The sequence below is a fragment of the Lepidochelys olivacea genome, assembly GCF_965140295.1.
Source record: "Lepidochelys olivacea isolate rLepOli2 genome assembly, chromosome: 2".
NCBI lineage: Eukaryota > Metazoa > Chordata > Testudines > Cheloniidae > Lepidochelys > Lepidochelys olivacea.
Window position 1 is genome coordinate 113,543,601 of NC_140412.1, and position 130,171 is coordinate 113,673,771.

Below are 130,171 nucleotides of genomic sequence, written 5' to 3' on the forward strand. Positions count from 1 at the left end.
CAAAGTCTAACTTTAATTCCTAAATGATGCGGTGATCTTCTAATTATCCAGTGTTTTTAAATATTTTTAAATGGCTTATGTGGCACTTTTAATACAATAAGAGATTGTTATGTGTCTTGATTGACTGCATGGAGGAATTATGTAAGATATTCTAAATATATGTATGTTTAACTGAGAAGCATGTGAGAACAAACCAAACAGGGTTGGCAACATTTACATAATAACAGGAATGACTAATATGTGTCTATAGCACTTTTATCAAGGATCTGAAAGTGCTTTACAACATTAATCCTCACCTTAAGCTTGTGGGGTAAGTAATTAGTTTAACAATTATTTTAAAGCTGTGTAAAATAAGGGCTTGTCTACATGGTGTGGAAAGTGCACTACAGGGTGTGACTTCTAAAGCACGCTGATATGCTGCACGGTAACTGACCTCTACAGTCTCTGGTGGTGAGCACTAGAAGTTCCCTAGTATGCTTTAATGTAGTATTGTTCAGTCCGATGTTAAAGTGCACGAGGGAATTTTTAGTGTGCACCAGCATAGTCTGACTCTACACCACACCAGTGATACTCAGACCTCAGTGAATCAGGAACCAAATTACTGATCAACATTACAAAAAAGAGCCACAGTAGTGTGAATTCATTGTTTCATTTACTATAGTACCATATATTCATAGTTAAACAGTATGACAGGAAAATATTTAGTTATATATAATGTGACTGACCAAGTATTATTATTTTATCAACTACAATTGGGTAAAAGCATAGTTAAAGCATCCTGATTGGTTAATAACTTAGACTGGTTAATCTTTGCAGCACACGTTATTAAAACACTGTGTGATTTAAAGAGCCACAGGAGACACATTAAAGAACCACTAGCAGGTCTCAAGCCTCAGTCTGAGTATCACTGGTCTACCCATACCAAACAGTGTGCAACAATGAGCCCTAAAACACTGGACTATTAAGAGACTGATGCTGCAAGGTGCTGAGCCTTTCAGCACTTCTCAGGAGATGCTCTCCACCTTGATTCTTGAAAGTCATAGGCAAAACAGGAATAGAACCCAGTCTCCTGCTCTAACCACTAGGAAAAACTCTCTCCCTGAAAAAGAGGCCATTACTTGCATGACTTAATTTTTGAGTTATAAGGAATCAGTTCTGCCTGGACTCTAACAAAGCACCCTCAGTCCCAAAAGCAGTAGTTCTACCACTTGCGATAAAGGCGAATCTCCATGAGCCGTCATAGGACTGATATAATGGGCTAAATTTATCCTTGATGAGAATGCATTTGCTTCAGTGGGTTTCTTCCAGCAATGAACTTAACAAATAAATTATTTAGAATAGTGAATTTAACAAATAAACAACTTGGGCCAAACAGTACAAGTAATTTCAGACATGATGATTTCCTTGGAGTTGTACTCATATAGGATCTAGATCCATCCTTGTAACTTTGTTTTGAGTACTATCTTTCATGCAAACTATTATCCCAAAAAGCCTGACAGAGTTAGATAATACAGCTGCAGAGTTAAATGACCTGGCATAGTATTACATAGCACCGCTGGAAAACCTGAAGGGATCACAGCTGTGTAGAGATGAATTATTTGAAAACAAATTACAAAAATTGCTCTGGACTATGAATACGTTAACATGCTGATTATTGGTATATAGCTGCCTAACCTGGCCAATCTAACCAGAATTGTTTCCCCATCTTCTTCTTTTTTGCATGGCACATAACCAAGAACAATTTTTTATTTTTATTTCTTCAAATCTCTAGCTGCCCATCCAGTGCTCTGGGTGCCTATGCCATAAATTAAAAATCACAACATATACAGAGGACTCCCCATAAATCCATCCACCTCAGCCTATACCCTCTTCAACAGCTTTAAAGAGGAGGGGGGAAATGGGCTTTTCAATGTGCCTGGAAGGTTAATAAATCTGGGCTCTGGTGGGCCAAGGGAGGGCAGCAAGTTCCTAAATTAAGCAATAAAAATACCAATATACTACAACAACAACAACAACCCAGCAGAACAAAACCCTGCACTGGAACATGGCTAGTCCTCTTTAAAGAGGCAAATAGATGAAACAAAAGAATGTCATCAGTTCTTCTGCTCCTGGGATTGAGTGTCCATTTAGCTCACTCCTCCTGTGTATTTACAAAAGGTAAAAATGAAATTTGTGCCTACGCTTTTTGAATCGCTGAGGTAGGTAAAGAACAGCAGCACTTCCTGTTGTGAAATGTAACTGATTCTCAGTATTTTGGAAGCCTGGCTTAGCAGGCTGACAACACTGTCCGCTCTTTTATGGAACAAGATTTATTTATTTGGAATGAATTTTGGATCTCTCCTGGCTGCAGTATTTAACATATGTTGCATGTCTGCATTATTTTTTAGAGTTGCTATATTTTCTGCCTACTCCAAAATTTCTCGCCGAAGCATCTGGTCCTGGCCACTTTTAGAAACAGAATACTTGGTTAGATGGACCTCTGGTCTGATCCAGTCTAGCAATTGCTATGCTCCTATATAAAAATGGATTACCACCTAGTTTGACTCTTTTAAACATGTTTTATATGGGATACTTCATAACTCTCAAAAACAAGTTAATTTTATTTTACATATTTTAAAGTGTCTAAAAAAACTCACAATGCCATACGATCTTCTTCCTAAAGCATTTTGACTACAACAGGGTTAAAAAAAGAACTACTTAAGTTCATGGAGGATAGGTCTATCAATGGCAATGAGCCAGGACGGGCAGGGATGTGTCCCTAGCCTCTGTTTGTCAGAAGCTGGGAATGGGCACCGGGGGATGGATCACTTGATGATTACTGGTTCTGTTCATTCCCTCTGGGGCACCTGGCATTGGCTCCTGTTATTCTGACCCAGTATGGCCTTTCTTATGTTCTTAACTTCTTAGCCACAGTGCAAGAAATGCAATGTGATCAATTAAAAACATACTTATTAGCTATATAGCACATTTCATTTATGCACCACTTTACAAACATATAGTACGAGTCATGACATGGTCTAGTGCTTAGGCCCAAAACTAGATTTCAGAATTCAGGGCTTCTATGCTACTGATTTACTATGGCCCTGATTCAGCATGGAGCGTTTGGTGCAACTAAATGGGACTACTCACATGCTTAAAGGTAGGCAGCTGCTTAAATACCTTGCTGAGTTGGGTCCCACATGCTGTCATCTCAGCCGACATTTTCAAGTGTCCACTAATTCTGAGTACTTCATTTTTGGTGGCCAGCTGGGGACAAGCACTTAAAAACTGAGGGCCCCAAAATGAAGAGACACTTTTGAAAATTTTGCACTTACTTTCTCTCTCCCTCAGTTTGTCCATCTGTAAAATGGGGGTAATAATACTTACCCACCATTGTAAAATATTGTGAGATCTATACATAAAACATCATTCTCTGTGTTAAATGGTGTTATTATTCAACCCCTTTTTGTGGACCTGCAGTCCTTTAATGCAGGGCTCCTAGCTGCACAGCATACAAATGCCTGTACAAGGATTATGTCAATGATTGGGGATTTCAGAGTCACCACTGCTTCCCTATAGCGCTACATACTTAAGATGCGTATCTGCTAAAGAATGGCTTCAGACTAATGGAATTGGTATGCTTCAAATGTACATGGACCAGGCTTTAGTGGGGCAGGATCAAGCCCTATCTGAGTCCTCTACTAGCTTATATGGCCTACATTGCTGTAGAGTTCCCTTTTGAACACTGGGCCATTTAATACAATAAATGTTAACACAGCTCTTCCCTTTAAATAAAAGTAGGGGAACTTTGTGAGCTGTCTCAGTGGAAATGCAGTTAAAGAGACCTTGAAATAAAATGTATGCCTCCTGGAAAGAACGAATTCTCAATAGTCTGAGAAACTGCAAAATGTGTTGGAATCTCATATCTATATGTATAAACTTGAGCAGCTCAGCTCATGTACCGTTTCTAGGGCACCATATATGTGTCACTTAATACGGTTTGAGTGGGAGAACCAGACTTGGTCTGAATCACCAAGTTTCCTTATCTCTGAATCACTGTTATCTTCGAGTAAAACAATTGCAGCTCTCAGAGGTACAGAAGCCCAGTCATGATGATCACAAATTGTAAAATCCAGAAGGAACCAACTGGTTTAAAGAAATTTCACAACTGTTTGATGCTTGAGGACCCAGATTTATGTAAAAGGAAATAAGTTAATTCATATTTTAAATTCTGGGATTTGAAAACTATTCTGGTAGCTAGCAAGCTCTGCTTCCTGATATCACAGAAGTTATGTATTGTTCAGCTTTGCTCACTGTTGTTCCAACAGGTGTATTAAAAAGTTGTAGAACTACAGTTATAGAATATAATGGTAGTACAATTGTTGTTAAAATAGACTTTAAATGAACAGATTTTTTTAAGTGCAGAAAGAGACCAAAGAAATTGCTTCAGACTATTAAGGGCCTGACCCAAATCTTTCATTTGACTTCAGTGGGCTTTGGATAGAAATCTAACAGAATATATGTGTAGGAACCTTACATCTTAAAGGTCAACAGAAAGCTTTTACCTGCCAAGAGGTGACTGAGTTCAAAAGACTGCCAGGTTCCTGCATTTCTCTTGCAGCAGCTGATTATTCAGGTGCCCATAACAGTTCCTATCTGCAAACACTGTATGTTTTAGAGAGCCTTTTATACAGAATGCTGAATAAATCTAATACTTCCAAGAGACCTCTTTGAATATAGGTACTGGAAGGTAGGAAGGATTTCTGATTGTACATAGGGTGACCAAACAGCAAATGTGAAAAATCGGGACAGGGGATGGAGAATAAGAGGAGTCTATAGAAGAAAAAGACCCCAAAATCAGGACTGTCCCTATAAAACCAGGACATCTGGTCACTCTAATTGTACGTTCCCTTATGGAAAGTTCCCCTTTCTTTTAGGCTAGTAACCCGCCTTTGCAGTGAGGTCACAGGCTATATCACTCCAATGCCTTCCTACAATTCCCTCCCTGTGCCCAGAAGGACTGACAAGTTCTCCCACAATTCATTGGGAAAGAATCATAGAGTGGGTTGACTTACTGCAGCACAAAGAACCACGGATACGGTCTCAAGAGGCCCAGCAACACACATGGGGGAGCCAGCACAGGAGCACCAATGAGGACACCGTAACTCAGATATGGCTTTGTGGTATGGCTGGACTAGGCTAACTGCAGTGGAGACATATCGTAAGGGTGAGCTTGTTGACAAAGACATGTTAACAAAATAAGAAGTAATGAAATAAAACAACTAGCAAACAAGAAACTTCTCTATAAAAAGCAGGGAATGAGCAGGAAGTACTAACTTTACCGCTCAGTCACTTTCATCCTATCCTTCACCCTTCATCTACAACTACATGTTATCTGTTTAGATTGTAAGCTCTTCACAACAGGGACCTTATCTGCATCTTTGTAAAGTTCCTAGTCCATGTTGGGGGGGGTTTGAAGTAATATAAAATATATAATTAATAAATCATAATTCATGCTCCATTTCCAGTCTATTCCTGTGATTTAGCTACATTCTTGGGTTTATTATTATACACAGACAAGGACAGTAAGACAAAGAAAAATTTCCAAATTACTCATCCCAGGAACATAATCTATAAATAGTTTTGAGCATCTGACTGAGGACCCAATACAACCTTGATATTCTACGGTAAGGTAATGCTGCTGTGGTTATTTGACAAATGGACCTGGATCATGTTTCAATTGTTTTAAGCTCAAATGTATCAGTCTCAGTTTAGTCTGATGGTGCTTAGTTCAAAGATGCAGAGTACATAGCAAGCAAGACTGTTTAACTTGTAGTGATCCTCCAGGCTTCTGTTCTTTTTTTCAGTAAAGAAGTCTTTGCCCCCTCGATGAGGGCAGAAAAAACAGAATCTCCATGCAGCAGCTGATAAAGGGAATGCTTGCTTCTTAATCTTAATTTAATTTTCATATAGTGGTGAGTTGCAAAAATGTCCCTGGCACAACTCCAGGAATCTAAGGTAGAAAAAAATGTTTTCAATTGCATTGCAATGCAATACATAAATGCAAAAGGAAATTAGTGAAGAAACAAGAATAATAAAATGGTTTCTTTAGATGGGTTGCATTGTATAGGGGTTAGCAGAGTGGAGAATAAATTGAAAACCAAGATGACATTGACTGAAATCCCCCTACATGGGGTCAACGAACTTCCTGACCCTGATTTTTCTCTCTCAGGTATGACACCATTGAAACTACATTGACCTCAATGGAGTTACTCTGGATTTACACCAGTGTAAGTGAGCAGCACAGAATTGGGTGAGACATTTTTTGCTCATCCATTCTGCCTGTGGAAGTAGAGGGGGTTTGTCCTGCAAAATCAGTGGATCTCCAGAGATCTGTACAGATCTTGATGAATCAACAGAGGTCAAGCCAATTTGTGCATCTGCAGTGGTTCTTGGCTGGCCCTCCCAGACTACCTCTGGCCCTTTGGCAACACTATCCCTGAGTTGTATATCTCTCAACCTGCCAAGGCCTGATGTGGAACACAATGTGTGATAAACACTCAGAATGAGGGGTCAAAAATATTAATTCAGAAAACTTAAAGTGCTGAACAATTCTTTCCTTTTGTACATATAACTTTCTGTAACCTCAGTTTTCATGATTCCTTATTTCTGATGTAAATAATTTTGAATGATAGAAGTGAGGGGACATCGACATTTCTCTGGGACGCAGGTAACTTTGGAACTAAACTAAGTGATGTCTCTCAAAATGAGGAACATTTAAGAAACATGCTGCCAGGGAATCCACTGCCAGCTGCTATGGCCAGAACCTCTTGTCAGGGGGGAGCTGCATCATGATGGGGTTCACCAATAACTTACCTGGGAGGGCCATGTGGAGCTGATGCGGGTCTAATGCCACACCCAGTGATTTCCCTCCCCTCCAGCACCACTGCCCTCCTACACAAGGAAGATCCCAGTCTTCACAGAGTGTCTCCTGGGATAGGGGAATGCTGGTGCAGGGATGGCACTTCCATCTTTCATAGCTGGATAGCTCTGCTGGACCCTCCTCCCCTGTTTCTACAGAGACTAAGAGGGCAGTAGTACCTGTAGAAAGGAGGAGATGAAAAAGCCAGCTTGGGGGGAATACAAAATGAAAGTTAGTGAAGAAATTTAACTAGTGTATTTTATCTCTCTTACAAACAGTATATTTTACTACTATTGTATTTATATCATTCCCTGCATTTATAGGGCTCCCAGTACCCTGGTGTCTAGGCCCTCTTTACAAGCTTTAAAGTGGGAGCAGTTAGCATTAGCAAAGCAATCTTCTTTTTATGATGATACGCCAGAGAAAACTTGAATGAGAGACATTTAGATGTGTCATTGAAAGATGTGCAGCCAAATCCTTCTTTATTAAAGAGAGAAGCTTAAAAAGCCCCTGCCTTCTAACAGATGCAAAAGAAGAGAGTCTCCCTCCAGACTTGGCAAGTCTGTATATTGGGTCTCAAGCCGAACAATAAGAACAAAAATAGATGGGGGAAGAGTTAAAGTGGAGGGAAGGCTGAGTAAGCTCCTAACAAGCCCTGAGCCCCAAGGGAGAGGGTTGCAGCAGCTGGAGAGTGGGTGGTGAAAGAGGGAGGGAGGGGAGAGGAACTGAGGAAGCCTAGCCTTTCAGGATCTAGGTAGCCCATCCTTCTGCCTGCTTCTATATCCCCCTGCCCCAACTAGTGCCACCAGCCCTCTGCTGCCCCCTGCCAAGGGCATGCCAGCCAATTGGTGCTATTTTTCGATCGCACTGGGAAAGAAACCAGAGTGGTGGCCAATGACATGTGAGCTCTAAAGAGGGCGTTGCAGGAAAGCAGTAGGTGACAGCAAAACTCCTCCTTTTCTCGCAGTGCTCAGGAGTGCTCTGTGGTGAACATGGCAGATGCAGAGTAAGGTTCAGGCTGCTGCCGCCGCCTCGCTCTACAACTTGTTGGCTGCCCCGCAATTTCCCCTGTCGGGGGCTGAAGAGGTAGCCGGCCGGGGAAGAGCCCCCGGGTTCGGGGCTGCGTGTGCGTGTGTGGTGGGGAAGAGAGGCGCGCTGGGCTGTGTGATGATCCGAGTATGGAGGGCGAGCAGGGGGGAGCAGCGGGGGCCGCTGCGTTGCTGCTGAGCCGCTCCGGGAGCCGCGGGGCGCAGCAGGGACCAGCTGCCAGGCGGCGTGCCAGCCACTGCTGCTGGGCTCGGGGGCGGCGTGTCCCCCTTCCCAGGGCTGCGGCGGCGGCGGCGGCGCTGGGCTGGGTCTGATCGCTCCTTGCAGGGCCGCTGGCTGCCGCGGCGCTTCGCAGCTCCGCGCCCTTCCTCGGCGCGCGGCGGGCAGGGGCGGAGGGCGCCGAGCCGGCCAGGGGCAGGGAGCTGCAGCCATGCTGCCCGGGGTGGGGGTGTTCGGCACCAGCCTCACCGCCCGGGTCATCATCCCGCTGCTGAAGGACGAGGGCTTCTCGGTCAAAGCGATTTGGGGCCGGACCCAGGAGGAGGCGGAGGAGCTGGCCAAGGAGATGAGCGTCCCCTTCTACACCAGCCGGATAGACGAGGTCTTGCTGCACCAGGACGTGGACCTGGTCTGCATCAACCTGCCGCCCCCGCTCACCAGGCAGATCGCGGTGAAAACCCTGGGTGAGTGAGTCCCACCCAGACGCCCTTTCCTCCCTGCGCGCACTGGGAAGCGTCTCCTTCCCCCTCCGCCTAGGGCTGCTCGGGAAGCATCTCCGGGGGTCGGGGGAGCATGTGCGGGATCCCCATGGCTGGGGATGGGAGGAGCATCTGTGGCCACCCATTGAACGTGTGGAGGTCTCCCCGCGGAGCTTTTCCCTGTGCGTAAATAAACCAGTCAGTCACTCCAAGGAGAGGGGGGGTGTGTGTGAGAGAGAGCTGGGTTGTGTGAGTGTCCTGTAGGAAGCCCTGCTGGGGAGGTGCAGTTATTGAAGCACTGTTTGTGGTATTTTAGGGTTACTGAAACTGCCTGAGGTGATTTAGTTGCTAAAAAGTGGGATTATGAAAGCTGTCACGGTCTTTAAGATTTGGATACATGGATTTTGAGATATCATCAGTCGTTTGTATCAGACACCTCGTTAAGGCAACATACTGGAAGTTTTTAGGTTTCAGAGTAACAGCCGTGTTAGTCTGTATTGGCAAAAAGAAAAGGAGGACTTGTGGCACCTTAGAGACTAACCAATTTATTTGAGCATAAGCTTTGGTGAGCTACAGCTCAGTGTTTCCCATCTCTCTTTTTTCCCAGTGTTGAAAGAGTTCACTTTTAAATGCTTGATGTCGGGACTAGTTACTCTGCAACATTTTGGGTAGAGCCCTACCAAATTCACAGTCCTTTTGGGTCAATTTCAGGGCCATAGGAGTTTAAAATTTTTTAGTTTCATGATTTCAGCTATTTCAATCTGAAATTTCACAATGTTGTAATTATAGGGGTCCCGACCCAAAAAGGAGTTGCAGGGGGGTTGCAAGGTTATTGTAGGTACCGCTATCCTTACTTCTGCGCTGATGCTGGCAGTGGTGCTGACTTCAGAGCTGAGCCCCCAGCAAACAGCCACTGCTCTCCAGCCTCCCAGCTCTGAAGGCAGCACAGAAGTAAGGGTGGCAATACTGCGGCCCCTCTAAAATAACCTTGTGACCTCCTGCAACGCCCTTTTGGGGCAGGACCTCCAATTTGAGAAATGCTGGTCTTCCCCCGTGAAACATCACACACAAAGAAAGGACTGAAAAATAGGCATACTGTACACTTATAAAAATAATCTTTGGATTTAATTATACTTTAACACATGTAAAAACTGTGACCTAAATTCTGCTTTAATTTACACTAGTGGAAAACTGATTTACCCCATTTACTTCGTGTCGGGTAACCAGATAGTAAGTGTGAAAAATTGGGACAGGGAGTGGGGGGTAATAGGCACCTATATAAAACAAAGCCCCAAATATCAGGATTTTCCCCATAAAATCAGGACAGCTGATCACCCTAACTTCATGGCCTCCAATGTAAAGTATTTGTTTTTCTATCAAGGTTGACTTTAGTGGAGTTACTCTCAGATTTACACCAGTGTCACTGGAATCAGACTTTGGCCCTCTAAATTTAAATGAGGAAATGTAAATTAGGGGAAATGTGTTGAGTCATCTTTGTAACTGACAAAGGTATGTTGAGGTGGCTATTTAGTTTCTTTCTGCAGTTCTGTGGGCTGATGGCCATGGCTATGTATTGCATCATAGTAGCAAAAATTGCAGTATTACATTGCTACTAGAAAGCATAGTAATACTAAGATATCATTAGTGATGTTAGTGTCGATGGGCATTTTCAGTCTTTAAAGGAAGAATTGAGAACCAGCTCTAAAAAACTTTAGTTCTCTATTCACAGGCCAGGTATAGTGCAAGCATCTGCAGTGCAAGCTTTGCCACAGTGTTTTAATATCTCTGATCAGAAATAGTTCTTGTCTTTGGGTAAAAGAACCCAATCATTTTTTATAGCAAATCTTTGACTTTTTTCTAGACTGCATATTATTTATGCTTTGCCTGTCAAAGTATGTGTTAATGGTTTTATAATGTAGATCTAAATGACCCAGAGAATTTAAATTACCATGGAGTTAAAAAGACAATGTCAAGGTTTTAGACCTCAAATTTGATCTAATATAAAATTGCTAGAATTTGACTGGGAAAGTCCTGCAAATTCTGAATATCCCCCTGCCCTCCCGCAGTCCTCCTTAACGTACTACTCCTTTACTAAGACCTTTCTCTTACCGCCTGTGCTTGGGTGTACCATGTCTCTATGTTCAACCCCACAGAACAAAATGGGATTCCACACAGGCACTGGGGGGTGGAGGAGTGGGGGTGAAGAGAGAGGGGGGTCTGTTGCAGGATCAGAATCTATGAAATCAAAAAGAAAAACAGTAGTTTTGAGTGAACATCATGTTTTGTTCATCTTACGATATGTGTATGTATGTAGCAGCAGTTAACTGGAAAACATTATTTCCAGACCTGTGGTGAAATTATTAATGATGTTGGTTTGCCAAAATAAATTCAGGCTACATTTTCAAAAAGGAAATGATGTTTTCACATTACTGATGGATAGTACCTCTCCCACTCCCATCTGTCTATGGTCAACTTGCCCTTCACTATTTGTAGGTATTATTTTTGTATTGCAATTGCAGTGAAATAGGTAAGAAAGAAAAATGAGAAAGGGTGCCTACATAAGAGATCCGAGCATGATATAAGGTTCTGGTGTAACTGACAAACCCTGGTGGTCGGGATACAACCTGGGACCTCTGAAGCTAAAAGCATGAGCTAAGGCTGTAGCAGACTCATTAAGTGCTACATGGTCTCAGTGCCACTAGAGAGGACAGAACACCACACCCAGGAAGTGTGTGGGTTACACTGGCATGCAATCTAAAATGTAAATATTAAAAACATTATTTACAGAAATATTTTTATCTATTAGCACTTCCTTCCCTCACTCTTTTCAAAGTGATCTCTTCGAGAGCAGTTTGATTTTAAACTCAGGCATTAGTTCTGCAAAAATGAACATCTTTGTGGATTCAAATACTGTAAAATGGCTTAGAAAGTGATGACTTTCTTTGAGTCATTGGAATCTCAATTTTTGGAAGGTGGAGTGTACTATTTCTGAAATAAGAAGGTCCATAAATCTTTCCTAAGCCGGTGAAATGTGTTCAAACTTCCACCTCTGCTCAGGGTACCAATGTAGCCTGATGGAAATTGTCAGCCACTGTGACAAAGAAAGTAAATGGGTCTTATCTCTTCTTTACTTTTCCATTTGTTTGTTTCTCTCTTCATGCTTCACTTCCGGCTGCAAGAAACATTTGTATTGCAAGGTAGTCACTGATAGGACTTAGTGATACCTAAGAGTTTAACTTGGTGAATTAGTCTGTAACAAGGACTGAAAACAAACACTGCTGTCCTGGATTATGGCAGTAAAGCCGGAGGGACATAGGAGTTTCTCCAGTATTATTCTATACAGAAATCCATTCTACTATCCTGTTGCTGCTGGAGCTCTGTACTATGCCTTTAGGGGAGAACACCTTTCTTTTACTCATAGCAATAGTTTGTCATGAAACATGGACCTTTCACCTGCAATAGTAAGTTGTTTTGTTTTCAGTATGAAATGCTTTGTTATTAAAAATTAAAAGCTTGGGGAACCAGATGGCAGAAAGCGTTGGTTACACAGTATTTCACTGTCACCTCTAGGGACCTTTTACACTGGGAATTTACCGCACTTTCCCCACTGCTGCTCTTTTTCTGATACAGGTCCTTGAAGATAGCTCTGGTGTAGATGGGTGTGGGTGTCCTTACAGCTGTGCTGCTTAACCCCGGTTTAGACAACACAGTGATAAAAATTCTTGTGCCCTATCTTTACCATGCTTCACCATTTTGACCTGCAGGTGGAATTGCTCCTTGAGCTAGACTAATGGCAGGCAAAAGGCTAGTGCAGCCCAGGCCTGAGATGGTTCAGAGCCAGCCTGCTTTGGAAAGAGACAAAAAGTTGTTTTAAATCCAGGGCTGTTCAGTGACCCTTGTGAAATGAGTTGGTGGTCTGAGTCCAGTTTCTATGTGGAAAAAAATAATCAAACTCCATGGGTCTTGGTTCCTATATGTAAAATGGGGATAGTAAAACCGCTTCTGTCTGCCTTGTCTGTTTAAATCATAGGGTCTTGTGGGCAGGGACTGTCCCTTGCTCTTTGCTTGTACACACCTTGCACAATGGAAACCCAGTGTTAGTTGGGGCCTCTGGACATTAGGATAATACAAATACCAAATAAAGAAAAGAAAAGGAGTACTTGTGGCACCTTAGAGACTAACCAATTTATTTGAGCATGAGCTTTCGTGAGCTACAGCTCACTTCATCGGATGCATTCACAATTGGTTTCCCTCTTGAAGAAAGATAGATCAAGGCTTGAATGGCCATGAAGGCCCATTCTCGTATTTAATATGAACTCTGTTCTTTCTCACTGGTCTTGGCAGGCTTGGGGCACTTGCGCCAACTTGTTTTCATGTTCTTTTTCCATGAGCTGGAAGTAATTTTCTCTTCCTCTACCTGCCTACAACTGCAATATGAATGCACCCTGGGTATAACACTGGTGCTAATGTAGGTTTAGGAGAGGTGGGGCAGAGCAAGTCTAGACAGAAAGACAATGTGCTTTCAGAACTCGTTAGCATTCAGCACTAGAAGAGTTACCGGTACTGGCAACATGATTTTATCCCTCTGGAAAAAGTTCTAACTTTCCGCACAGTTAAAAATTGTCAATACATGAATTCTGACAATGTATTAAATATGATATTCCTCAGTCCTTCCCTGAAACTGTTGTATAGTATTACTGTGTGCTGCTAAACAGCTGCTGCATGACAGCCACTAATGTACCTGAGGTGGTTCCTGGGAAATCCTTGTGAAAATGTCACCTGTAAATTTAAAGGAGAGTTGGGATCATTTATCTGTCTCTGCTGGAATTCCCCCACTGTGTGTGTGCTGCTAAACCATTCCTGCCAGGGCTCATGTAAATGCTTCTAAGGAGCAAATGTTTTGCCTTTGGTCTAGTGTCAGATATTTTTGAAATATGTCACTGAGGGTTACCCTCAGCTCCTCTGATAAGGACTTTGCCTCCTCTCTCATTTCACATTATGCAGATTAAACACTCTGCTATGCTCTAAATATTTACAGTATATTTTTCAGGAATATAGTCTAAACATTATTAAACATTTATACTGCAGTAGCACCTAGAGGCCAGCCAGGTCAGGACCTCATTCTGGTACCAAAATATTGGCAGCACGTCTACCCCAGAAGTAGAGGTAACGTCAGTGGTAGTGAAGTGATTCATGAATCTAATCTATAATTAATTTGCACCTTCCTTTATACCCATTTAACCCTGTTAAGCAATTGAATAGTTGTAACTGTGGTAGAACTTGATCCATTGTCTGTAAAAAGGTTTGGAGTCCTTTGGGATGAGAAGCTCTATTAAGGCAAACAGCATAATTATTTATTAATAGCAATGTAATATCTGTCCTGCTATAGTCAGTATAAATGTGGCCCAGCAGCAAGGACACTGAGTAGAATATCTTGTGCTTGGTAAATAGATGACTTTGCAGAATATTAAACTTGAGTTATGTCAATCATATGACAAATGAAAAAGTTAGATAAAAAGCAATCCACCTTTAAACAGCACAGTCAGGGGTAGTTGTGAGGGGTACCCATTTTGCACAAGCCACCTACTAGGAAATCAAAACAAACAATACATTGGCCATCAGCTGTACATACTCAATACCAGTTGAACAAACAATGTGTATTACAGGAAAAGGTAACCAACTCTTTTAGTGATATGTGGTCCAATCATGAAGCCCTTCCAACTCCATCATTATTCCAGCAAACCTCCTACTGGAATATGGCAGGATTGTGCCTGTGATCTTGTCAAGGTGCTGATTTACTCAGGGAAAATACTACTGTATATGATCCAGATACAATATAAATCAGTAGCTACAGTCATAAGTTCATAACAACAATGGTAGTCCTGGCTTGTGCTTGAACACCAACAACAATAACCCACTCTCCTTTGTGTCCTCTCCATCCTGTCCCTCCAATTATGGATACTTCTCTGGATTTCCCACATTGTCCTGTTTTCTCTGAATTTGTCTTTGACATTGTCTACATTACAAAATTTTAGGGGGGAAGTTCCCATTGGTGCTGCTAGCAGTTCAGTTGCTCTAGGAGGAGCAGCACTAGTGGGAATTCTAGAGTAGACAAGGTTTTGACCTCCTCCACTGTCTGACTCACTTGTTGGTAAAAACATGGGAAGTTGTTGGAGACTTCTCTACACTAGAGAATTACACCAGTTATAATGGAAGCAGTTGTATTAAACCAATTTAAGTACAGTTAACTGAGTCCACTCTGGCCATGCTGAATTACTTGGAGTTGATGCAGTTTTGTCCAAACTAGTACTGCTACAAACCATTTAATTTGCCGTGCCCTCTTGGTACCTATCCCACAATTCCTGGTTTAGCTCCCAGAATTCCAGAGAACATAAGAACATCTTACGTTCTGATAATATATATTATTAATATGATATATATTTATATGCTAGCCAGCATATATTAGTCAAGAAATGTAACAGAGGATCAGGCCCAAAGTGTTTTACAAGTGTTTTACTAGGACGTGAGATAAATTCTTAGAACAATAAATTTCTCTCATGTAGATAACATATAGCATCGTCCCCTCCCCCCCATCATCACTACCACTGGGGTAGCTGAGCAAAGTTACTACCACCTGTGCTATTTTTTCCAAAATTTTCAATATAGTCAAGGTCGTTGGGTATGACTTCACTGCAAAGTGAAGGTATGGTTGTAGCACAGCTTGGCTTACCCATGCTATCTTTAGTCTGGCTAGAACAGGTAACTGTAGTAGTGAAGACATGGTGATATGGGATTCAGCATAGGCTAGCTACTGGAGTACATACCCAGGTGCCTAGTGGGCTTGTAATAGGGTGACTGGCCGAAGTACAAGTTTATGCCACCAGGCCTTCATTACTATTGTTACTGTACTAGCTAGATTAAAGGTAGGGCAGGTGTGCATACTCAGCCTATAAGCACACCTGTGCTTGCAGTGAAGGCCTTCTCTGTACACTAGCACTTTTTGCATCATTGGTCTAGCATTAGTCCAGTTCCACAGTGGCAGTTAGCAACCGTGGCAGTACTAATGTAGACAGGGATAGACATTTTCCCCCATCGTCATTACCACTGGCAGAACTTCATTGGTTGTAGATCAGTGGCATGAAAAGTCTTAATGCAGATGCATCTGGGAGCCTTGTCTACACTAGGGAATCTTTTCAACACATTCCCACTGTCACAGTTCAGGGCAGCTCACCTGTATTTCCCCCTCGCAGTCCAAGCAAGCAACCCACTCTAGGCTCCCAGCTCCCCTGCCATCACTTCTCTTGAGTGGAGACCTGTCTCTCTCTCTCACTCCTGATTAATCAGTCCAGTGTCTGAGCTTTGCTTTCTCTTCAGTGTCTATGAACAGTTTAATTGCCCACCGTTATAAATGACCATACAGCCCTTTCTAAGCAAGCACATTTATTCTTAAAGTGAAAGCATTAGACAGAAAACATATAACAATAAAAGAACCTACACACATGCTAATAAGCTTACCAGAAATCACCTCCCCAACTCCAACAGGGGCTCTGTTAGAAGTCAGTACTTCAAATCACACCAAGGAGTTTTTCCTATGGTTACAAGTTCATAACAGCCTCAGTTCAGAACAAGCACACCCATGCATAGGTTAGTCTTTCCTTGAAACAGCCTGGGCCTTTGATCTTCAGAGTCTAGGAACAGATAATCAGAAGACAATGGTCCCTTCCTTAAGCTGTAATGTCTAAAGCCTGGGTTTTCCTGTAACCAGGGAGGGGTGGAATTTGCACTCACCTCCCCCTAGGTATTTCCCAGGAAATCCACTTCGCACATAGTATCCCAAAAGACCTTTCTTCTCTGTCACATTGTTCAACAGAGTCCTTTGATCATCCAGGCCCACAATAATACATAAACTTTGCATTGAATACAATGGACTCCAAAGATCCTTCAACCTAATTCAACAAGATTTTTCCAGGATATTGCCACATCTGTCACACCCACCATTGCTAACACTGGGTTAGCAGCACTGGAAGCCATAGGGCTCGTCTACACTGGCAATGCTAAAGTGCTGCCATGGAAGTGCTTTAACGTGGCTTGTGTGGTCGCGGCGCAGCTCTGGGAGAGAGGTCTCTCAGTGCTGTAAAAAACCACCTCCACAAGGGGCGTAGCTCCCAGCGCTGGTGCACTGTCTACACTGGCTGAAACTTGCTGTGCTCGGAGGGGTGGGGGGGGTGTTTTTTCACACCCCGGAGCGAGAAAGTTGCAGCGCTGTAAATTGCCAGTGTAGACAAGCCCATAGTTTAGCTGGCTCTCTGACTTGTTCTGAGTGGGTTTATTTGACATGGTGCTGAAAATGGCTACTAGAGCCAGATAGCACCATTGGGAGCCCCAGTGCAGATGGATAATAGAGACTCAACTGAACTGATGCTAACTCTGGTATCTTACAAACCATTTTTACCTTAGTGTGGACAAGGCTTTAGGAATCACGGGAAACAGTGATTAGCTAAATTGGGGCAAATCATGACTTGCCCTTGTCTACACGTAGGGCCCCTGATGATGATCTGCACCAGTTCCTGAATCAGGTAATATTGTGCATAGACAAGGCCTTCCACTGTAAGCTCTTTAGGCAGGGATCTCCTTTATCTGCACGTCTTCTACGAGTTTGAGCACATGGTCAGCACTAAGCAAAATAAATAGCAACAATACATATAATGCACTTTTAGTTTGTAAATCCTTTTTCATACAAGCTGTATCTCAAAGTGTTATATTAGTCAGTACTATTAAAATTATAACAGAGGTTGTTCTTAGTTCTGTTATTCAACAAATCCCAAGGCTCTGTTTACACACAAACTACATTGGCATAGTTAAAGCAGCACAATCCTAATCATGGGGGGAGGGATAGTTCAGTGGTTTGAGCATTGGCTTGCTAAACCCAGGGTTGTGAGTTCAATCCTTGAGGGGGCCATTTAGGGATGTGGGCCAAAAATTGGGGATTGGTCCTGCTTTGAGCAGGGGGTTGGACTAGGTGACCTCCTGAGGTCCCTTCCAACCCTGATATTCTATGTGGGCACAGTTATACTTGTCTAAACGTACTTACAATAGCTTACTCTTATATGGGAAGGGGAATAAGCTCTATTGATAAAAAGGCACCTTATTCTGATATAATTGAGTCCTCTCTAGGAGTTGTACTGATTTAACTGTTTTGATTAAAAATACAAATCACCTCCTCCTGGAATAACATAGTTATACTGGTACAAAAACTATGTATAGACCAGGCCTTAGTTTACCGAGATATTTATCTTACTTGCATGGCCTTCTGCCTTCATTTTGAATTTGTGGCCAGTCCTCAAGCCCATTGTAATGTTAAATTCTCTGACTCTACTTCAAAAGTTTACCTCAAAGGATTTTTTCTTCATGTTTTGGTGCTCTTGGGCGCAGTGGTACAGATAAAGGACAATACATTGTATTTATGTAAGAACTCTGTAGATAAAGTACTTGTGCTATGCATCTGATTTTAAGTTTTGGAAGAATTCTAAGCAGCAGCGTAATTAAGGAGGAATGTATAGATAAAATAAACCAATGACAATCCTTTTGAAAAGTAAACTTTCAAGCTTTACAAGCTCCCTGCTATTGTCACTTCTAGCTTTCTTCCTTTTGAAAGCACTTTGACTCTTTAGAGTGGGAGATATTATACAACATAGGGGATTGCTTTGATTTGGTGGACATCCACTGTTGTAGCTGGCCCAGTGCAGACCAGATAAATGTCTAAAACCTGTAATTTGCATGGTGCTGTTTACCACTGCTTGAAACTCAGGAAAATTGCACTGGGGCAAATGGAAGTTTATTTCAGTTTATCTTAGCGATTTCCCCCCTGTAACTAGTGGGAACCGGGTACCACTGCCTGAAAATCAGGACAAATCCTTGGTGTAGATAAGGCTGGTATTTTCCATTAAATGCTTTAGATTCCAGCTCATCAGTATAGCCAAGACTAGGGATTGGCAAGCTTTGGCATGCGGCCAGCCAGGGTATGCTCCCTGGCGGGCCGGACCGGTTTGTTTATCTGCAACGTCTGCAGGTTCAGCCGATTGCAGCTCCCACTGGCCGCGGTTCACCACTGCAGGCCAATGGGGGCTGCGGGAAGGGCGGCCAGCACATCCCTCGGCCCGCACCACTTCCTGCAGCCCCCATTGTCCTGGAGCGGCGAACCTGCGGGTGCGGCAGGTAAACAAACCGGCCCAGCCCGCCAGGGGGCTTACCCTGGCAGGCCGCGTGCCAAAGGTTGCTGATCCCTGGCCAAGACCATTCAGTGTCATCAGTTTGCCACTATATTAACCAGGATTTGAAAACAAGTGATCTGGGTTTCTTCAAGCTGAGGATGAAATCACCACAGCAGAAGCATGTTTCCTACTTTATTATTCATGTTTCAGTAGCTCCTAGGAGTCATCAGTCAAAGATAATAGTCCCACTCTAGCAGACACTGTGCACACTTGTAACAAAAAGACAGTTTTTACTCCAAAGGGCTTCCAGTCTAAGTTCTACAATATGTTTTACTGGTGTAACCAGATTGGTGCAACTCCCTTGTGTTGACACTCTTAAAGTAGTTTAAGGCCTGATCTGCACAGATTTGTGCCGGTATAATTGCATTGATTAGGGGTGTGGTGTTTTTTTATAGTTATAGCGGTACAACCTGGGGTGCAGTTATCTTGGTATAATGCCTTATACTGGTATAGCTTATTCCCCTTCCCATATGGGAATACACTATACCAGTATAAACATGTTTATGAAGTGGGGGAAATGGGGTTGTATTGCTTAAAGTATACTAGTATAGTTACAGAGCCGTGCAAATTGTATGTGTAGACAAGGCCTAACAGTGCATTATATTGATTTAGATAAATCAGGCAAGTTGATATTAAGTGAACTGAGATGTATATTGATTGAGATTCTTAATGTATTAAATTAGAAAATTAAACTCAGCTCCAGGGTGGTTAATTTGGCATTTCACTAGCCCTGACCTCGCTTAGCAAAGCTAAATAAAATAATCTTTAAAAACACAGATCTGTTACTTTACTGTGATTTATAGAGCCATTTAAATAAGTGAGGTTATTCTGTTTCTTTCATCTTTTACTCCAGATGGGATCTTCCTTCTAACCAAAGTATCATCCAGGTACAGCTGACTTTCTTTCTACCTATACATACACAGTCTGTTAACTAGTTGTAGTGAGTCTTCAACCCATATGTCCCCCATTACCATAGCATCTGAGTACCCCACAGTCTTTAGTGCATGTGTCCTCACAACACCCCTGTGTGGTAGGAAATTGCTATTATCCCCTTTTCACAGATGGGAAACAGAGGCAGAGAGGCTAATTTACTTGCTCAAGGCAGAGCAGGGGATTGAACAGCTCCCAAGTCCTAGGCTAGCACCCTAACCATTGGACGTCTAAGTTCAAAGTTTAAAACAAGATTTATGACCAAATTAATTCCTGATGTAATTCCATTGACTGCAGCGACTCCCTTTTTTGTGAAAATTATATTTGAATAGGATGATATTAAAAAAAATCTGTTTACATTATGGAAATAATGCACTGACTTTATATTGTCTAAACCTTGTATTTCCCTAATCCCTCCCCTCCATTGTCAGATGTCAAACAACATCTCCCCCACCCCCACAACTTAGCGTCTAATGAACATTTTGGAGAAAGGATGTCCATGTTATACATTCAACAGCCTGTATGTTGCAACCTGTCCCTGTTGGCTCTCTGGTGAGTGGACCCAATCACAAAATCCCATATACTTCTAAGCCATCTGGGTAGTAGCTGGTCCCTGTTCCTATCTCTGGGTCTCTCAGACACATTCCCATGTCTGACCCCATTCTTGGGCAGTAGGGTTGCCAACTTTCCACTAGCACAAAACTGAACACCCTTGCTCCACTCCTGTCCCACCCTTCCTCCAAGGCCCTGCCCCTGCCCCAATTCTTCTCAGAAGCCGCTCCCCCCACTCACTCCATCTCCCTTCCCCCCCCCCCGGTCGCTCGATCTCCCCACCCTTACTCACTCACTCATTTTCACTGGGCTGGCTCAGGGGGTTGGGATGCGAGAGCAGGTGAGGGCTCCATCCGGGGATGCGGGCTCTGGGGTGGGGCCAAGGATGAGGGATTGGGGTGTAAGAGGGGGCTCTGGGCTGGGGGGTGGAGCCAAGGGGTTCAGAGTATGGGAGAGGTGTTCCAGGCTGAGGCAGGGGGTTGAGGTGTGGGAGGGGGTGCGGGCTCTGGGCTGGGGCCAGGCATGAGGATTTGGGGTGCAGGAGGGGGCTCTGGGCTGGGACTGAGGGGTTCAGAGTGCAGGAAGGGGCTCTGGGCTGGAGCAGGGGGTTGGGGTGCGGGCACGTGTCCAGGGCTCTGGGAGCACCTAGGACTAGATGTTGGGAAAGCAGACAATGAGAGAAAAAAAAAAAAAAAGCCAAGAAACTGGCACCCTGCACCTGCTAATTATGAGCTTAGTAGAACTGACTTAAGGGGCCTTGTTTCTGGTTGGGCCCCATTGGTGCTTTTTATAGCTGTACTTCTAGGTGATTGAATTTGCCTCTGGTTTATCATGTGTGCCAGATTTGGGGCATGATTCTGCAATTGGATCTACTTTGGTGGAAGGAACCACATCAAACTCATGCTTACCTACACGGATCCAGTTGGAGAATTGGGGCCTAAGATTATAAAGTCTTTGGAGAAGGGACTGTGACTTCCTTTATGTTTGTACAGCACCGAGCACACACAGATGGCACTCAGCAAATGATGGTGAGGAGGGTTATTACTGAACATATGTAGCACATAGGTGTGAGTAGGGTGCTAACCAGAGAAAAATCAAAACATGCTCCCTGCGCGGAGGAGTTTACAAGGCAGGTAAATTAATGTAACTAATGAATGCTACTAATAAGAGCAAACCGTATTTGACACTGGGAATAAAAATTCTCCTCTAATCAGTTACTGTGCCACTTTTTAACTATTGGATAAAACTTGATGCCTTGAATCCCACATTAGCAGCATACACGCTTTGAGTCCAGCAGACAGAAAAAAGGTAATTGTTTTGTTTTGTATTTTTTATGTTTTCCATGGCTTATAACAGTAGTAAGGACCTCTGAGTCTGGCACTTCCTTGCAGTGAATGGTTGGCAGCCTTCAGTGCCTCCAGCTGATCATTAGTTGCCAGGAAGTGCCAAAAAGAGAGGTCTTTACTGTATTAATGAGAGTCCCCGGAGCCTTAGCCCTCACATGCATAAAAAAAGCTTTATTCAGACCAACTTTCAAAACTGCACACTTACAGTGGAGTCAAACAAGAGCATCCAATGGAAATAGTTATCAAATGACTTTGCTTAAAACTATAAAGTGAATTAAAAAACAAGGACACACTCATTATATATATCCCAAAACTAAGGTGAAAAACATCTATTCTAAAAGTGCATGGAAATTCCCTGCTTCCTTCACTTCTTCAGTCAATAAAGAACATAATTCTACAGTTTTATATGGTGAGAAAGAAAATAACGTAAGGAACAGCTGGAAAGTGCTCAGCTGATATCAATAATCATGGCTGAGTTAATGCATTGTTAATAATATAAAAACAGAAGGCCAGATTCTGATCTCTGCTACCTTGTGTAAATCGAAAGTAGCTCTAGTGAATCAACAGAGATACTTCTGATTTACACTGGTGTCAAGGTTCCTCCCCTACTCTGAACTCTAGGGCACAGATGTGGGGACCTGCATGAAAAACCTCCTAAGCTTATCTTTACCAGCTTAGGTCAAAACTTCCCCAAGGTACAAAATATTCCACCCGTCGTCCTTGGATTGGCCGCTGCTACCACCAAACTAATACTGGTTACTGGGAAAGAGCTGTTTGGACGCATCTTTCCCCCCAAAATACTTCCCAAAACCTTGCACCCCACTTCCTGGGCAAGGTTTGGTAAAAAGCCTCACCAATTTGCCTAGGTGACTACAGACCCAGACCCTTGGATCTGAGAACAATGAAAAAGCATTCAGTTTCTTACAAGAAGACTTTTAATAAAAATAGAAGTAAATAGAAATAAAGAAATCCCCCCTGTAAAATCAGGATGGTAGATATCTTACAGGGTAATTAGATTCAAAAACAGAGAACCCCTCTAGGCAAAACCTTAAGTTACAAAAAAGATACACAGACAGAATTAGTTATTCTATTCAGCACAATTCTTTTCTCAGCCATTTAAAGAAATCATAATCTAACACATGCCTAGCTAGATTACTTACTAAAAGTTCTAAGACTCCCTTCCTGGTCTATCCCCGGCAGGAAACAGTATATAGACAGTACACAGACCCTTTGTTTCGCTCCCTCCTCCCAGCTTTTGAAAGTATCTTGTCTCCTCATTGGTCATGTGCCAGTGAGGTTACCTTTAGCTTCTTAACCCTTCACAGGTGAGAGGAGCTTTCCCCTGGCCAGGAGGGATTTCAAAGGGGTTTACCCTTTCCTTTATATTTATGACAACTGGTATGACTGAGATCAGACTATGGCATAAAGAATACGACTAGTAGCACAATGCAGACAGCAGGGCAATATCATCTAAGTGGGGAATTTTTTTGACAATTTAGAAAATTATTTGCGTCTGAGGCTGACTCTGCAAATCCTTGCTCACTTCAGCTTTCATATCTATTGCATCAAAAGTACTGTTCAGCAAGTGAACAGGATAAAACCTGTAAGTCTTTTGTGAGTAATTACTTTGTGTGAAGTTGCTCTGTTATTTAGTATCGTGAAAGGTATTTTGCAATGAGATGCTTCAAAATGCCACAATAGGGTGTTCATTCCGTGGATATGAGAATTAAGCAATAAGAACGGCCATACTGGGTCAGACCAATGGTCCATCTAGTCCAATATATTGTCTGCTGACAGTGGCCAATGCCAGATGCTTCAGAGAGAGTGAACAAAACAGGCAATTTTGAGTGACGCATCCCTGTCATCCAGTTCCAGCTTCTATCGATCAGCTGTTTAGGGACACTCGGAGCATGGGCTTGCGTCCCTGACCATCTTGGCTAATAGCCATTGATGGACCTATCCTCCATGAACTTATCTAATTCTTTTTTGAACCCAAGATGGTCAGGGATGCAACCCCATGGAGAAATCAACAGAGGTACATCAATTTATACGAGTTGATGAACTGATCCAGAGTTTGTAAAGAACTCTGATCTTCTCGGATGCAAGATGCCACATAAATGAAGAATGTGATTAAGATAAAACTGTCTCTATACCAGACCTTTTTCTAACTCCAAGATGAGGCTACAGGAGAAGAGTAACTTACATTATAAGCATCCCACGCTTATGAACAAAAGATTTGTGACCTTATTTCTAAGGCAAAATGAGCAATAAAAATAAGTAGCAATACTTCTACAGCATCTTGTGACTGAGGATCTGAAAGCATTTCACAACAATGAATTTTGCCTCTCAAGCCCCTCAGAAGTACCGATTGAGTAACAGAAATATGGAGATGTTAATAGACTCACCCAAGGTCGCACAGGAAAGTGGTGACAAAGACAGGAATATAATCTGGGTCTCCTGATTTCCACACCTGTGTCTTAGCCACAAGACCCTCCTTTCTCCCAAATGAACAAAGCATCAATAGGATTAGCTACTTTAGGCCATGAACACAAGGTCATTCTAATGTCTGAAGGACAGATCTGTGTGTTACTCCTCCAGCCTGGTGGTTTTCCAGCTGCAATACAAGCTTAAAAAAGCCACAGTCTCTTGAATGTTGAAAGCAAGTCAGGTACTCACTCAGTGGCACACATTTCTGTTGGTTATGGGACAGCCTTCAAACTGATTGCAGTGCAAATCTTCTCGAGGGGAAGGATCATGATTGTGGTGTCAGGCTAAAAATGAAGGAAAAGTTGAGGGAGAGCCTTATAGGGCTCCACAAGCATATAGCACCCAGTGTGGGAAGGAAGAGTAATATTTAGAGCAAAGTGAAGATGTGACCATGAGCTGTGGCTGTGCTGTAGGATTATATTTGCCATTGAATTTTATTTTGATTATTGTTGCATATAGTCATTCTGGTGTTTGGCTCTTATTTAGTGGCTGCTGCAGAGATAGTATTAAATCAGCTTGATACTAGCAACAATGGCTCTACAGCTAGCAGATGTACGTTTATTTTTAATGAGGTTTCTATGATGTTCAGTATATGATTTGGTCCTTTCTGTGCTCGGAAAGCTTTTTCCTCTTCATTTGGAAAGGAGTCAGTACATTTCTGGGTAGATCTGAGCAGCTGATATGTTGGAAAACAAACAACTTAATGGCAAATAAGCATATAATGTTAGTTGTGCGAATACAACCTTGAGCAAAAAGCTCTGCCAACAAAAGCAAGTTCAGATCTGCTGCTGCAGTTAGAGATGCTCAAATATTAAAAAGATGCTACGAATCATCTCAGGGCATTCTTTTAAGTGTTACAGACCTTATGATCTCATGTGTGGTGTTCACTTTTTTGGGGTCGGGGGGGAGAGACGCTAGTGTTGGGCATAAGAAAAAAAAAAAAAAACAACCTACAACACAACAACCACCACCTCCAACATGCAACAAAGAAGGACCAGAGTAGTCACAAAGCACTGGGAAGAAGCAGGTATAGCATTGCCAGCTTCTGAATTTGAGATAATTTACAACTGAGTCACACCATACCATGACTGTACTTATTAATGACCTAGCACAAAATAAAACTGTGGAGAAAAACCCTATTATAAACAGCCACACTCAGCTTCCCTTTGTGGATATTCTATGCATTTTGCCACTTTGATAAACAGCTAGAGGGTCACCTAGATTAAAGACAGTCAGCTCACAGTAGATTTAAAGGAAGACTGCAGTGTAATATTAATGATACTCTAGTAGTTACTGAATCAGATTACAAAGGATATATCATTAAAGATTCTTTTGATGCATCTTACATGTGATCTTCTGCCACCTTCATTATAGTCTTGCATCTACTCCACCCTACTGAAAGAGGGCCAGCTTTTGATGAGGAGTTACACACAGTTATGCTGAAGACCATTGTGTACAGGGGATTCAGTCTCACCCTAATTAACCAGATAGGAAGTGCTGTTTTGCTAGATCGCTGAGATTTAGGAAATATTCTATTTGAATGCATGAAAGCAAGAATTCTTAATGTCATACAGAGAATCCAGTTGCATAAAGATACTGAAATTGTTTAAAAAATGAGTGTACCTTATAAGAACTTTGAAAGCACACTGCTTTCACATGCATTCAAGAGTGTTCCTAATCTACACAGCCAGTTTAGATTTCCTGCTCGGAAGTAGCAGACATTGACAACAAACTTATGGAGCTAGTAAGATATTTCTATATTTTAAATCCATTTTGATTAAATAGGCAGAATTCTTTAATCTAAGTGACAGAAAAAAAATCAAGATGGTTATGTTCAGAGCTGGAAATTCTGAGCCCAGGAACTAGAGCATATGGAGTGTAATCAGCGTGAAGAAATGTGCATATTCATATTAAAAATAACCATACAGGACAAAATTTCAATAGCCTTACTCACATTGAATAGTGCCTCAAGCCACAAATAATTTCACTGAAATCAATAGTACTATTTATGGAGTAAGGGGCTACTAAATTAGGGTAAGGCTATCAGATTCTGCAAGTCCCTTCACTCTGAATGGCCAAAAATAGCTGTAAGCAAACACAAATATAAGGATCCACATACAGTATGTGTATTGCAAAATGTATGTAGATTGATTATGCAAATCAGGCACCTAGAAGCAGAGTGCTGGAAGCTATATAATAAAGAAGACTGCAGAGTTATGCATCAGTAATTGTTTAATTTCTACGTAAAAGAATTTTTAAAGAAAAACTTCTAAAAAATAAAGATTGTCCATTAAAGACATTCTTTTAGTGTGGGTGATAAATTTAAGTCCTGTACATGAGACCGGGACTCTAGATTGGAACAGCAGGTACCAGGAGTACAGTAGTGCACTTGTATCCTCAGTTATCCTTCCTCTAGTGGTAACTAGAATGGATCCTTTTTTTCCCCCCCCCTCTTAAGGCAGCAGCTAGTAGCCTCCTTTGAGATTAATAGTGCTGTGCCAGGAGTTGATCAGGAGAGGGTAAGGAGCAGGAAGGAACAGATTGCTATGCAGTTCATACTGTTCTTCTGGATCTTGAGCACACTGTCAAGGTAGCCTAAAGAGTAGAATTTTCAGGGACATTTCCAGGGTCAGGTTCCTATTCTCCCTATCTTCAGGAACAGAAGAAAACCATTACCTCCTGGCCCTGAGCCAGCTAAATAAGCCATTTTATACTCAGACAACACTGGATATTTTAAAAACACATACTTTACATTTGTTTTTCTCCTTCCATCCCAGCAAAATTGCCTGGCCCTTTCACCATTCCATCTTCTTAATGTTCTACATCCCAGCAGTCTTACCAGGATCTGGCTGAGGTTTGAAGATGATTTGAGGCTACTTAACTTGACAAATTATTCTACTCTGATCAAATTTGTTATACTAATGTCTAATAGCCCATGGACTAGTACCCGGTTATGCTAAGCAACGTACAAACAGAACAAGATGGTTCTAGAAAACTTATCTGTGGTGGTGTCATCCTGCCTAGAAGGGTGCAAGGTCCAGTTTTGCACTTTGCTAACAGATCTCACCTCACCAGCACACCCTCCTGAAGCCATTCACAACAGTGAAGGTAAGTTTTGTCTCAGTTTTTCCTACAGTCCCCCAGGATGCCCACTCATGAATCAAACACCCATTCCATTCTCCAGTTCCTCTACCCCTGTTCCAGGCCCCACTCACCAGGCCATCTACCTGTGAGTAAACACTCCCTCTTCCTTAACTCCTATGCCACTCTTCCAAGGGCTCCACATGTCTGGCAATTCTCTATGCTTCTTGGAGGTCTGCTCCTACAACTCTCAACTCAGGGCTTCTGCAAGACTGCTCCCTGCAGCATTCGACTCCCAAAGCCCCCCTTTGAGCTGCAAATCCTAGCCAGGCTGAGCTGCTTCTATTAGGAATGTCCCTCCAGAATCAACCCCCATTTTCCAGGGCTTAGCCTCCCTTGACTGAGCTGTTTCTCCCCCTTTACTTAGAGGGCCTCAGTACTTGTCTTCTGCTGAGCAGAATTCCCTAGCTTAAAGTATGTCTATCCTCAGTCTTCTTATGGCACCAGTCATTCCTATTTATTACTGTCTCAAGTAGTACTCCCTAGCTCTTTCTTACCTGATCCCTGGGTCTTTATAGAGGCCAGGTGCCATCTATTAGGCCCCATTGGGAGGCAACTAACTAGTCACAGGTGCACTGGACCCTTTCTCTCTTAAAGAAGCCAGTCACCCTAGGATGTATGCCCTAGTACAACTACAGAATCAAATGGTAGTTAAAGAGCAGGTGACTGAGCCCTAACAATATTTGGAGGTATGGCTTACTTTTATGTAGCTTCTTCCCTTTTCTCTCCCTCATTCTCCTGGATTCATCTGTTACAGTGAGGTATGTCAGGACCTGAATTTAGCAGTTGGGACATTAAAGATGCAGGTAATTTTGCTCTCTTGATTTGTTAACAACAGATAGGTGCCCAGTAATTGAGGTAGTTTCTTGAAAGAGCATGACCATGGTAAGAGAGAAGTCAGGTAAGTCTTGAGGTTCAGATAGGAAAATTGAGTACATCAAACTTTGCTTTAGAGATTTAACAAAAAATATCCTGCCTCAGTCCTTAAGCATGTCATTAAAGATGACGAGAGACTGGATTCATGTGCACAGTAGTTTATGGTATTCATGAAAAGACTGTGAATTGCATGGGGAGTAACATGCCTCACATATTTGAGATGCTGTTAGAGAAAACTGGAGAAAAATACATTCCAATTGCTCTGAATGGTTGATCTTAGAGCTACTATCTTTTGTTTCTGCTTTTAAAAAACAAAGTATTTTGCATTCCCTTTGTGCTCGCTTTGCACATGTGCAAATGACTTCACAAGGTGCAAAGCAGAGCCATAGTTTATAGTCAAGCATTTAGAGCCAGTGGAGTTATGCCAATTTACCTCCTCTGAGAATCCAGACTATTGTGTCACAGGCATACAAAACAGAAATGAGACCAGTGTGGAACAATCGATGATTTAGTTGTGGCTTTCCTAGAAGAGTTTAATATGCTCCCCTCTGTGCTAAAGTATCCCAGAGGGGGATGACTGAATGCCCAAACTCTGCAGCTCCAAGGGTACTCTGGACTCTGACAAGGTTCTCCTCTCCCCCAGAACATGGGATTGATTGGCAGAGATGTGGAGGGATGAAAAGTGGGGGCAGCAGAGGGCCAGGAATCTAAAGGGATCTGGTTCCCCAATCCTGTGGATCCTGCTCAGCTCTGTGGAGTGACCTCTCTTCTATGCTCCTTCATAGATATCGTAAGTTACAGCACAATGGCAGGAAAAGTAAGTTATGTTGCCAATAGCTGCTGGCCTTCCATTATGCCCTATAACAATGAGGAAGGAGTCAAAGAGCATGCAGTGGGAGTGGATGCTGTCTGGTCACCCTAAGGAAAATGGATTCTGCCTCAGACAGCAAGTGTGAAAAATCGGGACGGGGTGGGGAGTAATAGGAGCCTATATAAGAAAAAGACCCAAAAGTTGGGACTGTCCCTATAAAATTGGGACATCTGGTCACCCTAATTTTCCTCAACAGTAGCTGATTTCCATACAAATTACTGAAGTGTCCAAAAACACCTAAAGAGATTGGCCTTCATTAGCATAAAACAGAAAGTTGATCCATTCACTTATATTTTTTTGGCACTTTTCAAGCTTACAAATGGCCATATGGCTTGCTTTCTTTCTTTTAAGCAAACTTTTTTTTAAAAGTAGGGCTTACTCTCAGGCTGAGGCTTTCTTCCCAAGTTTCATCTCTCGGGCACCTTTTTATGTTTGAGTTATAAACCCTGAAACTAGGATAATGGAGTGGAATTTGTAATGGAAATGTATGGCAGAACATAGCTGTGCAATTGGTGTCAATAGAGTACTGTACAGTATCTTTGCACAGCAGCAACCTTTAGACAAAACACAGAGTTTAATTCATTTCTTTGTGTGTAAGTGTCTGTTTTTTCTTATTTTCTTGGGTTGTTGGCCATTCTAATCCCAGGAGAGGGGCATGGAAGTGGTGTGAGTAGGGATAAAATGGGATTGAATACCAACGGTATTTCTAAATGTATTGGGAAGAATTTCGGGGGCAAAAGTTCAGATAGTGAGCCAAATGCACTCATAGGATAACTCCAGTGAAGGAATGCAGATGAATTTGGCTCATAACTTGCATTTGGAGGATAGGTGATTAAAGAGTAAAGGGGATTAAGAGTGATCCAGTGGCTAGGGGACAGAATTAGAAGTCATAAAATCTGGGTTGTGGACCTGACTCTCTCATATGTGACCCTAAGCAAGACCCTTTGTTTATGTTCCCCCGTCTGTAGAACCGAGATGATCATACTGTACCCATATTTGTAAAGTATTGTTATAAAGCCTTAACATTCTTGGATGTTTCTTATTTTTGAAAACACAAATTTATGTGAAGCTAGAAAACATCAGATGCTTTTTGATTTGGAAAGGCGGATGGATTTGGGTGAAAAGATAAGCAGGGAGGGACTTTTCTCAGAGACACACCTCAGCCATCAGAACGGAAAAATAAATTAACAAAGAAAGTTGAAATGGAAACACTGACTGACAAATCTGGCTGACAGGAAACCAACTGAATACAGCTCAGTAGGGAAGGGAGGGAGAGAGAGCATGGGTGAAAGAGCATTTTAAGCAACGTGATATATTACTGTGACCAGACTGATTACAAATGAAGGGGGAAAGAGAGACCAGTTGGAGAGCTGCTGTTGCTGCTTCTCTGAGTCCATGGCTAGACTGTACCTGTAGTCACAATTCCTCCTGTTCTCCTGCCTTTCTCCAGGAGGGGATTAATTTGCTACAGCCCCATGTCAGGTGTAGGATATTTCCTGCCTTCTGCTGGCTCAGGGGACGCAGTGGGGAGCAGGGTGGAAACTCAGTTCCCCCTCCTCTGCTAAAAGCAGAGGGAGAACTCCCATCTTCTTTAGCTGGTATGGAGAGCGCTCCCCCTCTTGTTTCGATCTATTGTAATAATTGTGGCTCAGCTCTGGTAGCTGGTATGTTCTGGAGGAGGATTGGAGTCAAGGCTCCATTCAGCTTCCTGCCTCTTCTCATCCCCTCCACACCTGGATAAGCAATAATTAGCGTGGAATATTAGGAGATATTTGTACATTCCTTTCATTCAGAAACAATCACCAAATGGCTCTGGGGAGTGAGGGTTGGTGGGAGTCTGAGTGTGGCACAGGCTGCTGGGGTTAGCTGTTTGTTCCTTCACTGCTCAGTAATAATAAAGATCTCAGATGCAATCAGAGAAGGGATTTAGTTTTACTCTCTTTGGAAATTCCTTGGATTATTATGGAAATCAAAACATCTGATGGAGGCATCCATCGAGAGTGCCACTGATTGACCCCATTTCTGTGCCTGGCGAACAGCCCGCCAGTGGATTTGTCTCCTTTCCTGTCCTCACTCCATGCCATAGTTGGTGGAGAATACCGTGGTAGGATGTGCTACAGAGCACAGTTTCTTTTTCTAACACTGATTTCTCTGCTTTCATAAGGGACTGAGTAAAAAATATAAGCTGCTGCAGGATGGAAATATGTTTGTGAGGGTAATAAGAAAATCTTTTATTAAATAAAAAATAGGCCAATATCACAGGTTCTAAAACCAACCTGCTGACCTCCCCAATCCATTGTGCAGCAAAGCAGGAGGCAGCTAATCTAGTGGCTGCAGGAGCAGGCAGTCTGGTATGGGTTGGTAAGTGCTGGGGGAAACCTCAGTCACTAAGGGAATCTGCCCCAAGGGCTGATCTCAATTCCAAATGCAAAATTCCTCTTTTGAGCATGGAAATGGGTGCCCTTTGATCTTGCTATTAGGGCACCTAAGGCTGGCCGGGGATCTACCACTAGGTCAAGGGAGTTCTCAGTCCTCCCCAAAGTGCTTCTGTGAAGACCCTTTCCTTTCAATATGGAGGCCAGGGTGAAGGCACAGGGATAAAATTGCCAAGGTAAAATATAAGGGGAAGCTTGATTCCCAAGGGAAATAACCACTTGCAAAAAGTTCTTTTCCAGAAAGCAGAAGAGGCAGCATTTGTCCTCCTTGGAGGCAGGGAGACTGGGATGGGTTGGAGAATCCTTAGAACCTCTGTGGTATCTCAGATTGGGCAACCAAACATAGGGGTGCACAGGATTAGTGAACACCTCTGAAAGTGAAAATGCTGTCCACTGGCTCTTGTGAGGCTTATAGTGGAAAGGGTTAAGCAGATGAATTAAAAGATTTTCCTTATTCTGTTTTCCTTGACCTTGCTCAAACCTCCTGTCGAAAGGGATCGAAGCCTCCCTCCAGGGAGATGAGCCTCACAGTCTGAGACTCATACAGAAGAATTTTTTGAGGGGGACAAATAGAGTAACCTATCTGGTGTCACTGACTCCACACTGAATTACTGGCTACAGGGCATAACAATCAGTGTTGTTGCTCAAAAAGAAAATGCTTTTGGTTCCAAAACTGCAGCAGTCCATTGAGTAACAGTGTAGTGGTTAAACAGGAGGGCTGAGGCTATCCTGGAAGAAAGGGCGGGGGATGGGAGCGGGAGAAAGGCTTCACCAGCAGAAAACGTGGTAACAAACATTTAAAGTTAAGCAGGTTTAGTCAATTTAAATGAGGCAGTAAATATCTGTTGCAGTAGCACTAAACTATGACAGGTTTCAGAGTAGCAGCTGGGTTAGTCTGTATTCGCAAAAAGAAAAGGAGTACTTGTGGCACCTTAGAGACTAACCCATTTATTTGAGCATAAGCTTTCATGAGCTACAGCTCACTTCATTGGATGCATTCAGTCACTGTACGCATCCGATGAAGTGAGCTGTAGCTCACGAAAGTTTATGCTCAAATAAATGGGTTAGTCTCTAAGGTGCCACAAGTACTCCTTTTCTTTTTACTAAACTATGAGGCGTTTAGTAAGTTGGTGTAACTGAAGGTGTTTTTGCCAAGCACATGTTCTGCACAGTTGCTGTTAGGTTGGAAGTGCTGTTTCAATTACGTCTCTCTGCGTTTATTTATAAATGCATGTGCTATCTTTCTCCCTCCTGAATTGGTTGCTGGGGTGCAAAGGAGACAGGTTAATGAGGTGTCATCTAGTCAGAATGCAAGATGTGTTTAGAGGTTGATTAAGGTTAAAAGGGGCCCAGAATCACCATAAATTTGAGGTCCTCAAGTAGCAATGGTGCTATGAAAGCTGTCAGTTGTTATGTGGGATGGCCATAGGTATCTTTACTACCACATCTAGAAATGGGTTAGATGACATGCTGGTAAAAATGCTGTTAGTAGCACCAGCGCAGCATGAACGATTGCTAAGAAAAAGGTAAGGAATTACCTACTGCAGATATAGCCCATGTATATGTTATCCCCTCTGGCTAGGTGCTCTGCATGACAGCACAAAGGGGGCTGATGACTGGACAGCAGCAGTATGCTGTGATTTGAATGAGCCTCTCTATAAGCACTCATTCACTGTTACCTTGCGAGTAGAAGTGGATGAAGGATAGATCTTGTCCACTAAGAGACCTTCTTTGTTTTTTGGGGAGCCTAGCAACCTTTGTGCCTTGAACATTCTCTTCACGACTGGCGCTAGCTTGGTGAAAGAATACAGCCATTATGATCTGACTGATCCCCAGCACGACCTGTAAAATAAACAAGTAAATAAACAAAATAAAGCCATGCTAGAAAAAGGACTGTTCATCTATAGGTGAAATATCTAGAGAAACAGCACATTCAAAAATGGGTTAGTCACTAAAATGGTCAAGACATAGTTAAGGCTAATTGGTTGCCATTGCTCCAGTTCAGAGTTCCCATGTACAGGTTTATGACCCACAGGTAGTCCTAATTGTGACTAGCTTAACTCGACCAAATGAACAGCTAACCCTTTCCTACCATGGCTGTTTCTATAGTTAGCATGACTTCATATAACTGGACTGTGCTTATCTTGGCTTCTTTTTATTTATTTATTTTCCCTAATGTGAAATATTTTGGATTAGATAAGATTTACAAGGAGGAGCAGATATAAAATTTCAAGGTCTGCTACTCCTGCTGCGTTGGCTTACTGACATATCCCCTGAGGTCAAACATGCTGGGCGTACTGCCAACATGAGATCATAGATTTTTTTTTTTTTTTGTGAGGGTGGAGGTAATATTTCATCACCTCACCGCCCATGATTCTGTCTTAGTGCTTCCCTCTGATGCTGTTTCTTTACTATTTCATTTTTGTCATCCTGAATGTTCAGAGGACTGCAGCTTTAGAACCTAATGCTGTATATTTATCGGCTGGCTCATATGATGGTGGACGATACTACATAGTACTTGAGCTCTCCCTGGTTCACTCCTGAATTGCAGGTGCTTCCCCGTAGACGAGTTAACTACCCTGGAGCCTGATTCTGCTGTCACTTACAGCAATGTAAGTCAGGAGTGACTCTGTTGAAGTCAGTGGAGTTACACCAGTTGAAACTGGTGTGAGTGGTGAATCATGCCTCCTCTCTTCTCTAAATCTTCTTGACTGTCCTAAACACAGAGTGAGAGAAGAGTTAAAGATTAGCAGTTACCCAGGCAATTTTGGGATACAGGATGCTGTCTTTCAAAGAGACAAGCCTAATATTCGGAAAATCATTTATATTCAGAAACCATAAGCTGGATGTGAACTGGTCGCCTGCACGCACGCGCACGCACCCTCCGCTCCCCGGGAGTGTAATGTGGCTGTTTCTCTAGATATAGAGGAATTGTTCTTTTTCTAGCATGGCTTTAATTTTATTTTCTTGTTTACTTGTTGTGTGTGACTGAAGGAAATGAAGAGTAAAGAGGGGAGCTGATATAATCAAACTGATTTATCTGTGATTGTACTGTGGATCAGGAGTTGATACAGAAGCTCATTCAATTTCACTAATGATTAGTTAGTATTTTTATAACAACATAATCCACAGGTACTGAAGCTTTGCTGTGAGTAAAAGCAAAGTGAATGGGAGAGAATGCCAGGAGATCTGGACACCCCTCCCTCCACACCATCCTTGCACCCTCTTGTTTCTTGCCATATGGAGGACTAAAGAATATTAATATTAATTAGAAGCTGTCAGTTTTGACCACCTGCTGTGTGTTTCTGAATCATAATATTGTCGAAAGCATACCTCACCTGGCAGGAGTTTACAGAATCCAATTAACAGGTTTAAGGGGTTAGAGTATAAGATGTTACAGCTTAGCTGGCTGCAACCCAGCCTGGTTACTAGAGTGCACCAGCAAGCAACCATTGCAACTCGTCCTGACAGTGATGTCATTAATATGGAAAAGTGTCTGTGGTAAGCTCAGCACAGTGTGTTTCTTCTTGAGGCATCTTAGTACAAGGAAACTGAGCAGATATAGCAACATGAATCTATTGAAGGGTTTGTGACGTTGCACTCCATATGTTTATGGAAATATGCTTATGAGTGTAAATATAATGTAACTGGAATATGATTTATGCAAAAGGTCTCTTGTAAGGTATCCTACAAGCGTATGATCTACTGAGTGTGTTCATCCCATTTGTTTGCATGTATTATTTCTATGTCTGGAGTTAGGAGAATAAGATGTAAACTTGTAAAAAGAACAGGAGTGCTTGTGGCGCCTTAGAGACTAACACGTTTATTTGAGCATAAGCTTTCGTGGGCTCCAGCCCACTTCATCATAAATGTGTTAGTCTCTAATGTGCCACAAGTACTCCTGTTCTTTTTGTGGATACAGACTAACATGGCTGCTACTCTGAAACATGTAAACTTGTATTACTAATATAAACATGTTAAGTGGAAGCCATTAAGGGTGCTTCAGAATCCATGAACTGTGAATGGGTTTGTTTACCTTCAAGCCTTTCTGGGTACCTGTCTTCCAGCTACTAGGCTATGACGAAGGAGGTCTTACAGTGACATGTGATCACATCTCCTGAACTGGAATCCATCTTAAACCTGGTGCTTTTCCATTTAGAAGGAGGGATGGGGATCCAGAGAGACACAAGATTCCTGCCTTGTGCCAAAGCTATAAATAAAAGGGGGTGGAACAGAACAAAGGGGGCTGCCATTCATGAGAAATCTCCGAGTTACCACCTGAGCTGGAACAAGGACTGTACCAGGGGAAAGTATTGGGCCCAGACTAAGAAGGAGTCTAGTCTGTGAAAGAAGTTTATTGGAACATCTCTGAGGGTGAGATTTACCTGTATTCAGTGTCTTAAATGTATTAGGCTTAGACTTGCATGTTTTGTTTTATTTCGCTTAGTAACTTACTTTGTTCTGTCTGTTATTACTTGGAACCACTTAAATCCTACTTTTTACACTTAATAAAATCACTTTTGTTTATTAATTAACCCAGAGTAAGTGATTAATACCTGGGGGAGCAAATGTGTGTATATCTCTCTATCAGTGTTATAGAGGACGGACAATTTATGAGTTTACCCTGTATAAGCTTTATACAGAGTAAAATGGATTCATTTGGGGTTTAGGCTCCCAGAAAGACTGAATACTAGGTGCTGGGAAAGTTCCTGTTAACTGAGAAGCCTAAATTAATCTTAGTTTCTGTGCACTGCAGGGGGCGTGGCCCAACCTATTGGTCTATGCTGTAGCTGACTGGTGTGTCTAGCTCAGCAAGACAGGAATGGAGGGAAGCCGCCTCTGGTTTGTTCTCAGTGGTATCCCAGTGCATCTAGTCACAGTCTTGAAGGAGTTTCTGTGGTTTATGCCGGGTTTTTTAGGTGACTGACAGAAGAAGAACTGTGTTCTCTTCCCACACCCTTAGCACTCTGTCTTTCAACCCACAAACTCCTTTGCTGGGCTGACTGTATCAGCTGCCACCTCTCTGGGTGACTTTAATCCCTGGACAATGCTTAGATGATAAAGCAATAAATGATCTCTCTCTGCTTCTTGCTATCTCTATTCATTTCCTTACCATCTAAGCATTATATGTAACAGGCTAAGAAGATACAAGCAGGTGTACATGTTAACATCTTACAGCATAATATAGCAAAATGTACTCTTACACAGTAGATCAGATTAATCTTGCCATTAGAACATATTCTACCCCTGCATGTTAGTATTATTTATTTAAATGTGGATATTTTGTGGGCACAGATGTGCTGTGGTATCCCCAGTCCCAGGACGGCTGTGTTCTTGAAGTAGTCATAGATCATTGCAAAGAAATCAGAGCATTTAGAGGGTTGATATAATCATAGTGGACTGGAAGTACCTTTGTGTTTCCATTATGATGACAGTACTGCCCTGGTCATATCACATCATAGGCGTAAAAACGATTGACTTAGCAGGGCTATAGCTATTCATATGTGGACATATTGCTCAGAAAAACTAATAAGCATTTTTATTGCTTCAGACATTCATAGAAATTTGATATGGAAAAAGCCTATTAGATCATTTAGTCCATCTCCTCGCCACTGCAGGATTGTTCCCTGCAATGCATTTTTCATGCAGTCTAGTTTTAAATATCCTAAACAATGGGGCTTTCACCTTTTTTCTTGGGAAATAATAACTCAGACTGATGGATCTCTTAGCTGGGAAACTTATCCTGATATTCAGTCTACATTTTCCCTGTCTTAATTTCATCCCACTACTCCTTGTTACCTTTGTAACACCCTAAAAATTTCATAAGAGCAACCATCCTCCGTCTAGTTCAGTCTCCTGTCTTCCGACAGTGGCTGGTGAGAGATACTTCAGAGGGTATGAACAGAACAGGGCAATTTATTGAGTGATCCATCCCCTGCCTTTCAGTCCCAGCTTCTGGCAGTCAGAGGCTTAGGGACATCCAGAGCATGGGGGTTGTGTCCCTAACCATCTTGGCTAATAGCCATTGATGGACCTATCCTCTGTGAATTTATCTAATTCTTTTTTGAACCCAGTTATACTTTTGGCCTTCACAACATCCCCTGGCAATGAGTTCCACTGGTTGACTGTGCATGGTGTGAAGAAGTACTTCCTTTTGTTTGTTTTAAACCTGCTGCCTATTAAATTCATTGGGTGACCCCTTGTTCTTTTGTTTTGTGAGGAGATGGGGCGGGGCGGAAAGAAGGGGATGGAATAGGGCAGGGGGAGGGGAATGTGGGAGTGAGGGGAGGGGGATGGAGAAGAAAAGGGGATAGGGGAATCACAGTGGGAAGCGGGAGCCCAGCATGTGGCGTCCCCTCGGCAGCAGCTGGGGCTCCCCACGCACTAAGCTCCTCCACACTTGGATCCTGCTGGGCTGAGCCTGCCTACCCACACCTGTCATAGAGGGGCAGGGCCCCGGGGTGTTTCTGGGGGAGGCCAAGCCCTTGTGCTGTGTCAGGGTCAGGTGCAGCCTCACTGCTGAGTCACTGTACTGGGGAAGCTGGGGGCTTCAGGGCAATCTCCCACCTCAATGCAGCCAGTGGCCTGTGATTCCCACTGCCATATTGGAGCCACATTTATTTATTGACAAATAACATTTGCAGAATTTTAAAATATTGTGTGCATAATTTTTTGGCGCAGAATCCCCTCAGGAGTAATATTTGAGTTCCTTCAGAAGTCTTGGATGAATACCATCTGATCCTTGTGACTTATTACTGTTTAATTTATCAATTTGTTCCAAAACCTTCTGTATTGACCCCTGAATCTGGGACAGTTCCTCAGATTTGTCACCTAAAAAGAATGGCTCCGGTGTGGGAATCTGCCTCACACTGTCTGCAGTGAAGACCAATGCAAAGAATTCATTTAGCGTCTCAGCAATAGCCTTACCTTCCTAGAGTGCTCCTTTAGCACCTCATCATCCAGTGGCACCGCTGATTGTTTGGCAGGCTTCTGATGTACTTTAAAATATTGTGCTGTTAGTTTTTGTGTCTTTTGTTAGTTGCTCTTCAAATTCTTTTTTTCTCCTGACAAATTACACTTAAACTCTGACAAATCAAATGTTAATCTCCTTTCTATTTTCCTCTGTAGGATTTGATTTCCAGTTTTTTAAAATATGTCTTTTTGTCTCTAACTGACTCTCTGACTGTCTTGTTTAGCCATGGTGACATATTTTTTTGTCCCTTTACTTTTCCCCCCCCCCCTTAAATTTGGCATTAACATATAGTTTGTGGTTCTTTTGAAGAAGTTTCCATGCAGCTTGCAGGCATTTCACTTTTGTGACTGCTCTTAACTTCTTTGATCTTGTTCTTTACTTCATTTCCATCCTGGATGTTTACACCCTTCAGATATGTATAGGTAGTTCTTGTTAAGGCTACATTTTAGTCATGGGTATATGTTTTTAGTAAAAGTCATGGACAGGTCACAGGCAGTAAACAAAAATTCATGACCCATGACTTGTCCATGACTTGTACTATAGATCCCTGATTAAATCTTGGGTGCTCTGGGGCAGGCAGCGTTGCATGGCCTGGGACCCCTGCTGGTGCTGGGGGGTGGGGGCTGGTGGTGGCACGCAGCTCAGGACCCCCGCTGGTGCTGAGTGGGCGGGCTGGCAGGGCTGGCAGTCTCCCTACCTGGCTCTGCGCAGCTACCCGGAAGTGGCGACGTGTCCCTCGGCTGCTAGGTGGAGGCACAGCCATGGCGGCTCCTCATGCTACCCCCACCCCAAGCGCCTGCTCCACAGCTGCCATTGGCTGGGAACCGCTGTGGGGGAGGCACCTGTGGGCAGAGGCAGCGCATAGAGCCGCCTGACCGCCCCTATGCCTAGGAGCCGAGGCACATGTCGCTGCTTCTGGGGAGCTCCCCAAGGTAGCGCCACCTGGAGCCCTCACGCCCTACCCCTGCCCCAACCCCCTGCCTCAAGCCTGAGCCCCCTCCCACACTCAAACTCCTGCTAGGGGGAGGGTGGACACGGTAGCCCGAGACTGCCCCAGCAGCGGCTGGTGTGGCTGGCCCAGGGGCTGCCCAAGCTGCTCAGGAGGCCCCCGGGCCAGCCACACTGGCCGCTGCAGAAGTCCCAGAAGGTCACAGAATCCGTGACTTCCATGACCTCTGTGACAGACTCGCAGCCTTAGTTATTGTTCCTCTTTGTCTGCTTTTAGAGATTTCTGCACCAACACATCACACCCACACAGGGGTGAAAGTAACACAGAGGACTTACCCGTACGGGGGCCCGGCTCTGGGCCCCTGGAAGGGGGCAGGGCCTTGGGCGGAAGCGGGGGTCAGCCTCCACCAGCCAGCCCATCTGCGCTGTCTGGTCTGCACCGCCCGGGGCTCTGGTGGTGATTTAAAAGGGCCTGGGGCTCCAGCCACTTCCGCAGTAGTAGCGGTGGCGGCCAGGAGCCCAGGGCCCTTTTAAATCGCCAGGCCCCACAGCTGACTTTTACCACACCCCTTTGGCGGCAGCCCTGCTGGTAGGGTCCCTACCTGCAGGGCCGCCAACGGGGGGCCACGGAGGGGAGAGAGGCAGCAACGTAAAAGTACTGCCGCCCCAGTGCTTTAACATCAGCTGTGTATGGGCTGGTACTGGTGGCCACTTCTTACTGGTATGCCATACCAGCCTACTTTCACCCGTGCACCCACATTTCAGTGTCATTGCTGGAGTCCCATCAGACACCTTACTTCTCAGAGCCTGTCCAGACAGCATTCAGATGACAGTAACACTCTGACTGGGACAGAGCATCATTATTAAGTTACACCTTCCTCCAATTGAAGTCACATCAGATTCTCATCTAAGTGGCGTAGCAATAAGTAGAAAACGGTCTATATGTCTTCAGAGTTGTGCTTCCTAGAGATTGTGGTCACAATCCATCTGCTCTTCCCTGTGCATTTCCAGCGTAATGGTCAGGGGCTTAGTCCTGCCATGGGATTTGTACAGTTAAATTCCTGCATATGTTGTGGTGCAAAGAAAGGGAATTATTGCTGAGGTGCCAATTGGATCATGGGGAAAAGACTGCTTAAGAAAATCAGAATATGTTACTTCAAAAAGTACAGTCTTTGGAATGGTTAGGTTTTGTCTTGCATTGTACTGCATATAGCAAGTTGGCAGGATATGAGTGGAGTCTATTATGTCCATTGATCTTAGCCATGTTTGGTAGACAGACAATAACCATGATTTTAAACTCTTTAATGAATGGCACATTCTGTTGCTTGCTAGTCTGGCAGTAAGTCTTGTCACTCAAGAGGGTGATATTTCTATCAGCATCTGATCAGATGCAGCCAGTTAAAAATTAGCATACACTTTAAAGAAAGGTTTGTTCTATCTTCAGCACTGGAGCTGAAATGCTGCAGTGTGAAGACAGAAGAATCTCATGGGGGGCTTGGGAGGGGGGATGTTGGGCTTTTTGTAAAACTCATTCAAATATTAGGCACATACATAGTGCTGTAGGCTCTGTTTAGAGAGAGTCTGTGTATTCAGTCATATCGGGGGCCATTAGGGACAGGCATGATGTTTGCATATATCTTATTCGTGAACACTTACGGAAATGTGTCTGGGCTATACTGAAATATAAGTTCATGGTGAAACATTGTCATTGCATAATTAAAAACTGAGAATACATATGTGTGGTTGTACACTGAAAGATATAACACATCATCATAAAATATGTACTCCACAGTGCTAGCACTATATGTCATAATTTGGACTGTTTATGGTGCTACTGTCAACTGAACTTCTTATCTTATGAGTTTCCGAGCATCACAAAATCTAGTGGCCTGTGTGAAATGAGTTGGTGGTCTCAATTCCTTTCCTACGAGGGAGGTATCCACATCATATAAAGCGTGGTGTCCACAATTGGACACCGTACGTCAGCTGAGACCTCACCAGTGCTGAGTAGAACAGGACAGTTACCTCCCGTGTCTAACATACAACATTCCTGTTGTTAAATCCCAGAATATTAATCTTTTTTGCAAATACATTATGTTGCAGACTCTTATTCAATTTGTGATCTGCTATAACCCCCAGATCCTTTTCAGGAGTTCTACTGCCAGTTATTCCCCATTTTGGTATATATCTATTCTTAACTTCTTAAGTGTAGTACTTTGCACTTGTCCTTATTGTATTTCATCTTGTTGATTTCAGACTGGTTCTCCAATTTGTCAAAGTTGTTTTGAATTCCAGTCCTGTCCTTCAAAGTGCTTGAAATCCTTCCTAGCTTGGTGTCATCCACAGATTTTATAAGCATATCATCTACTCCATTATCCAAGTCATTAATGAAAATATTGAATAGTACCGGACTCAGCACAGACCTCACTTGATTATGTTCCCTCAGTTTGGCAGCCAACCATTGATAACTACTCTTTAAGTATGGTGTTTCAACTGGTTGCGCATTTCCCTAGTTTGCTTATGAGAATGTCATGTGGGATTGCGTCAATAGACTTACTAAAATCTACTGCTTTTCCCCCATCCACTAGGGCAATAACTTTGACTAGGCCAATAACCCTGTCAAAGAAGGAAATTAGGTTCATTTGGCATGATTTGGTGTTGACAAATCCATGTTGGCTATTACTATAAACCTACTATCCTCTAGGTACTTACAAATTGATTGTTTAATAATTTGTTCCAGTATCTTTCCAGGTATTGAAGTTAAATGGAATTCTCCAGGTCCTCTTTGTTCCCCCTTTTAAAGACAGGCACTATTTTTGCCCTTCTCTAGCCCTCTGGGAGCTCATCTGTTCTCCAGGAGTTCTCAAAGATAATTATGAATATTTCCAAGGTAGCTTCTGCTAGTTCCTTAAATACCCTATGGTGAATTTCACCAGGCCCTGTCAACTTGAATACATCTAATTTAGCTAAATATTATTCAGTCTGTTCTTTCCCTATTTTGGCTTGCTGTCCTTTTGTCTTATAGCACCTCTTCTTATTGTCTTTCGTGTCTCTTGATAGATATAACTCATTTTGTATGTTAGTCTTTCTGATTTTGTCCCTACGTGCTTGTGCTATTTTGTTCTCATCCCTAGCAATTTGTCCATGTTGCCACTTTTTGGAGGATTCCTTTTTAGATTTTCAGGTGACTAGAGAGCTCCTGATGGAGTCATTTCCACTTCTTACTATTCTTCCTGTCTTTCCTTTGCATTGGGATAGTTTGTTGCTGCTGCTTTAAGACTGTCTCCTTGAGAAACTTCCAGCTTTCTTTTTTATGTAGGGCTTGAAGGACCTCAAGAACGCATCAAGTTCAGTCCCTATGCTGATGCAGGATCAGGTAAACTGAATCATGCAGTCTATCATATCATGACCCCTTTCATCCAAATTGCCTTCAACCTTCAGATGTGCAACCAATACCTCCCTGTTAGTCAGAATCCAGTCTAAAATGGCTGTCCCCCTGTCATAAATACAAAGGGAAGGGTAAACGCCTTTAAAATCCCTCCTGGCCAGAGGAAAAGCCCTTTAACCTGTAAAGGGTTAAGAAGCTAGGATAACCTCACTGGCACCTGACCAAAATGATCAATGAGGAAACAAGATACTTTCAAAAGCTGTGAGGAGGGAGAAACAAAGCCTCTCTCTCTATGATGCTTTTGCCGGGGACAGAACAGGAATGGAGTCTTAGAACTTAGTAAGTAATCTAGCTAGATATGCGTTAGATTCTGATTCCTTTAAATGGCTGAGAAAATAAGCTGTGCTGAATGGAATATAGATTCCTGTTTTTGTGTCTTAAGGTTTTGCCTAGAGGAATTCTCTCTTTTGAATCTGATTACCCTGTAAGGTATTTACCATCCTGATTTTACAGAGGTGATTCTTTTTACTTTTTCTTCTATTAAAATTCCTCTTTTAAGAATCTGATTGCTTTTTCATTGTTCTTAAGATCCAATGGTTTGGGTCTGTGTTCACCTGTGCAAATTGGTGAGGATTTTTGTCAAGCCTTCTCCAGGAAAGGGGATGTAAGGGTTGGGAGGATTTTGGGGGGAAAGACATTTCCAAACGGGCTCTTTCCCAATTATATACCTTTTAGACGTTTGGTGGTGGCAACGATAAAGTCCGATGGCAAAAGGTAAAATAGTTTGTACCTTGGGGAAGTTTTAACCTAAGCTGGTAAAAGTAAGCTTAGGAGGTTTTCATGCAGGTCCCCACATCTGTACTCTAGAGTTCAGAGTGGGGAAGGAACCTTGACACCCCCTGGTTATTTTCTCCACCTTCTGAAACAAAAAGTTGTCCCCAATACATTCCAAGAAGTTATCGGACATTTTGTGTTTAGCCGTATTCCTTTTCCAACAAATGTCTGGGTAGTTAAAGTCCTCAGTTACTAACTGCTCTTGTGGAGACTGAAACTCGCTCACTCCTCCAGACTGGTTGGTCCCTCCAGATTAGGACATGTTGACATTAAACCTGGGTTAATTGGCCATCAGAGACCTTCCTTACTTAGGGAAATGCTCCTGTGCCACCCCCTCCTTAGCTACTGGCTTAGAGGGTGTGGCTGGGATGCCCCTATGCCCATCTGGTCCATGGAGGATCAGCTTATATTGTGTGTTATACTTATCCCGTTGATAAATAGAGGACTTAAGTCTCCAGGGCTGTCAATCTTGCACTTTTGTCAGCCTTAAATTCACTGAATAATAAAGTGCAATTGCCATATTATGAGATCCATATGTGCTGTGTGAAGGAAGTAGGGTACAGTTAAACACATCTGGTTTATACAGAAACTCATCTATAATTCACAGCCTTCATAAATATGTCATTCTAACCACACTCACACACCCCCTACCCATGTTCTACCTCCCCTGGGTTATTCAGGTCTGACAGCTTCTGAGATCAGACCTTGAGTCATGTGGCAGATGGTTGAATTTAACTGAATAAATTTGGTTTTCATTTTAGAAGAATACTCCTTGTAATCACAACTGTTTCAGAGAGCATCATCTTGAAGTTTTCCAATTTCCCCTTAGCACAACTTTAAGTCTATATCGGTCTATTTTTGTCAAGGTCCAGACAAAATAATAATAAAAAGAAAAAATAATGATGATGATAATAATTAAATAAAAAGATTTTGGGGTCTGTTCAAAAGCATCTGGCAGTCTAGACTTGGCCTGCAGTTCACCTATTGATAAGGCTGCGAGTCTGTCACAGAGGTCACAGATTCCATGACTTTCCAGGACCTCTGTGACTTCTGCAGTGGCTGGTACGGCTGGCCCGGGGGCCACTGTGACCCCCTGCCCCCAGCAACAGCGCCACCCCCACAGCAGCAGTGGGGGTTCCAGGCTGCACACCACTGCTTGTGTGTCCGTCCCCGCCCCAGAGCACCCAAGATTTATTCAGGAGTATATAATAAAAGTCATGGACAGGTCACGGGCTGTAAATTTTTGTTTACTGTGCGTGTCCTGTCCATGACTTTTATTAAAAATACCTGTGACTAAAACGTAGCCTTACCTATTGACTACCCCTAGTCTATAGCCTACTTATTATGCAGAATCCATTAACAACATTTTTAGTAGAGCAGAACTGTGTCTAGCTCCCAACTCCAGCTTCAAGCTTTGATCCTCTACAACTGGAACCAGTGCCCTTCTCTCCCCACTAGAGCATTTTCATTCTATGGTATTTCTTTTGCTTTTATGGGGTGAAGTTGTTGGAGCCTTGATATTAGCTTCAGGCTTTAGTTTGTGGCTTAATTAGTACACACAAGATAGCTTGCCTTAGACTGTACCATACATACGTGCTTCTAAGCATATGAGGATATGTTTCTAAGCTGTTTCATTATGTGAGGCATGGAGATTTGCAGTGCAGTGTACAATACAAAGCTCTCAGAAAGTAGTATAAATATGTTACGTCTCCTTACCATGAACAAACCTATGGCCTAGATCCTCTGGACCAGCTGCGCTGCTCTTGGTGCAGCTCCAGAGGGGCTGGGCAAAGAATCATAGACTATCAGGGTTGGAAGGGACCTCAGGAGGTCATCTAGTCCAACCCCCTGCTCAAAGCAGGACCAAGCCTCAACTAAAGCATCCCAGCCAGGGCTTTGTCAAGCCTGACCTTAAAAACTTCTAAGGAAGGAGATTCCACCACCTCCCTAGGTAACTCATTCCAGTGTTTCACCACCCTCCTAGTGAAAAAGTTTTTTTTTCTAATATCCAACCTAAACCTCCCCCACTGCAACTTGAGACCATTACTCCTCAGTGGTAGCAGATGACAGAACGAGAACAGTCTAGATCCATCCTCTTTGGAACCCCCTTTCAGGTAGTTGAAAGCAGCTATCAAATCCCCCCTCATTCTTCTCTTCGCAGACTAAACAATCCCAGTTCCCTCAGCCTCTCCTCATAAGTCGTGTATTCCAGTTCCCTAATCATTTTTGTTGCCCTCCGCTGGACATTTTCCAATTTTTCCACATCCTTCTTGTAGTGTAGGGCCCAAAACTGGACACAGTACTCCAGATGAGGCCTCACCAATGTCGAACAGAGGGGAATGATCACGTCCCTCAATCTGCTGGCAATGCCCCTATTTATACATCCCAAAATGCCATTGGCCTTCTTGGCAACAATGGCACACTGTTGACGCATATCTAGCTTCTCGTCCACTGTAACCCCTAGGTCCTTTTCTGCAGAACTCCTGCCTAGCCATTTGGTTCCTAGTCTGTAGCGGAGCATGGGATTCTTCCGTCCTAAGTGCAGGACTCTGCACTTGTCCTTGTTGAACCGCATCAGATTTCTTTTGGCCCAATCCTCTAATTTGTCTAGGTCCCGCTGTATCCTATTCCTACCCTCCAGTGAATCTACCTCTCCTCCCAGTTTAGTGTCATCGGAAAACTTGCTGAGGGTGCAATCCACACCATCCTCCAGATCATTGATGAAGATATTGAACAAAATCGGCCCCAGGACCGACCCTTGGGCCACTCCACTTGATACTGGCTGCCAACTAGACATGGAGCGATTGATTGCTACCCGTTGAGCCCGACAATCTAGCCAGCTTTCTATCCACCTTATAGTACATTCATCCAGCCCATACTTCTTTAACTTGCTGGCAAGAATACTGTGGAAGACCATGTCAAAAGCTTTGCTAAAGTCGAGGAACAACACGTCCACTGCTTTCCCCTCATCCACAGAGCCAGTTATCTCATCATAGAAGGCAATTAGATTAGTCAGGCATGACTTGCCCTTGGTGAATCCATGCTGACTGTTCCTGATCACTTTCCTCTCCTCTAAGTGCTTCAGAATTGATTCCTTGAGGACCTGCTCCTTGATTTTTCCAGGGACTGAGGTGAGGCTGACTGGCCTGTAGTTCCCCGGATCTTCCTTCTTCCCTTTTTTAAAGATGGGCATTACATTAGCCTTTTACCAGTCGTCCGGGACCTCCCCCAATCGCCATGATTTTTCAAAGATAATGGCCAATGGCTTTGCAATCACATCCGCCAACTCCTTTAGCACTCTCGGATGCAGCGCATCCAGTCCCATGGACTTGTGCTCTTCCAGCTTTTCTAAATAGTCCTGAACCACTTCTTTCTCCACAGAGGGCTGGCCACCTCCTCCCCATGCTGTGCTGCCCGGTGCAGCAGTCTGGGAGCTGACCTTGTTTATGAAGACAGAGGCAAAAAAAGCATTGAGTTAAGATGGCATTTAGCTACCTTGGCTTTATGGCATCTCAATCCTGGACATGGTGGGGGCTACTCTATTTTATACTGGCTGCTAACAGCCCCAAAGGACCATTCTGGCAGCCGTGGATCAGCTGGGCATTGGGGCATCCTAGCCGTGACCTCTAGGCCAGGAGTTAGGGAAGGGGGTGGCATAGGCAGATTTCCCTGTAAAAGAGAGAGCTCTATTGGCTAATTAAGCCAGGTATAAATCAGCTTTGTGCCATTGGGACAGCACTCCAGAGTCTGGCCCTGATATTTTTAGAGGAGGTTTCTATGGTATGGTTATCTTTCACTTTATGTGATCAACTGTTGCATAATGTTGCTGCATTTCAATGTTAGGCAGAGTGATTCCTGTATACACTGAGCTTAATTTTGCTCTCGTAGTGTTGTTAAGTGAGCATAAAGTCACTGAAGTCAATGGAGTTATAGTGGTTAAAAATGATGAAATTGAGGTCAGTATCTAGCCCATTATTCATAGGTCTGTAAAGATTTGGAGGATCTTGTCTGAATGAAAGGTGGTTTAATTTGTAAGTTGCTATTTATTATTAATGATCTTTTGTTGTTATTTCCAGGTATGTATGTAAGAAAAGTCCCAGTTAATTGTGTATTCAGTATGATGATGATAAAATGGAGTTGCGAAAAGATTGTCTAATCCAAAGCAGCGAGAATATGTTTCAGGTTCCTCTCCGTGCATGATCCACAGAATAGATGACTCTCTACAACTCTCACAAAGAGATCTTTGGCTCTTTAACTCAAGCTGTCACAGCTCATGCTTATTAGCTCTGGAGGTGCCTGGTTCAATTTCCAGTGTGTCAGCCATGAGGTTGGCCACCACAGTAGCTCTCTAGTCATTGTATCAGCAAATGGTCTAAATTTAGTAGATTACTTAAATTGGTCTCTCTTCTCTTGCTAAGGGGAGGAAGCTGGCATCCATCCAGTATTTGAGAAATGCAAACAAACCAAACCAAACCAACTCGACGTCAGAAGAACAGATTCCTAATACATTTGTTGAAATCCAAAGACTTTCCAAAAAAGATTCACATCAGTTTGTGGAAATTCAGCTTCCCAATTCTTTGCTCTCCAGCTTTCTATCCATCCATGTTGGATGTTTTTCTGAAAACTTCTGTACTCCCACATCATCCGCAAATCCTGTTTTCCCCTTTACACATTAATTTGAATTTAGCAGGGCTGATGCTGGAACATGTAACTGGAGCAAAACTTCTTTACACCAGTTAAATCCCTGCTTTTGCCCTGTTTTACACATCTCAACTCCACTTTAAACAACAACAACAAAAAACGGGGCATCTTCCTACTTAACATTTCTTAATGGCTACCTGATTTGTCTTGATACCACGAATCAGGTAGGTTAACAATGCTAGTCTTCCCAGTTTAGGTTTTATCACCTGGGATGTTCACAGTTTCAGCAGAGACAGGGCCTGTTATGGAACTCATGTAATATTATGCCCAGAGTCTGTAATGAACCCCCTTCTCCCTAATTCATTGCACTGTAACTTTAAATACCTCAGCAGCAATGGTAGTCCGATTCAGTCACTTCGACTATACGGGGGGGGGGGAGTAATCCCCAAATATACTGTGAATGCTACCCAAATAATAAACAGTCACACCAGGCTGAGGTTGAGACAAGGTGAAAACTTTTAAGAGCTGTTGGACAGTAAATTACAGAAACGCAGTGACCCACAGGATACTAGTGCAGCTGGAGATGGATCCACAGCCCTTTGAAGTTAATGGGAATATTTCAATTGATTTCAGTAGGCTTTGAATTAGACCCGTTATTAGCTATGTATGAGATTTTTCAAAAGCACTCAGCACTGGTCTTAAATTAGCTTCCATTGACATTGACTTCAGTGGGAGCAGAAGTAGATCAATGCTGAGCTTTCTTGACAATCCCTGGGATTTAACACCCTCTGTTTGTTTAACTATAATGGAGTGAGGTTGGGGGAAAATATTTACAGGATGTAGAGCAGGTATTTCCCCCCCCCGGAGATGCAATTTTCTCTCTCTCTCTCTCTCTACATATTGGCCTGATTACCTTAATCAATGTTACAACTCACTCCCTCTCTATGTGTCCAAAAAGATGGAGATGCTTGAAACCAATGGCAGATCTTGAGAAAGGTAAAGCAAGTCCATCTACAGGTCACTGCCCAAAGCTTTTTCAGTTGGTGCTGGCAGTCTCCTGGGGAAACATAATTGTAGTCTATCAGAATATGCCTTAACTTGATGCCAGGGGATGAGGTCTAGACCAGAACCCAGCTGGCAAAGACGTAAATTGCTACTAGCCCTATAGTACTACTACTAAGGAATGAGATAATGTCTCTTTGCAGGTAGCTCCACACAAGGCAACAAGAATGGGAGCTCTCGTGTAGACAAGGGGTTTATTACTTGCCAGCCATTTTTACCACTTCAGCTCTGACCCTTGTGCACATACTAACCAGACCAAAAGAGAGCACAGACCAAAGAAAGTCAAACCCCTCTGAGAAGGTATATGGAAATTCCATTATTTTCTAAGCTCTTGTAATTTTTATCATTTAATTGGAGTGGGGATGGAGGTGGTGGTGGGAAAAGCTTTCAGTAAAAAAAAAAAAATTGTTAGAGAACAAGTCTTCCTGGAAATACAGAAGGACAAAAGCTGGCTGCTTTTTCTGGCTAGCGCTATCCGGGACAACCAAGCCTTTCCCCTCATGTCTTCAAAACCATTGATTTAAGGAAAGAGAGTCATTGTAAGTTGAGGACAATGGATATTTACTTTTGGAAACAATGGGCTTGATGGACTGCAAAACATGACCTAATTTTCAGCAATTCATTTGCCTCCGAGCAAAACTGTCTTGGTCTGGGATGGAGAAAAGTGCATTATTTGCCTGAGTTGACCATTTCTTCTGATGTAAATCTCTGCTCTGCACATAGGGCGTGTGTCAGTTGGGAAAATGTATCATGTTACCAAACCTGTTTAACATTTTAATTAACTAACAAACCTGTTAAACATGACATATCCTATTGTAGACACGGCAAAACGTGTTTTAAAACTTGGTATTTGGTCATGGTTAATTATATACTCCCTACTATAGTTTATCTTGACGAGCTAGCATGTATTAAAACTACAACTGCCTTGTCTACACAAGGATTTTAACTTGTGTTTAATGAAATGTTAAACTAGTTAACATGCTTTCTAACATGATACATTTTCTTCAGTGTAGACAAGGTCTCAGTGTGAATTCAACCCTCTCTGCAAGGAGCCTGGGGATTGAAAGGAGAGGGGTACAAGTGGAGCACTGACATCAATCCTATCTCATTTCCCTCAGTTACTATTCCATCTTACTGTGCTCCACAGCCAGGTATCTGTGGTATCTGGAGCCAGGAAGGGGGGTGGTGGTGGGGATCATGTGGGATCCAATGGGTTTGAACAGCCGGCATTTCCCTTCCGTGCTCTGGGATTTAAGACAATTGACTCCATGTAGTCCTAGCCCTCTTGCATCCATCTGTAGCTTTGTAAGACCTAGACAGACACTTTTTTCCTCACCCCCCCAGAGAAGAACTAGAAACTACTGATAATTCTAAGAAAGCTAGTGTTTGGAATGTCAGAAGTAGTCCTGGCAGAAATGGATTAATGGACACAGTTTGGGTGAGGTGTCCAAAGGTGCATGCCAAATGCAGTGGATGATGTGGTCCTGTTTACCAGGGCTTTCCTGAAATTTAAAAACAAGTTTAGTGTGAATCTGGTGATGAAATACACATAATAAATAACACATGCACAGTGTTAAACAAGCCACATATACAAATCCGAAATGAACAAAACAGCAACAATTCTAACTTTGCCATGTAGCCAAGAGCCTTATCAACATATTTTTGCACACTGTGTACGCTACACAGGTACGTGAAAAACATATAGAAGTAGATCCAAAACAGAATAATTGCAATACACCTTCACCTGTGTTTTGTGAGTTTGGATAAATGGGACTTGGAGCTGAACCACCTTAGCTTTGGACTTTGGATTTGCAAAGCTGAGATCCAATCAACTATGCTTTGCAAAACACCAAACCTGAGCCCTGTTGGTCCTCATATCTATTGTACACATTCACACTTGTCCTCTCTGCTGCAGACAAGCTCCACACCTATTTCCTCTAGGTACAGCCAGCCATATTATAGTGCCTTCCCAGACAGGGTCGTTACAGTATACAAACTCCAGTAACCACCTTGTATTTCCACTTACATTGCCTCACACTTTCAAAGCAGTAATTCTTGGTTCCTGTTTATGTTGAAGTCTCGGATGCCAGTAGGGAGCTCGATGGGTGGACTAGGCTAGTGTCTATGGTTGTAGCTTGTGTGACTTGGTGTCCCTGGGGCAGCCCTCACTGAAAATGCCAAGGTCAGGGCAGGCTGGAAAAGGGAGAGCAGATATTCCCAAAACTGGTGGTTAACACTGAAGTTAAACTTACCAACCAGTCACAAACTGTGCTTCTGATCCTCCTACATTGGTTATTAAGAAGCTGAAGAAAGAAATCACACAGGCCCCTTTATTGCATTCCAGTTCTCTGGCTCCCAATCAGCATACAGGCCCAGTAGAGTGAGAAGTTATTTAAAAACTTTGCTCACTAGACAAAATGTTCTTCTGTCCCCAAAAGGTCAGCCACATTGCCAGGTCAATATCAGTTTGAATCTTACCCAAAATACCACACTGCCAGTCAATCCTTTAGCATCTAAAACTAAAGGTTTATTATAAAAGAAAGAGAACAAGAGAGTTGTTAAATGGTCAAGCAATCAGATACATACATAAGACTACAAAGTCCACGTATCAGGTTCTTATCAGTGTTGGTGAGTTTGCTGGCTTGAAAGTCCCTCTGGAATACATACATCCATGGCTCAGATGAGTCATTCAGTCCTTTGTTCAGTGCTTCAGTTTGTGGAGAAGTTGCTCCAGAGGTAAGAAGCAGGAACGAAGACAAAATGGAAAAGATTCAGTTGCCCTTTATATTCCTTTTGCCATGTGGCTTGTACTTCCTGTGTCCCAAACACAAGTGTCACAGCACATGCAATGGAGAAATCTTGGAGGCCCCTGTCCATAGGCATACCCCTATAAGTCCCACTGACTCATAAGGTGTAGCCACTGGCTTCTTTCAATGGGTTCTTTGTACATCTGATGACCCTTGATGGGCCATCGAACAGGCTAGGCAGTGCTGATGCCAATCTCTCTGGGGGTGTCACCCAGAAACACAGCACAAGTTTGGAAATTCAGATATACCATACATATCTATAACTCATATTATAAAGGGGATACAAACATGAACAAGATCATCATACTTGGCAAATCATAACATTTTCACAGATCCCTTACATGGCATATCTGGTCAGATTCCTTGCAATTTTATAATAATATTGGTATCAACAATATTATAGAGTGTGTTCCACATATTCCATACAGCGTCACAGCTTGTCATCAGCTTCTGCACAAAACTCCCATTGATTACAATGAAAGTTCTGTGCATGAAATAGAGGTATGATGATAACTATCATGGATCTGATTCTCATTTACACTACATTGTTCTGGTACAGTAAAGGTGTCTTAAAACTGGGGGCATGTGTAATTTACAGTCACCTTAAGGGCTCTTTATTCTGCCAGAGGGATATAAAGGGGCCTTAGTGTACATGAGAATCAAGCCTTTAGGGCTTCTCTACACAGTAAAGTTAATTCAGATTAAGGTAGGGTGTGAATTTAAAGTGGAGTAGCTATTCCTGATTAACTCCCTGTGTAGACACTCTCATTCTGGAATCGGTGCTTTATTCCAAATTCGCTTCAGCCACTTTGGATAAAGGGAGTTACGCAGTCCAGAATAGTTTCTTACAAAATAACTCCCCCATGTAGATAAGTGTTTATTATCTCTGAAGGGCAAGTCCATTTATATCGTACAATATGTTTTTACGTCTGAGAGATCCTTTAAGCATTTAATGTTTAACTAGAGCTGCAGGTTAAACTCTATATAGGTGTGGGATTTGTACGTGTGAAAATGAAATGGTTTGGGGGAAATTTTTGGGTTCATTTTTACATCAGCTCAGCTTTTATTGCCATTTCCTCTCCCCCGCCCCACCCCCCCAGCTCAAATGAAACACGTGGTTAAGCTAGGGCTACCACAATATATGAATTCTGAGCTGTGACCTCTTCCACCTGGTAATGAATTACAGCAAATAAGTGCTTCTCATTTCATGAGTAAACACAGGGTTTAGATGATTAATGTAAATGTAGGTAGGGTATACCATATATAGACACCTGCAAGAGGTCTTGTGGTAAAGGTTTAATAAGGTGTTTGTACGATGGCGTTGTTGCTGAGCGGGGAGTTAGAATTACACATCATAGGGGACAAGAATGAAGCTAATGTTTAAGGTTCTTTTCTGTTGCCACCCTGTGTTTTATTAGGGTCATGAAAGCAGGTATGTTTACAGTTTCTTTTCACATGTATGCTTGTAAGAGGATTGACACTGAAACAAAAAAAGTAATTTTTGAAAGAAGAAGAAACAGTTGATTTGGCTGTAAAAACCTATTTCCTGGAAGCAGTAATTTTGCGGAGGGAAAAAAAAAAAAGTACTTGTGGCACCCTAGAGACTAACCCATTTATTTTGAGCATAAGCTTTCGTGAGCTACAGCTCACTTCTGGAGTGAGCTGTAGCTCACGAAAGCTTATGCTCAAATAAATGGGTTAGTCTCTAGGGTGCCACAAGTCCTCCTTTTCTTTTTGCTAATACAGACTAACACGGCTGCTACTCTGAAACCAGTAATTTTGTGATTTCTCTACAGAAAACAAAGACAGACATACACATTCCCTTCCCTAACCCCTTCCCTTTTTAATGTATTTTTGGATGTATTGCATTGGAAAAATGGCCTGGAATTAAAGGAAGGATTTAAACAAAAGTGCTTTATTATTGGCATATGAACCTTGATGGGTCAGACAGGCATACTGTAGCCCTGTCAGCCTCAAGCAAGCTTTCTATGCTGTAGTTTTGTTTTACATTCTGGCCACTGATCCGGAAACGGTATTATTGAGAGTTTATGGGCAGGCTGTGGTTTTGAGCAGACACTGCAGTAAAATTCCCTTCTGACCCTTTCTGTCATTCAGGCTTCCACCAAACCCACTGAGTCACCTAGGGGTTTGGATTAAAAACATTTCACACAGTTAAACCTGATTAATCTGAGCCTGGTTTACAGCTTTATGCCTGGAAAAGCAAAGGATTTCCTTGGTGGCTAGGCCTTTGGCATACATACCATTGTCTTGTCTTGTTCTTAGGGCCTGCCTGCGCTATAAATTCAACCAAAATGGAACCTTGTTGTCCACTGGCAAAACAGGTTTAAGCCAAGTTGGAGAACCAAGTTATGGTCCGTCTACATTACAAAAGGCACCAGGGCCAGGGAAAACTGTGCTGTAACTGGTTACATTTATAGCATTCACAGGCCTTAAGAATAATCTAACTTAAATATGGAAAATTCCTTGTAGGCTTTCCAGATTGTTCTCCTGCCTGGGAAGGATTGTTCCATATAATATTAATTTATGTGGCATTGTAATTATCCTATAATTAGGCCTAGTCTACACTTAAAAGTTTTACTGACAGAAACTATTTTGGTTAGGGGTGTCATTTTAAAAAATCCCAAATAGTTACACTGGCAAAAGTCCTACCGTGGACACAGCTATACTGGTATAAGTCACTTTTATACCAGTATAGCTTAGGGTATGTCTACACTGGCAGAGTTACAGCACCGGCAGTTACAGTGCCGTTCAGAGTGCTGAAGAGAAACCGCTCTTATGTGTTCGCACTGTCAGCTGCCTGTGCAATAGCGTGTTCACACTTGCAGCGGTATTCGGAGCAGTGCACTCTGGGCAGCTATCCCACAGAGCATCTCTTCCTCTTCTGCTTAGAGTTGTGGGAAGGCAGAGTGGGGTCACGGGACATCCTGGGTCCTGTCCCAGTGCCCATGATGCATTGCTTCGCATCCCAGCAATCCCTATGCTTCCGTCCACATTTGGCACCATCTTTCAATGGTTTGTGTACTGCGCGCCCTGCCTCTTTGGGCTGCAGGAATGGATCTCACACTGTTGACCAATATGCTGCTTGCTCTGACCAATACATCACGAGTGGCAGTGGAGTTATACACTACAAAGTCAAGAGGAGTGCGACATTGCTCTCGTGTCATAGTTAGTACGCGTGGCGAGATTGCTTGTGACATTCATGGAGGTGCTGACCATAGTGGAATGTCACTTTTCGGCTTGGGAAACAAGCACTGAGTGCATCGTGATGCACATCTGGGATTATGACCAGTGGCTGCAGAATGAGGATTTTGGATGAGGAAAGCCACATTCATGGGACTGTGTGATGAGCTTGCCCCAGCTCTGCAGTGCAAGGACACAAGAATGAGAGCTGCCCTGTTGCTGGAGAAGCGCGTGGTGATTGCACTATGGAAGCTGGCTACTCCAGACTGCTACCAATCGGTCGCTAACCAGTTTGGAGTGGGAAAGTCGACTGTTGGACATGTGTTGATGGAAGTGTGCAGGGCCCTTAATCGCATCCTGCTCTGAAAGACCGTGACTTTGGGCAACGTGCGTGACATTGTGGATGGCTTTGCACAAATGGGCTTCCCTAACTGCGGAGGGGCGATCGATGGCACGCATATTCTAATTCAGCACCAGACCACCTAGCCACCGAGTACATTAATTGGAAGGGGTATTTCTCTATGGTTCTCTAGGCACTTGTGGATCACCGTGGGCGTTTCACAGACATTAACGCAGGCTGGTCCGGAAAGGTGCATGATGCACGCAGAATGTTTTCCCCAGGCATTGAAATTGGGGGGTGTTGGAATATTCGGGGGGGTGAGGACCAACAAGGGTTGAGACCGTGAGGGCGAAGGTGGGCTGTGTGGCACCAAAGTAAAAACTGAAAAATGTTTCATGACCATTTTATTAGATTTAACTCATGTTTTTTAAAATCATCACAAAAATTAAAGTTGGCTACTCACGCCTACTATGAAGCACTACATCTACATCCTTCTTGGTTTCTTGTTATAATTTTGCACTCTTTTGTGTCTTTTTATGTGTCCGTTACTTCCAGTCCTTCATGATATACTCGTGATCAGGCAGAAGACGACTTCTTTCAGAACACAAAATTCTATTCAATGAGGCAAAAGAACGCTCAACTGTAGCTGTTGTGACTGGGAATAGCAAGAGATGAATTCCAACTTCTTTCATCCCAGGAAACGTAGCACAAAGATTGGGTCGAACCACTAGTGATGATAAAGAACTTGAAGTTTAAATCTTCATTTGTTTGTCGTATGATATTCCACTCTGTGTTCAAAATTTTCTATTCTGTCCTGAGCACATGGCAGCCCCATTGCTGGTAGTGCCTCACTCCACTCAACTGTAAGTGTTTTATAAGACAGGCGTCTGTAAAAGCTATGTAGAGGTTGAGTAGAGTCCAGAAATCACGATTGTAGATTTGTAAGAACTAAGTCTGTATACTCTTTCAGCTGGCTTAACAAACACTTCTTGTCCTCTTCACTTCAGGAGTCCATATAAGTACCTTAATTAGTCAACTTCTGGACTGAAGTCTTTGCTTCTTCCAGGACATTTTCAATGGATATCTCTGATTGATCCAAGGGTAGCTTCTATTGCTGGACAAAGATCTACCCCTGCTGTAGCAGATGCCCCTCACTTAGAGCTGATTGCGGAAATTTTTTTTCTCATGTTGATTTTTGTCAAAATTAGTCTAGAAAGTTTTTGGGGGGGTTTTGTCAAACTGAAAACCCCAAAGTGAATTTTTTTTTTTTTTGGCTTGCCAAAAATCAAACAGTTTTGGCCAGTCTGGGGGGGTGGGAGGAGAGAGAGAGGTTAGTTTTACTGGAAAAATTTTCCCTAAGTAGCTGAAATTTTTCAGTTGCCCAAAACTGAAACTTTTTTGGGGGGGAGGGGTGATAAAAAAATTGAAAAAGTTCATTGAAAATAGATATTTCCTGAGCAATTTTCTACTTTGATGAAAAAGCCATCTCTTATTAAAAAAAGAAGAAGGTTTCAATCAAAAATTTTGCACTGGTCTACCCTCAGTAAAATAATAGCCGCTGATTTATTTTATTTTATTTTTTTTAATCAGGCCAAATCCTGTGGGCCTTCTCTTGTCACTAAGACAGTTGAGGTTGAGGCCCTCTGTGTGTGAGGATCTCCAGGCACAGCCTAGAGACACGTGCAGTAGCATTACTTCCCTTGGACACCATGGAGGCCAATCCAAGGGGTTGGGTTCTAAGTGGAATGTGAAGGCAGGGAGTGGGTGAAGCATTAGAGGAAGGGGAAGGGTGGGGTTGCAGTAGGTGCATGGTGTCCCCTTCTGTACCCAGCACAGCTCATATCAGATACGCAATACGGCCAGAGGCTGAGATGGGGAATCCCCAATTATGGGGTTTTCAGGGTGAGCAGCAGAAGCCTTGGCAGTGTGGCTCGACTGGAACTGAGCTACCTATGAGGCTGGCACTGGAGGTTCCAAGCTGGTATGGATGTGTAGGGCTTCCTCACAAACAGCCATGGGTTCACCCTGGTCAGGGGTCTGTGGTGTTTCTGGACTGGCCCTTGGTCCTTTTCCATGCTGGACAGAATGGCTGGGAAACAATGTTAGTGAGGAAAATGTTGCAGAGATCTCCTCTCCCAATCCTTTTTCATCCTCCCCCTGGCTCCGCCCAAAGGTTTTCCATCAGTTTTTAGTCTGGCAAAACCACATATACTCAATGGAAATTTGCTTAATTGTGAACTGCACAATTTGGCCAGGTGTAAGAACCTCAGGATTTTATTTCGTTACTAAAGATGGATATGGATGAACTCCAGACAGAAGCCACATGCATAGAAACAAAGGACCACATTCAGAAAGGAGCCTAAGAGGCTACCTAACTGGTGTTATTTACGTCTTCTGGGCTCTTCAACATATATGATACACCAACTTAGAGGCACCTCGATTTATCTGCGAGTCTGTCCCAATTTTGCAAGGACAGAGTAAGATCTGTTGGGTATATTAATGTAACATTTGTTATTTTAATGCCAATGTAGCTTCTTATTGGATCTAACGGGTACACTTATGAACTTGTAACATTCTTCAGTTGAAGATAATTGGCACTCAGAGGTGTGAAATCTTTGTCTAATCACTTTTTTGTACTGTCATCATTCACTGTAGTGTCTGAGGACCTTCCACATAAAATATATTGGTAATAGTGAGGTCCCTAGTGGACTTCATAGAATCTCTGGCTCTTCACTGTTTTGCAAGCATAGAAAGCTGCGCTTCGGGTGTGTTATTTTTTTAAAAGGCAGTAGGGAAAGGAAATGGTTGATGCTGTGAATGACATTCTGGTTATGTGGAAAAGCTTCATCAGAGGAAGGTTTAGCAGTGTTTCCTAAAGGTGTTCAGATAATAAATTCATATGATCTCTGCCTAGAAAGTGGGTCTCAGCTAGATCTCCTTTCCCTTTGTAATCCTTATTTATTTTTTTTTTTAAAGAAATGATCACTTCTAAATAACTGATTCTCACAATCAAATCCTGACTGATCCATTAGCAACAGGGAATGGCTTTTGGGAGAGTAATTTTTGATCTATAGAACAGAGTGAACACTACAAGCAGTGTTAACTAAAATCAGATTTTACTCTGTGTTGAATGTCATTGCACACTGATTGTGCTATAACCATTGTCCATTTCACATGCATTTATATCACTAGCAAATTATGAGTGAGAAGGTTTTCAAAGATTTGTCCCAACATAGATGTGCTTCACATGTGTATATAAGTCAAACTTGTCAGGGGCATTGATTACGACAATGGATGTTGCAATGGGTTAATCCTTCAGGCTTTATTTGTTTATGTCCATTTTTTTTCAATAGCAAACATTTTAGGTTTATGTAACAGGAGTTAGTCATGGGCAAACAAGCCCATCCAGGCATGTCCCAACAAATGCTAATCTTTGCCCCAAGAAGAGGAGTCTGTCTGATACAATGATCTATTTCTATAACCCTCCACTTATCATCTTTAGCCTGCCTGCCGCACAACGCAGTTGTAATTTGCTGTCATTCAAACTTCTGTGAAACGCTGGCAGTGGTTCCTGCAGAATGTAGCAATGACACAACATTTTGTCCCGAGTTTCTCTCAGTCCTGTTTTGGTTCAGGAAATGTCAATATAAATAGGGTTCTTCAAATAGCAGTCTTACTTCACCGTCATGTTTTGCAGCCAGGGAATAAACGCTTCCTCATTCCAGTTGTGATATCACTTTTCCAGACCCCTCTCCAAATATAGGCAAAGAAAATATTATTGTGTATGTGAAATAATAGAACAAGACCAGTTCTTTTCAGACCTTATGGAACTGCTAAGAATGTGCCTAATAAAGGTTTTGATATAATAATTACTCTACGACAGTGGTTCTCAAACTTTTGTACTGGTGAACCCCTTTCACACAGCAAGCCTATGAGTGTGACCTCCCCCTTACATATTAAAAACACTTTTTAAAAAAAAAAAAAATTTAACACTATTATAAATGCTGGAGGCGATGCGGAGTTTGGGGGTGGAGGCTGCCAGCTCACGACCTCTCATGTAGTAACCTTGTGACCCCCTGAGGGGTCATGACCCCCATTTTGAGAACCCCTGCCCTACAAGAAGGGAGCGGTGGGCTTGTGATTAAAGCACAGGGATGGAAATCAGTAGAGCTGGTGTTGTTCGTAGCTTTGCTATTGCTATTAAGTGGAAGGTGCTTATATACTATGGCGATGGGGAGCAGTATAAAATGCTGAGCGAGACAGACAACCAGTTGGAAGCAAAGTCCCTAATGGATTTCATGGAGTCTCTGGTGTGCCTCCCTTTCCGGATCACAACTCTACTTGGGGCAGGGGCTGTGGGGGGTGTTTGGAGGGGTGTTAGTAATTGGGAATAAAAGGGGTGTTCAAATTCAGTGTACAACTCACATTCAGACACATTTTCAAAAGTGGCCAGTGATTTCAGGAGCCTCAATTTTTAGGCACTCATCTTGAGACATCTTTGGTTTGACTTTTAAGAAGTACTGGGCAGGTGCCGATCCCACAGGTTTCTCCTGGAGCTATTGGCTCATTCAGAACTCCTGAAAAATCTTGGGCTCCCAAAATCTAAAATGCCCCAAATCAGTGGCCAGTCTTGACAATTTTGACCTTGACATCTCAGTGTCCCCATTTGTTTAAAAACCAAACCCAGCAGTACTTCCCTATCTCACAGAGTATTGGGCGGCTCAACCCATTAATGGCTGTAAAGCACCTGAGAGTCTCAAGCCGAAGGCACAGGAGAAGTCCATCATGTTTTATGGATATTACAAAACACACATCCAGTGCTGCAGGTGTTTTTAAAAAATGAAGCCAATAGCATTCATTAGTTCAAAAGACTTGGGGCTTGTCTACACTGGCAATTTACAGCGCTGCAACTTTCTCGCTCAGGGGTGTGAAAAAACACCCCGCTGAGCGCAGCAAGTTTCAGCACTGTAAAGCGCCAGTGTAGACAGTGCCCCAGCGCTGGGAGCCACGTCCCTCGTGGAGCTGGGTTTTTTAGAGTGCTGGGAGAGTGCGACTACGTAAGCCACGTTAAAGCACTGCCATGGCAGTGCTTTAGCATTGCCCGTGTAGACCAGTCCTTAGACGAATGGTCACATGACAAAAGATTGCTAATGATACGTCTGAACTACTATCCATCCGTTTCAGTTGCACAAGTTAGACTCTTTTTACTTAAAAATTCCCACTGTTGCTAATTCGGGTGCAGCTTCTCCTCAGCCCCCCTAGTCTTCTTGTTTCAGAGCTAAGGTCCATCTTAGAAGACACTCAGCTACCATTGGTCTAGCCATGGAGATCTCTTTCAAAGTAAAAGATGGTTCTTTGTGGTAGTGGTCCCTACTGTTCCAGCCAGGTATATAAGGAAGAGGAGCTTTGCTGTACTGGATTCCAGCAGAAACACTGTCACGGCTGAAATCAGCCAAACTGCTGGGTGAGCTGCTATCCTAGAGAGAGCAGAGGAACCCCACAGACCAGCTGGCACCATCACCCCACATGGAAGCCAGCATCATAGTGCATTTTACCTTCCTAATCCCTGCCTGCCCTTTCCACCGAGCCACGCAGAAGGCCAGAGGAGCATGTTTTTCAGTGATAATAGGAGAATGAGACTTTCATAATGAGCCTCTCCTCCTGACGCAAAATTAGGCTATACTAATTAGTGTGCTCATTTGCATGCCAGGACCCAGGAGACTTTTCCACTCTATTACTATTTCACAGGAATGCTGGCCTTTGAGCTGAGGGGAAAAAAGGGAGGGTTGTGTGAGCTGTGAGCTGGTGGGGAATAGGCTGATTTCCTTTGCCCCATGCTTTGCTAGTACAAATGGTGGAGGCCTTTCTTTGTGTCTAGCTTCCATAGCGTTACCAAGTGGTAATTAGGTACAAGTGATCAAACTGTCATTTAAGTGAACAAGCCTCCCTTGAAAAAAGCTCAGTCTGCACTCAGCTGCACCTACTTACCTGTCTGTCTGTCTCTCATCTTGCTGTCCATCCGGCCTTTCTTCCTGATGGTGGAAGTTTAACCCTTTCATTTGCTGCTTCTAGGGTGATCAGATGTCCCAATTTTATAGGGACAGTCCTGATTTTTGGGTCTTTTTCTTATATAGGCTCCTATTACTCCCCCACCCCCGTCCCGATTTTTCACATTTGCTGTCTGGTCACTCTAGCTGCTTTCCAGGGGACAAGGAAAGGAGAGGAGAGTAGCCTTGTAATAGCAAGCTTCCATATCCCTTGTAAAATCTCAGCTTTTCCTTTGAATCATCTAGAAGAATCACAGTTCTCTTATAATGCTCCAAATGGGGAAAGTTAATGGGAGTCATCACAAACCGTCATTCACCTGTATGCCAGCAGCCACTGGAGCCACACTGATTTACGTCAGATGAGGATTTGGCCCCCCGGATCTTTTGGATCCTCTCTTTCATGACACATCATGCTTAAAGTAGCCATTTAAGGGGTAGGTGCTGCTGCCCTTACTCCTGCAAGTACTGCATGGACATTGCTCCGCATGTAGTCCCATTTTCTTTAATGGGACTACTTGAGGAGTGAGTGAAATTGGGAGAATCTAAGAGAGCTCACACCATGGGGCCAGATTCTCCCATCCTTACTCACACTCCTTGGATGGTCCCAGTGGGCCAGACTGAGAATCCCTTACTCACCTTGAGTAGTCCTGTTGCTTTCACATGGGTCAGGGCTCACAATCTAGCTACTGAAGTCAGTGGGACCATTTGTACAAGGTAGTGCTTATCAAAATGTGTAATAGCTCCTCAGTCTAGCAGTGGGAAATCAGTGGCCTATTTGTGGAGAGAAGTACTATTCAGTGTGAGCATGGGTGGCAGAATCTAAACAGCTGGCACAGATTTTCTGCACTGAAGGCCATATTATGTCAGGATCCCCATATGGACTGCTCTGATCACTAAAAACACCAAAGTTCAGTAACATTGACATGGCAATGGGTCAGATTTTCCCCAGGGTTTCACTCTCTAAGATTGTGCCTATAACCGCGCAAGGCCAAGATCTTAGGCATGCAGCGCCTCTGGCATGAAAAAAGTGCAAGCATAAAATTGCAGATACAATTTTAGAGCAGCAGTTGAAAATGTGGGCACGATACAACAAGCTACTTTGTGTATTTGGGGGCACTACTGTTTTCCTAATGCAAAAGGCTCATACAGTGATTTGACTACCCTTTATGAAAAGGGAGTAGATGGGAATCTGATAGTGATTTATGCACACATTAGACATTAGAGTCTTGATTCTCCTCTAAATTGTGCCAGTTTTAAATCCAGAGTACCTCCATTAAAGCCATCAGAGTTAAGCAACTAATGTAAGACCGGTGTGTGAGAGAGGAGCCCGATATGTCCAATTGCCTGAGCACTGGATAGCCCTGGCAGCATAACATTTCCTTACTCGGTTTCAGCACATCGTGTTTTAGAGATGAAGCGACTACAAGAAGCAATTTATGCCTGCTGCTGTGTGGGGAGAAGGGAAATATACAAGTAATTTGTAGTCTGCAAAAGGTTAATTATTGAAAGCGGCAGCATCCCTAACAGTGGCTTTAAGCTAGTCCCTCAAGCAGCTTTATGTTAATTTATTGGAGCTAAAGGGTTATGTGCACTGCATATGGCTCAGCTGCCTTCACACACAATCCAGTTTCTTCAGTGGGCGCTAGAAGACTATACTGATATAGTTAAAGCAGCATAATATCTAGTGTGGATGCAGTTATATCAGTAAAAAGGTGCTTTATACCATATAGCTTATTCCCCTTCCGTACAGGAATAGTTCTACCTTTATACCACTTGTCAAGGTTCCTCCCCCACTCTGAACTCTAGGGTACAGATGTGGGGACCTGCATGAAAAACCTCCTAAGCTTATCTTTACCAGCTTAAGTCAAAACTTCCCCAAGGTACAAAATATTCCACCCGTTGTCCTTGGATTGGCCGCTACCACCACCAAACTAATACTGGTTACTGGGGAAGAGCTGTTTGGACGCGTCTTTCCCCCCAAAATACTTCCCAAAACCTTGCACCCCACTTCCTGGACAAGGTTTGGTAAAAAGCCTCACCAATTTGCCTAGGTGACTACAGACCCAGACCCTTGGATCTTAAGAACAATGAACAATCCTCCCAACACTTGCACCCCCCCTTTCCTGGGAAATGTTGGATAAAAAGCCTCACCAATTTGCATAGGTGACCACAGACCCAAACCCTTGGATCTGAGAACAATGAAAAAGCATTCAGTTTTCTCACAAGAAGACTTTTAATAAAAAAATAGAAGTAAATAGAAATAAAGAAATCCCCCCTGTAAAATCAGGATGGTAGATATCTTACAGGGTAATTAGATTCAAAAACATAGAGAACCCCTCTAGGCAAAACCTTAAGTTACAAAAAAGATACACAGACAGAAATAGTTATTCTATTCAGCACAATTCTTTTCTCAGCCATTTAAAGAAATCATAATCTAACACATACCTAGCTAGATTACTTACTAAAAGTTCTAAGACTCCATTCCTGGTCTATCCCCTGCAGAAAAACCAGCATATAGACAGACACACAGACCCTTTGTTTCGCTCCCTCCTCCCAGCTTTTGAAAGTATCTTGTCTCCTCATTGGTCATTTTGGTCAGGTGCCAGCGAGGTTACCTTTAGCTTCTTAACCCTTTACAGGTGAGAGGAGCTTTCCCCTGGCCAGGAGGGATTTCAAAGGGGTTTACCCTTCCCTTTATATTTATGACACCACTAAACTTGCATACTGTATAACTATATTGGTAAACAATCACAGGTAGGCCTTGTGCTTTGTCACTGCTGGTTGCAGACACAGTGACATTCAAAGGATGGAAATCTGGAAGTACAACGTTAGGGCCTGATCAAGCAAAGCTCTTGAATTCAGTGGGAATGGAGGGCATTCAGCACCTTGCAGGGTTAGGCCATTTCAAAAGCGGCCATTGAGTTTAGGTATCTACATTTGGGGGTACCCATGCCCAGCCTGAAATGCCTTGTCCTGATTTTCAGAAAGAGCTGAGCAACAGCTGTAGCTTCCATTGACTTCAATAGCTGATGGGGCTTCCCTTCAATAGCTTCCACTGGTTTCTGAAAATCAAGTTAAAGGGGTCTCTAGTTGCACCCCAAAACTGAGTCCTCCAGAATGAGAAGCTGCTTTTGAAATTTTGCACCTTATCTTGCAGCTGTAGAAATTTACTTCACAAAGGCCAAACCTTTGTAGGAACAGCAACTATCAGACTGAAGTTAAATAACTACATTCTGCACTCAAAGCTCAGATCAGTGTAAATTGCATTCAGTTTGAATGTTCTTCTAATTCGTTTGCACTTTGTGAACAGGTATCCATTAAAGACTTCTTTGAAGCTGTGTGGGTGATTCTGATCTGTGAGTTCAGAGATGACAATTGCATTTTCTTGAGATGCTTGGTAGAATTTGATGCTCTCTGTATGTACAAGTATCATGTCACTCAGTCATGAAATGCTACCTCCTCTGCACTGGAATGGGGCAGCTGTTGAATAGCACAAAGCAACACTATGCAGCAGTCGAATAAAGGAAGCAAAGAAGAATACCATGTCCAACTGCAACTACAGGGGGGATTGTAGGCAAGCCTAATATAATTACCCAGAATGGAGTTTGGCCAGCATGGTGAGGTTAACATGACCTTCCTCTTGCACGAAGGGCCATAGTATTTTTAAAGACCACAGTGGTAAGGAACACAGTTTCACATCTTCTCTCAAAGATGGCAAAGAGGAAACGAATTGGAAATGCATGCAGCAGTGTTTTCTTTTGTCATTCTGTTTTCACTTCGTGGAGTGTTACTGATATTTATGTGTCATCTAGTCATCCCTCGCTGATGAAAAAGACATGTTCTTCCCTCCCCCTTCCCCATATTACCTCTTCTCTGCTCTAGTAAGGCTCAGTGTACCAAATGGTACAGTGTCAAAAATGATTCCTGCTGTCTCTCACTATTAGGAACTTTTTATTTAGTTTCTTGTGACCTGCCCTCTGACCCAGATATCACAATAAATGACAGGCTGGGAAAAACTTGAGGCTTACACTGATGTCTGCAGTTCTGATCTGTGTCCAAAACTGTTTCTGTGGTTTCCTGGCACTCATTTCTTCTATCTTGCTAAACTAAATCAGGCTGTGCTTATGGCTTTCTCGTTTTGGTGTACAGCATTTCTCTTTGGTACATAGTTTTTCTGTTTCCAAGACATCACTCATAGAAAAGGAGGCCATTTCTTGTGTAAAGTCAAAGAACGTGAATATCTGACTCTCATTTTTCTCCCTATTCCCTTTGATGTTTATCTGTTCTCTGCCAACTTTTATGTAATACAGTGACTGGTGGGAGGGAGAAGCATATGATGCAGATAGTCCTGGCTTAAAGTAGCTTTTATAAACACTTTATGCTTGTGTAGGATACATTCATTTGTTTTCTTGGTTTTTAAGGAGCAGGAGTATTGGCTCTGTTGGCTACAAAGCAGACCAGATTCAAGAGGTCAGTGATCTAAATGTATTCGTTTTTTATTATTTATATTTCTGTATCACCTACAAGTTCCATTCAAGATCAAGGTTGCATTACATTAGGCACTGCACAAATGTATAAGAAAACACAGCTTGTGCCCCAAGAGCTTATGGCCTTGTTGGGTGTGAAGAAGGACCAGGAGAATGCAGGGCAGGGGGCAGGTGTTAAAAACCAAGTGAAGCAAAGTCAATTTGGTCTTAGTGCAGACCTATCCCTGTTGGGTGAGAGAAACACCAGGGAAGGTTGTGTAAGAGAAATACCAGGGAATCATTCTGGGAAAGAACCAGAGAATAAATCTCTGCAAGTGTTACAGCACTGGAATAACTGGATCTTCTCATTAGGGTGCCTTTCAGGCAATGCATTAGAAATAGCGTATAAAACAAGATAGAGCAATGACTCATTACAGGAGGAAAGTAATGTCACCAAAAATCTGTTCAAACAATATGTGCTAAATCATCAAGAGATTCAAACTGGATTTCAAAACAACTGCAGTCTGAGTACCACATACTTCCAGTAGAAGAGAATTTTACAAGCAAAGGCCAGAATAGAACAGCTTAAAAGCCCCTTTCTCCATGCTTTCGGGGGAAATCTTTTGTGTAAATGAAAGGAGCCAAGCCAGTAGTGTCTGGAAGGATACATGCTTCCTGTTGAGACATAAATCACTTTTGATTCTGTCTGGGAGATGTATTCTGGGAACAGTCACTGATGACTTAAGAAGTAAAACTGGGTATTGTGGTGGTGACACAATTCTCATGTGCTGTGAGCGGACAGCAGCTCTCCCTTGCACTATGACACTAGAAGTGAATAAGAAAGTTCTCACATGCTGTCTATTATTAAAGGGATACAATCTACTTGAAATTTAGTCAGCTAAATAAGTTTTAAAGCAGTTTTGATTACTTTTTCTTAAGGACCCCCTCTGCCAGTTTTTGTGGTTTTACAATTACAGTTATCATTATTTTATTTTATTATTTGTATTGCCATAGTTACAATTGTGGAACACTTCTGTTTCCACTTTTAGTAATAGTAGTGTGATTTGTAAGTTGCCGCTGTCCTTTTTAAATTGATATTTAAAAAAATACATTTGGGGACCATATTCTGTCTTGGATTCTCTAGTATAGAAAGCCTGCCAGATAGGGCTGGATTTCATGGACAGGATTAGGGCATACTTGCAAGCACATTTTGCTGCTTCTCTGGACAAGATGGAATATATTTGTGGCTAGCACTTGTTGACACCCATATATGTGCTAGCTATCTGTGGGGCTGGATATGCCCCCTCAGGGCAGCAGGCTCATGGAATGTTGTATGGAACCTTTAGGTGTGTCTCATCCTTTTTTTCTAGAATGTGGGTTCTAGAATGTGATCACCCTCCCTTTGTTTATAGCTAGAGGGGAGTGGGAGGGTCCAGAGACTTTTTTTTTTTTTCTTCTGACGTACCATGGAGTCACAGTATAGGAAAGGTTCAGAACCACTGGTAATTGTGCTTCTCTGGTAACCCTTGTGTTTGTTAGGAAAAGTCCCTCCAACTGTATGCACTGAAGCTTTGATACTGCAATATCACTCGTGCGCTGGGAACCCATTGAAGCTTTGTGTGATTGCAGAGCATGCTTTGTGTGCACATAATAAGATCTTCTACACTTTCCACAGTATGCATCCGATGAAGGACTTTGTGTGTACATAATAAGATCTTCTACACTTTCCACAGTATGCATCTGATGAAGTGAGCTGTAGCTCACGAAAGCTTATGCTCAAATAAATTGGTTAGTCTCTAAGGTGCCACAAGTACTCCTTTTCTTTTTGCGAATACAGACTAACACGGCTGTTACTCTGAAACTAGTGTAAAAGAGTGAGGGTCATGGGCTTATTGGGTGCTGAGACTGCTAAGCCCCTTGCAGGATTGGACCCACTTAAGAAAGTGTATAGGATTTCCTAGTGTATTGACTCTCTGATGTTGTTGTCCGCACTGTTCTAATTGCAAAATGTCTGACCCAGTTGGGAAAGCTTTTTGTTTCCATGTGCCAATGTTACAAGGAAGCTGCTGACTCCAGTTTGAAAACCCTTCTCTGTCTACAAAACACCCCAGTAAGGCTCCTTGTATTCAGTCTTCCAACCAGCAAACATGAAGGCAAAAGCAAGACAGGAAATCAACTGAGATTTAAGGGGTCCACATCAGCCTAGGACGAATCGGTGCTTCATGTTATCTAGGTCACACAGTTCACAGACGGATCAGAGAGCAGTCCCTTCATTTTTGAAGTTAGTGTATTTTGACAGGAAATTTCCTCAACATAAACAGTTGGCTTTAAATGCCATTCATATGAACCAAATTACCCATGGAGCTGGCATGGTAAGTTTTGTCTTTTTTTAGTCCATTAAATATGTAGGTAAAATGCAAAGGGCAAAATTCAGAGACAATATGTCTCGATGGAGGTTTAGGTAAGATTTTATTACACTCAGACTCTCAGTTAGACCCCCTTTGACCAATTTACACCCACTTACCAATGTATGAATGTAAGGGAGCATATGATGGTGTAGCTTACATGCCCCATGGCTAAAAATAGGTGTAAGGTAGTGTAAATTAAGACAGGGAAACTTAGTGAATTAGTGAGCAGCATGTTATTGCATTCTCTTCTTTGTCACTGATATGAGAGCCTCAGATTCATCATTTGATGGCCACTGATCATTGACTCCTAAATAAAATGCAAAGGGAGGAAACAGGATTTATGCACTGCACCTCCAGAAAAAGAATAGGACCTCTGCAATAAGAACTGTCATAATGGATCAGTAAGGACTGGATGGGGTAGTGAAATGCCTGAAACATAGCTGAGGAGTATCACACTGTTTGCCTCACTGCACATAGGAAGGCCCTGGGGTATCGGGCTGTTATAAACATGGAAGAAAGAAGTTGATGGAGCCAGCAGCAAAATTGCTCCTCCTCATCCCACTTCTTTTGACTAAACTCCCTTTTCAATGAGCTTTTGTTCATATTGCTCAGCCCCCTGCTTTCTGACACTTATGGGCAGTCAGGTTTCTACTTCTTAGAAACAGTGAAATCCTCACATGGTGCTCCAGGAAGACAGCGTACAATTCAGTGAAACCAGGGCTGTCATGTACACTGTGCAGTGGTGGTGCTGACCTTTTATTACACTATTCCATTACAAACATATCACACCACACCAAATTACATGCAGTCTTAAAGAAGAGTGGAGTAGCTGGGATTTTTAAATTAAGAGAGGATAACATTTGACAGGGATATCTATCTGTTCCAGTTGTGCCACTCAGGAAGTTCTCCATTCTTTAGCTACCTGCTTCTGTTGAATCCTTAATGGCATGAACATAGAAGGACTAGAATATCAGGCCTTTTGAAAGAATGCTTCTCTGTCAGGGAGTGCATTCCATTGCAGTGCAGTGGGAGGAATTGATGTCTTATGGCCACATTTTTTCAAAAGGATTCATGGATTTTTGGGTGCCTCATTTTCTGGCTGCGCAGTCTCTGACACTTTGAATAAGATCTTCAGAGTACCCATGGCTCCAGTGGGTACTGCAGAAATCAGCGTCCAGTTGAGCACCCAAAAATGGAGACACCTAAACTTAGAGGCCCCTCTTGAACGTATAGGCCTATCTGTTTATTACAGATTGAACCCGGAAATGACACAAACCACTCAGCAGAGTGCACAAGGTGAAAGGCTCTGTGAGGTTGCCAGTCTGGAGGTTTTCTTGGACGTGTTCAGGAAAAAAAAGAAAAGAAAATGAACAGCAGTCACATAAGAATAATAATAGATAATATGAAAAGGAGGACTTGTGGCACCTTAGAGACTAACCAATTTATTTGAGCATAAGCTTTCGTGAGCTACAGCTCACTTCATCAGATGCATTCAGATAAATATATTTAACATAAAGTGCCCTAGGTGTGAATGGCACTTTACAGAGAGAAGAAAGACAGGTGAGAGCAAACTCTAACTTAGTCCTTGACCAAAAGAGCTTAAAACATAAAGGCCCAATCCTGCAAACATTCTCAGGCATTGTGCCTATTGTTGCCATAAGTAAAACAATTAATTTATTGTGGTTATTCATGGCAGTAAGCTCTACTTCTGGTGGTAGATGTGTGGCGTGGACCCCAGTTTACCTATAGATGCCATGATGTAGGGATAGATGACATTGCATAAGGGGAGTGCAGTCTATTAAATAGTTTCTGAGCCCACTAGTGGTGCTCACCATGTTCTGTGTTTTAGAAGGTGCTGGAATTGTATCTGTAGCAAAGCCTTGCACTTTGTGTATATTTAGTAAACATGGTTAATTGGACCCTAGCATACTCGTGTAGTTCCATCGTATTCCGCTTGCTGTGTAAAGAGCAGAAGACAACAGGCTGGGAAGGAGGCCTAGACAAAATAGGGCTCTGAGATTATTCTTGTGTGGGTGGGTGTTTTGCTAATTTAAATAGAATTGGCCTAGTGGGGTAGCATGGAACTGACTTCAGCTGGAGTTTTGTATGCGCAAGTGTAACCCACACACCTTCTGGGTGTGGTGTTCTGTCCCATGTAGTGGCACCAAGACCACTTAGAGAGTGAGCGAGAGAGAGAGATTGAGTCTGCTCTAAAGCCTTAGCTAAGAGGCAGTTGGCTTTTAGCTCATGCAGTAGCGGCTCATGCTTTAAACTCTAGAGGTCCCAGGTTCAATCCCACCCACTGATGACTAGGGTCTGTCAGCGTTACAAGGGGGGGGGCTCGTTCGGGGTTTCAGTGGGGAAGTCTCTGAAGCTTGGGACGCGCTTCCTCAGCTAGGAGAAGTATGTAACCCATGCACATTCTGCATGTGGTGTTCTGTCCCATCTAGTGGCACCAAGACCACTAAGAGAGAGAGGTAAAATGAGTCTGCTCTATAGCCTTAGTTAAGAGCCAGTTGGCTTTTAGCTCATGCAGTAGAGGCTCATGCACTGAGGTCCCTGGTTCGATCCTGCCCGCTGATGACCGGGGTCTGTCAGTGTTACACAAGGATGGCAGGATTTGCCCCTTCCTGTACAATGCTGATAGTTAGATTGGGGTAATACTGCCCTGAGGTTTATACAGCTAAAGAGTAGAATGGGCCTGAGTCAAACACCTGGATCAGATTCCCCCAAATTTGGTTGTGTGGGTAAAATGTTTTTAAATTTGAGTCTTAATTTTGTAGTTTATGCCCATCTTTACTAAACTTCCAATATTTCAAGTATTTGTGCCATGAAACATTGATAATGGGGGGGGGGCGGGGCTAGCTATATAGCATCAGGCACCTTTGAGGTTTGGTTTTGTTTTGTTTGCAATTACCAATTTGGAACGATAAAGGAGTATTCCTTGCTTAGAGGGTCTTCCCATCTGTGAGTGCATTTGATTCCATTTGGCCTCTGTGTGTTTGCACACATAGCACCAATTTGGATGTACCCTGGAGCATTTGATTTGGTATGATGTGTTCTTGAAAGCATTTTAGACCAGATCAGCTGTGAAGTTTTACCCTCTTGACCTCTCCTCCAAGAATTGTCACCTTTTTATTTTAGATTATAAATAATTGAGTATGTTGAGTCTGATCTATTTGCTGGCATAACCAAAAACTGGGAAGGCATAAAGTGTGAAAGGCTTGGCATTCCTCATGGGCATTCCTGATCTTTTCTCTGCAGGGAGAAATATGAATGTATAAATCAATATTTAGTTTTGAATTTCAAATTTTGCATCTAGGTAACATGAGATCTTGTTTTATCAATAAAGCTTTGTTTTGTGTATACAATTTCCACACCTTTAAAAGATTAAATAATGATATTGACACATTTTCTGGGGGCAAATACTGCCCATTCATGCACCCTTCTTGATTTGATTTTTGTTTGTTCCTCATTTCATTAGGAACTATAATCCAGCCAAAATACTGGAATGGTTTTAAAGCTATACTCTGTGTGGGGGTGTATGTGATATATGGCTGCCTTCTAGAAATGACACTTTTCATTCATGGCCATCCTAAAAGCTGCTATCAAATGTTCTAACATTATTGACAGACTTTAGGTTTCAACAAGCTTTATTTATTTATTTATTTATTTATTAACTTAAGTGATATGAGAGAATAGGCCTGGCCTGGAGGCGATACAGTGAATTAATGCTCTAGGGTTTCACCCCTGGGACCTGGATTCACATCTAATTTGAGTCGCAAATGAAACAAATTTGGTGAGATCATCTGCAAGCTGGTCTGACTCCTTAGTGAAACATTTGTCTATGGAACCAACTTCCCCGTTTAGCTTCTGTGCTAGGGACAAGCTCCTCCGCTTGTGTCGGTTGTCATAGCTTCAGTTTGCAGCATCCTCAGCTGCTGTAAACTAGGATTGTAAGTGAAGAGCCAAGGTGTTGGAAATCAGTGATGAAGGCGGAATCGGATGGAAGGCGGATGGCGGATGGAAGGCGGAATCGGAGGATGGAATCGGAACCTGTCTGCAGCACTGTCATTGGCTTCAGCTAGCTTTGCCAGTCCTTTGTTTGCATGAGCCCTGAAAGCCCCACTTCCTTTCTCTACCCTTCGCAAACCTTTGGTTTTCTGTGTGGATGCTATCAAGCAGAAAAGGCAAGTCACACTGTAATTTGTACCAGGTGGTTGGGCTCTGTTTACAGCCTCCCATGGCTTCTAACTAATTTAATAATTTTATTAAGATGTTAAAAGAAAAAGAAAACAGTACAGCGTTGAAGCATAGAAGTTTCTGGTTATCAGGGAATAAAGTACAGATTATCAAGGGGTTCGAAGTTCGGTTTAAGATCGGATGGCGTGAGGAATACATAATCTGCAACATCCCTGATTGGGGATAAAAGGTTAATGGGTCAAAGTATAGACATTGAGACATGAGGGTATGTTGTTCATATAATGGCTATGTTCAGGTGTGGAGTATAATGAGTGGATGATGAGGACGGATTGACCCTCATGTGGTGAGATTTAATGTTCAGTGAGTTTATGGTTCCAGTTCATATTGTCCAATGGAAAAAGTCTCTTGGTCCCTTTCTCATAGTTGATGCATGATGTCACTCCGGCTCACACCTCCTGGTACTGTTGGTGGCCGGTGATGTGTTTTGATGTAGATGTCCCTGGACCATCGGATGGTGTCCGAGACCATGAGGCGCCGCATGAGCCGTGCATAGCATTGACCCATCCCACAGGTCCGCAGCACACGCTTGTTGCAGGGGTCCCAGGCGCCCAGGGCTCTGATGACCAGGGCATCCACCTGCACCTTGTAGCCCTTCTCTCTCAGGGTGTTGGCCAGGGGGGCGTACTTTTCCAACTTACAAGCTTGGGCTTCGCGGAAGGCCGGGGATCAACACCCCTGCCTGAGCCTTCCCCCTTTAGCAATCTGTATGACTTTCACCTGTAGTTGAGCTCTTCTTTGCTCATGTATCCCCGTTTGTCAGGCACAGACGTGCCAGAACTGCAGCATGGGACAGCACAGTATGGAAAGGTAAGGAAAGATGTTCCAGGAGTAAAAGCACTAGCCTGGGACTTAGAAGTCCTGGGTTCATTTCCCTGCTCTGTCAGAGACTTCCTGGGTGACCATGGACAAATCACTTAGTCTTTGTGCATCAGTTCCCCATGTGGATAATGGTACCCGCCTACCTTTCAAGGTATTGTGAAGTCTTGTGAAGTCAGACTTAGACGCTATCATTGTGTGGCCTTATAAGTACCTTAGAAAGGACCGTGCAAGCAGAGATGGCCCAAGTAAAATGATTGTGTCTGTGAGCATCTTGTGCCACTTTGGGGAAAAAAGAGACCCTTGTCCTTTCCTTCCCCCTAAGATGCAGGCTTATGAAATAAGCAGCTTTTGCAGCAACATTGGCTTATTTTCAGCTTCACCACAACATCAGTCATGTCCTCATCCCTCCTGCCTACAGGAAATGTGACACAGGAGCTTTACAGACATCTGCACACAGTAATACAAAGAGAACGACTGGACTTCTGGGATATATTATATTATGACTGTTTGGTTTGGGAGGAAGCACTTGGGTGATATAAACAAAACACTGCCACCTTTGCTCTCTTTGGCCAGATGAGGACTAACCAGAAGTGTGACTATTTTCTTGGGCTCTCAAGTAGTCCTAAAAGAGTGGCCACTATTGATCAATATTGACCATATTGATCTCCCTATCCTGGAGAGTAGTAATCCAGTTTTCAAATGTTTGGTTCAAACACTTTTTTTTTCTTTTTTTGTGTAGATATTATCGCAACTATTGCGCACACATATATTTTCCTGTATTCAATTTTCAAAATTACCCCAAGATTTGAGACTTAGTATCCTCCCTGTTTTACTCCTTTCCGCCTCTTTTTTGAATGCCATCTCTGGTGACCAAGATGCTAAATTATGATGAATGTTATCACTTGACTCCCTAGCACATGATTTAAACTACTTACAGGCTAGCTGGAGCTGCCTTACCTTGCTGGATAACCATTCCATTTGACTATCCTTTGTGAGGAAGGAGGTTGATAATCTTTGTTCGCTTTTCTGTGTGGTCCCGTGGAAATCCTTAAGATCTTTGCAGAGACTGCTTGCTTGGAGCTCCTTTTTTCTGGCCTCACAGCCCTCTCACAGGCTGGAATAGGGCAATTTTTTTCCTGCATAGAGCTGTCCTTGGAATGCAGAAGTCTATGGTGTAGACAATCCAATTGGTGCCAAATGCTGTCATTTTGCTGCCACTCTGTTAGGGTCTAAAAACAGTCCTTCCTGTGAGAGGCTGTAACCATTGGTGTTCATGGAGACATAGCATGGAAAGGACACAGAAAATCTTTCTCTCATGGAAAATGTGATCAAGTATCACTGTACCCAGATACCACAGTGCTGGACACATCCTTGGATGGATGGAAGAATAGATTGCATGGATAGACCAAGAAGCACCATTGTATATTTTTTGGTCCTTCATGTTGCAGTAAATACTAAAGCCCAACATAAATGGTTAGAGCCGTACAGCTGCTTAGGCTTAAAGATGTAAAGGTGAAGATATGCTGCTCTATGGGCAGAATTGGTAGGAATGTTCAGGCAGTACAGAGATGGCTGTATGGCTTGTCCTAGAAAAGACAGAGAAGTTGCAGTACATGGTGCAGAAAAGCCCTGGTTGGCCAATCATGATTAATTGTTCTTATAGGTCAGCCTCTTCTTGGCTCACCGGGATAAGGCCTGCCCGGAAGAGGCACTAGACCAGACCAGTCTGTTAATATGAAAGTTCTTTATCATATAACTGGTTGGCAGAGAACTGTTGGGTAATTGTTGGAGGAAATGCAGCGTAGGGTTTAGAGAAGGCCACTGGGAGTCAAGATTACTGGGTTTTATTCCTGCCTGTGCTGCTGACTTATGTCACCTTGGACAAGTCCATTTTCAAACTTGGATGCTTACGTGGTAAGCACCTAAATAAATGGCCTAATTTTCTGAGATGTTGAGCACTCACAGCTCCCACTGATTTCAGTGGCAGGTTTTTTTTTCTTTTTTTCTCACTCAGCACCTCCAAAAATGGGGCCATTTTTCATTTTAAGCCTAAATGGGGATTTAAGTGCCTCATGATCAGTGCTAGAGCTGGGCAGGAATTGGTTTTTCAAGATTTTGACATTTGTGAGCTGTAGCTCATGAAAGCTTATGCTCAGATAAATTGGTTAGTCTCTAAGGTGCCACAAGTACTCCTTTTCTTTTGACAAAAAGTCGGAATCTCAAAAATGTCAACAAACTCAAAATCCCCCCCCCCCAACAAAATGGGTTAATTGAAATGTTTTGTTTCAATAATTTTGGGAATGTTTGGTTTTTACTTCAACTTTTTTTATTTTTTATTAAAAAGACTGTTGGGTTTTTTTTACTACAATTGTTTGTTTCAAAATTTAAACAGTCATTTTGAACCAGCAAGCCAGAATTTTTGTTTTGAAAATGTCAAAATGAAACTTTTCAAAAATTTCAAAACACTTTCTTTCAAAAAAAATTTTGAGTCAAGAAGCTTGTAGAAACCAACCCTGAAATGTTTCAGTTTAGATGAATCAGTGTTTTCTGATGGGCCTGAATCATGATTGGGGTCTCTGGGCACTACTGTAATACAGAGAATAATAGTAATCATTGTGAGGGTGTTCTCACTTCCTCTGTGTCTCTGTTTATTGAGAAGACTCCTTTAGTGAGTAAAGTTAAGAGTCTTGCTGCTACATTCAACCATGCTCTTCCATGGAGAGCCATACACATAGGTGCCAGAACAATTTTTATAGTGGGGGTGCTGAAAGCTTTTACTATATATTTGGTTGCTCTTACTACTTCAAGCCAGGGGGTGTTGCCATACCTCTAGCACCTATGGCCACATATCAGATACGATACAAAAATTTGATTTCCAAATTGTGCTGCTGTTTATCCACAAGAAACTTGTAACAGCAGCACCTATCTCGTGAGCTGTAGCTCACAAAAGCTCATGCTCAAATAAATTGGTTAGTCTCTAAGGTGCCACAAGTCCTCCTTTTCTTTTTGCGAATACAGACTAACACGTCTGTTACTCTGAAACCTCTCCTTGGGACTGTAAGTCTTGACTGTTGCCATTCACTCTCATCAGAGCTGCTGGCAATGCATCTCCACCACACGCAGCTTGGTCAGAGTGAAGGAGCCTGGTCACTCTCAGGTTCACATTGTTCTTGTCCAGCATTCTTTACATTGGCTGCCTGTCAAAAGGTGGATTGATTTTTATATCAGCACTGTTGGTTTTTTGAAGCAGTTAATGGCACATTTGACACCTTCTCCTGGAGTCTCATTCAGATGGATGCCTGTGCTCAGACTCCGCCCACCTCTTAAGAACCCTACCATTGTGTTGTAGATCGGCAGGCAATTGGACCTTTGGGAATGCATTCACTCTTACATCCATCTCCTCCCACTTTCAAGAAACACCCCAGACCCTTTTATTTATAGGAGTTGTAGATTATGACCCCAGTCCCCAACTGACCCCCACTATCCCTCTTTCTTGAGACTTTCAGTTGTATAAATGATAGATAAATAAGTGGTTTGTAGTGGAATATTTTACTGTTGAAATATTGTGCAACACCCTAACTTCATTGACTGGGGCAGAGGGCTTATTGACCTGAGTTCTCAGTCCATGGTTACCTTCCATTCCTTTCTATGCACTGGGTTGTTCATCCACAGGATCAATTGTTCTGGGGCCTGTTTGAGGCTTGGGGGGGGGGTGAGGTGGGGGAATAAGCCCTTTATGGCTGCATAAACTCAGCCTAGAATTCAGCTTATTATTACTATGGTTTTAGTATTTATTTTAATAATTACACAGCAGTATATAAAGAAACAAGCATTTTTGGAAGGGGATTTAGGAAAAGCTGCAATGAATTACTATTAAATGTCATTGCTTTTGATGTATGTATTTTGGACTCTTTTTAAAAATCCATATTTAAATATTTAGTGGCACTTTGTCCTCCTGGAATTTAGGGCGGTATCTTGTATTGGCTGACTACGTACATTCTCAGTGCCAAGGTAGGAAAAATGCCAATTGTTTCTATTCATTTTACCAGATGCAGCCCCACAAGTTGACCGGGCTGTGTTTGAATATCCTGTACAGATCTGTGGTTGAGCTTCCTGGAATTAGAAACTGTTCGCTAATTTCCTCTCAAACCCCATCCTTAAATGGTCTTGGGAGTTTCAAGTTCTTGTATCATGCTAGATAGATCATGTAGGGCCACTTGTTAGGCAGTTTCCTGTTTCCTGCATACATTATGTAGGCTGGTTCTCCACTGCCTCTCACATTTATACCCACGGAAGGCAGGTGTAAAATGCTGTCACATCAGAATGGCTGCATTTTACACTTGCTCTGCACAGGTGTCAGTGACTACACAAGATGCAAGGCAGTGGGGAGTCAGGCCTTTTCTTGCTAGGACGTACATGGTGCATCCATGGCGCTATGCAAGTGATCTTTGCCTTGAAAGTAATTGTACTTCTAGAGGTAAAAACATTTTGTACTGAACAGTAATCTCAGCTCTGTAACCATGGGCTGTTTCGATGTGTCCCTGAGCTGGAAAAAATATTCTGTGAGCAACCCTGTGCTATCCTGTGCTATCCAGTCCTAAAAATATAGAGGGTGGAACCTCTAAAATTTGCTGGTAGTTAAGCAGATTTGCAAGCTATGGGCTTAAAAACAAAATACTGTACTTCTGGAAAGTTATTTTCAGGTTGTGAAGAAAGGGGAGCCTTCTACCTCCACCGAAATGTTATTCTGTCAGCATCTGCTCTCCAATCCCCTGTCTGTGCCTTAATTGGCTAAATCCCGAAGTCCTTAAGGAGTAAGGACTGAATTGAAACTGACTAAAGACCCCAGGATAGAGCACAGTAATGGTGATATATGTAGCATCTTTCATCCCAGGGGATCCCAAGACACTTAGTAAATTTAATAAACTAATACACAAACTACCCTCCAGATAGCATAAAGATTATTTCACTTCAGAATACAGCCATCACTGGGGTGGAGCACAACAGTTGTGGAAGCACACAGGAACAGGTTAAAACAAAGAGTATAGTGTCAAGTTGAAACTGTAGGGGAAATTTAGGTAAGCAGAATATAGTTACCTACTACACCAGGGCTATCACCCCTCTACTCTTATGAAAAGTACCATAAGATCTTTAATGACTGCAAGTGATCAAGATCTTTGTGTTATATTTCATCTGATAAACAGCACCTCCAACAGTGAAACACTCCCTTATACCAGATTGACACATTGGATAAATACTGAATTAAGGGACAATTCCGCGGACCACCATTTTGAGTAGCACTGATGTAGAGTATTCTCAACTCCCATTCAGCACCTGTGAGACTTGGGTCCTGTGAAGTGTTTAACACCTCCTGAGAGTTGCTGAGCATCCTCAATTCCCACATCTTCACTTCTTACTAGGCCAGAAATGGAAAGCTTTGCCTACCAAGTTTCAGGAGAGCAAGGAGATCCCAGATAAGAGATTCTACTCTGTGGCTTCACCGGCTGGCAGTCCATGTTGAGTGCCGTTGGTGCAGGTCTGTGTAAAGTTAGCCAGCAGGATGCAGAGCCATGCAGACACAAACCTCGGAAAGCCCCCTGTAGCCATCATCTGTGAGAGAAAACTGTAAAATACATTTTGGTTTTTGGAGGGGAAAAAATTGCCTTCTTGCATCAAGAGTCCTTTTGCTTTCACCCAACCCCCCCTAAAAACCTTTCCTTGTCCTTATGGGAACAAATCACTAACATCCAGTGTACAAAGGGCAGCATCATTCTTTGAGCTCTAACTTGCATTGGAAAGAAAGAGAGTATATTGCACTCCAGCAAGTAGAAAAAGGAGTAGGAGACCAAAAAGTTACTGCACTTTGGTACGACCATCTGAGAGCATGGAGGTAGCAGCTGGAAAGCAATGCATGTGAGTCACTCATGTCCTGCACACTTTATTAGGATAAGTGCACGTTCCCTGCCAAAAAGGAGGCCAAATCCCTTCCATTATTTGCTGTCTATCAGAACAGCATAGGCTAAGAGCATAAAGATCAGATAACTTAAAATCTTGCCAAGGCGCCCAAAAAAAAAAAAGTGCTTGTTCACATGTAATACATGAGGACAGTCATTGGAGTCTGCACAAGACCCATGTATGTCCTTCTGGGCTGAGCTGGTGTCACACAGATAGTCGCATCTATGTGAATTCTGGATGAGTGCCGTTCTGTGTTCACTTTTGGATGAGGACATGTCGGAAGGGTGTCGTCTGTGATAGATTTGTCGCATCTTGAGTAGTATGTCTCACTTATGTTTATGATTTCTGGTTTTAGCTGTCATGTGCGATGAGAACGTGCAGTGAATTTATCAAGCACTCTGTGGAAAAAATCATGGGCTACTTACAGATTTTTATCAACATTTATGACATATCTATGGTGGTCAGCCTGCTGCTTACTGAATGTTCCATTCGTCCAGCATGTTCCCTCCTCTTCAAGGGGTACCTTCATCTCTTTATAGGACTGGTGCAGTAGTCCAGAAGCCAGCTAGTCCAAAGCCAGTCAGCCAGTCTCTTTCCTTCCTTGCTTTCTTCCTTCCCAGAAATAGATGTTCCTTTCCTTACCCTAAAATTTTATAGAACAGCTGATCCAGTTAACCAGGGAAGCAGATGTGAATGAATGAACACAGGTTGTTGTATTTAGTACTGTCTATGTTCAGTGCTTGTTCTTTAAAAAAGTTATTTGCATGGCAAGCAAAACTTTTCAATAATGTAATGAATACACACTAGAGAATGTTTATTTTCCATTAGTGAGGGGGAGGTATTTGATTCTTTTCTGAAGTGGAAGCAGAAGAAAAAATAATCAGCTTGAGTTGGCACCCCTAGAGTCAGCAGAATATCATGACCAGATGTCTGTGTTTAACTGGTTCTCACTTTGGAAGGGACATTTGTGGATTATATAAATAAATAAATGAGCCTTAAACCATAACAGTTAGCGAACAAAATAATCTCCAAAGAATTTAGTTTAGAGGCTGGTTTTATTGAGAACAAACAACACATAGTTGGTTTTTTTTAAGGTTAGTCCAACTGGATTTGTATCAAAGGTAAGTGTCCAGATTCTTATAGAGCCAGCTTAATTTTAACTTAAGCAGGGCCAAACTAGTCCCTGATGCAGCTGCATTGGTATCAGTACAGTTACACCAGGAAGGATTTGGTCACTTTCTTTTTGATGTTTGCTGTTGTTGTTTTTTTAACTGGTTTATCATTATTTAAAGAAAAAAAAATAATTTCAAATCAGTAGCCAAACCAGGAGTAACATCATGCTTGGCCTCCACTTAAAAGATAGGTTTACATGGGTATGTTGCCAGTATAGACTCCATAGAGTAGACACAGTGTTATGGAAGTGTATACTGGTCTAATTACATCAGTGTAACAATAGCAGTGTAAAGTCCCTGTAAACACATACAGTCTCAGTGCAAAATAAGGCTTGCACCAGGGAAGATTTTTGCTCTGGTCATATACAGTGTTTTGAAAGCTTTCACTGCCACTCCCCATGTCACACTGATTCTTTTGATAAACTGGAGTTCAGTTTCCCAGGTATGGCAGTCTTCCACTTTCCCAAGTAGTAATATGCACGAAAAAGAGGTATTTCAAATATATCTGACCACAGCAATACATACCACCTACTAAATCGCCTAACACTCCAGGGTAAGTTCCAAGACCCCTTACAGGATAAGCTCCATCTTACATTGGTGCAGTGCATCCACACTGAAGGTTTGTGCTGTGTAGCTGCTTCGGTGCAAACCACCCCAGTATGGCCAGGACCTCAAGGTTGGAGTAAGAAGAGAAAGCATACATAGACACATTTTATTTATGCTGTATTATGGAAAACTGATTTAATGAATGTACAGGTTGCATAGAGTACATAGTCAGTAGCAGTGCACATATTAAATCCCTGGGGGACCCAGCAGTCTGACAGTTCCCTGTACTTTGAGTTTCTGAGACATAAGCAGTTTGCTGAAATCTCTCCTCACCTAAGTACCTAAGTATTGCAGCTGCTCTGTTTAGATTGGTAGCTGCTCTGTTCAGATTGCCAGGGCAGGCTTCTTCGAGGGCACAAGTACATATCTTGTATCTGCAAACAACATTCAAGGCACAAGTGCCTTGGCAGAGACTGGCGCAAATATTCTGACTGTATTGGCCATGCTGTACAAAATGTTTTCCTATGGCAGACAATCATTGCTCTATACCATCTGTCTTTGCTGGTATATTCTAAAATTATCTTGCATGGGAGCCCAGACCTACATACAGGTTATTTTGCCAGTGTTAAAAAAAAAAAAAGTAGAAGACACTTATTTCTTCATCCATATTATCCCTGTGTTTGAGTCGCTTCATTGGCTCCCTACTGAGCTGTGAATCCGATTTAAATTTATCCAAGGCCCTGCATTGCTCAGGCCCTATCTACATCTCCTGCTTCTGAAGCCCACCTCTCCCAACTTCTTTACCAACCATACCAGCCTCAATATCCCTTTGTCTGAGTGGAATTAATTTGCGGCCAGTGTGTCGTCATCCATATGCAAGCCAGGGATGCTCTCGGGAAAAAGAACATGGCACATGCCCAATAGGAGGAACTGTTCATGCCATGGGTACTTCTGTCTTCTTGTTCTAGTGTGTAGAATCTCAGCTGGCAGTGCCCTGGGAGGAAAGCAAAAATGTCTGTGTCACAAAGGCACAGCAACATTAGTGATTTAAGAGGAGGCAATTATGGCTGCTGTCTCAGACTGTGTGAGGATGACTATATGAGGATGGGTCACTCTCCGTGGCTCATGAATCCCTTTGCTTGCCTCTCTGTTGGGACTGCCCTGTGAGGGCTAATTAGTACCAACAGTGAAGGTAGTTTTTGTGGTATGGACAACTGTCCCCCGTAACTGGACTGAGGCCTGTTTCCACATAGGTTGCCAAATAGCCATCAAATCTAATGACATTCATTGAGTTGGTACTGACCTAGCTGAATTCTGGCCTGTGCCACAGAGGTAAAAAGTCCTATATCTTCACACTAATTCTCCTGAGCTCTCCAATTCCCCATAAGACCTCTTTCTGGGTTAAACTTACCAAATTAGAAAGAGCAAAGTCATTTTTGACAGCTACTTCTTGATGCACTGAATCCTAGGGATGAAGTTCTGCCCGCTACAAGAGGCCTATGCAGAAACTGGTCTCTTTTGCCTTTTGTTACTGTTTTGTTTCCAGCTTGTCAGTTAATCAAGGCAAATATTAACTGCTCAGCTGGAAACTGAAGATGTGTTACGAATAATTTTTTTTGTGCCCATTGTTCTGGCCTTTGAAAGCTTTGCATATGAAGACTGCCCACGTCATGCCTATCTGCAGAGCCCAATGCAGGAATAACACACTGAATCTGTTGGGAAGCTAAAAAGAGCTACTTCACCAGCAGGAGAGTGAATTTGTGTGGGGGGGTGGAGGGTGAGAAAACCTGGATTTGTGCTGGAAATCACTTTAGATAAGCTATTACCAGCAGGACAGTGGGGTGGGAATAGGTATTGTTTCATATTCTCTGTGTATATATAAAGCCTGCTGCAGTTTCCACGATATGCATCTGAGGAAGTGAGCTGTAGCTCACGAAAGCTTATGCTCTAATAAATTGGTTAGTCTCTAAGGTGCCACAAGTCCTCCTTTTCTTTTTACTTCACATTGAAGTTCAGCTCATCATGTTTGCTTTTTTTAAAGCCTCATATGTGTTTTTCGCTGTGGGTAGGCTTTGCACCATCAGTTTGCCTTTGGCTTTCTTTTCCAGCTATCTCAGAAGCTAAAAGGAGTGACAGTAAAAACAGACATGGGATTCTTTACTAAACACTGAAGATAAGGGCCTGGATTCACCCTGACTAGCACCGGGAGGTACAAAGTGCACCTACTTGTACCAGCAAGGCCTGCTGCACATCTGGGAGTCCAGTCAGTTGTTTCCACTGTTTTGAAGGGTTTTGCCACCCTGCCTTAGGATAGGTTTTATGACAGGGAGGACAACTAACTAGTTTCCTCTGAAGTTTTATAGGAACTCTGTGGGTGAAAGGTGGCTACTAAGAGGATGCACTGAATCATCAGCTCAGACCTTAGTTGCCTTGGTCACACCTGTTTCCAAGCCAGGACTGGCCCCACTTCCAGCAAAAGGGAGTTTGCAACAGCTTTCCACAACTCCAGCCTTCCCTCTATTAGACTCTTTGCTTTGTGAGTCTGGTGCCCTGGCTGACATTGGTAGAGGGCACAATAAACAGGGGTGAGTCGCCCCAGTCCTGCCCAGAGTACCATTTCCCTTCCACTGGCATGTATCTTCTGCAGTTGTGTACAGGAGGGTATAAAAACGTGATTCCCCTGATCTTAAAAACATGTCAGAAGGAATCCTTTAAAATTTGAAGTAGCTGCAGTTGGGAAAGTGAAGGTCAGTGCCTTGGAGATTGCTACTATTGCTTTAGTTCATCTGACCAATCCTCTGTTCTTTCTAAAGTATGTTACACTGGTCCCCATTACATTTTTGCCTGTGAATAGTGTCCACAGTGGCAGGAGACTAGTACACAGAATGGAGTAATGTAAAATACACTTTTTTTTTATTGAGGACAAGCATAATGGATTAAATAAGGAACAGTCTACAGTACTCATCTGTGAATGGTAACACTTCATTTTGCTAGCACACCATATTTTTAACACTGTGTTTTCCAATAACGCAGCACAGCTATAAAAGATTATAATCTTTTAATTATGAGCCTCATCTGCAGTACTGCCAGCCTCAAATGTTAAAAAATCATGAGGCAGGCCCAAAATCATGAGATTAAAAAATGTTGGGCTGAGCGTTTATTTGCCCTCTGGTTTTTGAGTCTTAGCAGGTGAACGCTCCACATTTTCCAGCTTCTTTTATGCAATTGTGAGGTCTAGAACTTACTCTTTTTTTTTTTTTTTAAATGAAAGTTGAGATTTTCTTGCAATCTCTTGACTTCAGCAAGTGGGGCTTTAACGAGAAGACCAAACATTGCAAGGCTCACAATAAAATTGTGAAACCCTCTGGTGTGGAAAGGTCAGCAGACTGAGAATAGACTAGGCTAGATTGCTGCCTCTGCCACTGACTCACTATGTGACCTTGGGCAAATCACTTATCCTCACAGTGCCTCAATTTCACTGTCTCTAAAATGGGGTTCATGATACCCACCTTTGTAAAGTGTTTTGAAATCTGTGGATGAACAATGCTCTATAAATACTGATTCTGATTATTTTCAAAGTCTTATTTAGGTTGCTTGCCAGCTAGCCTTGTTCCTGCAAGCTGCAGCATGGGCTGAATTAGGGATGGTTTACTCTAAACGTTCCCATGACAGGTGCAGATCCAACCTCTGTGTTAAGTTGGGAATGGCACTGGAAGGTCAAATTCCTCTGCCTATGAAACTTCCTCAAGAAGGTGGCTGATGTGAAGTCTCTGTAGATACCCATGCAGGTCCAATTAGTCTAGAGTCATTTTAACAAACAGTATGGAAAAGGAACCACAAGATTGTTTTTAAAATTATTTTCCCTCTACTGCTAGACATTATCAAGTGTGGCAGGTGGATCTGAGAAGGTTGGTGAGTCAGCCCGTCAAGGAACAATATTGTGGCTCTATGATATAATCAGCCAGGGCAGGGGCACTGTTTGCGTGGACATGTTCCTCTCTACATCCACACAGTCCCAAGTGCTGATATTCTAGCACTCCTCTGGTGCTGGAGTCATGAGCAAAGCTCCTATCTGAATCAACCCATGCATGATTACACTTGGTTTTGTAACTGGAAACATATCTCATCCACACTGAAATTCTTTGATTTGATTATTTCATAGAACAGTGGTTCTCAAAGCTGGTCCGCCACTTGTGCAGGGAAAGCCCCTGGCGGGCCGGGCCGGTTTGTTTACCTGCTGCATCCGCAGGTTCAGCCAATCGTGGCTCCCACTGGCCGTGGTTCGCTGTTCCAGGCCAAGGGGGGCTGAGGAAAGCGGCAGCCAGCACATCCCTCGGCCCTCGCCGCTTCCCGCACCCCCATTGGCCTGGAGCGGTGAACTGTGGCCAGTGGGAGCTGCGATTGGCTAAACCTGCAGATGCAGCAGGTAGACAAACCGGCCTAGCCTGCCAGGGGCTTTCCCCGCACAAGCGGCGGACCGGCTTTGGGAACCGCTGCCATAGAATACACAAATCTCCCAGTATTAGGCCTGGTTTACCAGAAATTTTTGTACCAGTATAATTATGTCACTTGGGGTGTGATTTTTTTTTTTAAAGCCAATATAGTTATACTGGTACTATCCCTAGTGTGGGTGCAGTTATACCAGTATAAAGATGCCTTATACCAGTACAGTTTATTCCCCAGGAATAAACTATACTGGTATGCTGCACCTTTATACCAGTATACCTGTATCCATTCTAACTGCCACCAGTATAGTCAGTGATACAACTTTCGCGTATGGACATGGCCTTAGAAATTATGAGCCCTTGGCCAGACTTAAGTTTGTGTTTATTAAGGTATTACTTTGGTTATTAGAAATTGGGACTACATTAAGTGTTGTGAAGTTATGTTCATGTTATTATGCAGCAGTTTGAGATACTGGAGCTATACAATTGTTAAATTGAAGTTGCTGTTTGTGCTGGAGTCACTTCCATTTGACATACGCACTGTCATTATGGAGAGCGATTTGCAACCTCTTTTTTTACCATTGCCATTTATATTTTTTTGCCTACAATAAATCTGTTGTGGTTTTCTAGAAATCTAGTTTTCTGAAACCTGCAGTTTTTACTTGTAGTTCATAGTATGGGGGTTTAATCACAGACACTAGTGCTTTTCCTCAGAGTCCAACAGTGCAGGTAAACATTGCAGTCAGAAAAGTAAATACAATTGATTAGGTTAGTTTTCTTTCTAACATCCAGACCCTGGGTTTCCTACTGATAGTGAGGTTACAACGTTGGCTGCTTGGTGTTCAGTGAAAAAAATCAATCTGAAAACTGTCTTTTTGAATCACTCATAATCATTCAACCTCCTAGGGATTACACGTAGATTGTAGTATGTGTTTGGGAATGCTGGTTATTTAGATCATGGGTTATTATTAGGTTGAAAAATCTTTTTAGGGCTTGTCTACATGGAAGATAAGCTGAAAAGTAAAAGTGTGACTTTAAAGTGCACTAGTTAAAAGCATATTAAGCCCCTGTGGGGATGCTTTCATTCAGAACTAAAAGTGGTTTTAATTTGCTGTAGCTTAATTCACTTAAAAGTGAATTAAATGTCTCTATCTGTCTATCTTTCTAGCTATCATTTCCTCCCCCTCAATCAAACGTGTTGTTTGGTTCTAGAGCAAACTTAAGAATTGCAACAAGTTTTAAATGGGGATAATACAGATTACCAACTGACAGGGATATTGCATTAGTTAATGAACCAGATTCATTCTACCCCGGGCACAAATAGATGCAAACTACAGCCCCTGCACCCATGGGAACACTTGGACTGGAGGGGGGTTCAAATTCAGAGGCACCCTCACCTTAGGAGTTTACCTGGGAAAAATTGCTTTAAATTCTGCCTGGTGCTCTCCTGAGCCCTATTGAGAGAAGTTGCCTGAGGACGTGTCTTCATTAGCAATGTTAAAGCGCTTTAACGTGGCCGTGTAGTCGCATACTATGTATGCGTGGCACCAGAGCTGGGAGAGCGCTGGTGCACTATCTACAGTTCCATTTTACAACGCTGCAACTTTCTCACTCAGAGGTGTGAAAAAACACCCCCCTGAGCGCTGCAAGTTTCAGTGCTGTAAAGTGCCAGTGTAGACAAGGCCTGAGAAACACACACAATGACCCTGACTTAGGACATGCTAGAAGATGGAGGAACCTAGACTGGAGTTGTCTAGTGGCAGAAAGTCTGCCTGAATGAGGTAGAACAACACGAGCCACCCACAATGTCCACTTTGGTGGGAGACACAGAGCTGGTCATCAGTGCCCACAGGCCAAGCAGGACCACCCGGGAATGCTGAGATTTGTTGAGTTCCTTAAACTTTTTAAGTTGGAGCAAAGGGTACTTATTCTCAATTAAAACGAACAAATGGCAAAATATAGTGAATATGGCCTAAGCCATCATTGCTCACTGCAGTGTAATTTAATTGTGTCTTGTAGCGGGGCAGCCTAAGTCACGCTTAACCAGTTTGAGCCTGAATGGCATTTTTTAAGAATTGCATTCAGAAAGATTAAGCTACAGAATGATTGTGGACAGGGGAGGCTGGAATCCAGGCAGCTGGAACCTGATGAATTCTTTCTGTCTCAGTCAGCTGCTTGGGCTGAGGGCTGAGACCTTGGCCCTGATGTAAGCTCTGTAGCCTGGGGAGTAATTAAACATGCATCAATCTTTCCGATGGATCCAGAGGTGGAGCAGCTCACGTATTTAGAACTGCGGATTCACTTTGATCCTCACAAGATAGGTTATATTTGCTACTTTTCAAAATGGGTTTATGGCTCGTTTAATAGCATTGAGCTGGCTCTGTCAGGAATAAAATATTAACTAAAAACATTAAGCTACTATCTTAAAATAAAAAAAGACTTAACAAATTTCCCAAAGAAGAACAATGTTAATTTAATTGTGGAGTAATTTCAGATGAAATGGTAATGAAGATACTGATGTAACAGTTAGTTTAAACTAGGGGTCTCGAACGTGCAGCCTGCGGAGGTATTTGCTGCAGCCCGCCAAGCTCCCCGCCCTCCCTCCCCCCGCCACTCCAGAGTTATTTCCTGCGGCTGCCAAGCTCCCCTCCCGCGCCACCTCCCCTCCCCCCCAGCGTGTTGCATCCCTGCTCCTCTGCCTACCTCCAGGTGCTTCCCACCACCAAACAGCTGTTTGGTGGTGCTTAGCGCTTTCCAGGAGATGTGGGTAGGAGAGGGGATCTGTGCACTCAGGGGAGGAGGTGGAGAAGAGGCGGGGCAGGGGCGGGGATTTGGGGAAGGGGTTGGAATGGGGCAGGGAGGGGTCAGACTTGGGGTGGGGACTTCGGGGAAGGGGTTGGAATGGGGTTGGGGAAGGGGTGGGGCCTCATGGAAGGGGTTGAGTGGGAGCGGGGCAGGGAGGGGAGGTTCTTTTGTACCCTTATATGAAAAGGCGTCAGTGATATAGCCCTCGGGCCAATGTACTAGTCCTCATGTGGCCCTCGTGGTGATTTGAGTGAGATCCCTGGTTTAAACCATGCATTACTTATAGTCTGTTTATTGCTGTTGTATGACGGGCCAAATTCATTTCTGGTGTAACTCTGGCTAGTCAGTGGAATTATATCTGTGATGAATTTGGCCTGAAGCTTGGTATGGCCAGATTGTGCTTCCGCTAAAGTCCATGGCAGAACTCCCATTGACGTCAAGGGGCGAATGGAACTGGACCCTACGGCAGCTTGGAGCCAGACCTAATAAGAGATACAGTATAACTCTATTTATTCACTTAGAGTAGGGACAGAGTTTATCTGAATAAACAATGAAACCAAACAGGGCTGTAATCTGATTTTTAATATAGGGTAAAGAGGAGGCCTGCTGCCTATTGTATTTTGGTACAATCCAAACTGGGGGAGAATTGGAGGGGATTTATTAAAGTCACTCCACTAGCCAGTTGATGGCAAGTTAGGGCTTGTTTTAGGGAGAAGAATAGTATCAGTGATGCTGCTATAATTCTCCTGTATGGACACTCTGTTCTGGAATCAAATCACTTTGATTCCAGAAAAATGTTGTTATAATTATTCTGCTATGCTGGTCACTTTCCTTGTGTAGACACACCCTTAGATTCTCAGTATGAGAATTATATTTTATCCAGTTGAAACTACATGGGAAATTATGGTTAGGCGAAATGTAATTACCCAGTTTGGAATTAGATCTGGACACTGGAAGTAATGCCCTCCCATCTCTTACAAAAATGCCAGAGGCTCTTTAATGACAAGTGCTTAAGCCAAGTCCTTTGTAACCTTTTTCGGTGGAGAGGGAGGAGGGGAGACAAAGGGGAAGGAAACAGGCCTCAGGTCCTGAACACCAGCTTGTTTTCAAATTCATTTAGAAAGAAAGACTGATTTACCAATCCCATTTTACCCTAGAAAGATAGCTGTTCCTAAGTTAAACAAAACCGAATGTTTACAAGACCAAAGGTTTACAGTACCACAGTTCCCAAGCTATAGTAAATCTTATTCATAACAAAATATGCTCATGCTTCCTATATCATCATCCTACAATAAAGACAGTGATAAAGCTACGGAGTACCTCACTCAGACAGAGGGTAGAAGTTTATAAAAAAAACAACAAACCAAACCATAAAGTGTGTGGAGGATGCACGATTTGCTGCATCGATGATTATGTTGTGTGCAATACACTTATTGACCTGACACGGCAGCTTGTAGTTCTCTCTAAATGAAGACTTGAATTTCCTATTACTTTCCCATCACTCTGCAGACAAGATGTAATTTCCTCCGTGTTCTTAGGGCTGTGTGAATGCAGACAAAACTGTCAGTGTAATGGCTGCATTAATTACTCCAAAGCATCAGTCTTTGACGTTTCTTCTTTGTGAAACGTCAGGGCCAGTGCCAGACTACAATTAGCTTGTTGAGTGTGGGATGGGGAATGGGTTAGGAGAGAATAACATAAAGAGAACTGACTCAGATTAACAGCTGTAAATGTAACCCATTCATATCTGCATAAACAATTCTGTGCAGGACAAGGCAGCCTAAAGAAAATGAATCTGCCCGATTGCCTAATCTTCCCAAATCCTTTACAACAGCTGGGCATCTAGTTGTTTTCAGCTAACAAAAAGAAACATATTAAAGGCAGATGCTAATGCCTGAGTAGAGTGGAGATTGACCATAGGTTGTCATAGCCATATGATTTTTATTATTATAATGTAGACTGAATTGGTGGACTGCATTTTACTGTCAGGGGAATGTAGAGCAATTGGAAGTAATTGGAGCAAATAAAGGACCAAATACAAAGTTCCTTACCCAGTAAATTCCCACTGAAGTTAAAGACTGAATAAAAAAAATGTTTTTTCTTATATTTAAAAAAAAAAAACCCACATGCTGAAGTTAATGGGCGTTTTGCCTTAGTAGACCATGAATAAGGATTTTCAGCTTTTGGGTCAATGATTTTAATGGAAGTTTGTGTGAGTAAAGATTGAGTAGAAACTCAGGAAAGACTGAAGGGTTTGACCATAGATTTTTTTTTTTTCTTCCCCCAAGTCCTTTTGGTGGCACGGAAAAGCACCAGACAGTTGCTCGGGAAGGATAAGTCTGAGCATGTTTCAGATGCTTTAGCACAGAGGTTTTCAGCTTGTGATTCATGGAGCTCATCCTGGTGGTCTGTGGATAGTGGACTGATGGACAGATGGTGTTGGCTCTTCCTCTGAATTTCAAGGGGTCAAATTGTATTGACAGCTACAAATACATTAAATACTTCATTAATCTCACTTGCCCATGTAAGCATTTGCTCAACTTGTTACAGGGATGTTATGTGATTGTGAATGAGAAAGAAGGTGACTTTAAACCAATCTCCATCAAAATGTGGTTCATGCTATAAAAAGTTTGGGAATCCATGCTTTGCCATGATACATGGGTAAGTAGGAAAGCAGACTCAGCTGCTGGAAAAGGCCTTGATCCTGGGCTCATTGAAATGAACAGCAAAACTCCCATTGACTTCAGTGATGCAGGATCAGGCTTTGAGTACGTTCATATGCTTCATACCTCCCCCCCCCAAAGACTTAAGTTTAAAAGAATTTGGCAATCCACAACTAACAAAGCAAACACCACATGCACAAAAAACAGAAACAAGCAAGCAAACAAAAATGAATATGGGAGCTATTAGAAAAGTTACTGTGGACTTGATCCTCAAGGCACTGAGTAGTCAAAAGCATACTAATATGTAAGCTCTTTGGGGCAAGGGCTACCTTTTTGTTCTGTGTTTGTACAGCACCTAGCACAATGGGCTCGGTCATTGACTGGGGCAGCAAGGCTCCCCTGCAATAAAAATAATAAATAATATGTGTATTCGTGTACAGTGCCTAGCACAATGAGGCCATGAGCCCTCACTGGGGCGTTAAAGCACTATCTCAATACATATAAGTGATAATAAATAATGATCACTGATCTCACTTTTGTACTTTTCCCTCTACTATTGTACCTTCAGTGCTGGTTAGGTGGTGTTCATCTATCCAGAGTCTCCATTGTAACATGCTGTTGTTGGGGCACCTTTTCTCAAGTGATCTGTGCGTTGGTTGCCCCTGCACAACATCTTGCCCAAACAGCCTATCCTGAAGGGGTCTAGCCTCTTTTTTTTTTTTTTTTAAAGAAGAACCAGCTGTCTCTCTTTCCTTGATTTAATATCTCTTCAAACCACTGCCACAGTAAAATTGTCTCCTCCAAAATCAGTTCTTCACATCTCCATTTCACCTGCTTTCTTGTCTCAGCTGTGGATTCCTGCCTTGACAATAAAATCAGATTGCTTCTTCCAGCTCTCACACTGCTCATGTGAGGTGTGTGGGTCTTAATACCTGGGTGACACCTTACTTATCATTGACAATAGGTCATGTCCTTTGAGATCTGCATTCCCAATATTCTCTGAAAGGTGTATGTTTTCATCATTTATGTAACATTAAGAATGAACTATTGCAGTGGTTCTCAACCGGGGGTATGCCTGCCCCTGAGTGTATGCAGAGGTCTTCCAGGAAGTATGTCAACTCATCTAGATCAGTGTTTCTCATCCTGGAGGTCACAAACCCCTGGTGGGTCGTGGGATGGGTTTGGGGGGGGTTGTAAGGGCAGGACTGGTATTAGTGGGTGGCAAGCAGAGCAATAGATCCAGAGCCCCATGCCACAGGGGGCCCTGTGAAGCTCTGAAAGGCAGGCTTGCACTTGAGCCCCAGGAGGTGGGGCTTAGGCTTCAGACTCCTAAAAGGGGTACAATAGTCTGGAAAGGTTGAGAACCATTGAACTATGGGATAACTTGAGGTTCCATAATAGTCAAGACTTGGTCACACAGAGTCACAGACTCTGGGTTGTTGAGTTGTTGTTGTTTTTTTAAACATAACTCTGGGGCAAGCTGGTTGCTGGTAGGATACTTTATACGCAGATCTAAACAAGCTGCTTGAGACCTAAACATTTTTTACAAGCTAATTAATTCCATTGTTGGGCAGTGACGGACCTTCTCTCAATTGGCTTTAAATAAAAAGTATATTCATTTGTTTTTTATAATATTCAGATAAGGGAAAGAGATTCAATTTACTTTTGTAAATTATGCTGGCCTTAATAAAAATTATATAAGCCAATGGTACAACCATGATTAATGCCATCCTTGCTATGTATAGCTCTGCCAAATTCATTCCTTTGTCAGGAATTTTGTTTAGCATGGTTTTCTCAAAGAAGTGTAGTATTGCCATAAATTTTCCCGTTACGGATATATTTATTGAACTAATTTTAGTCTTCAAGCCAATCAAGTAACTGACAGCATATCATACTTAGGGTGTGATAATTACATGACAATAATGGTTAGAGTATCATATACTATATATTTTAGTCAGGGCTTCTTGTTATACATACAAGGATTTCTTCAGACCCTTGTGTAGTAAGTTTTGTTTTTCAAGGGCACCCTCCTCCACAACACATCTCAAAGTGTCCTCTTCATTTCCATGCCCAGATCTGTCTCCTGCATAACTATTCCATTGCTAGTGCTGGAAATGTTCAGGTTAATATTGATTTAGATCAATTTCAGAGCAATTCAAAAGCTTTACATCAGAATTCAATAAATGATTCATGCATCATCTAAAAATGCTGGCCCCACTGAATAAGCTAGCTCAGTATTATAGTTCTCAAGCCTGAAAGAAAAAAACACACACTCTCTCTCTCACCCCATTTTGAGCTTTGATTCTTTCTCCTGGTCTTTGCTTGCCAAGCTTTTGAATAGGAAAAATCCTTCTTTCTCTCTTGCAAGTCATCTCTTGCTCCTCCATCATTATTTTTACCACCACCAAAGTGTTTTTGTTTTTTATATTTAAATTGTCAGTTGCCCCATGTGGGTGTTGAAATACCTGTGGTCTCCAAACTAGTTGGTTTCCGCATGTCATTTCACAACAGCCAGATCTCACGGATAGTGATTACTTTTACACAAAGGGCCAAATTCTGGTCTCTCTGAAGTCAGTGGGGGCAATGAGAGGCACTGGTAGTTCTCCCAACCCTGTATAATTCTAGAATATACTTATGAAGGGCAATAACATGCAAAGAGAATTGCTTGGGTAAAGCGTAACAGAGCAGTGGAATGTTTTAGTCCTGGTAGGAAAACACTCCCCTGAAAGTTTTAAATTCACCACCACCAGCTTTCCATAGCTCATTAACCCGTTGCTTATGGCAGGCAATTCCAACCCCGCTGACATGATAAACATGAAGTAACTGCAGGTTTTATTTTGTTTTTACAACTAATCTTGCATAAAAGTGCTGCAATGTGCTTGTTACAGGCTCTTCCTTTATCCCGGTCAGCTCTGTCCCCAGCTGTTATTTATTATTCGTATTATAATAGTGCCTAGAGACTCCACCCAAAATCAGGGCCCCAATGGATGGAGCACTATACAAACCCAGCGTAATAGACAGTCCTTGCCCTAAAGAGCTTACAATCCAAACCGACAAGCCAGGTGCGAGCTGGGGGGAAGGGATATAATGTACAACCGGAGTGATGGTTGCAATTGCAAACAGCATGTTAGTGCCATGACCTTTTGTTGGGTTTCTTTGTAATGCTTTGGGTGGGGTTTTGTTGGGAGGGGATTGGCTAAACAGAGAGAGAGAAAGGAATGGGGAGGGGCATTGAAAGGAGGTAGAGCAAGGAGTATAGGAGAAAGGAGGGAAGAAAGACAGCGTGGAGGGCAGGTGTAGTGAGGCTAAAGAGAAGAGACTGAGGGAGGGAGCTGGAGCAAATCGCCAGTGAGCCCACAGTCAGAGCTGTACAAAACTTGTGCACTGGTGACGTCCTTAACATCTGTAGGTCCCCGCTGCAGCTGCTTGTCTGCTCCTGCCAGCTGAGTTTCTGGATGTGTCCTCCCAGAAGTTTTTTCGTCTTTGAGCTCGTACGGCTTGGGGAGGGGTGGGGTTGCATGGGTCCTGATGCCCCCAGAGTGGGGCGTTTCCCGTGGCAGTTCTGGATTCAGGGGTGCTGGGGGATGGGCAATGCCACCTGTGTCAGAGCTCCTCCCTTTCCCCAACGTTACCGTATACCTGTTGCTGCTGCTTGTCTCTGCTCCTGTGGGCTGAGCTACTGGGAGACACCACAGACTGCCTCGGCCACCAGCTACTTAGCCCCGCCTGGTTTAATTCTATACCCCTGTGGACTAGACGTGGAAAAGAAGATTGAGGGCCTTGGCTCTTCTTTGAGTAATCCTGGGTAAGGTGCTTGGGGCGGGGTGGAGGGAGTGTCTCCTGAGGCCTAGGTAGATAGCATTGTTACACCATATGCTATTAGTTCCTACATGTAATGTTTTCAGTCCTGGGAGCTCCTTTATAATAAGTACAGTGTCTCTCTAATCCTTACAGCAGTGTAGTGATGAGCTAAATAACAGAAGCACTTGCCCATGTGACAGTAATGTTTGAAACCCTGACGCTGTATGGCAAGATTTTCTGTAGCTAAAGTCTAATGAGCTAAGAGAGCCTCTCAATCATCAGTGCAGCCCCTTGGAGCGATGGCATTGAAGTCCATGAGTTTGCACAGGTGTAACTGAGATGGGAATCTGGCCCGCTATATGTTGCCTGGGTTTAAGATGTGACAATGGAAAATCTTGATTTATGGTGCCAAAGATGTATGCCTTGTGATGCCTGAAGTATGCTGAGATATGACTCTATGATTATGGTGCCCCTGAGAGACCAGTGAGAATATCTATTTCCCAGAGCTATCATCGTGATCAAATTTTTAAATAAATTAGAATGACAGCATGAGCTAGTGCCTTCAAGTTCTGTAATTGCATATGATTTCTGAGATGTCAGTCTTGAATTACCTGTTGCAGTCTCTCAACCTTGTACATGTTGTCCACTCTGGAGTGGCTCACAACTGTGAGTGCCTATCTCAGGGCAGACTGTCAGAAAACAGGGCAGACACCCCAAACTGGTGGTGTTCTATATTTAGCCAGTGACAAATGTGAACTCCTGGATCACTATAACAGTCTTAGACTGGAGACTATGACTCCATAGTATCTTGCCACCCAAGCAAGCTGGACTTAGTGCAGGGGTAACTTAAGGGACTTACTGATATGCAGGGCCAGGGTCCTGAGCGGGGGTGGGGGTGGGGGGGGGTTGTTCTCAGGTGGAAGGGGCGGGCCTCAGGCAGAAAGAGCAGGGCCTTTAAATCCACGAGTCCTTTAAATTGCCAACACTATCCCAGGGCTCTGGCAGCAGGGCTCTGGCGGTGATTTAAAGGGCCAACGGCTCTGGCCGCTGCCGGGAGCCCAGGGGCCTTTTAAATTGCCAGCGTGGGGAAGCTGCCCCCTGTCGGTACGGTTGGCTGTGTACCGGCTCTTGCCGGTCTGACATACTGGACCATATCGGCTTACTTCCACCTCTGACTTAGTGATAAATGGTTACTCCAAAAATCACACCATATTTAGGTTGTTCCCAGTCCCAAGAGACCAGATACTTACTCCAGATCAATGGGTATCTGTACACCAAAGACAACATCTGTAGCCAATCCTGTAATAAATTATCTAAAGGTTTATTAACTAGGAAAGAGAAATAAGTGTTATTTACAGGTTAAAGCAAGGAAACATATACACACAAATGAGTTACCATCTAACTGGTTTCAGTTTGAATTCTCACAGGACCAGAGAAACCAAACAGCAAAGAGATGAAGAATCTTCATATCCACTATTTTTATTTCCCTCTTCCAGCATTCGGATCAATGGGTTGAGGCCTTCTGCACATACGTCTCCATGGGTGGATGGGGCAATTAACAAAGCTTTTTTCTTATAATGGCCCATTTTAATAGTCCTCTTGGATGGATAGGGGGACGATTCCCATGCCTGGGTTCACAAGTTCAAAGCAAAACTTACATATTTTCTTATAGCATAGAATACTGACATTACAAGAGAGATTAATGCATGCAGCAACTTACAAGCACTTCATAGAGTCTAAACACTACATATGTTCTTATAAGACTAACACTTGTTTTGAGCAAAACTAACATATAGGTGAACCAGTCTGGCCTCCAGCTATGAGTTTGTCAGTCCTTAGCTAATGCAGGCAGTTTTGGCAAGAGCTGGCACTTGGTCTGCCAGCCTCACACGTGTATGCTAGTTATATGTAGTAAAACTGAAAATGGTTAGTCCAGCTTCACATAAATCAGAATGTGACTGAGTTTAATATTAAAACCGTTCTTGTGCGGTGTAGGATGCATGCATCCTGTCAGTTCTATAAATCTGACCTACGGTTTAAAGTTCCATCCAAATACAACTCCTAGTAGCTGTACTTCTTTCCTTCCAGCTTTACGCCCACAGAACTTTGCTTTACCAAACTCAAGTTTTGTTTTCCTATAATCAATACATTTAGATAGTTGAGGAGAAGATTTTTTGAGGTAATGGCGGAATATTGACCAAAACAAATATATAAAGACACATCTTCATCTGCAGACTCAAAGAAATGGGATGGCTTGGATTAATTGGCTTCAGAGGTTTTTACATTCCTTACTAACACACCCAGTCACCTTTTGTACCAGAAGGTATACATGCATATAATAGCGTGTATTAATTTAAATAACTGAGTTTAATCTTTCTTTGTATTTATATTTTTTAGTTAGTTTCCTAAAGAGAGGCTGATTCTCATTGGTTGGTAACCATTCAAATGTGTTTACTTGCAACTAAATATAGTCTTTATACTAAATTTAGTACTACTTGTTTGCCCATGCATACAGGTCTCTCTCTCTCTCACACTCACTCACACACACACACACACACACACACACAAAGGTATTAAGCACCTGGTATTAATATATGTATATATCTATATGTGTGTGTTGGGTAATCATGCTAAATTGTTCTATGCTTATTCTTACTCACTTATGCTAAAGCATATATCCCATATTGCCCTAGGAGAGGTATAACTCAGCACTTGGCTGAGGTAAATACAGAAGCTGTCCAAAGCTAGGTAGGTGAGTGTTATGAAACAAAAATACAGTGTGGTACAAGGATATAATGTAAGGTGTATGGATGTTTTGTATTAGGGAGTGTCTTCATGCCCCTTAATATTTGGAATTTACTATTCAAAACAAAAGATGGGGAAAATACAGGAAGGGTAGTTTAAACTTAAACTTAAGTGACATGAACAGTGCTGTGTAACTTATAAATAGCCATCCTATAAAAGATGGCTAGTTTAAGGGGGCATTCTATGTAAGTTAAACTGAACATGCTGTGAGAATTTGCTTCCTGGGAAGGATTGGTGAGGTACTTTCTTTTTTTCTTTCCTGTACCATGTTACTTTGCCTTTAGACAATAAATTTGGCTGAGCCGGGTTATTTGGTCCCTTGAACATTCTTAATAATGAACCGCAAGTATAGTCAATTAGTTGGCTATACTTTTAGACAATATTCTTTGGGCTAACCAGGAGGATATACTATATCTATGCATATTTATTTAAGAAATGATATTGTTGAACATACATTTATTCATATTCTTCAGTTTTACATTTTTATTATATTGGAAAATGGTGAATGACGCATTTCCTTATTATGATGACTTTTTTACTCATGATTTGTTTCCAGCTGCATTTGATGGAAATTGCAATTAAATTAAAAATTCAATTAAAAATGCACAAGCACATCATTTTAGAATAGGTTTTTATTAATTAAATAAAACAACCTTAAATATTCTGGACACAAGGAAAAAAAGTTTTTATCAAAACATGTTTTGCATTTAAAACTACAGTATGTTCCCAATTATCTGAACAGCACAGATTTAATTTGGATAACTGGGAGTCTGGTTAATCGAGATAGCAGGAGCCATTCAGCAGCAGTCTGGTGGTCCCTGTGGTCGGGGGCTGCTACTCCTCCTTGCAGTTCTGGCCAGGGTTCTCTCCGCTCTGTCCTGCTCACTCACTCCTGTAACAGCAGGGCAACAGAGGGCTCCCTGGTTGCCAGTGACACCCACTCCCTGCAGGACCGTGGGGGGGGGAAGAGGGCTGTGGGGCAAAGCAGAGACCCCCAGACAGGACTCTGCTCTGCCCTGCCAGGACAACACCTTCTCTGCACCTTGTGTGTGCAGGGATCAGGTGTCACTGCCAGCTCTGCTCTGTTCTGTTCCGCTTACTCGTTCCCGGGAGAGCAGAGCTGTATAGGGCTCCCTTGCTGCCGCAGGAGCAATTCTCTGCTTTATTATCCGAACCATTGTCCGAATCCCATCTCTCAGCATGAAGTACATGCTGCAGAGGTCAGGTATCTTATGCTGGCGGACAAGGATGGGTTTAAGACAATGTGGAGGTTTGGATAATAGGGTTTTAGATAAATGGGAATATACTGTCATTGATTAAACAAAGGTAGCATTAACTGTGGTTAGTGAATTGACAGATTTTCAAAGTTATTTAGGTGCCTAGAAATGTAGAGAGGTGTCTCGTGGGATTTTCAAAAGTACCTAAGCAGGTTTGGTGTCTAAGTCATGTTGAAGTCAATGGGAATTAAGTGTCTAACATGCCAAGGTGCTTTTAAAAATCTCAGTAGGTGCCTCTCCAAATCTTAATACCTAAATACCTTTGAATATCTGGCTCCTCCTCTTCTTCCCTGTTTTTAGAATAAGTAGATCTCATCCTTTCCCACCTGGTTTGTATTCATAGTCTGGAAGAGGAAAACAAGCTTTGTTAACTCCTAATAAATGTCTAAACTTTGAATAAACTAATCCACATGAAGAAAATATCCTTTCTGCACCTGCTGGCTCAACTGAACCGAAAAGTAATTAAGGTAAAAGCTTTTCTGCACAACAGAAAACTGAGAACTGAAACTCCCTTAGATTTGCAAAAATGAAATACCGGCTGTTGCTCCAGTGTGAAGACTGAACATAATATAGATACATAATGCAGTGCGGAACATTGTGACATATTTATAAAGCTTGAGTTGACCTCAAAAGTTTAGGATGTGTTTTCCCTGATTCTGAATATAATTAAAGCTCATTCAAACTGATGAGGACTCATCAAAGCAGCATCTCTTTTTAATTATTTAAATTATTTTAATAATTATAGTAAGTTTAAATCTTATTACAGGTTGTCATAATTTCACATTTAATTTTAAACAGGTTCATTTTTTAAAAGAAAAATTGTATTTAATTTAAATTAAAAAAATCTGATTTAAATAACTTTAAAAAAAATCTTTTATTTTTATCCACCATGGCACACAGGTGGGGGAGTTCAGCCTACACTCTGAGGACCCCATTCCCTATTTAAACATTCAGACTATCCTTGAAATGTCTAAATCTGCCCTTTCTCTTCAAAAAATATACTTTTTTCTGCTGACTAATTTAACTCATTCCACCAAATCTCAGTATCTTGAAAACTCCCTGAGCAACAGTGATAGGTGCAGGCTCTGGACTAATGAATCTTTGTGATGTAAATGCAGTTTTTGATTAGATGCCCAGACTCCAAATAAAGGCCTTTTTGATTTCCATGTGAACAGGAGGAGGAGAAAATATTTGATTGTAGGTTCACATCCTGAACTGAACAAGTCCAGGGCTAGCCTCGTTCCAGCTGGACATTGGACATCTAATTTTGTTTCCAGTGAAAATGGGGCTGTCAGCGTATTTGAAGGAGTCAAGCAGATGGAAAAATAAAGCTGGCATTGCAGATTTTGAGAATTGATTAAATTGGAAAGTCTGTAAGTGAGTTAGGGCTGTCGTGCATTGGGCAAGTCATGGAACCTGATATATTCTCTGCTAATTATTTAGGACATCTGGCAAGTACAGGGATTGTGTGTGGGTAGAGTGACTTGCTGGAAAGCAGATAACCAAAGAGCTATATGACTTATATAAAATGTAGTATTGCCAGTCCCAAGCATTGAAATATCATTGAGTTGGGTCCCCAGAAAATCATGGGATTGGCTTAAAATTTTAAAAATATACATAAAGTTTGTGTTCTAACTGCCTGGTGGTTTTTGAGCCTTTAGTTTCGTGTTTTCAAGCTTCTCTCTGCAACCAGGAGGGCTAGACACTTATTTTTTTTTTTAAATGAAAGCTGAGATTCACACATAATCACATGATTCCATAAGCTGTTGCTGTAAGAAAAGCACCAACTATTATAAATGATATCTATATGACATAGATAATAAAATCATGTGAGTTGATAGCATTGAAAATGTTGTGTTAAATCTTTGGGCTTGTGAAAGGTATCAGATTATCTTGTCTACAAAACAGGCAGATGCCCCACTTTGCCTGGAGCAAACACGTCCAGGGAGTTAGGGTGAAAATTCATCCTTGTATAGAGGGCCAGCACAAACCTTACATGCCCAAAATAAGGATTGAATAGGACCTAAGTGGTGCATCGGCCCTGTATGGGTGTGTGTGTGTGTGTGTGCATAGGGCTTTGCTCAAGGGTGTATTTTACTCTCAAAATTAGTACAGTCTCCATAGCTCATTCAGTTCTTGGCCTTTGCTGAGCTTGCTAACAGGGACGCCAAGCGGAGATAATATTAGTGATGGTTTTCTGAAGTAGACTCCTGGACTTAGACTAAAACTACCAGCTCATTTCAAAAGCTGACAGATGCCACCAGCTTTCAGTGACAAGTGCCCATATCTGAATGTAAACTGGTGACCTAGAAGCCAAAGCCTCTTGTGTCATTTTGCCAATCTCCTGAACTACTAGTCCCCTCACCTCAAGGCGAGCAGAACACTTGACTGCACTGCTGCCTGTGATAGCCTGGTGTGGTTACATTGCTTGTCTCTCTCTCTCCAGTTTGACAAGGCACAGGAGCATTGTGGGAGCTACAATACTTAAAACAACCTGGAACTGAAGCACCCATTTCTACTGTTCAGAACCAGCACCTTGTTCACCATTCGGCCAGATTCTGAGCTTAGTTATACAGGTCTGACTCCAGAGTGAAACCACTGGAGTGATGATGGAGATACGCCTGTGGAACTGACAGCAGAATTTGGCCCATTACGTGGAGTGACCCCTTTTAGCAATGCCACACTTTCTGACTTGAAAAGGTTCTCCTTCCACCCCTTCCTGCCCCCCCCCCCCACGCGCGGGTGATAGCTCACCTTACCTGATCACTCTCATTACAGTGTGTATGGTAACACCCATTGTTTCATTTTCTCTGTGGATATAAATCTCCCCACTGTATTTTCCACTGAATGCATCCGATGAAGTGAGCTGTAGCTCACGAAAGCTTATGCTCAAATAAATTGGTTAGTCTCTAAGGTGCCACAAGTCCTCCTTTTCTTTTTGCGGATACAGACTAACATGGCTACTACTCTGAAACCAGCCAAAGAGAGAGTCTCTTTGAGCTGGGAGTGGGGGGGCTTTTGAAGATAGGATGATAGAAATGGTGACTGAAGCTCTGCAAACTAACTTATTTTATTACAAAGTGTGAATTCCCCCCACCCCCCTTGAAGGTAATACAGCAATAGGGGGTGAGTAGAGCACTCAGGAATGGGGTCGGATTGAGCGCTCTGGATGGCCATACTTGTGTAAAATTATTATTTTATTTAAGAACTCCAGGACAAGGATAAGAACCTGCAAAAGAGCCAGTCCTATTGAGATTCACAACATACGTATTGTTTTATATAAATTAGATGTATCTGAATCTGGTGCTTCTCACTGTGGGTAAATATCTTATTATTTTGGCTGAAATAAGCTTGCTATGTTTTCCTTAGCTTTTGTGTCGTTAATGTGGCTCTTGCTATCTGCAACAGTGAGCTGCTCTTGTGAAAGATGTTTGTAGGAAAAGCTGCGCTTAGCTCAGTTAAAGGCAGTGATGAAATGACCAGGAGAATGACCGTTATTCCCCTTGCTAAATTGGCTTCTCAAAAGTATCATGTCCAACAGTGGACATGACTAGACCTTGACCCTAGGCCTGGGCAGCAGGAGGTAAATATTGTATCTAGGTTAATTCCTAAAGAATCCAATTTTGGAACTTGCAGCCAGAAATGCATATGTTTTCTTGAGACTGTCAATATTTAAAGAAGAGTTTCTCCTTCAACCCTGCCTTTTGGTCAGCATGCAGCTGATTCATTCCCACAGCTCAAAGCTAAGGTGCTCATTCCTTAGGAGAAGGAAACCTGGGGGTGGCGGGGAGAGGTGGGTGGATTTTGATCTCCCTGTTTCTTATTCTGTCTGCACCAACATGTCAAAGTGCTCTAAATCAGCTGTTTTGTGCAAACCTTTCATGTTCTCCCTGTTTCAAGAAAACGATTGTAGCAGCTTACTTATAAATGTACAGCTGGGGAGAGAACAGAGCTTTGTATCTCAGAGAGCAGGGATTCTCAAACTGGGGGTCAGGACCCCTCAGGGGGTCACAAGGTTATTACATGGGGTGTCATGAGCTGTCAACCTCCACCACAAACCCCACTTTGCCTCCAGCATTTATAATGGTGTTAAATATATAAAAAAGTTTTCTTAATTTATAAATGGGGGAGGGGAGGTCGCACTCAGAGGCTTGCTATGTGAAAGGGATCACCAGTAAAATAGTTTGAGAGCCACTGGCATAGAGTCAAATGCTGAACCGCGTCATCCTGAAAGACCCGTGCTGATGATAATATAAGAGCTATCTGGGCACAAAGCAGAAAGCTGTTCAAATCCCCGACAGGGTAGAGCAGGGATCTCAAACTCAAATCACCACCAAGGCCACATGAGGGCTAGTACATTGGCCCGAGGGCCGCATCACTGAAACCTTTTCATACAACATTACAAAAGTGTAGTCAAAAATGAAAAAAATGAAGAGTAATATAGTATGCTATTAAAAGTCAATGTATTAACTTTTTAAGAACTGCAATGTGAAGAGGGCTTTTAATAAAATATTAACTCCTGCAACTATTCCTTATGTGGTCAGTAACACTGATGATGATCTACACTAACTGTCTATCAACGTAGCTGTAATGGCAGGAACTTTTTAAAGTAACTATTCATACAAAATACATTGCCACTTTTAACAAACATTCTTCCCAACTACTCACAGCAAAGAATTATACATGCTGAACTTCATACCTCATATTGCTCATCTAGTCCATGAGGCCCCGCCCCTTCCCCAAATCCCTGCCCCAGCCCCGCCTCTTCTCTGCCTCCTCCCCTGAGCACGCCATGTCCCCACTCCTCCCCCTCTCTCCTGGAAAGTCCTAAGTGCTGCCAAACAGCTGTTTGGTGTCAGGGAGTGCTGGAAGGTAGGCGGAGGAGTGGGGATGTGGTGCACTGGGGGGGGAGGGGGGGAAGCTTGGCTGCCAGTGGAGTCGGCACCTATGGTGGGCCGCAGGAAATAACTCCTCAGGGCTGTATGCTCTCAAGATTTGTATTTGCGGCTTTTTTAATTAATAAAGAATCCAATTTCAAAAACAGATCAAAATGCTGCAAGAAGAAACTGCAAGATTACCCCCTCCCTTTCTCTCTCTCTCTCGGTTCTGCTCTTCCCTCCATGTGTGGGCCTAACTCCCACTGATTCTAAAGGCAATTCCCCTGTGTCTCAGAGCCCATAGGGTGCTCGATCTTATTTTGTTGTTGTCTGTTTGTTTGTATATTGGTAGCACCAAGAGGTTCCAATCAGGGCTCAGTTGTTGTAGGCACTGTACACACATATTGTAAAGATTGTCCTGGGGCTCCAAAGAATTTACAAATACAGTGCAGTCTTGCCCTCATGTACACACGTGTGCATAGCTGCATATTTTATGTGATCAGTGACGGTGTGGAGGACAGGAAAAAAATGAGCAGCAAGTGTTGGGAGAGGAGGATGAGAATCAAATTGGAACAGGAACTGAACCCAGAGGACTCTCTCTTCCACTGTGTAGATCAGCTCACGATTGAGCCCCTGGGGATTCCTCATTGAGAGATTTGACTGTATCGGGGACCATTTGACCACTCCTATTTTCTTCCAGCGAAGATTTAAAGAAAACTGTGGCAAGCAGAGATAATCCTTATGAAATACTGTCTGTCTAGGAATAATCATTAGAATTTCTTATTATTAGTCTCATGTTCTCACATCACATAATGACACCCTAGGATATAATTGCACCCAACATTTTCTCTGTGTTCATGGCTAATGGTCCAAACTAGGACCCACTGTAAAGCATCCATGTAACAGAAAATGGCCCATTGAAATAATCACCGAGCTGTATCTGAAGCAAATGGTACAGCAAAACATTATCTGTTAAAGGTATATAGGTCAGGAAGATGAATGCAAACACATCCTGCACTGTGGCATCACTGAAGGGATTACACAGGAGCAGGAGAAGACTGACTATAAAGGAGAATTCTTAGACGCCAGTCTGTAGGTAATCTGTAAAGATGAGAAAGGAAATGTAGAAAAGAAAACCATGGCTGTTTGAAAGGGAATCCAGTAAAATATAGCACAATTAGAAAAAGTTTGTGTCTATAGCTATGTCTGCCCTTACAGCAGCATGTCGAGTACATACATTACATGCTCCCCCTAGCATGGGTATAAATAGCAGTGTAGGTGGTGAGGCACTACTTAGGCGAATAGAGTGAAGACACACCAGAACCTTACATGGCTCTCCACTCACCCAAACAGTACCTTCTGCATCCACAGTGGTATTTTGAGCAGCATAGTGTCCCACTGCCAGAGACTTTCCCTGCCACAGAGAAAGACTCCGGCAGTGGGGAAAGGCTCTGGCAGCTCCCTGCCACTGGACCCTTTTCCCACTGCCAGAGCCTTTAACTGATGCATGTAGCTACACAGTCCAGTGAGGACACCGTCTGCTTTTCACTGCAATGTGTGGCTACACGTAACTTACATGCTGTCACCAGTGTAAACAAGGTCTATTTGTCAGTAGCCCTATAAAAGGTGGTGGTGGGGGGAGTTCATTCCCTTCAGGGCCTTTAATCCTGTGGAGATGATTTACCAGTTTTGACTACCTCTTCGGTGGTGACAGCCCAAGCTCCAATTCTGATTGGTCCAACATGTAGCAGACAAAGACTGAATAGGAAGTGTATATAAATTGATTGTCAAGGCCAGATTGTGACCCTTCTTCCTCCCCACTGGTGAGCAGTTAGTTACTTATGTGAGTGGTCCCAGTCTGACCCCAAGGGGTTGTCTGTCTTATCTGAGCACCTCATAAACATTTACGAAAGTATCCTCACAACATCCCTATGAAGGAGGGAAGTACTATACTCCATTTTAGAGACAAGGGACTGAGTCACACAGAGATTAAATGGCTTTCCTGAGATCACACATTTAGTCTGAGCCAAGAACTGAACATGCATCTCCAGAGTCCTTCTCCACAAGACCTTCCTTCCTTCTCTCAGGCTTTTGTGTAGACAAAGGCAGGACATAATGCAGGGCCGGATAGGTGATAGGAGTTCTGCCATTGCTCATCAGACATAAAAATCTATCTGTGCTATTATAAATGGAATTAAGATTTCAAGAACTGTCAGGTCTTTTCACCCTCCTTTCCATGTGAAAAGCCCAGGTACAGCCATAATATATACAACACTTTGAGTCTTTTTTTGTCTGGGAACAGGTGTCACTTGTAACTAATGCTCAAATTGCAATGGTACAAAGTGATTTACCCCGCTGTCATTTTGAATTGCTTTCTGCATGCTAGCAGTTATTGCAGGTCTTTTCGTGTAACTTTACCTTGCCAGCACTGCATTTGTATATGTACAGGAAGAAAGAAGTCATCAAGAAGACCATAATAAAACAACTATTAGATATTAAAGCCTGCATTGCATTCAACACACCCAGGTAGCTTGTTAAAACAGAACCCTCATAAAAAGTTCAATATAACAATGTGCACATATGGGAAATGTGGGAGGACAGATCGTTACAGCTATATGCTTACATGTTTGACCTCTTTTGAGACATCACAGGTCGTCTTTGACATCCTAGATATGTTGCTAATGTCTTGACAAGGGGCTCCCTCAAATATTTTGCACCTCAGCCAGAATGATTCATGATGTTCTGTGGGTAAAATACTATTTCTCACTCCCCCACCCAAAATAATCCATCAATCCAATACACCTCCCTCCCCTACAGAATCCATCAAACAGGAAGGGTGGGGATGGAGAAATGAGTCCCCTCAGAAGAAAATCCCAGGATTTTCAGTGCCCTAGTATGGGCTACTATGGGCATAAGATCTCCTCTACCATGCGCTTCTGCAAATAAGAATGAGGGAAAGCTTGGATTAACGTCTCACTTTTGTACCCCTTTTTCGGCATGAATGAATTTTGAAAACAAGAAGGGGTTCGTTTTCATTGCAGTGCTCAGTCAGCTGATATATCTTATGAATACACTGTGGGATTTTTGTGCATATGGTACCACTGGTTCACAAAATGTTGTCTTCTTTCCAGGACGTCTCTTGTTGGTCTTGATCAATATTTGCCCATTAAAATGAGCTCACTCACTTTTTTTTTTTAAATCTGTTTTGCAGGCATTGGAAAAAATGTCATCTGTGACCGAACAGCAACTCCCCTGGATGCCTTCAGGATGATGTCTGCGGCCCATTACTACCCCAAGCTCATGAGCATCATGGGGAACGTTCTCCGCTTCCTGCCTGCCTTTGTGAAGATGAAGCAGCTGATTCAGGAGGGCTATGTGGGGGAGTTGCTGGTGTGCGAGGTGCAGGTGCACAGCGGAAGTCTGCTGGGCAAGAAGTACAACTGGAGCTGTGATGACCTGATGGGGGGTGGGGGTTTGCACTCGGTCGGTACCTATATCATCGACCTCTTGACCTTCCTCACCAGCCAGAAGGCTGTGAAAGTCCACGGGCTGCTCAAGACCTTTGTGAAACAGACAGACCACATCAAGGGAATACGTCAGATCACCAGTGATGACTTTTGCACGTTTCAAATGGTTCTTGAAGGCGGGGTGTGCTGCACTGTGACCCTCAACTTCAATGTCCCCGGGGAATTCAAACAAGATATTATTATGGTAGGTTCAACTGGACGACTGATTGTAATAGGCACTGATCTGTATGGGCAGAGCAACAGCTCTCCTCAAAGAGAGCTCCTTCTAAAGGACTCTATGCCAGTCAGTAACTCCTTACTGCCTGAGAAGGCCTTCAGTGATATCCCATCCCCATACCTTCAGGGCACTATTAAGATGGTGCAGGCCATCCGGCAAGCATTTGAGGACCAGGATGACAGGAGAACCTGGGATGGGAGGCCCCTCACCATGGCTGCGACTTTCGATGACTGCCTGTATGCCTTGTGCGTAGTGGACACTATTAAAAAGTCAAACCAACTAGGGGAATGGCAGAACATTGCAATCATGACAGAAGAGCCAGAACTGAGCCCTGCATACCTGATCAGTGAAGCCATGCGTAGGAGCAGAATGTCTCTGTACTGTTAGCTTCACTCAGCTCTTAGAAAGGAATGGAAACAACACAGCTCTTAAAGAATAATTCAGACAGCATAAGGATTTGGATATGTAAAAGTTTGACAACATGGGAAATGAAAATTTGATGTTTAAACCGACTAAACTAGTTGGTGTCTCTATACAACGGTGATGGGAGCATTAGAAATGCCTAAGCTAGACAGATGGAAATGAGAATTGTTTAAGGGCTGACATAAATAACGTGTGTTACCTGTTTAGCAGCAGTATTAACTGGCTGGATAGCGAGATATCATGGGAACAGTTGTGTTTACTGTGAAAGTTCAGGAAGATCCTTTTTGACTTACCTGTCCTGCCAGAGGGCTGTGAAGGCTCTGTCATGTCAGAAAGTCTCCTGTGGCATCTGACGTGAAGAGTTCCCACCATGCCAGCTGACAACACCACACTCTACTGCTACGTTACTAACCAGTGCATAGAATAATAAGACTTGTTGTGACCAAGTGTCCCGTGACCTGGACAAATTTGGCAGCTCAATTTTTATAGCTTATTCTGAGGTGTGTGTTTTTTCTTTTTTTGTTTTTGTTGTTAACGCAATTAAGTAGGGAACATTGTGGCTTTTGTAAACAAGTCAGTCTCCAACAGCAGCTCATATAAGTGTGGGGGATGGGGAAAGCATTCTACAAGTTCATGTTAAGCTTCAGTGTTAGATGTAAAGATGTGCTCATAAAAACGGGTTGTGCAAAACCTTCATCAGCAACATCCAGGCCACGTGACACTCTTCTGATTTGGGATTTGTTACACCACCAAAACTTGGGCCAGGTTTACAGACTTTCCTGTGAGCGTGGGATTGAGTTCTCAGTGAGCCGGGCTTGAATTATGGTGGAGAATATACAAAACTAAGTGGGCTTCTACCCAAGAGCTATGTTTTGAGTTTTTGTGTTCTTTTAAATGTATGTGAACCTCAACCTAGAAGAAAAAATCTGCACCAGCCACCAAGTTCCACATTGCTCAGCCCACAAGCTTTCAACTTCTGATGATGGAGGGTCTGAATGAAAAACCACAACGAATGAGAAAAATTCTTATAGATTTGCAGGGAAAAAAGTAAAAATCTCCTTACCTGCCTAAAGTCAGCAGCCACAGGTACTGTCCTGACTGTTCCCTTTGTCACCAACGCAGGAACAGACAAGTGGTCTCTTGTTTAGTTATTCTCTTTGTCTTTAATGTATTAGGCCCTGCTCTTGCAAACAATTTATGCAGATGCTTGTAAACTGTCCTGGTAAGCTCTGTGGCACTCCCCTTATGCATTAAGCTACTCATGTGTTCATGAGTTTGCAGCATCGGGGCTTCAGCTTGAAAAATAACACAACAAAATGTAATCCCCAAAAGAATACAAAGCAAAATTACATTTGTTTTAAACTGTAGCAAAACCACTTGTTTTGGTTAATCTGATGGGGGACAAACTCTTACGAGATTTATGTTTGCTATAAGGATTGAAAAAGAAATTTTGAACCTTTTTTCTCAGGGATGCCAGGTCAGTATACTAATTGATTGTTTAGATTTTAAAAATTATGACTCTTTAAATTAAAAAAAAATGTTTACAGCTCTGTCATCTTTATGAATGCTTAAAGCTCCCTTAGGAATCCTGCTACTGACCCCTACCTTATTACCTTGTTCTCTTGACTGCCATAGTCTAGGCTTTAGTGCTGCATTCACTGAACTGGGAGAGCAATGTTAAGTACAAATTTTATTTGAAAAAATATGTAAAATCCTAGATATTTGTGAACTTTCATGACTTCTTCCCTGAGATCTATAAATAGCATGAATGATGGAGGAAAAAGGTCACAAAATTTGTTTAAAATAATATTGTGAAATGAATCAGTCGATTTGGATGATTACTGTTTGACCAGCTCTAGCAATTGTATCTGTTGTTTACTGCTTCTGCTATGGCCTTGGGCAAGGATGCAGGGCTTCTCCTGCTAGGATCTCAAGTTTGTATTTTTTTTTTCCAGTTGTTTAAAATTATTCCTTGGAAAATAGTTGTCAGCTAAGCAATTAATTAAGCAAATAGGAAATAACCAGAATTATAACCATCGTTGCATACAACACTATTCCTTTATTTAAATAAACCTGCTATCTCACACACCCACCCCCACCCACCCACCACAGAGGGACAGTCAGATCAAAAACGAAATCTCTCTTAGCAAAAGAATGATATTAATCAGAGAGGGTCAAGAGACATATATTGATTTTTTTTTTTTAATGCAGTATGGTATAATCTCCTTACTGAGGACAAAGGTAGAGTCATGGATGCAGGATAATGTGGATGACTAAGGGACAGAAAAATCAATGGCAGGGAGCTAGATATGATAAACCAAGTCCGATAAAAGAAAACACCATCCCAAACTATAGCCCAAAAACCTGAATTAAATCTAAACCAAAATATTTTTTAGTTTCTCTTCATTTATTATTTGCATTGTGATAGGGTTACAGAGCTCCAGTCATGGACCAGGACCCCATTGTGCCAGGTGGTGCACAAAATTTAATATCTTGGCCGTCTATATTTTTAACGTTTGTGCCTCTCTGCAGTTTTATGGTTCTGGCTGAAGCATAAGTGCTAGAATCCTGGGCCTTGTTCCTGCAGTGAGCTCCATGCAGGCAGAATGCGGAGTCCTATTGAATTCAATCTTTCTGTCCCTGAGCTGAAAGCTTTCAGGTGGTGTGCGTCACCCTTCCTCTCCTTAGCCTTATTGGTTCAGATACTGCAATTTGCAGAGTTTAACTCTAACTGGGGTGGCAACTGGTGACTGCTTGCAGTCAGGATTGAATGAAGTTTTCATTCTTTCCAGGATGTAAAGTGAGATGCAATACTGCTGTCTGGGCAAGGATTTGGTAGCATCAGATGTAAATATATTAAACTGCCATCTGAATGAAAGGAACAAGTGACTAGTTTATTTGTAGAATGTGTCATAATATTCCAATAAAATTATGACTTACTCTATAATAGGGCTATTTAGATTTGCGGTATCAAACCCTCATTATTTTTTGGGACAGTTTGAAGTACCTTAAGCTGAATGCTGCAACTGGCCCCTGGAGTTCACATCACATTTAAGAATTTGGCCAACGGTTAAAAAAGGTTTACAGTATTTAATTTAAGAGAGTCCCTGGTACTTTACCAATGTATTTGGAATAGCACTTTTAATGCTACTCTTTCTCTAGTGCCATAAGATTTGAGCTCCTGCTAGAATTGGTGCAGACCCAGTTATTCAAATCCAGGCTACTATTTAATGTACAATAGCCCAGAAGTAACCTTGTGCACTTGCTAAATCAAAGATAGTCTTGTTTTCTAGGGCTGCTGCTGTTGGAGAGGCTCTTTCCTTTGCCATTCGTTACTTGTGTACATGTGATATTAAAAATTGTGATCTGCCGCAAAAGAGGCAGAGAGCCAAAGCAATCCTCATTAAGAGGCAAGTTATGCCTTGCAGTGAATTCAGTAGAAAGACTCCCATTGACTCCATGTGGAATTGAATTTTTCATCAAGTGAACTGTTTACCTCCAGGTAAATGGAGGGCAGCCCCTCCTCATGTCCCTGTGTAGCATCAAGGCACAATTTCAGTCCTTCCATGTGCCCCATAAGTTTCAAGATACCCCAGGTGGGTGAGAAGGTGGGTCCATGGCCCTGTATACACCAGCTAGCAGAATAAGCTGGCCATGCAAGTGAAGTATATCTCCTGGACGTGTGTAACGGGTGCACTCCACTTGTGTGTCAGGGAGCTCAGGAAGGAGTCATGTTTTTCCAAGGGCAAAATTCCTCTGAGAACTCCCCCTGGAGCTGTGCCCCAATGCAGGGCTCAGTTAAACCCTAAACAATATTAGCAACCTCAAGCTTTGGGCTTTCCCTTATCTCATATCCTGCACATGGCTGGATTAGTAGCATTCAACCTATATAGTTAGAAAATACCTATGTATAGATAATACGTTCTTACCCAGGATCCCTATACGGCATAGAGTCAGTGCATGCATAGACAAGCTCAGACTCAGCATGAGTTTCAGCAGAACCTTTGGATGAAAGCATGAGAAATTCCTGTCTAGCTGGCTTAGGGCAATCAGAGGCACTTTCCACTTTGTACTGAATTTCTTTTTCTTTTTCTCATCTCCTCAATAGCTTTTGAATTACAGTGACCACAGAAGAGAAGGGGTATCCCTATCTCTGCTCCACATTGTCCTGGCATATAAACTATTCAATTCTGGCATTAACCCGTTTATTTTTATGTCCTTACAACTATAGCAAAAACCCTTTTACAACTAAAAATGACTGTTCTGACAAAAATTAACATTATTCTTAGTTGATTTTATTTCACAACAAAAGACAAACTTAGCATCCAATGAAGTGAGCTGTAACTCACGAAAGCTTATGCTCAAACAAATTTGTTAGTCTCTAAGGTGCCACAAGTCCTCCTTTTCTTTTAGCATCTCCATTGCGTCTTTGCAGAGATCCATAGATTACTACTGACAGCAATGCTTGTCACTGGAAGTTTTTAGCCCTGGACTTCTATATGTTGTTGTAAGTATAATACACTGAGTGTAATCTGTTTACTGTTCATTTCTGTACCTATAAGAGTTTAAAAGCATCTAGCAGACCTTGGGCTTTGTGCAGCTATTTAATGCATTGTCTTAACACTCTTACCTCCTTGATGGGCAAGAGATATGCCTTAAATAGCTGAAAAGCTCAACACTGCACTGTTTGACCTCTAAAGATGGCTTTTTGGGTATTTAGGACTAGCTGTGAGATGGCAGGATTATGCAGAATAGCAGGTTTTCTTGTTCTTGTTAAAATTGGAAGCAAAGTCTGTAAACTTTGTAGATGAAGTATGAATGAATAATCTTTAGTCCCGTTCACTTAAAATTCTCTCCTTGCTGTGGATTTCTTAACCTACAAGGTATATTCCATTAAATAACAATGATGTCCAAAAACACCCACCCCAAAATCCCCACGTCCTTCCTGCATGAAAGGAGGAATTTTAAATAGATAGGACTGTACATAGGGCTGCATTCATGAACCCATCCATAACTGAACTGTCTCTGTCTCTTTCTTGCTGCTGCTCTGATGCCAAGCATTTGAAACACAGAATGACCAGGATTGTGCTAACAAGGAACCTGAATTATCTCTTCTTTTGAAGAGGATGTTGCCTCTAAATCAAAATAGTCATCATGGCCAGATCAGCACTGAATTAGTTTTAATTGGGCCAGATTCAGTCCTGGTATAAACAGGTACAATTCTATAGATTTGTATTGTCAGAGTCTGAATTTGGCCCAGTGTGTTTCACTCATATATTGCCATTGTTCTATATAGGAACTCTGGTTGATTACATGGATTTAGCTATAGATAATCCAGGTTCTCCACTTCTGATGCTGCAGTGCTAGCTATCATCTTTAGAAGCACTAAAATAAGGATTAACACGTTTACCATATGGTTTATATGGTTTTACAGTCCTTCCCACAGCCTTCTTTCTTTTTAACCATCAATCAGGCCCACTGATATGCACCTTCTTTCTCATCCCACTGCAGGCCCTCAAGACAGGTATATGTTGAGAAAGGTATCTTTTGCTTCCTCATCAGTTTTGCTCTCACTCTGTGTAACACAGGGTAGGTCAGGTGGCTAATTGCTGATTTGAAGCTAATCCCAAAGCAAAAAATTGCATGAGTAAAAATCCACTGAGTTCGAATAAATTACATTCCCATTGCCCAGCTAGGACAGACAGTAGCTCCCTGCTATGCCTGGTTCATGAATGGTGCCCATTGCTTCTCTCTGTACTGTCTTGTTGGGTTTTTTAAATCTTAAAAGCAAAAGTATCTTCAGTTTGTTGCTATATCATTATTAAATATATTTATTTTGTTTTTCAAACACAAATGCAAAGTGTGCGTGTGTATATATATAAAAGTCAGTGCATGGACATATGTACAGTAGATATTTTAAAGAGCTATTTATCAAGCAAAAATAAGTGTTATAAAGTAAACAGAGTCTATATTTTATATATAATGTAGATAGCAAAAAAATAGTGTTTAAATTATAGTAGGACTTTTTTTTTTAAAGAAATGGACAGTTTGACGGTTCTAGCATTTTAACAGCCAAACTACTTTGTAAGGAAGCTGCCTACTGTGTTTCTCAGTTGCCACAATATCTGTCTCTTCTCCTGGAAGGTAATGTGCATTGTTAATTTTATATTGCTTTGGAAATGTAGTTAGTTATACTCAGCCAACTGGTATATGCTGCTTAAAACATGGTTTCTGGCTGTTCTGCATATTTGCATTGGTGGAATAAAAGGATCCTAAATGGCAAATAAAATCATAAAAGGAGATGATTCCAGCTGTCAGCCATTTTTCCCCCGTCCTCTTGTGTTTTGTGCAGTGAAACAGCATCAGTTATTTCTGCCTTCTGGTGTGATTGTTAAGTTCAGCACGTCTGAGCGAAATACACAAGATTGGTGCTTGAGGTGATTGTGGGGTAAGGGAAGGGAGCAGTAGATATTAGAAGGTTTAACTTTGTAGCAAGTTTTTGAACTGACTCCTTCTGGAATGATTTAACCTGCAGAAATGTTCTTGTGTTTGCAGAAAGACACTTTAGGACGGGGTAGCAATTTAAACACCCTGGTAGTCCTATCCCATGTCTGGATGTATAGCCCCTGTCCAAGGTCTGCTAGAAAACAGGTTTCCTCTCTCTCTCTCTCTCTCTTACAAAGGAAAGAACCACATTTGCACAATCCACAGGGATTTGCAAGGTACTAGTGTTCAGCAAGCAGTGAGGAATTTGTAACTTTACAAGACCCATTGTGTTTTTCTCTTCAAGGAACAGGGTATTTTTCATAGATTCCAAGTCCAAAAGGGACCATTGTGATCATCTAGTCTGACCTCCTTTTAACACAGACCACAGAACTTCCCCAAAATGATTCCCAGAGCAGATCTTCTAGAAAAAACATCCAATCTTGGTTTAAAAATTGCTAGTGATGGAGAATCCACCACAACTCTTGGTAAATTGTTCCAATGGTTAATTACCCTCACTGTTAAAAATGTACACCTTCTTTCCAGTCTGAATTGGTCTAGCTTCAACTTCCAGCCACTGGATCATGTTTTACCTTTCTCTGCTAGATTGAAGAGCTCATTATCAATGTTTTGTTCCCCCTGTAGGTACTTATTGACTGTGATCAAGTCATCCCTTAAACTTCTCTTTGTTAAGATAAATAGATTGAGCTCTTTGAGTCTGTCCCTATAAGTCATGTTTTCTATTCCTTTAATCATTCTCGTGGCCCTTCTCTGAACCCTCTCTAGTTTATCAATATCCCTCTTGACTTCTTTCAGTTTGCAAATGTATTCTTTACATTTTCTTTGCTTTGACAGTAAAGCACACCAAAAAGGTGTTAAAACTCTGCTCTGTCAGACCTGGCCCACTTCTCAACCATAAATACAGTGCAGTTATTCTGATGCACTTTTAAATCCATTGCAGTGTGGAAACTCATTAATGATAACATCACCATGTGTGGCCAGATTTGTACTGGTATTTAGGCACCTGAAGAAGCGGATAGGATCCTGAAATGCCTAGGCAACTTTGAAAATCCCACTAGATGCCTATCTGCTTGCTGAGGCACCTAAATACCTTTACAAATCTGGCTTACTGAGTCTTTCATCTTAAAGGGTCTCAAAGTGCTATGTACTGTATATAAACTGTGTGTGTGTGTGTGTGTGTGTGTGTGAGGGCAATCACTTCATTCATCAAAGTACAGCCACCCCAGGGGGAGGCTAGGGTGAACCACAACCAGTGAACACCTTTAAAATGTGTGAAAACCTACCTACACCAGTCGCATTTATAAATATCACATTATCACATTAGCTAATACATTTTTTAAAAACCACCTTTTTCTCCTAGTCTAAACAGAGCAAAGGTGCAAAGCAGTGTAAAATCAATATCTTTTGAATGTTCTGTTTTAAATATTGTTTGCCACATGTAGGCCAAAATATCACTACACTGGTCAGCCAGCCTTGCAGAATGCTTTCTCCCTCAGAAATTGCACAAGGCTGAAATTTACATCTCATTCCTTCCCAACAATTTCACATAAACCTGAGACCTACTTTTATTTCTGCGGTAAAAACTAATTAATCCTTGTACAACTGTGCCCTGGGGGAAATTAGCATGAAAACAAGTGCCAAAGATACAGTGGGATGATTAGTGTAAGCATACAATATATAATTATACAGGTGCGTCTGAATACAACCGTAAATCTAAACAAAATTCCATACTAATGAAGCTTTTTAAATACTAAGGCCAGCATGTTCAAAGTTGGGTTGGTAAAGTTTGACATCTAAATCCGTATTTAGGAACCTGCTTTACAAAGACTTTTCAGTGAAATCAGTGGGAGCTGCCAATGCTCATCACCTTTGAAAATTAGGCTGCTTATTCAGGTGCCTAACTTCAGGCAGTTAAGTCTGAAAGCTTTAACCTGTACTCACGCTATCCAGCCAGGGTATCAAAAACAACCAACCAAATTTGAAACTAATGTTTAACTTTTTAGAATAATTAACTTCCTGCTGACACTCCAGTAAGTGTTCTCCAGCACTAGGAGGAAGATGATTGAAAAGATGTATGTGTGCAGAAGAAAATCAAGAACGGGATAAAATGTAAATTCACAGAAAACACTGATAAATATCCCTTGCTGAACAATTTTTAAACTGGGCCGAAGTGTGGAAGCAATGCATCGGCTGTAGCGTGTTGTGTAGTATAAAGCAAGTTCAGCGGATGATATTATTTAAAGTCCTCCCAAATGATTTATTTCTCAAGAAAATAAAGGAAAAAACTCCACAAGCACAGGGGTACAGTGTGACTGGAGATTTGCGTCCATAGTGTATATCTTATTATATGAGAGTGCAAATGTTAAATCAGAGCAGCAGTCATTCAGAACACTTTATAATTTCCTGCTTAGCTCTGCCAGGACTTGCTCTTGTGATTTATAACATCCTTGTTATTCACTGTTGTCCATCATTAGTTTTATATTTATTGTAGATAAGAAAGCAGAAGTATAGTTTGCATGTTAGTGGCTAATCTCTTTCAGTGCAATGTCAGTTTTCTTATATTAAGCTGCTTTTTTTCTATGAATATGTCTGTCTGCTTTCCCCAGTCTTTCCCCCTAAAACCAATAATATTGTATGTTCAGATTTCGGAGGGTTTTTTTTAAAAATGGGGGTGGGGGGGGGGATCTTGAGCTGCCACATACCTTCAGAGAACTAGGAACCTGTTGTACATAGGTTTAAGGCACATATATGCTACCCAGTCAGCTCATTTAGCACTTATTTGAGCTCACTCCAGAAACAACTAACTTCTTATCTAAGCAAAAAACAATAAAATAATGTTGCCCCTTTGGCCCAAGTATGTAGCCAATATTCAGGGTCTTGCAGGGCTATTTCCAGGTATATTCTTTGTTTAAACTTGTTACTTTACAAAAAGTGCATATAAAGTCTTGTTTCTCTGAACTCAGTAGAAACAACAAGAGGCAATTCCCTTGCTCAGAACCCCCCAAGTCTGCCACTTCAGTGAGCTCTATGCCCAAGAAGCCCTGTGCTTTGTCTTCCTCCCAGAGTCGCACAACACTTCCTGGCTTTCTGCTGTTTCTGACACCTACAGTCTACAACCAATTTCCTAACTCCCTGTGTTTGCAACCAGGAAAATCTGTTAATCTCTCTGGGCTCACTCTGGCGTGCCAGGGGACCTGTTGTCTTGGGTCATCACCATGACTGTAGCTTTTTTACTACATGAAGGGGCTTGGTTGCTCCATTTGTCAAGCCTGAAAGAGTGCTTGGCACACCCACTGGCTTTCCGGGGTCTGTGATTCTTTGGATTCAAGACCAACTTGATGGCAGCCATGTGCCCCTTTCAGCATAATATTTTGCATTTATCTGGAACCTTCCACATGAGGATCTTAAACCTCTTTGTAAATGTCAATGATTTAATTCTCACAACATCCTTTGAGAGAAGTAAGTATTATCCTCATTTGACAGGTGAAGAAACTGAAATGTTAAATGGCTTGTCCAAGGTCACACATCAGGGGCTTGTCTTCATGGCAAAGTTCACAAGTGTTGCATCTAACTTGACTCCTGTCCACACACAAAACCCCTTAAACTGAATGTAGTAATGCTTTGAACTCAGGGGCCATAAGCTAAAGCTTGAGTTAGCACAACTCATTAGCTCCTAACAGACTCTCTGCAATGTGGATGCAGGCTAGTGCCACTCGTGTGTTGCCAGTTCTCCAGTGCCTTCTCACAATCCCCCTGCGTGCCCAGAAAGGAGAGTCAAGTTCTCCCGTAATTCATGGGGAAAGAATGCATAGAGTAACTCAACATACTGCAGTGCAAAGAACCCTTGGACATGTCCCCAGAAGTCTCAGTGCCACACATGAGTGAGTGCAGCACCAGTGCTGATATAGCCACTTGAGTGTTATTTCACAGTGTGACTTCTCTCATCGGAGCAAGGCTAACTAAAGAGATGTAATCTAAGGCCTGGACTACACTACACAGGTTGACGTAAGTTGCCTTGCGACAACCTACTTCTGGAAGTGTCTTCACTTAAATTTGGCTCCCGATGAGGTAAGTGCCTCTCTCTATGCCGATTTCGTGACACCACCTCCCCGAGTGGCGCAGAGTCAAGGTTGATGTAATTAGTGTCAGTGTGGACACTGTGTTGCTTATGTCAACTGTTACTGGCCTTCAGAAGCCGTCCCACCACACTGACAGTACTATCGACACAAGCGCTCCTGGTGAGGACGTGCACCTTCCACACAAGCAGGCAAGTGTGCGTGCACACAAGCGGTTTTATAACTGTGGTGGCTGTACGCTGACATAAGGTAGGTCAACATAATTTTGTAGTGTAGACATGGCCTAAGTGTAGATAACTCCAGGTATGTGTTCACTGCAGTTACCTCAAGTCTGCGGACTTAACACAAATCTCTTGCCTTCTGTTGCCTTCTGCTTCAGCCACAAAGACTATCCTCCTTCTTTTTAATACAGTGTTGTTGTTAATTCCGCTAGTGTTTAAAGATTAAATATAAATATTTTAAATATGCTAGTGACTCTTTTATTGAGTACATACAACAGCTAACAAAAAGCTGCAAGGATTCCAGAACCAATGTGCTGAGTTCAGTGATGCTGGTATTAACAGATTGTATAAAATACTGTGTTTGTGATGAGATGCTTGGATCTCAGTCCCAGTGCTTGAAAGCTCATCTGCTGAGATGTTCTGGCATCTTTTTTTTTGTTTAAAATGGCCTCTTTTTACATCCATTTCTCTTAAGACTTCTGTTTGTGGTTTCACAACTGCAAAATCAGTGCTCCAGTTGATCTTGCTGCAGTAGTAATGGAAGCCAGGCCCCTTCTAACCGTACCAATTGTTAGGTAGGACTAACTGCCGTTGTCTGGCCGCTGGTGGGCTAGCCTACTGGAGAAAGGGAGGAAACAGGCTGGCCAACAGACCCAGGGGTTGAGCCATCAAGGATTGAAGAAAGCAGTTGACAAACAGTGTATTAAAATACTGAGCACTTAAACATGAATGACTCTTCACACAGTGCTCCCATGAGATGGGAATAATCATACTTGCCTATTTTGCAGATGGCAAAGCTGAGGCAGAAAAGTTATTTATCTTGTCTGAGGCCATCGGGAAAGTCAGTATGATCGCTTGGTTTAGAATTCCTAAATTCCTCGAGTCTCCTGCTCAAATGATTAGACTTCATCTCTACCAGTGATTCAGTCATCGGTGAGACACACACATGTGGCCTATATTGGCTGAAATTTCACAGGCAGGCACAGCTGCGCTGTCAGTAATACTAGTGCGAGGACCATTTATGACATATTAAATTTAGAGCCTGGATCAGACCCTATGTTATGTGTTAAAAGCCAAATTCAAGAAGAATGATTCCGAATTGTTCTTTCTTGCAGTTTATCATTATGAAATGTACATGCAACTTTAATGTCTTTCATTTTAAACTAGCTACAAGCTCAACTGGTCTGTGTTTTTATGTAATAGGATGTTTCCCTGAAATGAGTCCTATTGTGTCACCCATGGGAGTAAGAGATTCACAATCTGGCCCACAATGAAAGGCTCAACAAACAAAGAAACCAGTCTCTTACTAATAAATTGCATTCATGTTGTACTTCTCATCATGGGATCTCAATTGCTGCTGGCTATATATTATCCTTATTTTAGACATTGGACAGTGAAGGACAGGGAGGTTAACTGTCTCACCCAAGGTCATGCAGCAAGTCAGTGACAGCTGGGAACAGAAGCCTGGTCTAATTTCCACTCCCTTTACTCATGCTCCCTAATCTAATCATAATGAAATATAATTAATAGAACACATAGTTATAATACATAATCCATTTCTAATATGCTGTGGCATATGAACACTAGCATGTGAGGAGTGCCTGGGCATGGTTTTTGTACCATTTTAATCATATCAGTTTGGAAAAGAGCTTAAAGATGGTAGCTCTACTGACACAATCACCTTTATAGACCTGTCTGATTTGCATAATTGTGCCCACGCCAAGGCATTGCACCCAATTAACTGTATCCACTTCTAAACCAATATAGTTAAATTGGTACAAAAACAAGGCGTAGATCAGCTCTTACTTAAAGGAATAATCAGTATGAACAACTCCAGCTCAGTTACCAAAACCAAGAAGTCCCATAGGCTGCTAGAATAACAGATTTAAAATGATAAGTAGAGAAACAAACATCGGAGTCGGGAGACATAGGAGAAGTCTTTTTCCCTGCATCCTGCAGTGCATTCTATTCATTTTGGTGACTATTTCTATTCAGAGGTCTTTACTGAACCCTCCAGTGATTTACTACTGCACTGTTTAGATGGCAGTGGCAGCAAGCAATTATCTGGCAAGCCCGCTGACAACCACCCCAGGGTAATTCTACATGTCTCTGGGGGTCCTATTCTGTGACTTTCACAGCTCAGTATTATGCTATAAACCAACAACCAGCAGGTAAGCTGTGCTATCAGAGCTGTTAATGATCAAGGGAAATAGGGACCTATAAAAAAAAAAACAAGCCCAGAAAATGAGGAACAGGAAAGAGGTATACAATACATTGCCCCATCACAAAATAAACATACCAGGTCTTCCAGTTTAACAGCACTAGTTCTTTCATATTAAAACAAACCTGAGCCATGACGGATATAATTTGGAATAATTATTTAGGGCCCAATCCTGCAAGTAAGTCTGCTAATACAGATCCCTGAGCCCCACTGAAGTAAATGGGACTCTGCGTGCGTGCAGGGTCCATAGTAGCGGATCTGTTTGCAGGAAGGAGCCTTAGATGGGAAAATTCCTTGAAGATGTGAACTGTTAGGTACATGCTAAGTATTATTTTTTTAGGATTTAATCCTTCAGCCTTTACTAACAGGAGTAATCCCATTAAAGTCACTGGGCCAGATGTTTGTGTCAGCTACAGCCCTTTTGTACAGCTCTGTTAGCACAAAGGAGCTGTAAATCCACTTTACTCTGTCTCTTGAGGATTCCCCTAGCATGCTCAAATATCCCCAAGTAGCTAGCTATGTGCCAGGTGGTATGAAGTCCCTGGCATAGGGGTGTTGGCTATGGCAAAGGAAGCCTGCTTGGAGTGCAGCTGTACTTCAGTGGCCCTGGCTGTTGGAACAACCCCTTGAAGCTGTTGGCAGCTGGGGTTCACTTTAGAAAATCTCTGGTTACTCTAAATTGTGCCAAGTACTGAACTGATCCTTGGCTGGCACCAGGATCAGGAGAACACAGAGGTGGCATAAAACCACCTTTACCTCCATTCAAATCCCATGCTGAACACAATTCAGCCAGACCCAAGAATCGGGGCCATTTGGACCACTTGCGTGAGTACAGACTGCACAGCCAGGCGCAGAGTGTTGTTGTACTATTGTTATCTGGATAGTGCGCTCAGTGTTTCTCAAATGGACCACCATGGCCAAATGTATCTGCCAGGGGCTTTTCATGCAGCCACAGACCTCCTGGGCGGTGATGGGGGGGAGGGGAGAACAAAGAATCCCTCCCCCTCCTGCCTCCCTCTTGCTCCTGGATGCACCGCCCTGCACCACCTCTGGAGACAGGTGAGGCACAATGCTGAAGAAGCAAGGTGAGTTCTCAACCTATGGGGATGGGGCGGGCAGTGAGGCGCAAGCTTCAGCCCTGGGGTGGTTGGTGGTGGGACTTACGGAGCCTGGCTGCGTGGACCAGGGCTCCAGACATGGGGATTTGGGCACTAACACCCTGCTCCAGCTGCAGTGTTTCTGGAGCTGATCCCCCAGCTCTCACCACGCGGTCCCAGCCTTCAGCCATGGGGCTTCAGGCTCCATCCAATCCCTGGCCATGCAGCGGCGGGCTCCAATCCCCAACTCTGGCTGCGCTGTGCCAACCCCTGATGGTGGCTGCTGGCCCCGGGTGCTGAACCACAGCCGCATGCTCCAACCCTCAGCCCTCGCCACTGATCCAGGTGCTAGCTCTGGCCGCTGACCCCTAGTCCCAGCCATGCTGCAGTGGGCACTGACCCCGGGTGCCGATTTCCCAGCCCCAGCTGCTGACCCACAGCCCTGACTGCAGGTGGTCGGTGCTGATCCCCAGTCCTGGCCGCTGACCACAGGCCCTGGCCCTGGCTGCCAACCCCTAGCCCCTGGCGTTCAGCAGTGGGTTTCAAGCCTGGGCTCCGGCAGGTGCCAGCCGCAGCTGCAGACCTCTGGACCCTGCCATGTGGCAGCGGACGCTGGCCTCTGGTGCAGATCCATGGTGGTGGGCTCTGATCCCCGGCCTCGGACACTGATCCTGGATGCTGAGTCGGAGCGCTGGCTATGTGGCAGCAGCCGCTGGCCCCAGGCACCGATCCCCAGCCCTGGCATGAAGCAGCGGGCGCTGACCTCGGGCTCCAGTGGTGCTAGTCCCAGGTGTCGACCCCGGCCGTACAGCAGCAAGAGCCAGCTCCGGCCGTGCCGTGACAGACACTGGCCCTGGCTTCTGGCCATGTGGCAGCGGGCACTCGTCCTTGGCGCCTACCCCCGTCTCTGGCCGCAGGGCTTACCGCCCACCCCATCACTCCTGGCCCCTGCTACTTCCCCCGGCCCCACATCCATTGCTCCTGGACCCCGCTACCTCCCCTGGCTCCGCATCCATCACCCCCATTGCCCCTGTACTCCGCTGCCTTCGTGGCCCTGTATCCATCCCTCCATCCCCTAGGCCCCCATTATCTTCCTGGCTGCATCCATCCCACCAGCGCTCTGGGCCCCTGCTGATTCCGCCTCCGAGCCCCCCATCCAGGGTTTCATTTGTGCTGGGGCTTGCTGAGAAAAGTGATATTAACAAACATGTATGTATCACGTTTCACAGCAGACTTACTAGCTAGCTGGGAGGCTGTAAAAAGTGATACTTGTATGTTTGTTAATATCACTTATCACTTTTCACAGCCTCCCAGGTAGCTACTAAGTGTCCTCTGAAAAGTGATATTAACAAACATACAAATATCACTTTTCACAGCATTACTTTTTTTATTGAGTCTGCAAAAAGCAACCCAAACCCTTACATAAATAAATGACAATGATTTGGACGTGTATATGGGCATATTTATTTATTTTTTCCTAAAGTCAATGAAGTATTTTAGGAAAAAGTGTCAGTGTTGTTGGGAAGAAAAGGTTCAATTTATTAAGTGTACATAGTCGCCATTTTGGATTGGTAAAAGAACAACCTGTCCTCCATCTTGGCACCCCTTCTCCCTCAACTCGTTTGGTGCTCTTTTTCAAGCTTGGTGTCAACTCAGAGGGAAAGGTGGGAAAGATAGAGTCACATGATAGTAAAATCTGACCAGCAACAGGGAACGTATATAAAGGTGTGTTCAAGTGCTGAGGGTTGGTTCTTTCTATGTCTCTGGGTGCTGTGAAAACAGGTCATTCCAGTGAGGCACAGAAGTCAACCCACAGCACCAGCCTTGTTGTTGGCTATAGCCCTAAGAGAATAAGGCCGAAGGTGGACTAGCAACACCTCATAAGGTTCCTTTGGATTTACCCTCACTCACCCGTTAAACCATCACACAGTGTAGTGTCAGGTTTCAGAGTAACAGCCGTGTTAGTCTGTATTCGCAAAAAGAAAAGGAGTACTTGTGGCACCTTAGAGACTAACCAATTTATTTGAGCATAAGCTTTCGTGAGCTACAGCATCCGATGAAGTGAGCTGTAGCTCACAAAAGCTTATGCTCAAATAAATTGGTTAGTCTCTAAAGTGCCACAAGTCCTCCTTTTCTTTTTACAGTGTAGTATCCGCATTCAGCACGCAGGACATCGAGGTCAAGAGTAGAAGGCAGAAGACCTCCCACTGAAGATCTACTTACCTGTCACAGAGGTTTCTAATCCTTCCACTTGTCCCTGAGGCCCTGGTTCACGTCTGCATTCCTGTTCCTGTTCTTTTGTCCAGTGTCTGCAAGACATGGTATAGTCCTTTGTTATTCTTGCAAAACCCCACTGTGCAAGGGTTTGAGCTCTGGGGTTCATCCCTATTATGCGGTGTTAACAACTGAGCAGTTATTCTTTGTGTTATCTTAGTTGCAGGGACTCTAGTTTGTTGTTGCGTATCCCAATAAACACTATTTTGTTGTTTGCAACCTTAGTCTGCCTGTGTATTAACTACAGTAAAACACCGTTGATAGATATGGAGCGGGGTAGAATACTGCAGATAGCCCATCTCCTGTGAATTGTCTTGGGCTAACAGTGTGGCCACCAGCAAGAGTTGTACATGGCAGAGGGGCATTGCTGGTACATGATGGCATATATCACATTGGTAGATGTGCAGGTGAATGAGCCCCTGATGGTGTGGCTAATGCAGTTAGGTCCTATGATGAACCATCATGTGCCAGCAATGCCCCTCTGCCATGTACATTGGCCAAACTGGACAGTCTCTATGCAAAAGAATAAATGGGGAGAGGGATAGCTCAATGGTTTGAGCATTGGCCTTCTACACCCAGGGTTGTGAGTTCAGTCCTTAAGGGGGCCATTTAGGGATCTGGGGCAAAAATTGGGGATTGGTCCTGCTTTGAGCAGGGGGTTGGACTAGATGACCTCCTGAGGTCCCTTCCAACCCTCATGTTCTATGATTCTATGACACAAATCAGACGTTGAGAATTGTAACATTCAAAAACCAGTAGGAGAACACTTCAATTTCCCTGGACACTGAATAACAGACTTAAAAGTGTCAATTCTTCAACAAAAAAACTTCAAAAACAGACTCCAATGAGAAACCGCAGAACTAGAATTAATTGGCAAACTGGACACCATCAAATTAGGCCTGAATAAAGACTGGGAGGAGATGGGTCACTACAAAAAGTAACTTTCTCTCTGCTGATACTCACACCTTCTTGTCAACTGTTGGAAATGGGCCAACTTGATTGCATTGGCCTCATTAGCACTACAAAAGTAATTTTACCCCCTTTGGTATTCACCCCTTCTTGTCAATTGTTGAGAATAGGCCACTTCCACCTTAATTGAATTGGCTTGTTATCACTGACTCCCTCACTTGGTCAGGCAACTGCCATCTTTTCATGTGCTATAATATATATTCTGCTTACTGTATTTTTCACTTCATGCATCTGATGAAGGGGGTTTTAGCCCACGAAAGCTTATGCCCAAATAAATGTGTTAGTCTCTAAGGTGCCAGAAGGACTCCTCGTTGTTTTTGTTGATACAGACTAACATGACTACCACTCTGAAACCTATCTTTTCCCAGTTTGTAAATCGCTCTGGTGCTCAGGCAGGAGCTAGGTGTCCGCGTGCCCAGAGGAAGAAAAGTGGGTGCCAAGGGAATTTTACTCTAAAAATTTAGGGGCTCAGTGAGATTAGGCACCTACCAGACTCAGCAGGAATTTTGTGGATTGCAGCAGAGCCAAAACTTGGAATAAGTTTAGGTGCCTAGGTACTTTCATGATCCCATCCAAGTTTTCTAGCACCAGTTTTTTCGTTTCAGACCAAGCCACTGAATTTTGTTGGTTCCTTGGGTGGTTGCTTAAGCCAGAGTTCACATGTGTATACAGTCATTTTTTGGACATTGTTCAGCTTTCATAATCTGCAGTATCCACCCTTCCTGCCTTAAAGCTTGTGAACATCACTTCTACAATGCTTCCACTCTTCACTAGCCTGAGAAAAGGGGAAACAGGGGGCACTTCTGAACCCAGGTTTCCAAGGGCAGCTGCCCACTGAGTCATCAGGCTCCCTCCCTATTGTTATATGATGGGGCTTTCTAGTGTATTTATTTAACTGCTTCCCTGATTAAAGATACTATCCATAATCTCCTTAGAAACAAACCTAGAGTGCTTACTGTGCTGCCATGCTAAAAAGAAAGGTTAGACTCTTTTCCTCCAAACCGTTTAATTATGATTTTATTATCTTAAACTGTCATTTCTTCTGCTTCTCGCTTCAAGAAGGAATTTAGTTTGTGAACACTTACGGCGAAAACATTTGCATTCTTTCTGCAGGTAGAATGTAAACAATAGAGTGATCCTGTTATGGCCAGGATGTTGCCAGGAAATGGAGCCAAGTTTTCCCAGCTCTGCTCAAACTCACAATGAAATGCTTATATGAATACAGTATATTCTCCCCCGCACACAGCACTTTTTAAAATAAATGTTCACTGTCCTGAAGAAAATAGCTGAGGTGAAATCATATCTGCAGAAAATCTAGACTGACCCAACTAAGTATTCATGCCCTTCCTTTCCCCATGATAGTTATTATTGTGTATTATCCAGTCACTATGGCAAAAAGCCACAAGGGGTGTGCATTAGGCTATTGGTGCACACTTGGGACACACTGTGTCAGCTGTACTGAGGCTGAGTGCCTGCAAACAGATGAGCAGTGCCTCTATTCAGATCAAATTCTACACCCATACAAGCTAGCTCAGGTTTAGTTCTGCAAAACTGAAACCAAAGACCTGGTTTACTTGGCTCAGCTCTAGTACATTGCAGCATCACGTGCACTGTAATACAATGCAGATGTAGCTGCCTGTGCTGTGTATGGTGGATGTCATTTCACTGCACTGGCTTTTCATACACCTTTTCATAGCTCAATCTGCCTTTGATAATTTAATGACATTACTATGCATCTTTGCAGCTTCAAATAAGCTTTTGTCATCCCATTGATACGGCAATGATACAAGAGGGACTAGAAAACAAAGCACTTTCAAGGAGCCATAATACTTAAGGGGACATGGCTGCCATAAAATTGTTCTGGTGTTAATAGCAAAGGCTCTTCTTTTCATGGGTAACAATGGACACTATGTGGTTCGGATAATGCAATAAAATAATTAACACCAGTCTGGCTTCATCCTCATCTTGCTTTGTAAGACAGTGGGTAATTAACTTGAGCAAAACCAGCATCACTGTAAAAGACAAATACATTAGCATTCCAACTAACAAGTAAGAATCAAGAGATACAGTATGCCATCAATTAATTAGTAGTTTATTAGGGATTAGTAATTAGTTTATAATGCCAGCTAACACCCATATAATTTCAAGTCCCTTTTTATTCTTTGTTGTGTCCCCTTTTCTGATATCTTTGTGACACTTTAAAAAATTCAACATTTAGGCAATGGTAGTTTAATAGATATATTGCTATATATTATACAATATATTTGTAATTTTATTATAACCAGCACTGTTGCTTAGTTGGGTGAACCCTGAAGAAGCCACAGTGTGGACAAAACATTAAGAAAACTGCCTGTAAGGAATGAACATATCACTTAAAACCGAAAGAGAACAAATTTGCTGAATTTTTTATTTGACTATTCACGTGGTATGCAGCACTGAGGAGGGGTGGGTGGTGCTCTGAATTTCTGGGAGCTCCTTGAAGTACTGTGGCCCAGATCCAACCCCCCAGAAGTCAATAAGACTCCTTCAATTGATTTCAGTGAGAGCGGGATTCAGCCCCTAGACTGGCAAAGTGGCCTAGTCAAATGAGTTATTAATAGGCTTTCTTGAACAAATATACACTGCATGGACAAAATTATCAAAGTCTCTTCCAAGCATGCACTAAATTCATTCTTGGGATGAGTTCTTTCTGTAGCAAGTCTCTGCCTCAATTGTTATAAAGTCTTAATCAGAATCTGGAGGAGATTGTCCTAGAACGTACTATATGCTCTTATTTACAATGGCAAATCCACTGAAATAAATGGAGTTAGTCCAGATTTGCATCAATGTAAATAAGAGCAGAATTTGGCTCATACTTTCTGTAGGTTGGCTTATACTATGGTGTTTTAGTTAATGTGACTACCAGTGTCCTTTGCTACACGTACAATGGAAGACATTTCAGCGATGTGCAGTGTAGGCAATTATGAGGCACTATTGCACAAGAAGAAATAAATGCTTGTTAAAAGCAGAAAAGCACAACCAACTGGCAGTTTTCAACAGTTAGCAGCCAACTGTTTAACTGAAAATGCAACCAGCTTTACTAAATCATGTAACATGGTATTCGTGATACATTTTGTCTCTCCGTGGTTAATGTTTGCGTTTTTTAAATACTTTAATGGTTAGCTATTTTTTTCCTGAAGGGGGGCTAGATAGTGAGGAAGGTTTAGCTGGTTAAGATAACCAAAAGCCTGGATAGAATGAACTCCCTATGTCTATAAAATCCATACTAATTATATTAATTTCCTGCCTCAGGTGATGTCCACACTAGGCTCTATTATAACCATGTTTGAAACTGTTTTCAAACACAGCTATGATCAAACACAGTTGTAACATGGCTTGTGTCTAAACCTAACTTGCTGTAAAACATATTACAAACTGGATTCAGAAATGATGGCGGGGGTAGCCTTTAGATTGCGAAGTCTTCAGGGCAGGGATTATTTTTCACTCTGTATTTTTATAGCACCTGAAACTATGGCGCTCAGATCTTGATTAGGGCCTCTAGAGGTTGAGATAATGCAATAAATAATAGTATACCGCAGCTCCTTAGCGCAGTATGTGCTACCACAGTTGAAAAAAAAAATCCTGTACAGATGCTTTACACGGGAACTGTGCTCAAATAAATTGTGCTAGCAGCAATTTGTGTGTGTGTGTGTGTGTGTGTGTGTGGTGTTGTAGCTGTGCTCGTCCCAGGCTCTTAGAGACAAGGTGGGTGAGGTAATATCTTTTCTTGGATCAACTTCCATTGGTGAAAGAGGCAAGCTTTTGAGCTTCACGGAGGTTCTGAAGAAGGGTTCTGTGTAAGCTCCGATGCTTCTCTCTTTCATGAGCAGATGCTGGTCCAATAATAAGCATTACTTCACCCACCTTGTCCACTTTCTTAAAACCCAGCATGATTCTGCTCTGAGTGCTGACAAGGCCTAAAATAAAAGTAAGATGGAGGTTTGAGTGAGCTTCAGCAACAGTACTCTGAAGCTTGTGAAACTGATAAGCTTGTTTCCATAAAGGAACACCACAAACAGAACCCATGAACCACTCCATGCACAGAGACAAGCATCATCCCTTGCTTTGACACATGCAGTCAAAAAAAGCAGAAAAAAATGACAGCAGTCTGCCATCTGGTGCTGTACAGAACTACTGCAATACACTTAAATAACTGAAAAAAGAAAAGGAGAACTTGTGGCACCTTAGCGACTAAAATCTCTAAGGTGCCACAAGTCCTCCTTTTCTTTTTGCGGATACAGACTAACACGGCTGCTCCTCTGAAACCTTAAATAACTGAGTACATGCTCGACAATAATAACGTTTAAGCAGAGCTGTTGCCCAGTAGTGTTATAATATCTTCTTGCCAGCACGTACAGGAAAAACAGGTCAGTCAAGATTCAAAACAAACTGATGCTCATTCTTTCTGAAAATCAGGTACCTATGTATTTTGGTGCCTATAAATGGATTTAGGTGCCTAACTTTAGGTCTTTAAAAAAAAAAAACCCTCAGTGTTGCCAATTCAC

At 42.7% G+C, this 130,171-nt stretch overlaps 1 protein-coding gene and 1 long non-coding RNA gene across 3 annotated transcripts; one reads left to right on the plus strand and one right to left on the minus strand.

Annotated features, from left to right (window-relative positions):
• Positions 1 to 5,602: 5,602 nt before the first annotated feature.
• LOC311516245 lies at positions 5,603 to 8,688 on the minus strand. Its single transcript, XR_014710368.1, has 3 exons — positions 8,606 to 8,688; positions 6,856 to 7,080; positions 5,603 to 5,992 (listed from the first exon to the last, which is right to left on the minus strand). It is a non-coding gene; the product is annotated as an uncharacterized lncRNA (long non-coding RNA).
• On the plus strand, positions 7,466 to 114,830 carry GFOD1 (Gfo/Idh/MocA-like oxidoreductase domain containing 1). 2 transcript variants are annotated; one of them, XM_084620104.1, is made up of 2 exons: positions 7,466 to 8,631; positions 107,310 to 114,830. In XM_084620104.1, exons 1-2 carry the CDS (start codon positions 8,379 to 8,381, stop codon positions 108,227 to 108,229), a joined length of 1,173 nt encoding a protein of 390 aa, XP_084476230.1. In that variant the 5' UTR covers positions 7,466 to 8,378; the 3' UTR covers positions 108,230 to 114,830. The 2 variants fall into 2 exon arrangements, with proteins under 2 accessions (XP_084476230.1, XP_084476231.1); XM_084620105.1 differs by having other exon boundaries at positions 7,911 to 7,987.
• Positions 114,831 to 130,171: the final 15,341 nt, after the last annotated feature.

Excerpts from the sequence above, each read along its gene's own strand:
- GFOD1 (XM_084620104.1), top strand. The coding sequence starts at position 8,379 with ATGCTGCCCGGGGTGGGGGTGTTCGGCACCAGCCTCACCGCCCGGGTC. Across the intron at positions 8,632-107,309 it reads GATCGCGGTGAAAACCCTGG|GCATTGGAAAAAATGTCATC; the intron begins GTGAGTGAGTCC and ends TCTGTTTTGCAG.